This window comes from Brienomyrus brachyistius, chromosome 9, assembly GCF_023856365.1.
Source record: "Brienomyrus brachyistius isolate T26 chromosome 9, BBRACH_0.4, whole genome shotgun sequence".
NCBI classification, from domain to species: domain Eukaryota; kingdom Metazoa; phylum Chordata; class Actinopteri; order Osteoglossiformes; family Mormyridae; genus Brienomyrus; species Brienomyrus brachyistius.
In genome coordinates, this window is record NC_064541.1 from 28,192,532 (window position 1) to 28,336,710 (window position 144,179).

The 144,179-nt window shown below is 42.9% G+C and overlaps 6 protein-coding genes and 2 long non-coding RNA genes across 10 annotated transcripts; 6 read left to right on the forward strand and 2 right to left on the reverse strand.

Moving 5' to 3' along the window:
* Positions 1-1,892: 1,892 nt before the first annotated feature.
* LOC125749179 (uncharacterized) lies at positions 1,893-5,597 on the forward strand. Its single transcript, XR_007399796.1, has 3 exons — positions 1,893-3,672; positions 4,270-4,320; positions 4,408-5,597. It is a non-coding gene; the product is annotated as an uncharacterized LOC125749179 (long non-coding RNA).
* A 57,230-nt stretch (positions 5,598-62,827) lies between these two features.
* Positions 62,828-64,487, forward strand: LOC125749171 (putative nuclease HARBI1). Of its 2 annotated transcripts, XM_049026154.1 has the most exons (4): positions 62,828-63,488; positions 63,662-63,774; positions 63,871-63,982; positions 64,083-64,487. In XM_049026154.1, the coding sequence occupies exons 1-4, from the start codon at positions 63,020-63,022 to the stop codon at positions 64,454-64,456; spliced, it is 1,068 nt and encodes a 355-aa protein (XP_048882111.1). In that variant the 5' UTR covers positions 62,828-63,019; the 3' UTR covers positions 64,457-64,487. The 2 variants fall into 2 exon arrangements, with proteins under 2 accessions (XP_048882111.1, XP_048882112.1); XM_049026155.1 differs by having other exon boundaries at positions 63,354-63,774.
* Positions 64,488-75,651: 11,164 nt separating this feature from the next.
* Positions 75,652-89,162, forward strand: rspo3 (R-spondin 3). Its single transcript, XM_049026157.1, has 6 exons — positions 75,652-76,463; positions 82,055-82,240; positions 82,628-82,774; positions 83,160-83,306; positions 83,398-83,583; positions 88,270-89,162. Exons 1-6 carry the CDS (start codon positions 76,370-76,372, stop codon positions 88,461-88,463), a joined length of 954 nt encoding a protein of 317 aa, XP_048882114.1. The 5' UTR covers positions 75,652-76,369; the 3' UTR covers positions 88,464-89,162.
* Positions 89,163-93,922: 4,760 nt separating this feature from the next.
* On the reverse strand, positions 93,923-96,247 carry LOC125749174 (nuclear receptor subfamily 0 group B member 2-like). Its single transcript, XM_049026158.1, has 2 exons — positions 95,557-96,247; positions 93,923-94,902 (listed from the first exon to the last, which is right to left on the reverse strand). Exons 1-2 carry the CDS (start codon positions 96,101-96,103, stop codon positions 94,667-94,669), a joined length of 783 nt encoding a protein of 260 aa, XP_048882115.1. The 5' UTR covers positions 96,104-96,247; the 3' UTR covers positions 93,923-94,666.
* A 156-nt stretch (positions 96,248-96,403) lies between these two features.
* LOC125749177 (uncharacterized) lies at positions 96,404-98,739 on the forward strand. Its single transcript, XR_007399794.1, has 2 exons — positions 96,404-97,166; positions 97,284-98,739. It is a non-coding gene; the product is annotated as an uncharacterized LOC125749177 (long non-coding RNA).
* Positions 98,740-102,337: 3,598 nt separating this feature from the next.
* On the forward strand, positions 102,338-110,168 carry gpatch3 (G patch domain containing 3). 2 transcript variants are annotated; one of them, XM_049026147.1, is made up of 8 exons: positions 102,338-102,611; positions 102,851-105,922; positions 106,517-106,962; positions 107,651-107,828; positions 108,599-108,658; positions 108,760-108,881; positions 109,037-109,164; positions 109,414-110,168. In XM_049026147.1, the coding sequence occupies exons 2-8, from the start codon at positions 105,526-105,528 to the stop codon at positions 109,598-109,600; spliced, it is 1,518 nt and encodes a 505-aa protein (XP_048882104.1). In that variant the 5' UTR covers positions 102,338-102,611; positions 102,851-105,525; the 3' UTR covers positions 109,601-110,168. The 2 variants fall into 2 exon arrangements, with proteins under 2 accessions (XP_048882104.1, XP_048882105.1); XM_049026148.1 differs by having other exon boundaries at positions 102,870-105,922.
* Positions 110,169-110,883: 715 nt separating this feature from the next.
* gpn2 (GPN-loop GTPase 2) lies at positions 110,884-117,736 on the forward strand. Its single transcript, XM_049026156.1, has 6 exons — positions 110,884-110,995; positions 111,343-111,805; positions 112,847-113,003; positions 113,319-113,479; positions 115,700-115,830; positions 116,920-117,736. Exons 2-6 carry the CDS (start codon positions 111,380-111,382, stop codon positions 117,020-117,022), a joined length of 978 nt encoding a protein of 325 aa, XP_048882113.1. The 5' UTR covers positions 110,884-110,995; positions 111,343-111,379; the 3' UTR covers positions 117,023-117,736.
* Positions 117,737-124,463: 6,727 nt separating this feature from the next.
* Positions 124,464-129,230, reverse strand: tbxta (T-box transcription factor Ta). Its single transcript, XM_049026149.1, is given in 9 exon segments — positions 124,464-125,484; positions 125,486-125,627; positions 125,774-125,897; positions 126,657-126,827; positions 127,161-127,222; positions 127,396-127,457; positions 127,561-127,695; positions 128,019-128,283; positions 128,876-129,230. Coding segments are annotated over 9 exon segments (1,263 nt in total). The 5' UTR covers positions 129,061-129,230; the 3' UTR covers positions 124,464-125,367.
* Between the last annotated feature and the right edge of the window lie 14,949 nt (positions 129,231-144,179).

Here is a 144,179-nt window from a genome sequence, read left to right on the forward strand (position 1 = left end):
TGAATATCAGCATTTCTGAAACAAGAATCTGTCATTTCCATAATAGACAAAGACTTGATAAAGTGGTTTCATCTGTTTTCTGTATATTATTTCATAGTTTATGACCGCATTTTGGCTACCATGGTGGCTTGTTGGGTAACACTATAGCTTCATAGCTCCTGAAGCAGTGTTTCAGATCCTAACCCCGTTTGTTTGTAGTTTGCAGTTTTGTCATGCTGTCAAAAACCGTGCAGGTAGGCGAGTCTGTGTCCCTCAGTTCGGCGTGTTCTCCTGCCTTGTGCTCTATACTTCCTGGGTCTCCATGAGAAAGTAGTATAGACGAGGGATGGCTTTCTCTAAATTTTGAAGGTGGTGCTTTAATTTGTGGAATATGGAGCAGTTGTATGCTACCGTCTAGGGAAACTACCAGTTCTGTCCTTTGCGGTCTTATTCACCTTGAGTTCTAGTGACACGATGATAGCTGTGCTTTGTGCACGAATGTCACCGTCGAGTCCCTTTGGTGAGCGCTATGTAGCGCTCCATGGCGGTGTTCCCGCTTCACTCGGCACACAAGACGCACGGCAGCTCTGTTTCCAATCTCGCTTTCTGGGTTCTACATTTGTCGTGCTTGTTCAGACTCACATCGCTATGTACTGACTCTGGGAAATTTAATTAAGTAACTAAATAAAAATGCTGGAGAATTGAAATAAGCCGTGGTCCTGATGGGTGTGTTTGCCGTGGGTGTCTTAAACAGCATTGCGCTGGACAGAAAAATACTACTTATATACAAATGGGAGATGGGGGGTTGTTTTGTTTCATTCATTGAGGAATGACCATGTTTTTTAGGATATAATAAAAAAAAAAGTATGGATACACAAGTGACACAAATATAAAAAGTATCACTGGGATAGACAATGTAGTTTTTTTTCTTCTGAAGCCCAGAAGAAAATGACAAAAGTTTTGAATATCTGTAATGAGTGAAGTGAAGTGAATTCAGGAACAGTCTCAGCTAAAGTCCTGTATTGTTCTGGCCGACAGCCATCCCTTTGGATTAGCCAGCGCCGGGTTGGACGAGACATAGCGAGGCACAGAGACAGATAAAATGCTAGGTGAAGCCAGAGTGATTTTCGCTTCCATGTGAGGCTGGAATTCATGGGTACTGGGGAAGATGGCCACCTCTGATTTTGGGAAGAGGTCCATCGTACCACAAAGATAAAAAAAGCTGCATTTCAAATGGGTTTAGGACATGCACTACAAGAGAGGTGCCCTTTCTGGGGACCTGCACTGCGTCTGGGTAAGTGAACAGGATGTTCATAGCATATCTGCATAGGAAAACCAAACGTGCTTAGCACTCTGACCTTGTGGGGACCCAGAGTACTGTAACCGGAGCTCGTAAATTCCTTGGACACCGTCCCCTAATAACAGGGTTTGTATGATTAACACAACGCACGATTCAGGTGTATTTGATTAGGACTATTACCAGACATTCATTACCATTATTGCCAATTAATGGTACCGTCTGTTGTGTGGTTATACCCTCCCAGATATACTGCCTGCAGTGCCTGGCATTCTCAGGAGGCATAAGGGAAGAAGAGTTAAACCATTTAAAGCTAAACCCCCGACTGCACCAGTCATTGAGCAGACATGTTGAAAAATCCTCCTCTTCCTCCTTTGTACCATTTATTCTCAGACCTAATTCCACTTGGGTTAAACCTAATCATTCCTGATCTTTTTCTTTGAATGCTTTAAATCCCTCTGACATGAGATGTCTGTTATTGCACAGTTTGGAGTTTTTCCTGCAGTTTGAGGTAACTAGCATGTCATCATTGGCAGCCTTGTTTGACTCCTTTAAACATTCCAGTTTACCATCAAGTGGTGAATCTTGGCAAATGCTTTTGACTAAACGTTTTTTTTTTTTTGTATGCTTCAGAATATCCAACCATTTTATTTCATATATTTTATATATAGTCGGGAATTCTGAATGCAAAACAAACATTTAAATGTTTAAATTCAAAACAGGCTAGATTTCAGTAAAGACAAGCTGTACTTTACCCTGGAATCTTCAGTGCAGAGCATCACTTCAGACAGCCCTGGATTTGTGGTACTTTCCTCATTATTGCATTAACGACACAAATATAGTAGAGGGTGAGAAGGAGAGTAGGATGAAATGAGTGCCAAAGGAAAACAGGATGGACAGATTGGCAGGAAAAGAGTAAGAATGGATGTGTGCAAGGAGAAAACTCATGAACAAGAAAAATGGAACTAAAAAGGTTAGCATTAAGAACTGTAGAAGAGCAAAAGTGACCATTTTTATCCTTTAATCCATAATAGACAGTGCCAGTCAAAAATTTGGACACATGGGTTTATTTGTACTATTCTCTACATTTTTGAATGATTATGAAGACATCAAAACTATAAAACATATAGATATTAAACTACTGTAGTGGTCATTTTCCCCACTACTACTATAAAACTACAGACAAAAATTAAGGCCACAGCACAATTTTTGGTTTTCACTCATTTATGAATTTATTGATGTGCATCTGTGAAAAATATTTTTTCTGCAAACTCCACCCTGGTTCTTCTCGGTTTCTCATTAATGAAGGGCTTCTTCCTTGCTTTATTGGACTTCAGTCCTGCTTCTCAGAGCCTGATACAAACTATCCTAGCAGTGCACTTCATACCTGCACATAGCATTTCTCATTCCTTTTGAAGGTCACTTGATGTCATCCTACATCTCTGGCATTAGAATGTCACTTCCGCCCTTTACCTGGCTTTTCTGCTCGTTCCCAGTGTCTCCTGCTTCACCTTCTTCTTGTGTACTTCGTACTTAAAAATTTTGAACCTGGATGGATCCTGCTGCTCAGCATAGCCTTCTGCCAGCAGAACCACAATTAAACCAGGATTTAAATGAAGATTTGTTTAAAACATAGAGGAGTCTCTTATTTTCCTGCTGCTGTATATGGAGTTATGCACTGACCAAGAAGGTATTAAGAACTAAAGATTGAGGGGAGATGGAGCAGCTCTGAGTTGGGACTCAGAAGGTTCCCAGTCAAATCCCTGCATAGGCAGAGTGATGCCCAATCCGTTAACCCCAATTCCTGGGTGACCCTACTTTCTCCACGCCAGTTTCATGAGGTCTTCTCCTGGGATGCTTTTCTAGCTGTTCTGAAGGAGTTCCACAAATATGCTGAATACTCTGTCCCGGAACAGGGTGGATTTGAGGTGACGGCGAGGCATCATGCAGGAGAGGTGACAGCTCAGAGGAGAAATGGAGATTTATTAAGAAACAGAAAAACACAAGAAACACTACAAAATAAAAGGACCACGAGGGGTGAAGAGTAAGCAGGGATAAACAAAGACTAATTACAAAATGGGTCAGGACAACAAGGGGCGGGCAGGTAACAAAGAACACAGCATAAGACCTCAAAGAACATCAAACAAACATCAACGACTCCAGCAGGAACAGAACAAGATCAGGAACTTAAATACAAAAACTGAACCGGGTAACGACACAGCAGGAGTGTGACATAGACAATTAACCAATCCGGGAGAGTGCAGGGCAACGAGCAATCAGATAAACACACAAGGGCAGGCACTAAAACAGGCAACGGCTGAAACTAATAATTAAACTCAGGGAACTCTAACAAAGAAACTAAGAAACAAAATGTACACTAGGGGAATCACAGACAGGTAAAAACATAAGCATGGGCACAAAGCATGAAACCAAAACCATCTATACCAAATACAAATCACAAGAGGAACAAGAAAACTCATACAAATGAAACACTAGGGAACAAAATACAAAATAGAGGAGGTGTGATTCAAGCACAAGACTGAGGGGTTCACAGGCAACCACATGCTTAATGAGTTGAACCATGTGGGCAGCAGTGAGCAGGGGAAAACACAAAGACTGACAGGAGGGACAGGATGGCCAGCGACACCTGCTGGTCAAATGGGGAAGGGACACAAAAGACTGAGACAAAAGGAGCTGACTCTGACAGTCATTGGCAACATTTCCTTCACTCTCTGGTCAAGCTCCTCCACAACCATTTCTACTGTGTTTAGGTCAGGTGGCCAGGTCATGTGATATGTATTACTCTCCTTTGTAGGCAGCGTGGCATGTCCTAACTTTTGACTGGTACTGTATTTATGCCATTTATTTACTGATTTGTTTTATTGATACCATATGTATACCATAGACTGAGGTCTCCTTAATCGCAGTTCTCAGTAACGAGCTTTCTAAACTGCACACTTTTTAACTGGCATTCAGCTGTCTTTTGTCCTTAGGACCTGTCTGCATATTTGTCTTCAACCTGAGCCCTTGGATGAATCCTTCATGTAAGTGCATAAGAAAAGACGGCTCTTCTGTTGTGTTTTCTGCATTTTCATTTTGTTTTCTTTTTGTTATACCTTAAAAAAATCCAGATGCTGTCTCACAAAGGCCAAACATCTGGCAGCTGGCAGGGGAAAAGAGATCCACACCAGATTGGAGTTGTGCACGAGAGATGCTCAGCCGGTGCTCCCCAGGCTGACCCGAAATGTCTCATCACTGGGGAGCCAGGCGCAGCCTACCACATGCCACTTTATGAAACACTGATTATTTGTGAGTTAATGCGATCACCGTGGGTCCCACGAAGACTTGCACATGTAACAGGAATGGAGACTTAAATAATTTTAAATGGGTGTTTATTTGTAAAGTGAGCAGACGTGTGTTAATGTTTACATGTATATGTGTGAGAGTGCTTACCTGCCTGTGTGTGCATGTTTATTTTTTGTCCCTCTGTGCCGGAGGTTTAAAGATTTGTAAGCAGAACAGATTAATTCGAACATTTATTTTATTATCCATCCATCTTTTATAATTGCTTATTCAGCCCAGGGTCCCAGGACACCCTGTAAGGGATTGCCCATCCACCACAAGGCACACATCTAAACCCTTTAGAGACACCAATTACCTGCCCACATGTGAAATCCAGATCATGATTTTGTTTCAACGATACAGGGATACTGTAGGGAGTGTGAGTCACATGCTTACTCAGAAAGCCACATATACACCTTCAGCACCACACAGACAGAGACAGCCTACGCTTCTCAAAGGCAGTTGCACACACATGCAGTACCCCTTCATTTCTATATTACAGAACATCAGAAGCATGCTCCAGTACAGAAATGCAGCTTCTATCTTTTCAGCATTTTGACAAACCTATTCTCACAAATAAACACACATAAAACATAAAAGGTTTGTGCAAACCTACCAACATGTAGCAGAAAAATATCACATACTGTTTCATTTTACTTTGTTTGGGTTGTATTACACATGCACTGAGACTTGAATGCACACTTGCTTGTTGGTTAGGGGATATCTAAGTAATCGTGAACATGCATGCTTTCGGGGGGAGTGGGGGGGGGGGGTTAGGTTCACCACTGAAAACTCAATCTCTGCAGACATGGAGGTACAATTATACTTCTGCTCCTTGATCTTGCATGTATTTATTACAATTTTCCATCAAAAAATGTCCCTGTTTTAACAACTGTAGAACTGCAGGATGTCCAGGAAAAGAAAACTGCAACTTGAAACCAGAATTTTTTAGACAAACATAAGTTTTGTTTATAAAAGACCAGAGAACTAAATCCAGCACTGAGTTACTGTTTTCATTCCTTCACCAGTCAGTAAATGAAATATAAGTGATTACTGTCATAATGGGAACAACTAAAAATTCAAGGTTTTGAGTTTTTCCAGTGCATCCATATGTTGCCAGTATGCTGGCAGCATTCCAGTGGTCGAATGTTTCATGTTTCACCTCATGACAAACCCTGAACGTATTTAGTCTATTTACTTTTAAGCCCCTTTTCCATGTGATGACAAGTTACACCTGTGGTTCTTATTGTTTATTAATCTTCTCCAACTCAAAGATGATTCCTTTGCTTGGTATGAGGTCCAGGGTATTGTGAAAGTGAGGTGGTAATGGCTTTTTATGATCCACAACATAACGGGGGCTAAAATACTGAAGTACATGAACATGAAATCCTTTCATGGTGTGAGGGAGCATGGGAGAGAGCTAGCCCAGGTTCTCCAGGATGAGGTGAAGCTCCACCCATGTTAATCTTCATCCATTGTTGAATGTTGATGTTGGTACCTAAAGCACATGTGTGTTTTAAAAGTTATTTTTAAGGGACATACCATGAGGCTGACTCTGGGTCTAGTTAAGCGTTTGCCTGAACACAGCTTGTCCTTCACGGTCACTTAGATAACCAGCTGTGGTGTATTTCTGCAAAAGGCTATGGTGAGTAACCCATGCAGTGTGCAAGCTGACTCAAAACATATGAAGTGTAGGTAGGAAGCAAATGCTGCCATACAGTTTAAATTAATCTAAAAGGAGTCTTAGGCATTTGTAAATGTAGTGCCTGTGTGTTTGTGTGTGAGCAGGTATGCCTATCCTTATGGGGACACAATGTCCCCATAACGCGATAAATATCTGTTTTTCTTTCCCTTATGGGGACCGGTTTCCTGGTTTTTCCATAAATGAAAACTATTTTATAAAAATTGGTGACTGCTATGAAAAAACTGAAAATGCGAAAACTTGTATTTTGTTTGGTTGCATATGGTTATGGTTAGGGCAGGGTGGGGGTTAAGGTTGTCATAGTTAGCGTTAGCATTTTTCCCATAGAAGTGAGTGGACCCTATAAGAATAGGTATACCCGACGTGTGTGTGTGTGTGGATTCGGTTTATATTACTTTGTGGGGCCAAATATCCCCCACAAAGTAATAAAAACCTGTTTTTTGGACATTGTAGGGACCATTTTTCTGTTGGGACATTGAGATCAAATGAACTGTGTTCAAGGCCTAAATCATTGCAGTGGCTGCAAAGACTACAAGGCGATAAGTGTCGTGGAGGTAACCTTAGGACCTGCTTGTGGGCACTTGAACTGAGGGAAACTGTCATGGTAAAGAAGGAAGTCTTTGGGGCAATGCTTGCATGATGGCATTCTAAAACAGCTGATAGGTACCAACAGGTCAGAAAGACTGAAGCAAAGGCACTCACTGAGGAAAAAGTTTGTATATGGGAGGTTTGGAGAAACCATGGAGAGAGACTTTCAAGTGGCCCCAAGATGTTCTGGAAGGCCTTAGGACACCTCAGGAGGGGGAGTTGGGAATTGAACATGTTGAGGAAGTGCTTACATGCATGAGGGATACTATTAAGTAATGGAGAAAATACTTTGAGAAGCTCCTTAACCTGGATATGTCCACTCACCAGGAAGAATTTTTGGAAACTTGGATCAGCACCTCTGGACTGGCAATCTGTGTGTGGTGATCCCTATTTTTCCAACTATAAGCTTCCAAAGCAAAGCCTGTGCGAGGGTACTAGATCCCATCTGATGGTTGGACCTTGGATTTAGAAAGAATAAAGCAAGTTTTGGCCTGGCTTTGGAACAATATAGTTATGTGGCGGTTTGTGAGGACATACTAGCATAGACTACAAGACTCTTTGGTCTTCTTATGAATGCAGTAAGCTGTGCCCTTGTCCTTGGTAAAATATCTTAGCCGTTTAGAGTGGATGTTAGGCTCCATCAAGGGTGCATCTTGTCTCCACTGTTTTCGATTTTCATAGGCAGCATATCAAGGCGTAGCTGCGGCTGCAGGATACAGGATGCTACCTGGACAACTCCCCAAAGCAGTGGTTCTACAGGGGTCACAGTCACATTGGAGGGATTATATCTCCAGTTGGCTTGGTAACTTCTATGGAACCTCAGAATGAGCTACAGTTTGTGGCTATAGAAAAAGACACCTGATCTGACCAGCTCAGTACTGCCGCAGAGACCTTGACCAGGAAGAGTGGTGTGAAGGCCATGATGCTAATGAGTAAATTCATGGCCTGCAAACACATGGCCTGGACAAAACACTCAGCTCAGTCGCACTGGAATACAGAGCGATTAATCTGGCAGATTACACTCTTGCTGGTGTGAGGGCAAATTCATGTGGTTATGTCACCAAATATTAAACAGCCATGCTTCTGGGTGATTCTTATCCAGGTTTCGAAATGGGCATCATGGCTCCTCCTGATTCACAAACCTCATTCAGAAACCCAGAACAGCCACTGCTTTTAATAACTGCCATTTGGCCACAGTCCAGGCAGTTACCACCAAACAGTTCAGTTGCTCCACAAGAACATACTTAGTCAGTCCTGCTCAGTACTCACAATGAACAGTATTATACAGTCAACATAATGCAATGTGATGCCCTGCAATGCTCTGCAAAATACTGCAATAGCTGAATGACATTGAATGTTGTCTTAAGCAAAACAAACCGGCCAGAGTACAGATATTGATAGCCGTTGTCAGCTTGGCAGAGAGGTATACCTCTTAAAACCTGGCAGTCCTTTCTGTTTTATTGCGGCCAAAGCACTTTCAGTGGTAAACAATAATAAAACAAAGAAGAATATGAATTTCATTTCGAGTCTCATTTTAAAGATTTTTCTAATCCCCAGTACACAGAAGCCTTCCAATATGTTTCTGATTCTCAATCTAGATTTTAGGGCCTTTGGGCTTAAAACTGGTTTACTTTTCCACATTTTGGAGAGAAGCTTTTGACTGAATACACATATTTATCAGCTCTAAATTGCTTGATTTGATCTGTTGCCTCTAAGGTATGAAGCTGTTTCTCTGGAATAGTGTGCTTAGGATCCCGAAACAGAGATGTGGTTTTCTTTAAGAACCACCAGGGGGAGTGTTGCCTTCATTAAAAGTCTGTTAATCTTAAGGAAAGCCTGTTAGACCTTGCATGTGCTATTAAAAAACATTGAGGGTGTCATATAATAGATGTGTACACTATAATAGGCTAGGTGTATTGAAATCTCAAGGCAGTCTGTTTTAATAATAAGCATTCTTTTTGGGGCTAGCCTGGTTTTTCTTGAGATCAACCACGGGTAAGAGGCCCATGTTAGGTTAGGTTAAGTGCACTAACTTCCTCTGTGCCAATGTTCTAAATAACGAGGAAGTATGATCCAATGGTGGCAAAATGTCTAGAGATAATACTTCTGAATTATCCATACTTGTGTACAAAATATTCAATATCCAATACCCTGTTTCTATGAGGCTTATATGAATTCAGTTATTGACTACAAAGATAGAAAATTCCATCCATTTTCCATCCTTGCTTGTCGCATGCAAGGTCGCAGGTATCCAGAAGCGATCCCAGAAGCTACAGGTGCAAGGCAGGGAATAACCCAGGAGGGGATGCCAACCCAAGCAGGACTAGAAATTCCTTTAATAGAAAAATTGCACACTTCTTATGAACGTTTGTGACAAGATGGTTTCTCTGCAACCATTCAAGCATTCTGGAATAGCAATCGTACAATGCCTGTTTACTGGCCCTTAAGTTCCTTAAGAATTCAAACATATATATATATATATATATATTTTTTTTTTTTTCACCATGACCCTCTGTTAGATGTGGTCAGCAGACAGGTGGATGGATGGATGGATGGATGGATGGATGAATGAATGGACAGACAGAGAGTGTTTTCATGTCATTTAAGAAGAAACTCATCTAGCACCAATACTGTCTCAATATTGTCAGGCATCCAAATATAACTGATCTCCAGATGAAGAACAAGGTGGACACTCCCTTGTTTGGCATCTTCCCGATTGCCTCTGGAATCTTCAAAGGTACCTTTAAGAGGCGTCTTTTGATGGGTGAGTTATTGATACTGCTTATGCAGAATGGCTTTTTCATCATACCACCCCCATTACACTTAAACTTAATAAAAAGCAACATCTTCTGAAACGATTCCTAGCATTTCTTCCCGCCCATCATGTAGCTTAGCTCAGCTGGGTTATTCATTTATTTTGCTGTCATTATGAGTTTCTAACATGACATGGTAGGTATGAGGTCCTTGGGGTGGTCACTCAAAGGCTGCCCCTGGTGGATGCTAAAATAAATGTGATGATGAACAGGCGTTATCTTCAGATGCCATCTCCCTGCCTTGTCAGCGACGTCTCGCACGGTGGCAGAGTAACTGAATGCTTCACAGCCCCCTTTCAAAGCACATGCCAAAGTCCTCCATAAATTCCTTTCTTCTCCATTTCCCTGTGTAACATTTATTACTCACACGTAGATGATATCCGACATAATCGTCTCTTTTCATAACTTGATGAGGTCACATTGCAGTGACTCCGAAACCACTATATATTGGAACAAGGGATGTGTTGAAAAATGCACTTCACCCTTTGTGAAAACAGTTTTTTTTTTATGTTCCACCATGGTCATATGTACAAGAAGCCTTTTTTGGGAGAAAAGGCTGCATGCAATATTTCCCTTGCAGTGTTTGTGAGCGTAACAAGATCCACAAACAGAAGGCTAACATGAAAAACATAAAGATGTTAAATACATATATCCATCCATCCATCCATTTTCCAAACCGCTTATCCTACTGGGTCGCGGGGGGGTCCGGAGCCTATCCCAGAAGCAATGGGCATGAGGCAGGGAACAACCCAGGATGGGGGGCTAGCCCATCACAGTTAAATACATACTGTATATATGTAAGAGATCTTTAGATATATACATAACTTTGTCAATGTTGTTGGTAGATGTCTGTCCACAGAAACGTTACAAAGACTTGAATGTACTCTGAGCTGTGACCAGGATTGAAAGACAATTACGAAAGCTGTATATGAATTTGAGTTCCTTGTACGGTCATATTAAACTATCATTTTGCCTATTTTTCTGGAGATAACAGTGGCCAGTTTCACAATCCTCTTCTGTAAAACACATGAACCAGGTGAAGGCTGGAGTCCTGCAGAGAGATTCTGCAATGGCTGCGGTACTCAGTCATCATCCACTAGAAAACTGACCCCTGAACACCAAGTGAGGGAAGAACGTGGCCAGGAACATCCTGTAGCATGTCTAAGCTCCGGATTTATGAGCTAAAGCGTGGTTGTTGTATTACTACAGTCTCATTTCACAAATGGAGCAAGCCTGTTCTAAATGATGGACTGATTAGATTCTTTTTCATTTTGTATACTGCATGCATCTGCTCACATGAGTATGTGTGTGTATATAAATGCCTGTGGATATGTGTCTTTTGACATAGAGGATAGCATACAGATTCTGTGTCATTCAATGCTGAATGTCGTATTTTGGTTTGATTTCTCATCATATAACTAGGTAACATATTGTTTGCATTATTGTTCTGTGTTTTATAAATACCTTGCTTTCTGTCATGAAAATCTGTAACACATAGAACTATTGCTGTAAAACATGCCGGTTTCTGAAAGGTTCTTGTCATGGATATTGCATAAAGCCATACTGTATGTGAAACTAAATCCAGTTGTTATATGTGTTGTTTAAAAACAAATGAACAAAAACATGTTTAACTGCCTTATGAGATAACTACCGGTAGCTGTTTATGTCTGTATTATGCTTGTTGTGGTTTTACAGTTTTTCAATAGGGCTTTGGTGCCTGGTTTATACCTGACATCCAAAGAGACGTTACATGTCCCTGCTTATGGAGTGGAGCTGTTATGTCATAGAAAGCATCCAATTTTCTTGAAATATATTCAAGGAAATGGCCTGAAGGAACCTCCGTTTGTGAGGAGTACCCTTATTACACCAATGACATTCAGTTCTACTTGACCTTCTCTCCTGATGACATCACTCTCTCTGCTCTGATCTCTGCATGCCTGGTGGACATCACAGCCTGGATGAGGGGACCATCACCTCCAGCTTAATCTCCCCGAGACTGATCTTCTTCTTCCCTGCCAGCCCTACCATCCGCCATGACATCATTGTCCAGTTTGGGTCCAAGCTGTCTCCATCAAGGTCTGCCAGCAGTCTAGTGGTAATGTTAGGCGCCCAGCTGTCCTTTGTTGAACAAATAGCAGTGCTCTTCCAGCCTCACACAACTACCCTGTATAACATCAGGAAGATCAGGCCTTTTCTACCTCAGTATGCTGTTCAGCTTCTATACCCAGGCACTCATTACCTCACAACTAGACAACTACAATTCTCTACTAGCGGGTCAATCAGTTTGTGCTATCAGACGACTCCAGATAATTCAAAATGCAGCGGCACGTCTGATATCCATTCAGCCTAGATGTTCTCGTGTCACACCCCTCTCTGACGCTCTTCACTGATTCCAAGTTGGCGCTCGCGTCAGGTTCAAGTCCATGGTTTGGCTTTGGGTTTTGTGACTGCTTGGCCATATCCTGCTGCCAAGCCAGGTCTAGTCACCCTGACCTCAGGCAGGATGATCTGTGGCTGTGGCTTTAGTCAGGAGCATCGGTCACCCTTAGAGAAGATGCCGTCCAAGCCACACATTTCTGTCAAAGACTGGATTCTTCAGAAGAAACATCCTAATTTCTCCTTAAATATAATCAGATGCTGTCATCTAATGCCTACGTTTCATTCTGAAAGAGGCCTACTTATCCTCTCTTCATCCATCCTGTGAAAAATAATGAACAATTTCCTGCCAATTCCCTCGCAGTACATTTTTGCTCTAAACAGGTTCACTGTGTTTTTATTGAGTCTTGGAAACAATCACAATGGCATTACCCTTTACATAGTATAATAACCCATAATTAAACTGATACCATGGAATTTTAACAGATACATATGCACAGATGTTGAACGGTTGTGTTTAACTTGTTATATATTATATACCAACTAAATGCTCAATAGAACTGTAATTTACACCAGGTGCTTCAAAAGAGACGCACTCTTGCCCAAGCCTTTGGGCAAAGGCTTTTCATTGGATATTTTTTTAAGTGGCCATATGACCACGGAGGCCACACACATGCTCCCCGAGGAGGTACAATGCCACATCCAGCAGGGAAGCTGAGCACCCCAAGCCAACACATTTCCTTTGTTGCTCTAAGATAAATTATCCAAAAGGGACATTTTTATCAAACAAAAAACTCCTTTCCTGGAAAACTTTTGTCTAGGTGGTAATGGACAAAATAATCACATTACATACCATGTCTAGAGATTTTATATGGTAAATAGCTTATCGTGTCACTTGGGCAGAAAATGAAGTAAGGATAAACTATCACGAAAAATGAAGTGTCCACAAGTCTACAATGGCCAACTTTCATGTGACTTATCTGCTGCCCAGGTGTTCCAGCTCCAACGGCTGTCCTTGAAGGACTATTTCCAGTTCTAATGGCTGCCGAAGGAGTCATGGTAGAGAAGACAAATTGCCCTGTGTCACTGTATCAATACACCAGCGTGGACTTACAGATGGCATCGACACATCAGCCCAAATAGAATTAGTGCGACCAAGTAAATGTTTAGAAACCTGATATTAAGATGTTTTTTCATGTACATTTTGCAGCTTAGCAATGGAATGCTCCAGGCTTGCCCAATTCCAGTAATATCCGGCTATTAGGATATGTCTTGCACGCGCATGCAGTGGGGGGGGGGGGGGGGGGGGGTTTAGCTACGATCCCTCAGAAACATGAGCTTCTTTTTGCTGTGAGTGGCATCTCTCTAGGGTGGAGACGTAGACGGGGGTCTGTTGGATTGCCTGGGGTTTTGGGATGAATCTCCAGAGTGTTTCATTCGATTCCCTTCTCTTGGGGGTACGGAAGAGGACAAGCTTTCTAGGAGGGCCTCTACCAGGAAGTTCCAATATGCACAACAAATTCCATGTCTCAAGCTATGAAATATTCAGTCACCCCCCCGGAAAAGTCCAGTGCTACACTAAGACAGACACGCACAGTATTATGATTGCACTGGTACTTATTTAATTGTATATCTAAATAGCTAAGACATGTACAGGCACCAAGGTCAGGGATCCAATTTCAATGAGGAACGTAAGGACCCTTATTAAGCCCCATTTTGTGAAAAACACATGGAGTAGCACAGATGTTGCTCTCAAACGTTCCTCAAAAACGAAACATTATTTATTAGTCATGGATCTCTATCTCTCTGGTAAAAACAGATGGTGTAGGATCAAATATTGAGCAAGTCCAAATTATGGAAAACCCACACATTGTATTGTTTCAGTAAATTTATTTTAAGGACAGGAAGATCCATCACAGGATGGGAACATTGTCTTTACAGTTTAAACGTTGAGGCTCTTTTCAATTCCACAAACAGATGTTACTCACTTCTCCCCACTGAGTAATTTCCTAAAAAAACTACCCCGATTCTTTGGTTTACCTGAAAAAAGGCATGAGAACATTAAAGACAAAATGGTGTATATCAGTGGACTAATAAACGAGTGAGACTTTGCCCAGTATAGTCTAGTTATCTGACAGGCTATTTTATCCAAAGTATATATTTTAGAGTTTATGTGTTACTAATTTTATAGTCCAAAAATCTTGATACTGATACCATTTGGCTATATATTCTATTCTACACAATTTCACCTGTTGGCCAGTCTAGAGACTTAAAAACTGGTATTCTGTATGGATCCTTTGCTTCACATCTCCGCGGTGGTTGGGGCCAGCTCGGGAAGCACTGCCTGGGAGAACGAGATTAACTTTTGCACAGCGCCTGATGAGGCATTGCTTCACCTTCCATGACCCTTCCCAAGTGGTGTGTTTGCGGAACATTAGTGGTAATGAGGTTTTATTGGGTTGGTTGTCTGAGGCAGCTCTTGCAGGAAAAAAAAAAGCCTACCTCCTGGACCTGGGTGGGAAGGAATGCTAATTAAACATTGAAGAGAATGTCGGACGGATTACTGGTGACAACGCTGGCCTACATGGTGTGAGCAGGGTGACCCAGCTTGGATGTTCTCAGTGTTTAATGTACTGTTTCACCAATATGGGTTGGTGGGCCTCTGACCTCTCAGGTTCTATGCCCAGTACTGCTGCAAAAGATTTACGAAGATTCTGATAGAAAATTAAAGAATGCCACAAGTGGATATGTCACATGTGTGCTATGTATGAAAGGGATGAAGATTAAAAAAGAGGAAGCGAAGAGGAAGAGAGCGGTTGAGGGGTAGGGTGGCAGATCGCCCGATTGTGTAGCAGGGGGATTAGAACTCGGTCTCCAGAGGAGAGGTGAGGAATCCGGCGTCCCCGCAAGTCCTGGCCTTACAGCCAACGCCCGCGGAGAGGGCAAAAAGGGCTTCTCCTCAAAGGCTGCCTGGAATCCCTCCCCTGTCGCCGTGCCTTCATTACTTCTGATGTTCCCTGCTGTGGTGGGGCAAAGGGGGGGATTGCAATCAGGAGGGTTGCATGGTCCTGGAATTTACCCCACAGTCCTTAGTCAGCGGACCCCCACACCTCCATGGCAGTTCAGCCATCACATATTCACCCAGGTCAAGGTTTCTGGGGAAGGGAAGACAAAGACCCAAAATTAAACTTGTTCCTGTGTGTGGTTCCCCCCCACCCCCACCCCCAGCCAGCCTTGGAGTCTCGTCTCGGGGGTCCGGTAACTGGAGTAACAGAGCACAGCACGGTGATAGGAATCTCATTCTGCTCTCACTCCTACTTGCGCTCACAGATTAAAAGATTGTTGGGAAGATAATTACAGCCCCCGCTCCTCTCCCCCAGACCATGCCACCCCAACTCCACTTCAGATTTCCCAGCCAGAATATGCCAAAGCAATTTTGCTGTCCGGAACCGGAGGTGGGAAAAGAATATGGGAAAGTTAATCACAGCTATTTAAAATCATGGCTGTTATCAGTTAGAATCTCGTAAACTTGGTTTTGCAGTTTCCGAAACATGCTTACATGTGTACATTGCTTGGAGAAGTAATCCTCTTCAAAATAAATGTGTGTTTTTCTCTTTGTGAATGTATCCTGTGATGGACAGAAGCTCCAAGAAGAGAAACATTCTTTATCAGTGATAACACTCGATCACTCGCAGCTTTTATGTTTCAAATGATATAGAATCCTTTGGACGCTTGTTTCCTGGGATATAAACACAATATTGTGTATAGCCACAGATGGAAAGACGTCTGTCTGTGTCTGATACTGAATGTGGTTGCTGTGCAGAAGGGGACCTACAGCAGAAAGAAACTAATGTGACTAATCCAAGGATGGCTTCGTTTTTACTAAACTGAAAGTGACCTATAAACATGGGGAGCATCACATTTTCCAAAGAGAATACTTATACTTTGTCTTGGATAGCCTACAATGGTATGGTCTGCATTTTGTGATAACCATGACAGAAAATCACTTCCAAAGAATTTTACCCCCTGGGGAGTAACTTTAATGTAAGAGCTCATAACGTCACCATATGATTCCGTAATGTTGGAAATGAGCTCAAGAAAAATAAATAGGGCTTAGAACACAAGGCGTGTTGGTATCGAAAGGCAGCTGTGTGAGAAGAGACAGGTGCTAGTGGGAGGCTGTAGTAGGTATAGATCAATGACATGCACCTTTTAGCTTCTCTCCCTGTAGCTGTCCAATGGGACTACCCCGTTTCCAGTCACTAAGGTTGAAACAATGTTCCTTATTGGCTGAATGCGTAGTGTGGGAGAACTATGGACAGCTGAGGGTGATAAACCCTACCATCTTCTCGCTGAAGTTGTTTTTTGTTAAGGACAGGGCCAGCTGGGGCACATCCAAGAAGAATCATTAGCACTACTTGTTTGTTGTGTGATGAGACAGAGTAAGAAGGATGAGTATAATATAACAGCAAAGGGTACGTCCCCCACTTGTCTCCCTGGCCACCACCGATAATCCTTCTTCATCGTCTTGGAACTTCTCTTTGACTCTTGGCTTTTGGTTGTGTTGCATTAGTTCCCACAGTGAGACTCTGCATCCTCTTTAGCTTAAATTAAACAGAATCCCATAGCTACCTAACTGATCCCTCTTTGGCTAGAAAACTAAAAGCTAAAACAGTAAACTTAAAACAGAGATATAGTAAGGTTACTTATAAGAGAAAGTAGAAGGGCAATGTGGAGAGGGGCATAAATAAGGCTTGAGCACTGTAGGTTTAATGAAGACCCACAGCACAGCAACACGTAGCACTTCATCTCGCATATTTTTAGCTAACGGGTTGGATCGCTGATGAGAAGTTGGCAGTAAAACGCACTCTTCGCTATTAAATGCACATCTTCTTAATGTTTTTTCCCTCTTAATCTTTTTCCTAAAAACATTTCTCTGCTTGGTTTTTCTCGAAATGATGGCTGACACCAAGGTTTAATATTGTTTACCTCAAACAAATTATAGAAGTCCATTTGATGCTTCATAAATGTTAAGAATTGCACAATGTTTACATCAGTGTTAAGATCCAGATCTGGTGAAACGGCCGCTGGCCTGGTAGAGTGGACCATTAGCCTAATGGGAGGATAGGGTTTCACTCGGGACATACCGCTGCCACGGCTCAGAGCGAAGCATTACACTTTTATAGTTCCTTTCAGCTACACAGATCGGGTTTTTAAACCTCGCGTAAGATTCATAACACCTAGGAACTGAACAATAAAACAGGTTGTGGTAACCAGATACCGTTCCTGTTTTAACATTGGGAGGGATATATCTCCTCGAGGTCCTTTATGCAGACAGAAGAACCACTTTTTATAGGGCTTTTAGAATGGCTGTCAGTGACAAGATTGGTCATGATCTGCTATACTGCCTATTTCCTTTACTATGCGTTGCATGTTTGACCTTTGACCTCAGACATTGGATCATGGCAGATAAATGACTAGCACAATTGAAAAGTCCGGTGTTGAAATGCCCCATGCTGAACATTGCTAATGGACACAAGCCCCTGTCACTGAATACTATCTGACGTATTCAAGTTGTATTGAAACATGGGACACAACTACCCTTTGGGAATGCAAAAATCATGGAATCATGTTCGACACTCAAATTTTCGTACAAGGAAGACTAATCAATAATGACAGTGTTGCATTTCCCCCAGAACAGCTTGAAACACATTTCATACAAGCAAAATCATACGCGAACATTCTTGAGTCAGGCTGATGTGTGCTATGAAGACAAACCAAATACATCATAGCACAACTGCATGAAATGCCACCAATTGAGTTAGGGTTAATGCATGGCACACGTGGCGGTGGAGGTTGCTCTGCGGGTGCATTTAAAAATGCATTATGCGCAGCTTGGAGTGCAGTAAACCCCTTACACTGTGGTTTCCATACATTCGGTTTACATATTTGAACATGAAAACATTATTTTCACGTTTACAAACTCAAAACGTGTTTATTAGTAGAACTATTACTTGGGCACGGCCAGTATAATGGTAGTAGAGCATGTCATAGAATTTCCTTTTGGCTAAACAGTATCTTGTATCAGAATAGATTTGCTTTTTAAAATAGTAGAAATGCCTCATACCGCTATGTAATGCCTGGGCGGTATGAAAAAGAGGTATCACCCAAGCCTACTACTATTAACTATTCCGGTAACATATGACTCAAGCCATCATCCTTATTTCATCCTTACTTCATCCTTATTTCAATAATAGTTAGTTTCTATGACCATAAGCCAGTCTTTAGGTAGAATTGTTTTTATGTACAAATGTGTAAGAGAAGAATGCAGTAACTGTACTCTAACAAGTATATACACTTCACTGCACCGTTGTAGAAGGAAAGAAATGGAATTAGATTTGCGCGTGTTTGTGTGTAATCAGTTAGGCCCATATATGTTTGGACACTGACACAAGTTTTACTATTTTACCTGTTTACTGAAATATATTCCAATTGAAGTTATATGATGGGCATAGACATAAAGTGCAGACTCTTAGATTTCATTAGAAAAACTGCCACAATATTAGGAGTGGCAAAATTCACAGTTTGGTACATCCCGAGAAAGAAAGAAAGCATTGGTGAACTCAGCAACGCAAAAAGGCCTGGACATCCACGGACGACAACAGTGGTGGATGATCGCAGAATCATTTCCATGGTGAAGAGAAACCCCTTCATAACAGCCAACCAAGTGACCAACTCTCTCCAGGAGGTTGGCGTTTCAATATCCAAGTCTACCATAAAGAGAAGACTGCATGAAAGCAAATACAGAGGGTTCACTGCAAGATGCAAGCCACTCATGAGCCTTAAGAATAGGAAGGCTAGATTGGACTTTGCCAAAAAACATCCAAAAAAGTCAGCACAGTTCTGGAACAGCATTCTTTGTACAGAAGAAACTAAGATCAACTTGTATCAGAATGATGGAAGGAAAAAAGTATGGAGAAGGGCTGGAACAGCTTATGATCCAAAGAACACTGCATCATCTGTAAAACATGGTGGAGGCAGTGTGATGGCCTGGGCGTGCATGGCTGCCAGTGGCACTGGGTCTTTAGTGTTTCTTGATGATGTGACACAGGATGGAAGCAGCTGAATGAAAGCTGAGGTGTTCAGAGGCATCATGTCTGCTCAAATCCAGGCAAATTGATTGGCCGGCGTTTCATAATGCAGATGGACAATGACCCGAAACACACAGCAAAAGCAACTCAGGACTTTATTAAAGCAAAAAGTGGAATATTGTCCAATTGCCAAGTCAATCACCTGATCTCAACCCCATTGAACATGCATTTCACTTGCTAAAGACTAAACTACAGACAGAAAGACCCTCAAACAAACAGCTACTGAAAGCTGCTGCAGTAAAGGCCTGGCAGAGCATTAAAAAGGAGGAAACCCAGCGTCTGGTCATGTCCATGAGTTCAATACTGTCATTGCCTGCAAAGGGTTTTCAACTAAGTATTAGAAGTGAACATCTTATTTGCAGTTATATTAATTTGTCCAGTTTTTATACAATGTTTTTGTTCTACTCACTGAATTAAAGCTGAAAGTCTGCACTTCAACTGCATCTGACTTGTTTCTTTTGAAATTTATTGTGGTACAGAACTTAAAAAGCGAAAAATTTTGTCTGTCCAAATATTTATATTTACTATATTGTCCTACCTGTGTTTTTGTGTGTGTGTGTCTGTGTGTCTGTGTATATTAGGCAGGTAATGATGAATCGCGAATCAGTTAAAAATCGATGTAAATGTATGACGATTAGCTGATGTGGAAAACTAATAACTACTTTAGGAGAACTTCACGGTACTTTAACAGAAAACCTGGGGTAATATTGCATTTGATTTCACAATGCCAGTTCAACATCCGATGTCACCCCATACTTGGACGTCCGTTTTAGGTTTTTATCGAATGCGAGATGGTGAGTGAATTTGAAATTGGAAATTGGGGATGCACTGCTGGGGAGCATGGTGGTGCAGCGGTTAGCACTGCTGCCTCACAGTAAGAGTTTCCTGGGTTTGGTCCCGGGTCCTGTCTGTGTGGAGTTCACCTGTTCTCACCAGGGGTTCCAGTTTCCTCCGACAGTCCCAGAACATGCAGGATCGGTTGATTGGTGAGTCTAAATTGGCCCTGTGGGTGTGTGCGCCCTGCAGTGTGTAGGCAACTACCTGGGGTTGGTTCCATCTGCACCCATTGCTCCTGTGATGGTCTCCCGTAACCCCAGTTGGGATTAAGCGGTTTCAGAAAATGGATGGATGGGTCTTGCAGTATATCGTCAGTGTGGCAGCATTTTAGCTTTCCAGTTATCATAAATGAAAACAGGGAGAAAAGCACAGACAAGACAAAAACTGCAAACACTGTAAAATACTGATAACATACACAAATAGTACAACGAACATGCTTCAGCATGTCCACCGGCACCACGGTGAGCTGAGCGAAGATTATTAAAATGGTAAATCACGCTAAAAAGCTGCACATGCAAGCCTTAGTTTATTTATTTGAAGATTTTTTTTTATTTACTTATTTTGATATGGGATATTTTTTAAAAACAGTATATTATTCAATTTCAGTTGCACTGTTAAGAAGATGACACGTTTTGCACAGTTTAGAAAGATAAAGGAATATTTTTAAATAAATTTGTCTGCAGCTCATTCTGCTAAAAATCATGAGAAAATCATATTGAATCATGAGTTGAGTGTATCTTTACATCCCTAGTGTATATATATATATATATACACACACACACACACGGGTTGCCTCCAGGTTCAAAATTTCTAAGACAGCAGTACACGAGAATAAAGTGAAGCAGGAGACACTGGGAACGACCAGAAATCAGCCAGGTATCGGTATCGACTTTTTAATGTCAGAGATGACAATTACCTCATGAATTGGAAGATGACATCAAGTGACCTTCAAAATGAATGGGAAACATTAAGTGCAGGTGTGAAGTGCACTGCTAGGACAGTTCGTATCAGGCTCCTAGAAGCAGGACTGAAGTCCCATAAAGCAAGGAAGAAGCTCTTCATTAATGAGAAACAAAGAATGACCAGGCTGCAGTTTGTAATAAAAACATTATTCACATGCACAGACCCATAAATTGAGAAATAAGTGAAACAAAAAATTGTGCTGTGGTCTTAGTTTTTCCCAGAATTGTGCATACATACATGTATACATACAGTTTGTGTGTGTGTGTGTATTTTTTTCAGCCTTTGTTCTGTTATTTTCTTCATTTAATGTTACATACCTCATTGCATTCAAATTTGCTATGGCTAAAACTGACTTAGTGTTTACTGATTATTTACACCTGATCTGTGCACTTTCTCTTTTAAGTAGCTCATGCAGGACTGTAAAGGGTGACTGGACTATAAGTGCATTACATAAGTAAATCGTTTTGGTATTTAATCACTAACCAGTAGTCCTGATCCTCAGCCTGGATCACTGTTGTGGTATAAATGATCTGTAGGAATTTCTTTGCTCTTATAGTTTCCATTAAGTTAAGTACTGATAGTTAGAATTAATTATAATTGTGCATTGATTTACTGCTGTGATTCACAATTCACATTCAAGCACAGAGGGTGCTGTGGTATGTTAACCATTCCGTAACTACAGATCACCTATATGACTACCTCAGGATGCACCCCCCCCCCCTTAATGCACATCAGGAACAAGGTGAACTATACCATGTACACTTTATCTATCTTTACATAAACACCATTTTGCAAAGACCATCGTCAATCTTTATTGCATTTGGAATCATTGACAGGAACGTGCTTCCATTTACACAGAATTAGGAATGATATGTGCTTCTCTCAGCCAGGGATTCCTCGTTACCTTTCAGTCAATAAATAAATTTGGACATCAGTAAATGCCGAGTCAGGATTTTCCTGAGAAAACAATGAGAATTCCGTACTGTTATGCATCACATCGTGGAGGCTGGCAAGGGCTGATTGAAAAAATATACTTCTGTGTCTACTTTTGTCAGGCTCAAAATGCTGAGGAGTTGCAGGAGCTCAATGCAGTGTCATCCTCATATGGAATGTGGGGCTCATCGGAGGCCAGCAAAAAGAAAATTAGAAACAACTGTTTAATGCTAACAGATTTCTTTTTTACTGACTACAGGACATCCTGTTCATAATCAACTTTAACTTCCTTGCTCTGAATGAAAAGAAATATGGAACATAGGCCACTAAACTGCCCGCAGATACTAAACTCTAACCCCCCAGTGTCCAAAATGATTGGTGTACAACGCCTGTCGCAAATTCACTTTGTTGGAAGTTGGAAAACACCTATCCGTCCATTTTCTATACAAGTTTGTCCGATGTTGGCACTCTGTCCTGGGTTATTCCATACCTTGTGTCTGTAGCTTCCGAGATAGGCTCCAGACTCCCACAAAGTTGCAAAAACAATGACCACTTCATAAGTGGCAAGCTATTCAATGTTATTGTATTTTAATTGGAGCAGATGGGGAGATTCCCTACAGCATCATCAACTGGGCAAAGCTGGACCAAAACAAACAGATTACACAACAGTTTGTTTATTATTTACAATCTCTTGCTTAGCCATTCATTGGCAAAAAGTGTGCAGAAGTAAGCAAGTGAATCAAACCAGCCAGGATGCCCATTTTCTCCTGATCCACTGGCTTCCCAGGTCCATCACTGGGGTATTGGAGATCTTAGTCGGTCAAAACTCCTCACAATCCCGTTTTAGGCTTACATTCCAGGATTTAAGCCAGCAAAATGGTAGTTTGGCACGCAAGCAACTTTGGGCTGGACACGAAGCCATAGAGAGCCTCAGTATGCCAACTGTGGTCCCTAGGCAGAGGCAGAAGGCCAGCTGACTGGCTTAGGCTTGTTCTTCTAGAAGCAGTTTGTCTGACTCATAAGGGGCTTCACTAGTCAGTTCATCATTGCGTTACACCCCAGACGGATGCTATGGAAGCCGAACTTCAAACCAGACAATGCACATATAACATTGGGTTATAAAATTGTTCTTAATTGAGGTTTGTGTCATGCTGTTGAGTTAGATTCCTGTGAAGCACAGCGGTCCAGAAGGTTCACTGAAGTGTGCTGGACCTGTAAGCAGACAGGCAGATGAAGATGAGTGAAAAGAGATGTATGGAAGCACATTTGAACCCTCCAAGCAGGACCATTAACGGTATCCAAGAAGTATTGCATACAAGATTGCAAATCTTCTATCTCACTTCATTTTTTAAGACAGCAGAGTTTGGCTGTCACAGGCTTTGTACGACTATAAGACAAATATGAAGAAATAAAGCCTAACAAATTGTGAGAGGGATGAGACCTTCATTATGATGGAAACTCAGATTTCCATGAGCTCTATTTCCAAAGCAATCATTCAACAACGTTTATACCACGGTAAAATTAAGCTACATTTAAAATGTAAATATTGTGTGCTATCTTATTACTGTTTGTGGAAAAGAAGCTCTCACACTACCAAAAAAAACCAAATACACAAGAATCTGCATTTTCAAGGTTCAAGATTTTCATTTATAGTTTCCGAGGATTTATACCATTTACACTAAACAGCAAAATACAACTAATAGGGAGGAAAAATTGGAACAAGATTCATAGTTTTTCAGCAATAGTTGTAAAAGAAACATTTGCAATAAAAATAATTTTATTTTTCTTTGTTATATAAATAATGTTGATCCTATGTCACGCATCACACTTTGTTTTCTGAAAACCAAACAGCATAACAGATGTTTAATTAAATTTGTATAAATGGAGACCATTATGTCAGTAAGATGTTCGGGCTGTAACAGCACTCAGTTCCTCCTCTGGTTTCTGATATAAGACGAAAACGTCATAAACTGCAGCGATGATGAGCTGAGCAAAGCCTTTTCTCTCTGTATTTCTGGAAGGCAGAGCTTAAAGTGGATAAAGCCATTGTCCAAAGTCTCAATACTGTCTTCTATAATGATGCTTCTTAGCTGTATCTAGGCTGGCACTTATAGACTTATTCGGCATAATGTCTAGCAGGACGTATGAACGATGTAGGACATAGTGTCCACCCCCGTAAACCCATATCAGATGTCTGCTAAATGTGCTGCTTTAGAAACACCAGACCTAAAAATCCGAATGTACTAGAGTTATGGTTGGTTTTGAGACCTAAAGTGAAAGGAGAATAGGAGAGAGGATCTGCTAGCCTGAATGACAAAGTGGATTCCCAGGAAAGAGACCTCTGATCCATATGTCAATAGAGGTTCTTCAGCCAGCAAAAAGCCATTTTCCCATATCTGTAGAACATTCTGTGATTATTTATTATTTGTTTGTTGGTTCTTCTTGGGGGGAGGCATGGTGGTGCAGTGGTTAGCACTGTTGCCTCACACCTCTGGGACCCGGGTTCGAGTCTCCGCCTGGGTTACGTGTGTGGAGTTTGTATGTTCTCCCCATGTCATCGTGGTGTTTCCTCCAGGTTCTCCGGTTTCCCCCCACAGTCCAAAAACATGCTGAGGCTAATTGGACTTGCTAAATTGCCCGTAGGTGTGCATGTGTGAGTGAAAGGTGTGTGAGTGTGCCCTGCACTGGGCTGGCCCCCCATCCTGGGTTGTTCCCTGCCTCATGCCCATTGCTTCCAGGATAGGACAGGATCACCCCCTGTGACCCAGTAGGATAAGTGGTTTGGAAAATGGAAGGATGGATGGATGGATGGTTCTTGTTGTGGCTGATTGTAAGGTGCACTGAGCAGTATATGTCTGTTCTCTAACAAGGTATATTGGTGTGACTTCAAAATCTCAAATCAGTCCCAGTCTTGAGTCCTTCTTGTAATCAGCAGTGTTATATGCATTTATCGAGTATATTTTATAGAAACCATACATATATGTTTCCACATACACACAAACACACACACACTCCTGTGATTGGTAAATACTATTTTCTTGTTTTCTTATTGGTCCGGAGATGTCACATGGGCGTTGATTATTTTCATGTGACCGCAGAAGTAGTTTTAGCAGCTTAATAACAGTTAATATTAATTTGTTATGCTTTATTAAATATATTGCAATAAAACCAGTCTGACGTTTTGCTCATAAATAATTCCTATCTGTTGTTTTTAAAATAATTTTTCTTGGTTCTAAAAAATGCAAGCACCTATCTGTTGATGCTTTCCATGGTAACTTAATGAACTTGCCACTTCCAGTAACCAACCTGACCAGACATTCTATCCTTAAAGGGACTATATTTGTTAAGAGCACATTATTATATGCTAATTGACATAATTTTCTTCAAAAAGATTAACTGCGAATAGTTTATTCTGTAATTTGTTTTTGTTCAATGGCTCTGGTATAAGCAGAATGAACTTTTACAAGATGTGCGGTTGTACAAAAATGATCAGCTCCAACTTGATTGATAAAAACCTGTTATTATGACCTGGTGGAGATATTTGTTCAGTACCCACAATGTTGAAACTCAGTTTTATAAAAATCTGTGATTGCAATCAAAAAACTAAAAATAGCAAACGTCTTATATTTTGTTTGGTTACTTATGGTTAATGTTAGGGTTAGGTAGGGGTCTTATATATGGAATTCGGTTTGTGTCTATATAAATGAATGGAGCGTCCCCACAAAGATACAGACACCTAATCTGTTTATGTGTATGTTTTTAGTAGATCAAATTCCAGATCAATGCCAAAAAATCTGTAGACCCTGGCAACCTTACTCTGAACTGCAGCTGTCATGCAAACTGAGGCGTCTCTTTTCTTAGTCCCTGTAACATTCCTCTGAGTGCATGTCCTTGTTTCTGAAAGTGATTCATATCCCAAGTTGTGGCGATATTCTCCATCTGTGAGGATTATGTGTCAGTTCCAGCTAAATTACCATTTAAAGTGCTATAGGACAGGTTGGCTTATTATAAGAACCACAGACCGATGGTACTCAGAGTGGCAAGTCTTTCAGTACTGCGGCTATAGTATTGCTCAGATTATCAATGTCTTCAGGTTTCTTACTAATAGTCCCAGAGCCTAATGTATGTAATTCTGTTATATCCAGCTCATCTTTTTCACACTGTCTTGTATTTGTACTTCATATCCTGTGAAAACCCTCTGCTTATCACTTGCTGCTGGTATGTTACTCTGTGGGCCCGTGGGAACATGATTTCACGTAGCTGTGTACCTGTATAAGGCTGGCACGACCAGAAAGCCCACTTGACATTTGACTTGACTTAAGTGGGCAGTCAGTAAGCTATTAATTTAATTCAGCTGATCGAGACAAAATATCACTACTTTTTCGTTACACCTTCGGATAAAGACATTGCTAACTAGACCCCTATGCATGTTTTTAAACTATCCATTTACATTCCCTAGGAGGATAAAAAAAGAGTTGTATTTTGTGTAGCAGCCTGGGAAGGACAATGCCACAGTTGAATGGTTGAACTCAAGTGATATCAACAGCCTGTTCAGACATGAAAATCCAGCTATGTAAATACTGAACTCAGAGACATATCCTCTATCACTCTCTCCTGCATATGGACCTACACACAAACATCCACAATGCTCTTTACTTACGTCTCTCGCAGTCACCTTTTGCAAGCCTCCTCAATGGACCAGTGGGGCGTGATGGAGTGCCCTTAAGCGAGCCTGGCGTGCGCTGAAACGGCCGGCGCTTCCCTTTGCGTGCTGTTGGTGTAAACACACTGATACTGCATCTGACAGCGGCCGCTGCTGCTGACAAGCTACCGCTGTGCCCAGACTGTTCCTCAGGTCAACATCAGTGCACAGCAAAAAAAAAAAAAAAAAAAAAAACATTTGGCACTCAAAGCATATCGCATCCCTTCTGGCGGGCAGACTGCCCACGGATTGATTTGTCAGATTTATAGACGAAGACAAACTCAAGCCACGCTGATCCTTCCTGTCCCCACTCTGTTAGGTGTTGCCAGATTCATGTGGACAGAGTCACACAAACAGGTTAACTTAGTAAATAAATTATGTATCAAAGGGTCTGGTGTTGATGAGCTGCTTACAGTAGGCAAAGGGGATTCATGCCTCCTCTGGGACTGGATCCCATCTACAAAATGGACTTCAAGCCTTGATGCACCTTGATGTTAGTCTTATGGTCCGCATTTTACTTCTGCTGTTTTCCCGTCTTCTTGCAGTGTCCTCAAACTTCCTAAATAATGAATATAATGCATTTTACAAAATAAGAGTCTCCGAGACCCTTATAATATTATAAATCTATTCCAATATTATAAATCTATTAGAAACGCAAAAGAAGAAATGAACACTCTTGGTTTAAGGGAGTCTGCAGGCCAGAGTTTCAGCGCCATCATTTAATCATGTATTAATTTGTTAATTTGTTTATTTATTTTTGCGCACGCACCACCCCCCCCCCCCCAGAAGCTTTGTAGTTGCTCTATGCTCACCATGACATCTTTATAATAAGGAATGGGAGCGCCTCATGAATTCAGGCACTCTGACGTACTTACTAGTGAAGTCAGTAGTGGGAGGAGCCTCATACCCTCCACTTGATATAACCACAGAGACAGTAAGCTGCCTTGCAAGAATGTCATTATTTTAAGCCGCAAATATGATAGCGAAAGATAACACGAGCTGTCCTTAGGTGATAAAAGGAAACTGCATAACAAAGGGAAATGACCTGGGATCTTAAATATTTGATCAGCAGCCAGAATACCACAAGAATATAGTTTCTATCTTTTAATCTCTGGATGTGCCACAATCACACAAATGGCATTGGTGCCGTTTTATTTTTGTCCCAATTGTAGAATTATTTAAACTATATCAAATATTTTTTACATAAAGCCGATGTCTGTCTATGCTTTTTAGTATATGCATCTCTGAAAAAAACTGAGACCACAGCAAAATTTTCAGTTCCACCCATTTCTCAGAACATAGGTAAGCTTCTCTCTAAAATGTACATTTTTTTTACTGCACCCTGGCTCTGCTTTGCTTTACAGGATTTTAGTCCTTCTTCTAGGAGCCTGTTATGAACTTGTCCTAGCAGTGCACTTCACACCTGCATTTAATGCTTCCCATTCCTTTTGAGGGTAACTTGATGTCATCCTCCGATTTATAAGGCACTGCCGGATAAGTTGGCAGTCATCTCTGGCATTAGAAAGTTGCTTCTGCCCTCTACCTGGCTGGTTTTCGGATATTGCCAGTGTCTCCTGCTTCACCTTGTTCTTGTGTACTGTTGTCTTAGAAACTGGCATTTTTTTTCCAGAGCTGTAGCATCAATAATAATAATGCAAGGGTGTACAGTCTTTCCACTGCCAGATATCCAACTTATTATAATAGTATATAGCTTTTTGTTGGTTAGCGCATTAAAAACTTGTAAATACGGAACTTATGTTGAAAGATATCATGTTATAAGCAGCAGCCTTCTACTTGTTTATTTAAATTTTGGTTTTTGGTTATGCCGGTAGCTGCGGATATGTTGAAAACATTGTGGCATGTGTAACTCCATTTAAGTATAAAATTAAAAAGCAATTTCATTAATTGAATTGGAAGCTGTGTGCATTGTTTCATTCTTTATTAATACCTTAACATCAATTAATACTTTAAGAATCAACGTTGAAATTGCCATTGCTGTTGGTTCACTAGCAAATGATATTCAGCTGCCATATCATGATTATGACGGTGAAGTCAGAATGAATGATCTCACCTGCCTGTTCTTCAATTTGCACGGCTAACCTTCTCTGATTCACTTATAATTCATTTACTTTTATTCTATTTTGCTGCCTTTCATGATTACTTGTGACAAAAAATTATTGCATTTTCCAAACAGGATTACATTAATTTTATAGTTCTTGCAGATATGATGATATTGGCCTGCGTACGTGTTTGTGTGCATGTAAAAATGAATGTGCATGAGAGAAAATGTGGGCTCTTTCACTCTTGGCTTGTCTGTGTGTGTGTGTGTGTGTGTGGGGAGGGGTGTCAGGCCCCTTGGTTGTTCCGAGTGATCTCTCTGGGTCACTTTGGCATAAGGTACGCTCACCTGCAGGACAGATTTGCGCTTTGAGAGCCAACAGCTTCGGAGGACAGGCCAAGATAACCATCGCCATGGCAATGGTGCCATTGATAAGGCATGCAAGACTCCATGCGGGTGAAGTTGCCGTCATCAGCACAAACCTTTCCGTCAAGAGGAACGCAGGAGCTGCTTGTGCCGTGAAGTTATTTTGGATGTGCTTTTTTCCTCTTCGGGTGGCAGCTTGTTTGGCTTTCCCAATGTTGCACAAGAAGTGCGCAAGATGCAATGAAAACAATTATGGTGTTTTTAATGTACATTCAGCAGCTGTGTGTCTGCAACATCGTTGTATTTTCAATGCACATAATGCTGTACATTTTACTGAGGGTCTGATCATTTCTTCGTCCAGCGACTAAGTGAAATAACAGCCTTGCCATCAAGGTCATATCTGAACTGATTATATTAGTTAAATGTATTAAATGTGTGAAGATCACATGCTTATATTTTTCTTTATATGATTTTTAAAATTTGTAGTATGCTAATGTTTGTCTCCAGCTTAGAATAGAAATAGTCTGTCTCTTATTCCATTACTCTGAATACAAAAAAAAACTATGTATTAAAAACGTAAAACCAAAATACAACTGACGTACTGATTATTATTCTACCTGCTCTATAATTTCACAAGACATGAATTGATGAGATATAATAAGTTCATATTTACCTTCCTTGCTATGAGGTTGTAACCCAATACTACATAGGATTGAAATATAAGGCTCCAATGTGTAGCACAGTATCCTGCCCGTGGCTCAGCCGAAGGAGTTACACAGCATTGGAAAACTGCATGGTGCACTGGAGTGCAAATTTGCAGTGAATCGACCAATCTTTCTAGCATGACAGCTCGCAAAAATAAATATTTGCAGTTCAAGGCTACGACTGCAGTGAAGAGCTTCAGGCAACTCAGAAATTTTTTTTATAAAATATAGCAAAAAGTAAAAACAATAAAATAACTAGTTATATTGATTTAGTAGACGATATGATACAAAGTAACATTGCAGCTGAGAAAGCAGAGCCAACTAAGTTAAGTGTCTTGCTCAAGGGCCCAACCTTGGGATCTTGAAATGTACCATTGGCAGGCACAGTAGCCTAACCCACAGATCCGCACACCACACTGCCATTATAAAGAAATAAATCAAAATGTATGCTAAGTGATGAACAGCAGGGAAGACAATCGCAAGAAAGAGTCTGGAAACAGTTACTCTTCTGAAAAAAAATCTAAAAAAGGTCACGTGACCACGTCCTTGCTTGTTTATGATTGGAGGTTAGCAGAAAGACTTGGGGAGCGTAAGAGTGTAAAGTAAGTGGTTCTTGGTGAACCTTTGCCTCCATGGTCAGTGCGTAACAACTTCCATCAGCGGTGGGTCTGGGGTTTTGAAGAGGGGAATTCTTCAATGACCCGCGACTTGCAGTGGATTTAGTTACTGTCACCAGGACACTTCCATGAGTGGCCGCCAGCTCTTACAGGCGTGGCAAAGGATGTGAGCGACTTCAGTCACACCAAAGAGGGAGTCCTAATTTAGTCCAGAACAGATCCTATCTGCAAGCAATTAACAGGCCGCTCATCACTGGAGAAACTCATTCAAGAAAAAGTTGGTCTGTTGGTTTGATTTCTGTTTTCTTTCCCATAACCTTTTTTTGCGTAGTAACAAAGTTCCCAAGTTTACAGCTGTGACTTTATTACACAATTCAGAACACTCTGAACCTACAAACAATCAAGATTCAGCTTTGACTGAGCCCGTTCACAATAAGTGACATACAAATGCCGGCTTTGCTGTGAAAAGCGTAACACATGTGACCAGTTGTTACACCGTGTTACTTTGTCGAGGCTGTTTATGAGAAATGTTCAGGGCTTATTTTCCTTCGTTTGTTGTTTCTTACTCAGCGCGAAGTGTTCCCCGGTGCTTTGTGGGAGATAATGATCTAGGCCCGTGCGTTCCAGAGGCCTCTCTGTTCCTCTCCCGCCGCAGTAACACGATCCCATTGAATCACCAGGTGATAAATGATGATTTCTTCCAAAGAGCCTGGATGGTATATGCGACCCCATCTGTGACCTCACTCGGTACGAGCAACAAGTCAGCTCTGTTCACCCAGAACCAAATTATGGACCTCAGTCTATGAGCACACAACTTGCTGGCTTCATGGGGGTGTACTTAGATCAGACTCAAGAATTGTGGAGAGAAGTTTGGAGACCCCTGGTGCCTTTTGGAAAAATGCGTCGGCAGTAGCCGTTAGGTACCTGTGGGCACGTTGGACTTTTTCTTTTGCAGTCTGTCATATTATGTGCATTGGGCGATGTGAAGGGACGTTGTGTTGGTTATGCTAAGGCTCATCAAAAATTGCTCTGCAAAGTCACCTCTAATGATTTGTATTCTTAATGAGGCCTCAGTCTTTTTTGGTTATTTCACTCTGTCACATCAACCACCATCTTCCCAGAAAAGCCACAATTATTGCATGAAGTAATAAAATGCATCTGCATAGTGTCCAACTCTTCATCTGAAACTCATATAATAATAGTTCGCAGTTGATTATTGATATAAACAGAACCATGTTTTCGGATGCATAAAATGTATTTTGAAAGTAAAGCATTTAATCTGTTTTGAAGTTAAATGCAGAATCATGCGAGTTTGTAGACAACGTGGCTTCCAGGATGGTCTGTTTTGCATTCTAAGATTGAGATGGACTTCATTGACTCTAGGGGAGGCAATTCTGTTAAAATCTAACATTTTTATAAGTTTTTTTAAGTAGATTTGTAAATAAACCACTTCGTGTAATGACTATCTATTATTAATCGCTAATGACAACATGGATGCTAACTATTTGACGGAATCGTAGAAATAGTTTTTAATTTGCTACTTGTGATCAGAACTGGATTGTGGAAGTAATAATGGATGATATAGTGTATATAAAGTGTGGAATGTAGCCCTTATTCCCTATACCAATATTTCAGCGCCAACATTCAGATTAATGGCGGAATGGATAAAAAAAAAATAAGGTTTAAATTTTTTTCTAATTTTGTGTGTCGTTGTATGATGTTATTAGTGCCTCTGAGTCTGGTAGGGGGGGTGTTTAAAGTAGCACAGAAGGCAGGCCAGCTGTGTATTTTACTTGTGCCCGAGAACAAGATGATCTCCAAGGCATCCTGAATCCACCCAACTTTTTGTCGGTCAGAAAAGAATGACGAATTGCAATAGTGACACACCTGCCGTCGACGGTAATCTTTCTATATCTAGTCTTTAAGATAAATTATAAATCTCAAGTAATACCAGATATCAACGGAAACTCCACAAGGCAGGTATACGAGATCCATACTGAATCTTTCATACCTCTGAGGCGTAGCAGCGTTGGCGACAACCCTGACCTGAAATACTGTGACACTGTCAGGCATCTAAGTCATGCCACGTCTCCAAACATGCATGAGCAGGTTAAGGCTTAGAAAAGTTTAGATGCATTCAAGTATTTTCTGGCTGGTCATGTTCATAGAACTGGCGTTCAGGAAATTCCCTGAAAATATTGCATCCTAATCCTATCGAAGGAGAGATTTTTATCCTTCTTATATCTTATATCTTATAGCATATCTTATATATGCTGCAATGTCTAATGACAGACAGCACGTAAAATATTTGCGTGTAAAGCAGCCTAGGGTTGGGCGATATGGTAAAACTTTTATTCATTTTTTTTTATATATATCAAATGATATTGATGATTATCACTATATAATTCAAGTTATTTCTTTACTTCACTGCTACATTTTTACTTAAAATTATCTTAAAATTGCCCTTAAACAGGTTCAGAACATGAAAAAGACAACAAACAGCACTGACTGCAAACTGAAATCTAATTAAAGTAAATCATAGAAAAAAAATACATAAATAAATCCATAGTAATAATACAGAAATGCGTGTTTTCAGTGGGCTTCTACTTCTCCCGTCTGACTGCTGCAATCTATTTACTGCATCTTTCTGGGTCTGCTGAAAATCTATGAAATGTTAAACCAGGTGTATCACCTCTCCGATGTCTCAGAACACTAAATACGTTACTGCTGTTCTTTCAGCGTTGTAAGGCATTGCTTTTGCAAAGACCCTGAGTTTGACCCACACTAAAAGAGCAGACTAATTTCTTCATTATAGGGAGGGAAAGTGCAATTGTTTTGGACCATTGTGTCAAAGAAAATTAGATAAAAACAACGAGGTTCTGGTTCACAAATACCATATTTAGTTTTCATAACTGTGTATTTTTGACAGATTATTCCAGAAGATTTTTTTTTTTTATGGTTCCTTGCCCTCGTCGGCAGCCCTGAAAGAGGATATGCAGGCTGAGCTGCTATTGATTGAATGTATTTTATTGTGATTTACATTAAAAAAGTAGGATTTGTGTCCCTGTGTGAGACTGTGACTGATCTAAGGTAAACTGACTATGGTGATTTCTTAGTGTTTGATGATTAATACATGCAAAAACATATGACGTTTTGTCAGAGTGAAGTTCTCTGAGCTTTAAATAAGAATGTCTCAGGTGGAATTTGTTTCAATTTAGTCCATGATTCAGCCAACCACAGATGCAGTGATGACAGAGGGGCCATGTGCTTGGACAGAAAGAGAATTTTCTCATAAGGTTTGGAGTAGATTTGAACACTAACCTCATTGTCCGCATCCATACATAATTTAGCAATTTCCTGTCCCTCCAATCTCCCACCGAGAACCCACAAGTTGTCCCACTCCAGTTGTGTTCTCCCAGATCTCATCTGGTTTTTTCAGAGGCTTCAGGGTGGTGACATTGCCTGTGATATGCTGGAGTTGTACATGAACAAAGTGGGACAGACCACATGTAAATTGATCTTCCCGATAATAGCTTGTTCAGGATAATGCTTCTGTCTTTCCTGATTCGACTCACAGATCGTCAGATGTGACTGTTTTCAGTGCAGATAAATGATCAGTCAATTCACTTTAGGGTTTTTAAGGTCTGTCTACTTCTTCTGTTTTTGTCATCACTTGGTTTTTCCTACATATCACCAAATGTTGATGTATGCAGATGTCCATCAAATAGCATGTTACTGACTACCCCCACCCTTACAAACTGCCCCCACCCTCAAAGTATCCATGCGTCCCATGTATTTTAGTCATTTTCAGTGTTTTTTTAATATGATATCTGTCACTTTGCAAGGAGGTGATCCCAACATATACTCTATATAATCACTCCATCATTGCACTAGGTGGTAGAGACTATAGGGGCATAACAGTGGTATAGTAGGTAGCACTGTTCCCTCACACCTCTGAAACCGTGTGTGCGGTTTGCATCTTCTCCCCATGTCGTCATGGGGTTTCCTGTGAGCACTCTTATTCCCTACCCTATTCCAAAAACGTGTTGAGGTTAGCTGGCATTACCAAATTGCCCATAAGTGTGAGTGTGCTCTGCTATTGGTCAGCACCCCATCATGAGCTGTTCTCTGCCTTGCACTCATAGACTCCAGGAGAGATTCCATGACCCTGAATAGGACAGGCAGTCATAGAGGATGGATGGATGGAATGGAATGGATGGGGTGCAGCAGGGTTTATTGAGTAAGGCAGGAATTTCTATATTCTAAATGGTCTGACAAGTACATTCAGAGAAGTCTTTCTGCACAGCCCTCCTACTCCTTCACCTCTGACCTCTCTCATTAACAAGGTGTTTTGGCCAATAGAACTGCCTCTGACTGATGCATTTTGCTTATTGCACAATTCACTTTGAAGTCTTTACATCATAGTATGTGAAAATCCCAGCGTTTCTGAATGACACTACGTTCATCCTGATATAATTGTATTCCCTTCTGGTATAATGTTCAGGAAATGGACAGCAAGGCTTTAATTTGAATAAGTTTGATAGAGTACAGACTGATTTCATATTGTAGGTGTGATGTGGATGGCTGATGCTCTTACAGTCAGTAAGATCCCATGCCCCCAGATCCCATGACCAGTTAGTTTTTACACTCAGTGATGCTGTCCAAGCAGCAGCAGCTAATTGCTGCACTCCAGCCGAGCTAATAGCTACATCAGTGGGGCACATGCTAAGGCGTGTGATATTTTAGCTATCCCTTGGAGTTTGTTCAGCTGCTTTGCATGTCTAAAGCAAACAAAACATCTGCTTTTACTTCTAGAAAATAAATCTGATTCATCCTGCAAGGAGAAAGTAGTAGTGACTTTCCTAAAAATAATGACACTGTCTTTTCCAGGGTTGCATGAGTGAAGAGGGTAGGGTTTCTCCTTGATTGGAAACATCCTCTTTGCGTAAACCCCCCACCACCAACACCAATTTCACCCAGAGTGAGTGGAATGCACGGTGGACACATTCTTCAGTGGAAAACTCAGGTCCAGGCCTTTATCCCACACGGGCATGGTGCCAATATCCAGTAATGCCGTCACACTTTGCCTGAAGCACTGACCTCAGCAGGCAACTTGGAGGATTCTACGTGAGGTACCTAAGGTAACAGGGGCAGCAGAAATGATCTGTATCAATGCTAGCACTACCCTGCCCTGCCCAAGATTCTACAGCAGTCATATTGGCCAACAAAAGTGAGTCAACCATTGCGCAGATACAATTTCCAGTGATCCATAATGTTGATTTTGTTCTGATTGTTGATTGGTCGACTGAGTAAATTTCTGAGAAGATGGAAATGGAAATTTTGATATAGATCTGCGCAAGTAATTACCACTCTGCCATGGTAAAAGGAAGCTGCTGACTACAACCACAAGAATAGCTAAGGAACAGCATAAAAGAGGAGGTGTTCATTTACTTATTTATTTACTTAGCTGATTAATGGACAATTTCTTAATAAAGGGGCATTTCAAGTCTATATATGACGATGTTTTATTGATTGCTGTGGGGAAATTCTCTTTCATCTACCTCATCTTGCTCTCCATGATGCACAAGTAGGTGAGATCAAGCTTAGCAGTGAAGCCCACTGAGCTGGGGGTGAAGGGCCTTGCTTAAGGGCCCACAAGCGTGATTACCTGGCCGAGGCCAGGCTCAGACCAGAGACATTCCCATCACCAACACAGAGGCTTACCCCACTGAGCCACATGCTGTCTTCCAAAGCTATCGTGTTCTTTTCGTGTTATCATAGGCTGTCATGTAGGTATGCCTACTGTCTGACGTCTCTCAACTATAGGCAGTGGTCGGGCGCAGGTGTGAAGATTTCCTGAGGAAGACCGGAGCACCCTCATTCCCCTCCCCTCTCCTCCTGCTTGGCCTGTCTCCCAGGAATGCCAGCAATCCTTGCAGCTTCTACACATATGATTGCAATCCCAGAATCTGAGTAGCGAAACGACCCAACATGTTCCTCACGTGGGGGTGGGTTGAAAGTTTGGGGGGACACACAAGTAGACCATTGTTCCACCAATCTGGACACGCCCGAGAACGCGATGCCAAAGAGATCACACTGGCGATACAGGCAAGGGCCCTGATGGAGAAGCACTCTGGCATCTTTCCTCTGTAGGAGTTCAGGAGTGGGCAGAGCTGAGCTGGGCAGGAGAGCACAGATCCACATCCTGACCTCCTTGTAGTGGTAGCTGGGTGCTCTGACTGGCTCCAGTTCTCCAGCTGTCACTATGCCGCTTGGCTATGCTGTGTGTTAATATTTGAATATTTTACCATATGAATGATTGGACAGTCTGATGGTTAAAACCCCAAGTAAGGTGTGAAATACTATTTCACTGATGACAGGAAGGACATGAAAGCAGCAGAACCTCCAAATAGTGGGGCCACCAAAAAAACTTCTGGATTACACTACAGGATTCCCCCTGAAAAATGTTTACATATGTTAGGTGATTGGAAAGTAAGCTGGGAAGCCTAGTGAGTATATTTCAATGTGCTCAGGGCAACTGAACTGCCTAGAAACTGAGCTGCTTCCCCCCAGGTGGACCATTGCTATTCCGATTTCATTCCATTCTTCTGCCCTCCATATGAGCGCTTTACGCTATTCCGTAGCCTCCCTACAGCCACCTACAGTTCACTTGCTTCACCCAGCAGGGATCAGTTGTGAAAACGCAAAATGCCAGGGTTGAAACATGTAAATTACTGGATCCATGCTTAAAAAAAAACAAAGTGGAGATAATTGCAAAAAAGGTCCCAAAGTCTTGTTTAGCATCCGTAAAGAAGAGTGCTCTTCAAATTCTTCTTAAATCAAACTAAAGGAAACCGACTGATAAACTGAGTGTTTGTGGTTAATGTGTGCAGAGTTACTGCTTTGACCACAACCGGTCAGTCAAGAATATTAACACCTGTACTTCTAAGATGTCTATCTTGAAATGTTTGATTTCGCTATAATCAGTAATGGTTGTAAGTGTAGGTCACGTGACAGCAGTGGCTATACATGAGAATCCCTGGGGGAAAATTAAGGAGTAATTTTGTGTGGCAAACACATACAATTAGGGGAAGTGACATCTCAAAATGTTCCAGAGTGTGTGAGTGTGTCTGTATGTGGACTGTGATGGACTGGCATCCCATCCAGGGTGTCCCTTGTTCGTTTCCTGTGATGGATTGGCATCCTGTCCAGAGTGTCCCCTGCATTATGCCCTGTGATGGACTAGCATCCTGTCCAGGGTCTTCCTTGCCTTGTGCCCTGTGATGGACTGGCAGATGCATGGTGAAATGTAAGAAAATAATTTTAAATTTATTCTTGTAAATTACAGGTAAATTTAAACAAGCAGATCCGACCTGGTATGCAAGCCGTAGATCCAACCTAATAATACTGGCACAGGTAAATCTTTAGAGGTTTGAGCTGGAATATGTATTTGTGTACATGACTAAATTAGCCTGATTTAGTAAGGCAGCCTAAATTTCTGATGCCAAAGTCCTGCATCTTGAAAATTTTATTGAAATCTATAAAATATGTTCTTTTGAACATTAAAGGCTGAATGCTAAGCAGGCCGTATGTTATAAATGAAAAGCACCCCGGAATTTGAAATGTTCGAGCAGCCTGCCAAGCTGAGAGGAGTATGGAATGCTTGTTTATCGCAATGTCTCTGCTGAATTACCGCTCCTTCAGTGCTTGGCCTTTCTCACAAAGCATTACTAAGCAAAAACAAACATATTTAAAATGAGAAGAGAGTAATAAAAATGTTCCCATCCATGTCTTCCCTGCTCATGCTTGCCACCCAGCTGGTACTTCAGTATGAAAGCCAGTTGAATGCCAATGGTGCTAATGTCTTGTTTTATGGCTAGAAGAAAACTCTGTTTGTTCCCAAACCTCTCCTCAACCCCAGCTATTCCATGCATCTCTTAACATTCACCAAAAGCTCACTTAATTCATTAACTAAATTGATTCAATAATTTGATTAGGAACTAATTAGTCAGACAGGGTATGATAGCAGCGTTAAGTCAAGCAAGTCAGATTGATTACAAGACACTGCTATTAACGAAGCCTTGCACTAGAACAGGGGTCTCCAACTCCGGTCCTGGAGGGCTACCGTCCAGTAGGTTTTCTATCCTACCTGGCTTCTCATGAGCCACACCTGTTCTCAGGTAAATACCAGGAACAGGTGTGGCTCATCAGAAGCCAGGTAGGATAGAAAACCTACTGGACGGTAGCTCTCCGGGACCGGAGTTGGAGACCCCTGCACTAGAATATTTTAGAGATATACTGGTCTTTTACAACCCTCCTCGCCTGCTTTGATCTCAAGGAGCAGGATATCTACCAATACTTAGAGTAGATAGAACCACGGCAGATTGCTGGGCATTCTTCTACAGGGCTCCATTGCTATGAATAGTCTCCTAGTAATGTGTGAGATTCGGGCTCACTCTCAATGTTCAGGTCTAGACTAAAAACACACTTATTTAATCTAGGTTATAGGGACTGTAGTTCTAGCTCTAGCGAACTACTCACTCCCAGTTAGATCTATAGTGTGAGGGGTAGAGCTGGGTGGGGATCGGTGCCTTTGGATAAACTGAACTGTCAGTGCTGTCACTGCAGCTTCATACTCCCTTGTGGAATTGGAGTGCTGACAATCAGGGACTCCCCATGCCTGTGTTTACCTCCTACGCTGCCACAGCCAGACCTGCTGGAGCGTAAACATTGCACCTGTTTGCACTGCCTCTAGTCTCCTCTACTAGTCCCCCTCTACTTTGGTTAATGTACTTTTTTTAGCCCCCCAAGGATCCTCAGGAAGTAAAGACTATGACTTCTTTACCAGCTCTGTGGTGTTATCACTCCTGCTTGTTCCCCCCAATGTCCAAAGTTAACTGTGCCCCCCGTTTTGATCCCCTGTGAACCTTTGTTTTCTGGTTTTGTTCCCTGATAAAGCCCTGTTTGTTTTCCCCCAATTCCTGCTCCCACATCCTACATCCCATGATATGTGACGGACTAAGACGGACTGAAGAGGACCAGCCCTGGCTGTTCTGATGCCCTAGGCAAGATTCTGTTGGCCTCCCCCCCCCCCCGCCCCCCCAAGCAGCAGAAAATAAATGTTGTCAATTAATTTATAGAAAAATATTTTAGTTGTACAAGGTATCTGGCTGCTAACTAGATAGCTCACATCTGTTTTACAAGAAAAGCAGTGAAATAGAACTACTCTAAATAAGTGTAATGTCACAGAATGCAGCAGGAGGAGTGTGGAACCAGAGGAGTGAGCTGAGGAGGTTCGAGACGCTCATACGAATGCCACCCAGCTGGCTGCCTAGGGCATGTGCCACAGAAGAAAGGCCAGGGAGGGATTAAGTCTCCCAGCTGGCTTCGCAGTTCCTGGGCGTCCGCCAGCATGAGCCAGAATCTGTGGCCTTAGGCAGAGATGTTTGGTTGGCTGCTTAGCCTGCTGACCATCTCTACCTATGAGATGCTATGAGGATGACGACGGTATTGATACTGACACTAATCAGACATTTCTCAGTATTCAAATAACTGTAGCATCTGTAGTTATATTTAGGTAATTTATTTGAAAGGTCATTTCTTATGAATGCAAGAATAATCAAATGACAAAAACCAAAAAGCACAGGAATTAATCGTATTTATTCAAATATTCATATTTAAAAGAGATATTTATATTAATATTCATAGTCCAACAATCTATCTTTAATGCCAATAATTTATATATTTATATGTAAATATCCATGATATTCTTAACAAACAATAAAAAAAAATAACTTTGTTAGCAATTTGACTCTGGTGCGAAACCATAGAAGCCAATCATAAATACTGCTAGACAGGTTCTGCAGAAAGAGAATTTCCCGATGGGGATTAACGAAATATGACCATTCTATTCCACATTACTGTCTTTTTTCCCCAAAATGAAAAAGACTGGTAAATGTAACCCATAACCAATGTGTGAAGTAAAACAGAGGAAACGTTCTTAAATTTGCCTGATTTGGCTAAAAACGTTTTTATGGTATATCTAATTATGTATATCAGGGAACATGGCAAGGTGCATGGAAAGTCCCTTATTTCCTTCCTTGGGTCATTGGACGCCATCTCTTGCTCTGTCTGACTTTACTTTGTACTTTTATCTTATTATGCGCCGGCTGTCCAGTGATCTTTCTGATGGGGAGAATCCCCCTGGGTCTTACCATCTCGCTGATTTCACATCTCATTTGTCCAATCCTGAACTTATCTCTCACTTTCCATAACATACTCTCAACGTCTATCCAAGTTCACTCTTTTCTTAAATCATTTTAGGTCTCTGGCTCTTTCCTCGGGTCCGTCTGCCTGTAGTAGCTGCACATTCTCCTAACCTAAAAACTTCAAATCAACCACACACTCCTTGCTGTACTTCCAACTGTGTTTATTGAGGTAAGTGGTCTGCCGGTGGTTGGTGGTCTGTTGATTTAAAATATTGATGTCTACCGATTTTCAATGTCAACGTCATCAACTACGTTGACTAATCGCAGCAGCCCTAGATCAAAGCTGATTTAGCTAACACTTGAAAAGGCCCAGTCTGACTAGTGTTACATTGGTATAACAGGTATTGCAAATCTTTTTTTCTATACTCATTTGTTTCAACCACATTTTTGTTCCTTTTCTCTTGGCTGGTTTATCTCAATTTCTCAGTGTCTCTTTTCCCTCTTGCCCCAGCCTATTCTTGATAATCTCTGTTCTGTTTTCTCACAAGCCATGTGTCAGTTTGACTCCCCCCCCCCCCCCCCCCCCGCCCTTATTCTCGGGACCTAGGCAGATATGCCAGCTGTTCCTTAGAAGGATCTACCCGAGTGGAGGGTAGGTCTCTCTCCAGAGGGGTGTCAGAATCACCTGCATTAACTTGCACTTCTATACAGCTGCTCTCTAAGTACCTGCATGGGGCACAGAGGCAGTGATTCACCTGAGGGCAGATTATCTTGCCCCTATGTTGCCACTGCACGTGGGTTGGGGGTTATAAGCATTTTGAACCATTCTGCAGTCGCTTCGCTAGGCTCCACAAAGTCCATGCTTCATTTTCAATCAGCTAGTATCCCAATTCATCAGATGCACTGCAGAAATTCAAAATGAATAAAACTCTTCTACGTCGGGCACACAGGATCTTCAATTATATGGAAATGGCAGGAGTGAGATTGACGAACACCTGTAAGCAATTCTGAAACCAAAAATTCTACTAGGCTTTCCTGGCCAATGAACCCCTCCTCCCTCACCCCCAGATAAATCTCTCCAGATAAATCCAAAATAAGCCAATAGGAGTGGGTCATGGCTTTGAAATGCAGCCAATGGGCAGAAAACTACCTGCACCCAACTTTGATCAATTATTTTTGCATCACTGCCTGTGAATGGTATCCTTCAGTCGAAGGCATTTGGGCAAAAATAACACTGAATGTGGAGGACCGATGCATCACTATCTATATGAAATCTCAGAAGCAGAGATGCCTGCTTTGTTTTTCTTGTACAATTATTTTATTAGTTCATTCGTTAATTCACTTTCTATTCCTTAATTTCTAATTTTGCCATGAAATCCGGAGAGATCACACAAATGCATTCCAAACTCCAGTTTATTGAAACTAACATTAAGGTCGATTTATGTAAACCAATTTTAAGCACGAATAACATAAACTAATTTTAAACTCGAATTAAAGTCTCTGGTGCAAACACTGATGCACTTCATATTGGTGAAGTCTGGAAAAAGTGCAGTTTGAGTAACTGCCCAGACGAGCTAAAGCCCAAGAACAATAACACTGCTTAGCAATGCATGCTGGGAACGTTTTTTTGTGTCCCACCACGTCAAAATAAATGCTGCTTAATTTTTGGAAGGAAGAATTCATATTTTGCTTTCTGGATCAAGGGCAATGGCATGTATTATTTTACGCCTTGGGGCCATTATTTAGTTTTCTCTTTCTGAACTGGAATGTTTTACATCTAAGAGCTCAGTCTTAATTTCCTGTCAGCTTCCTTGGCACCACATAGACACACACATGCGCTCCAGCTAACTTTTGCCCAATTGATTGTTCTGCTCTGTACCCCGGTTCACAGATCAACTTACATACATAGCAGAATTCATGCCAACTTTTCCGGTCCAGAGTGAGAATCACATATCTTTGCATTGGGTTATGCATTAAATTGCATTATGGGACTGATGTGCACTGTACATGTGTATGAATATCATAAATGGGTAATGGCCGTGATGATGATGGATGCTGATGTTAGGTCATTTTTGCAGTAAGGTATGGAGTAAGCTCTTCTATTGCTTGTACTGTACAACAAACTTTAAACACGATTTTGAACACTAACTCTTACTGTGCAATAGTTTGACTCCCATTCAGTACAGCAATTATCACTATAGATCGCCATTCGTGGAAAAAAATACTTTAAGCTTCAAGTATTAATTCAGAATAGGAAGCTAAGTAGGTATGTCAGCAAAGGCTTCCTCACTGAGTTTGTTATCCCTCATTGGTATGAATGTGTCTAATGCTGTGTCTCAAATCACATAAGAATACTATACTCTGAGATGTATGTTGTAACAGTTGAGTATGCTGTTCTGGGCACAACATGGAAAAACAAGTTTCTTGAGGATACAAAGGCAGACATTAAGTTAAAATGCTGAAGACATTTCCCACTGTCACCTTTATTTTTTGCATATAAATTAATAAATTTGTACGAGGTATGTACGCATTTTGCATGCTAAAATTACAGATGTCATCCCTAGTCACCCCAAAAGAAATGTTTTTATTTACATTGAATGAGCATGACTTATTAATAAGTTTAGATTAGTTCGCACAGAAACTAAAAATGCATACTACATAGTACCTGTCTCAAACATTGTTTGCTTAATGATTAGTTTGTAGCTAATCAATGCTAATTATGAGCTCAGCTGGAACAAAAACCTCACTCTGTACCATAAGACCCGGAGTAACACCCTCTTCCCTTTAAACAACAATCATTGCACCCAAAGGTTCCCTATAATGAGAATTCTATGCTTCTGCACAGCAGACTCTCAGCTAGAGGCCCATGAAGCCATGATTACAAGCAACAGTCTGCCCTGGCAGAGCAGCCCTAACCCCTAGAAGCACAGACCAGATGGGTGGCTCTGGAAATCTCACCACCCCCGCTGGATGTAAGACATGTAATTACCTCTGAGCTCGAACACCCCCCACGCTAAGGCTTAGTATGTCCGCCCTGATCCCAAAATTGAGAAACCTTCATTGCCACAACCCACTAGCTTCCCGCTAGCAGAACGTTGCCCAGACATTGGACAGCAGCGGTTATGCGTTGGTTGAAAGTTAATTGCTGAATAAACATATTAAATGTGTTCCTGTGTGTCATAATTTGTCATAAAGGCGTTTCATCGCGTGTTAAATGAAGCTATGGAACCATCCTGCAAGATCTTGGAGTTTGTGTTGCGACAGCAGTGAAAAACTTAATTTCCAGTCCAACTCTTTTATTCAAGCAAATTTATTTAATTTACCAATAACTTTTTTGTCAAGATACAATATGTGTGACAACGTGCATGCAAGGCTCCCAGCACATTTCTGTTCGATGACTTGCAAGTGCACACACTCTTGTGTTGGTCAACCCATTAAGCGATTTATTCAGTCGCATAGGGTCAGCTGAGGGGGCACCAGCTTAGCAAACCAACTTCACTTTACGTTTCATGGGCTTCGATCGGCACTGTGTTTCGAGATTGTAGCCAGGTCCACCAGACGCAAGCTATTTGCAGAAGTGACCCAAGACCAAGGGAACAGGAGACAAAGATGGCTGTAGTGTTTCCTGCCTCCATAGGCAGACCAAGAACATCAGAAAAAAACAGGGTTGTTCAGTTCATCACACCAGCAAGAATTCTGGATGGGTTGAGGTTTCCCTGCAATGTTTACAGGAGTATAGCAGTGCAGCGTGTCCAAGTGCAGATAGGGAGCACATTTATGAGGGTGCCATAGCAGCTTGATTTTATAAGGGTGCAGGTCCGGCGCACTACCCACCTGCCATCCCCCCAGCAGGCTCTGCGGCACACCTGCACCGCTGTCAGCCCACCCTCTTCCCTAACTCACCCACCTGGGCACGTCTTAGTGGGAATCATCAAACCACGCATTACATTGTCCCGGTGAGCTGGCAGGTCAGAGTCCTCTGTTCCCAGCAGTTGATGCCGACAGCATGGCCTCGAACTAATTTCCTGAACTCTTCCCCGGGAGAGGGGACATGAGGATCGGTGGGAGGTAACTGGAGATGGGCCTGGGGAGGGGGGTGCTGGTTCCAGTCTGGAGTGACAAGCTACACTAATCACATTGGACATGTCATACATGCTTGGAACTTGGCTGATAAAACAATAACACATTTGCCAAGTCCAACAAAGGCTGAATGAAAGGATATGCAAAATTGTTCAGAGCCCCTAACAACTTCCATTGCACTAGGAATGGGGCCAGCTATCGTAGCTGCCTGCGGTGAAGAGGTAACTTCATCAGCTCTCATAATACTCACTGGCATGGCAGCAGATAACAAAGTGGTGGATGTAAGCTTATTCCCTGACAGATATGCTGTGCCCTTGCACTTAGCCAAGTGAGAAGGAGACACAGCTAGAATGAAGAAACAACAATGACAAAAACTGGGCGAAAATGGGCGACGGCCAAATTGTAGACCCCAAAGCACAATAAAAGCCAAATATAAATGCTGAGGCTTGTGGAAATAAAGCCCTCGGGTGTCTTCTTCACGATAAACTTTTGTGTTCCTTGGATAGAACGTCCATTCCCTGGGTTATCAGCATACCCTCCCCTACTTCCTTCTCCTCTACAGAAAAGCTGATATAGAAATGCTGATATATCCACCTTCATCAACATCTTCTTGATATTATCTTCTGCTTTCATGATTGACACTTTTCTATCACCTTGGAGCCATTATCAGATGTTCCATACGTTTCCAAAAGGATGTGCAGTCAAGGTAAATCATGGAATTAATTCCGGAAATGGCTTATCTCACTGCTGCTCATGGCGTTTCGGCTTTGGCACAGCCTACTGTCTCTCGGCAGCCAACCCCACCTCTCCTTCCTATTACAGACATATTAACGGCTTGAGGACTTGAATTCCCCCCCTCCCTCTTTCCACTATAAACCTAAACCCTCCCCCCCCCCACTGCCACTGGTCCATGAAGGGGACGAGGGAAGTAAAAGGTTTGGCCGGAGCTCATCACCTCTGACGTTGTAGAGCGCGTTCCAACAAGGCCGGTCATTCCTGGCGTTCCGTGGGAAACGCCCTCCCCTCCACGGGCCTGCCGGCTGCTACCCCTGTGCCTTGCTTTGCTTCTGCTCGCTCTGAAATGCGGCCTGATGGTTGACGTTGATGAATGCGTGTAAGGGATCCGCTGCAGGTAGGATACGGTTACGGGACAAAGGGGCCACATAAAACAGCGGGCCGGTGAGGCAGGATGTTTGGGCGGCAATGAGGCGCAGCCTGTGAGACAGGCTGGAATGCCCTCAGCCAGGGGTCTCTCGCAGCAGGTGAGCAGGACAAATCCCCTTATCCCCTAGCCTGCCAGTTCAAACGCAGGCTATTCTTTTTTATCGTGATGAGCTTGGAATGGTCAACTGAGTAGCCTGTCCAGTGTGTTCTCATGCCTTATTCCCTTTGCAAGTATAATAAAACCTTGAGAAGATGCAAGTATGAATGGTATGAGTTATGGTTATGGATATAATGTTGGACAGACCCCTCAGTGAAGGGAAGTCCGATGCTGAGTTCATTCATTCACTTCGCTTGTGCCATATTATCTACCATATGAAAGTGGTCCTCAGACCAGACTCTGATGTCTGTATCCACACCCGGCTTCTGGGGGGGGGGGGGGGACAACCAGGAAAGGGGGGGCTAGGAGAGACAGTAATCTTCGTTGCATTAATTTTGTCCCAGAACCAGGAATTATACATGCCAACCCGGTCCATGTCCACTCCCTCTTGTCACCCTTTACACGACTTGACGCCTGTGAGTTTCCCTTGTGCTGTAGCTGATCTGACCGTCTCTTGTTTTCATTCCTCCCAACCATTTAGTGAAACGCACCCCCACTCTGGTACCCAAATAAAATCCCCTTCCCTCATACGGATCCATTTGCCATCCTGTCCAGGATATTCCCGTTTTAACAAAACAGTTGTAGAGGAAGACAAACAATGGTAAGAAACATGCACTTAGGTCAAAATAATGTCATGCGACAAAAAGGTTACAACTGAGAGCGAAGCTAGACATCAGGGTCTGGGTGTGTTTACAAGTTGAGCGGAAAGACTAATTACTCCCAAATAAGAACTGAGAACAAGAAGCAGGTGACCTGACGGGCTTAAGCTCTGACCCTATCTTGCTCTCTCAGCTCTCGTCCTTGTTATTAGTTGGGTTATTTGGTTAGTCAGCTTTAATAACTGTTGAAAGAGTGATTAACCCTGGTTCAGCATTTAAATACATCCATATATGTATCATTTTCAAACCTGCCTAATTCTGAGCTACATTCACTCATTTCCTGGTCTTCATCATGCCTTTGCAAAATACCTGCAAAATTCTCCTGCTTTTAAAAAACTTTTTTTCTCTGTATAGTGGACTGTTGCAAAGTTACCCAAATCTCACTTCAGTGTAGTGAAAGGGCAACATAACTCCATCAATGAATTTCTACTACTTTCTATCCATATGCTCTACAAATCAACCTTGTCTCTTATCTATGGGATGTTCCTTGGGACCAAATGACTTAGTTCTACCTTTTCAAAACATTTTCAAAGATTGTAAGAGACGGGAATCAATTGCAAATATTGTAAAAAAAATGTTGGATTTTTTTTTTTTGTAACAATATGCACTCATAATCATATTTAGCAGTTGATTGGATGTGGTGTCTTTTTATTGTCGTCCAATCATGTTCCAAAGAGACACCCAATTACTATTGTATGTTTAGAATATTCATTCAGTATATACTGAAGTTCAGAGTTCTAGAGTTGCCAAATTGCCTATAAGTGCGAATGTGCCCTGCAATGCGTTGACACCCTATGCTGGGTTGTTCCTTGCACCCATAGGCTCTGGACCCCATGTGATCCTGAACTGGACCAGCAGTTGCATAAAATGGACGGACTATGTGGTTCTGCCATTTGTTTTATTGCAATGTTTGTTTTTCTTTTCCTTCTGCCTTATAATATAATGACTTGGAAGGGGAAGTAAACCAGTATCTGCTTAACAACAAGTCTTCTGCTTCTTGTGACTAATATAAAACATACCGCAGCATAACCTGATACATTCCTTGCTTAGTGAGGTCACTTTTTATTTTTTTCTGAACTTTAACAAATCTCACAGACACTCTGGGCAAAAGCCTGTCTGAGCACAAGGACTTATTTTCACTTTTTAACATTAATAAGAATAGAGTCATCTTCTAACTATTTAATCTCGGGACATTTTAATGTTTGTTGTTAAGTAAAACAGATTTATGGCTCTTGTAAAGTGTTGTATAAGAACAGATAAGTATGACCTCACTTACCTTCCTGAAACTGGCGTGCAGTTTTCTGTTGGCCTTTTTGTAACAGAAATGGTGAATGTGCAGGAAGAAGCATCACAGCAACTTAATCCTCGTGTGTGATACAAACGTCCCTACAGGCAGGGTTCTGCAATGGCTGAACACACGTCATTGTTGAAAATCCTCAATCATAAATATTTAGGAGGAAATGAAATCCTGAGGCAGCTTCGCTATTCACACCACTAAGTGTGCAAACAAACCAGCTAACTGATCCATACAGCCCTCAACACCAGTGAGGAGTGATTGCAATCTTGTAGTGACTTCAAAGACACCCTGTCACGTGTTCAAATAGACACAATCAGAAATGATCAAAGAATTAATGGGTATGCAGTGTTTTATTTAAATGGAAATACTGTAATCATGTACAGTACTATCTAATAGGTAACATTCCCTCACATGTCCTGGTACCTAAGTGGTGTGTTCTGGATGTTGCTGCTTACTCAGTAGTACCCTGCTGACTGGTATTCAAACAGGATGTAACAGAAATATGCACAGTAGTTCTGTGGTTCTTCTGAAATTCCCAGTTATGTTAGCCCTCGGTTATTACCTCCCATTAGGGCCACCATGCATTGGTTTTTCCAGGGGTATGAGTCTGTGGCCTGGACTCATATGCTCTGCCCCAGAAACGTTTTGGTATAAGCCCTGCTTGATATGAGGTGCTCTGAGGTATAGAATCATTCTAGCTTAGAAGTCTGTGTTTTTGCTCCCTCCCAGCTCCATGCCAGACAGTCTGTGTTTTTGCTCCCTCCCAGCTCCATGCCAGACAGTCCGTGTTTTTGCTCCCTCCCAGCTCCATGCCAGGCAGTCCGTGTTTTTGCTCCCTCCCAGCTCCATGCCAGACATTCCGTGTTTTTGCTCCCTCCCAGCTTCATGCCAGGCAGTCCGTGTTTTTGCTCCCTCCCAGCTCCATGCCAGACATTCCGTGTTTTTGCTCCCTCCCAGCTCCATGTCAGACAGTCCATGTTTTTGCTCCCTCCCAGCTCCATGCCAGGCAGTCCGTGTTTTTGCTCCCTCCCAGCTCCATGCCAGGCAGTCCGTGTTTTTGCTCCCTCCCAGCTCCATGCCAGACAGTACACATTGTTGCTCCCTATTTCTTTACAGTAAAAAGCTCTGAAAAGTTATTGATAGAATCAGTCAGTCAGCAAACATCAGGATTCATGCACTGTTTTCCCTTTGTGACCCTTGTGTTAGAATGGGTGCAGATCCCGGATCCAGGCTGAAGCTGGGCTTCTTTCGGTCTCCACTGAGGAGTGCTTAGCACTAGATGCCGTACATATGATGTCTGACACAAAAACTTGTCCTTCAAACCAAACAATGTCTGGAGAGGAATCAAATCCCAAAATCCCCAAAACTACAAGCTCACTACAAGCAACTATCTGTTACCATTTGTTTAACACAACAGAGGGCAAGAATTCCGACACAGATCAGGGCCCACAATTTCATTAGTTTGGTATTTTCCATGAATAGCCATTGTCTTGATTCAGTCTTGCCCAACGCTATGTGAACAAGGCCGGCGGTCACATCAATATAAGTGTGCAAGATTAAATAAGGTTTGCTTTATAACTTCAGTGAGCTCTATTTTATCCAAGCTCCCTACTAAAGTCTGGGGAAGGGGTAGTGTGGGAACTCCTGTCATGCTCATCAAACTCTCCTTTCAACACACGAATCATAACTTTTTTATCAAAGTCCTTAGTGGATGAGAAGCTACTGGCTACCAGTAGCACAAGCTCTGACGTGACTTTTATGACGTTTCAGGTACAATGCTATGGATACACTGACTCCTGCAAGTTTTTAAGAAATTTTGGCAGTAGGAGTATCAAGATCAAGATGGGTTATAGACACTAGATAAGGTCTACCTGGGCAGACAGTCAAAGACAGGACTGAAGAATACTCTCATTGATATGCACTGTCAATGTAATGGGCAGCTCAAAAACCCTGTACAGCAGGGGTGTCGAACTCCAGTCCTAGAGGGCCAGAGCCCTGCACATTTTGGGGTTTCCCCTCATTTAACACACCTGATTCAACTCTGCACTAACTACCACACAGCTCTTGAGCTGAATCATTTGGGGTCTCGGGGAAAGAACTAAGCTACACAGGGCTCTTGCCCTCCGGGACTGGAGTTTGACACCTCTTGTACAGGTATGCGAGCTCCCATAGTGCTTCAGGGGACCTGAAAGCCTTCCCCGTGTGCAGTCACAGCCCATGAATGGGACAAGAAAGCCAAGCCAGCTTCAACTTGTAAAATGATTATGGTGTAATAACTTGACTTAGCTCTAATAACAAACACATGAATCAGCTAATAAGCTTTCTGCAGTCAGCATGCTGCAGCAATTTGTTTTTTTAATGTGATAAATAGTTACTCCAAAATAACACTCTTTCACACTTGGGAAGATCTGGGGGCCAGGACTTTGTAACAGATTTCAAGAGGGAGGGGACTGTGAATCACTCGTTGACGGAACGCGCTCTCTGAACTTCAGCCTAGTCCGGCGGGGGACTGGGGTGGGCCGGAAGTTGCTTTTGGCTGCGACGCAGCTACCGCTGCTCGGCTATAAAAACCCATCATTTAAAACCGGCACCTCAAGTGTGAAGTGTAAATTGGTTCATTCTTCGCCGCGGCCTCTGTGGAGCCCAGATTTACAAGCAGGCCTCTGCTGCTGAGCTGAGTAATGAACAGCACAGCCTCCCAACACGTGAGCCGTGTAAAGGTCAGGGGTCACGGTGAGGTAAGGACCTTCCAGCGGCATTCTCTGCAGCTCTTGTTCCCGCCACCATCAGAAATGTAAGACCATTATATTCATGATTTATGTATCTCCAGAGCTTTGACCTCCAGCTCTCAGATTCGCAGGAACACTTGTGTTTGCCACCTGTTGGTGATTACAAAATTCAAGTCAGTTCCAAATAAGCAATAAAATGATACGTCTGTGATACGTCTACAGATTTATTGGCTGTTCTTTCCCGGGTATTCTTTATAAAAGTGTGTGATCAACCTGCTGCGTGACACATCCACCATCTTCACTTCTCCTTGATCCCTCCACGAATGTCTGGTTTAGCCCTAAGGAGCCCTAGCTTCCATTGGTGTGCTGGATAATCTGTAACCAGCCTCCGGTGAGGTGATGTTGACGGGTAACATGGCAGTGTTTCAGGGCCAGGGTCACCAGCATCAGTGGCTCAGCTTATTAACCCAAAGAAGGAAACAAATGCAGAAACCCGAGTCCTCTTGACAGCTGGACTCCAAGTGCTTGGTGCTGAAAGGCTCCAGTACTAGGAGATCTGGCACAAACACAGACCCACATGCACAGGAGGCAGTCCAGTGCAGAGATGGCTGTTAACCTGCAGAGATGCACGTTTTCAAGTTTCTGCATATCCACATGGACGTCTGTCATGCTAAACTGCACCATCACAGCCACATTCATACCCACCTATATGCACGTTTGTCACACTTATCCTAAATCACAGACACATCTGTCTCACTCAGCCCCGCATCTGTCAGAAACTCACCCAGAATACATTATTACCAGCCTGTTATACACCTACAAGATGCAGAAGGGGCACGTTCTTATTTCTGCAAAATGTCTGCTTGTTCCCCTCCTGGAGCCGACACCTTATCGTGGTGGAGGGGTTTGCGTGTTACAATGATCCCAGGAGCTATGTTGTCTGGGGCTTTATGCCCCTGGTAGGGTCACCCAAGGCAAACAGGTCCTGGGTGAGGAACCAGACGAAACACGGCTCAAAAACCCCTTATGATGAGAAAAATCCTGGATTCACGGTTTCCCTTGCCCGGACGCGGGTCACCGGGGCCCCCCCCTGGAGCCAGGCCTGGGGGTGGGGCTCGATGGCGAGCGCCTGGCGGCCAGGCCTACACCCATGGGGCCTGGTCGGGCGCAGCCCGAACAAGGCACGTGGGTCCCCCCTCCAATGGGCTCACCACCCATGGGAGGGGCCAAAGGGGTCGGGTGCGAAGTGATCTGGGCGGCGGCCAAAGGCGGGGACCTTGGCGGTCCAATCCTCGGCTGCAGAAGCTAGCTCTAGGGACATGGAATGTCACCTCTCTGATGGGGAAAGAGCCTGAGCTGGTGCGCGAGGTTGTGAAGTTCCGGCTAGATATAGTCGGACTCACCTCGACGCACGGCTTGGGCTCTGGAACCAGTCTCCTTGAGGGGGGTTGGACCCTTTTCCACTCTGGAGTTGCCCGCGGGGAGAGGCGCCGAGCGGGCGTGGGCATACTTATTGCCCCCAGGCTGGGCGCCTGTACATTGGGGTTTACCGCAGTGGACGAGAGGGTAGCCTCCCTCCGCCTTCGGGTGGGGGGACGGGTCCTGACTGTTGTTTGCGCTTATGCGCCAAACAGCAGTTCGGAATACCCACCCTTTTTGGAGTCCTTGGAAGGGGTGTTTGAGAGCACTCCTCCTGGGGACTCCCTTGTTCTGCTGGGGGACTTCAATGCTCACGTGGGCAGCGACAGTGAGACCTGGAGGGGCGTGATTGGGAGGAACGGCCCCCCCGATCTGAACCCGAGCGGTGTTTTGTTATTGGACTTCTGTGCTCGTCACGGACTGTCCATAATGAACACCATGTTCAAGCATAAGGGTGTCCATATGTGCACTTGGCACCAGGACACCCTAGGCCGCAGTTCGATGATCGACTTTGTAGTCGTGTCGTCGGACTTGCGGCCGCATGTTTTGGACACTCGGGTGAAGAGAGGGGCGGAGCTGTCAACCGATCACTACCTGGTGGTGGGTTGGCTCCGCTGGTGGGGGAGGAAGCCGGCCAGGCCTGGCAGGCCCAAGCGTATAGTGAGGGTCTGCTGGGAACGTCTGGCGGAATCCCCTGTCAGGGAGAGTTTCAACTCCTACCTCCAGCAGAACTTCTCCCATATCCCGGGGGAGGCGGGGGACATTGAGTCCGAATGGGCCATGTTCCGTGCCTCCATTGTGGAGGCGGCTGACCGGAGCTGCGGCCGCAAGGTGGTCGGTGCCTGTCGCGGCGGTAATCCCCGAACCCGCTGGTGGACACCGGTGGTAAGGGATGCCGTCAAGCTGAAGAAGGAGTCTTATCGGGCCTTTCTGGCCTGTGGGACTCCAGACGCAGCTGACGGCTACCGGCAGGCCAAGCGGAATGCGGCTTTGGCGGTCGCTGAGGCAAAAACTCGGGTGTGGGAGGAGTTTGGTGAGGCCATGGAGAACGACTTCCGGACGGCTTCGAGGAGATTCTGGTCCACCATCCGGCGGCTCCGGGCGGGAAAGCGGTGCAGCATCAACACTATTTATGGTGGGGATGGTGCGCTGCTGACCTCAGCTCGGGACGTTTTGGGTCGGTGGAGGGAGTACTTCGAAGACCTCCTCAATCCCACCGACACGCCTTCCAATATGGAAGCAGAGTGTGGGGACTTGGGGGTGGACTCGCCTATCTCGGGGGTGGAGGTCGCTGAGGTGGTCAAAAAACTCCTCGGTGGCCGGGCCCCGGGGGTGGACGAGATTCGCCCAGAGTTCCTCAAGGCTCTGGATGCTGCGGGGCTGTCCTGGTTGACACGCATCTGCAGCATCGCGTGGACATCGGGGGCAGTACCTCTGGACTGGCAGACCGGGGTGGTGGTCCCCCTCTTTAAGAAGGGGGACCGGAGGGTGTGCTCCAACTACAGGGGGATCACACTCCTCAGCCTCCCTGGTAAGGTCTATTCGGGGGTCCTGGAAAGGAGGGTCCGCCGGATTGTCGAACCTCGGATTCAGGAGGAGCAGTGTGGTTTTCGCCCTGGCCGTGGAACAGTGGACCAGCTCTATACTCTCAGCAGGGTTCTGGAGGGTTCATGGGAGTTTGCCCGACCAGTCTACATGTGTTTTGTGGACTTGGAAAAGGCATTCGACCGTGTCCCTCGTGGGGTCCTGTGGGGAGTGCTCCGGGAGTATGGGGTACCGGGCTCCCTTTTAAGGGCGGTTCGGTCCCTGTATGACCGGTGCCAGAGTTTGGTCCGCATGGGCGGCAATAAGTCGGACTCGTTCCCGGTGAGGGTTGGACTCCGTCAGGGCTGCCCTTTGTCACCGATTCTGTTCATAGTTTTTATGGACAGAATTTCTAGGCGCAGCCAGGGCGTTGATGGCGTCCGGTTCGGTGACCTCAGGATTAGGTCTCTGCTTTTTGCAGATGATGTGGTTCTGTTGGCCTCATCGAGCCATGACCTTCAGCTCTCGCTGGAGCAGTTCGCAGCCGAGTGCGAAGCGGCTAGGATGAGAATCAGCACCTCCAAATCCGAGACCATGGTTCTCAGCCGGAAAAGGGTAGAGTGCTCTCTCCGGGTTGGGGATGGGGTCCTCCCCCAAGTGGAGGAGTTTAAGTATCTCGGGATCTTGTTCACGAGTGGGGGAACGATGGAGCGGGAGATCGACAGGCGGATCGGTGCGGCGTCGGCAGTCATGCGGGCGCTGCATCGGTCTGTCATGGTGAAGAGAGAGCTGAGCCAAAAGGCGAAGCTCTCGATTTACCAGTCGATCTACGTTCCTACCCTCACCTATGGTCATGAGCTTTGGGTAGTGACCGAAAGAACGAGATCGCGGGTACAAGCGGCCGAAATGAGTTTCCTCCGCAGGGTGGCTGGGCTCTCCCTTAGAGATAGGGTGAGGAGCTCAGTCATTCGGGAGGGACTCAGAGTAGAGCCGCTGCTCCTCCGCATCGAGAGGAGCCAGATGAGGTGGCTCGGGCATCTGATCAGGATGCCTCCGGGACGCCTCCCTGGGGAGGTATTCCGGGCATGTCCCACTGGGAGGAGGCCCCGGGGAAGACCCAGGACACGCTGGAGAGACTATGTCTCTCGGCTGGCCTGGGAACGCCTCGGGGTCCCCCCAGAGGAGCTAGACGAAGTGGCCGGGGAGAGGGAAGTCTGGGTCTCCCTGCTGAGGCTGCTGCCCCCGCGACCCGACCCCGGATCAAGCGGGAGATGATGGATGGATGGATGGATGTCTGCTTGTTATTGCACCCAGACTGAGTGGCAGCTTGGTGGCTCAATAGGTGGCACTATGTTCTCATATCTCCAGGGGTTCCTGCTCATGTGTGTGTGTGTGTGTGTGTGTGTGTGTGTGTCTGCGTGTGCTTCAGGTATACCTTACCTTTTGGGGACCAAATGTCTCTACAACGTCATGAATGCCTGTTTTTCCCATATGGGAAAATTCTATTTTATAAAAAAATCTGTGACTGCAATGAAAAAACTAAAAATGCAAAAACTCTTGTATTTGTGGTTATGGTTAGGACAGGGTGGGGGTTAAGGCTGTCATAGTTAGCGTTAGCATTTTTCCCATAGAAGTGAATGAGCGGTCCCCATAAAGATATGATTACACGACTGTGTAATGTGTGTGTGTGTGTGTGTGTGTGTGTGTGTGTTTGTGTGTGTTCGTGTTTGCGTTTGTGTATCTGGTTTATATTGACATTGTGGGGGGCATTTTTCAGGTCCCCACAAAGATCTGTGAATGCATTACAAATGTAAAATTAAATAAAAATGCCAAAAGCCTCACATTTTGTTTGGTTACTTGTGGTTATGGTTAGGGCTGGGTAGGGGTTAAGGTCATCATGTTGGTATTACAGTTTTCCCCATAGAAATGAATGGAGTCCCCACAAAGATATAATTACAAACCTGTGTATGTTTATCTGTCTGTAATTTGCTTCTATTGCTCCAGCTTCCTTCAGTGCAATGAGAGGCAGTTAGCTCACTTGATGTCTCTGAATTGGCCTTCGTGCGTGTGGCTGCACTCTCCAATGGACTGGCATCACCTGCAGGGTGCCCTGGGCGTCGTGGGACAGGCACCAGGCTCTCCGAAATAACTTACGGAAAGTGTATGGATGGTTATATAGAGTATTTGTCCTGAAGCTGGGCTCCTCCTAGAAGGCACCAATTTCCGTTCTTTATCCAATGCGTCGTCTGTTTCTGAGAGCTCCATGCATGCACATGCTGTCACGCTGACTCTCATTGGCTGCTGATATGTCTGGCTGGCTGAGTCTTATGGGTGATTCATTCCCACCTCCAGAGCCACTGTAGATAACGATAGCTACAGGTGACTCAGTATCACATAACCACAGATTTTAGTTTACAGCAGGCACCCTAGCTAATCCAGCCACACGTCAAGCAGCTTAGCATCACCTCCCCGCCCTCCAGGGCGGCTCTGCTGAGTCCATGGGCCCATGTGCCAGACACATGGCCAACACCTGTTCCTCTCATGATGGTTTCCCCTGGCACCCAGCTCCTTAGTGTCCCGCTCTCCATCCTGGATCCAGGACTGGTTCCAGCATCATTAGACTCCTGGAGTTGACTTTGATTATTTGCTGGGTCTAATCACTAGTGGAGTCGTACTGTTTTATGGGTCTCGCTATGTTTTATATAATAGGTTTTTAAATCCTGCAGTGGACCGTTGTAGAACCTAATTAACACCAGCTAATTTTAACATTCAGCAACTAGGATTCTCTTTTCTTTTGTAGAGGGAGGCGGTGTTTGCCACTTGCCTGGTATGTGCACTGGTGTGCTTTTCCACTGCTGACTCAGCAGCTAACCTGACAGTGGTCTGGGGAACATCCAACATTAACAGCTTTATGGAATCCACAACCAATTTATACAGCTGTACTTCTCCTGCAGTCACCAAAGTAACGCACTTTATAATTACCCCCTGTTCACCGCACAAACACAGTTATCCACTATGGCAGACATTGTATCACTTTACAGTTTTTACACTGATTTGTACAGCTGTATATTTTTTGGAGAATTTTAGGAGAACTTTATCTCCAAGAATATTAGCAGTGCCTTTCTTAGCATTTGAACCCAATTCTCCATGCAGAAACTGAACAACTGTCCTGCATTAAAATCCCGCTTCCTGTGCCAGTACTAACTCTCAGAGTTGTGGTTCACATCATTCACAGTTTGATCTCACAACGACATGTGATTTAGTTACATTCTGTGTTTTTGTAAACTCACCCTCACTCTGGAACCACATTTAAAAAAGGACAAATCGGCGCACGGGGCCTGGTTTTTTGTGTTCGATGCCCGATGAAAGGATGAAATGAAGAAATGGCGCATTATGAGATATTTCAGATGTCGCGAGAAATGCTTATCCCAAAGAATTACTGAACAGACTGTCTGAGAGAGGCAGAGGACGCCCGAATATCAAAGCATAACGGATGGGCATCAAGTCAGTGAAGAAATGAGTTTGTTATGCGGTCACTTTAATTATTCAGTGGATAATGCTTCTATGCCAAAGTGGAAATTACATAAAAGCTTTGTTTTTATATCATTTTTCCTGGTGAGGGTTGACCTGCCTTTCCTAGGCCATGGACTTGTACTAGGGCACCTCAGATCATACCAACAATCTGACTGATATACTGTAGTCCCTCCAGCTTTTGGAACCTGGGGCTTCTAATTAGTGGCATGAACCATTTAAGTAGACTCCTCTCGATCAAAAGGACCAGCTACCCTATTTCGACATCCCTCCAGACCTTCAAGCTGCACACCATGACATACATAGTGAGTCCAGTGACAATGTGAGGAAACCACATTTCAGCTACTTGTACTTGCAACTGTATTCTGTCAGTCATTACCCTGACCTATGCTGAAAACCATAAGTATAGGTAGGTTTTAGATGGACCAGCAAAGTGCAACCCCTATTTCACCATCGCTTGCTCAATGCCCTCAGCACTGCAGCCACCAAACTGATTCATCTGTGAATTAATTAATCGTAAATTCTTTCCCTAAGGGCAGAATCTCCCACTTCAAATGAAATCCACACTTTGCTGAGAGACATAGGTGGATAGTTCAGGTCCGGAAAGTAAAAGTCCAGACCAAGATTTTGTTTCAGCCAGCTAGTTGAGTTACTCTGCCACTGTGATTCTTTATACTCAACTGGTTGGTTGAAACAAAATCTTGGTCTGCAGTTTTAGTTTCCGGACCTGAACTATCCACCGTTGCTGAAAGAGAACCATAATCTCGGATTTGGAGATTCTCCCATTCTCACTGCTTCACAAGCAGCATCAAGTGTTTTCTAGCTGTCAGATGCAGTGAAACACAGGACCCTTTCAGCAAAGAGCAGGGATGTGACTTCTAACCCCAAAGCAGTCACCCTTCCTGCCACAGCTGTTCCTGTGCCAGAACAATCACAACCAGAAGTGGAGAAAATATGTACCTTTGCTGGAGCCCAACACCCACTCTAAATTATTTTGATTTTATGTCAAATATGCAGACACAGCATTCAACAGCAGCCCAATACCCCATATTCCTGCAGCACAGCCAATAGTATGTGTTGGAGCACACAACCATACAGCATTTCTACACTCACAAAGCATCACAGTCTCACAACTGTGCAAGGAAGGAGTTAGTCCACAGTTCCATAGTAAGGCTGGAATCAACGTTTTTCCTCCTGAATCTGAGTTTAGACCATCAGGCAAAGTCTCCTTTTTGGTACCCTGGCAACGGGTTTCCAAGGGAGGGCTATAGCTGACACTCACTCTTTGGTCCCCCTTTTTGAAAATAGGGGCCACCACCCTTGCTTGCCAAGCTAGACTCCTTCAGGATCCATTTGGCTGCTTGAGCTAGATAGTGTGTGCTGACTAGCTCTGTGCCTTCAGTTCTGTAGTGGTGTTTGTAGGCATGCAACTCTAAAGGAATCCTGAAGGATCCGCTTCAGTTTCAGATGTGGTGTGTGGCTCAGTAGATGGGGTCAGCGGGTGGAGTCACAGCAGAATAGTCATATCTTTGTCGGGCCCTTGAGCAAGACCCTTAACTTCCATGGTTTTCAACGTATCAGCAGGAATTTCACTTCCCCTGCAGCCTTTCTGTTATGGAAGCCTCTGATCACGAGTTTGCAGTCACGAGTTATTTCAACTGCAGTGATAGACTGTAATCCACCAGAAATGTCCAACATTGTCTTCTGGTGAGACAGCAAATCTGCTGGGTTGAGGGGTTCATCAAAGTGTTCCTTTCACGGATCGACAACATCCCAATTATTAGCCAGCCACCTTGGCTGAACAAAGTCTACTTTGGGTTCACTCCTCCACTCCATTCTCTCTCCATAGCCTTTCCAAATTCCTCCCATGCACAAGTTTTCTCCTGTATGCCTGCTTTTGCTGGAGCCTTTTTAGCCTGTCATTACCTTTCAGCTATCTCTGGAGATCCTTGGGTAAGCTGTGTCTGGAAGGCCTCCTTCTTCAGCTTGACAGCTTCCCTCACCACAGGTGTCCTCAGGTTACCACCATGACACTCATCGACTGCCTTCTGGTCACAGCTGTTTGCAGCAATGGCAATGATTGAGGCCTTGAACACAGTCAGACTCACTCAGCACAGAGAGAAGTTTTCCTGGAGATGTAAGATGAATTCTTCTCACACAGAAGCATTATAAAGTAGACCTTTACTGCTTGTTTGGTTCATCCAGATCCACCTGGCCTTCGTGCCATGCACTGAATCCAACTCATCACCAAGTGATGATTGGTTGCAATTTCTTCCCCTCTGTTTGCCAAAGTGTCCAAAAACACAGCATCAAGTCAAATGATTTAACTATAAATCTGATCTTTGACCCAGGGTGTTCTGGTATTGTATACGCCTGTGCATCCTTGTCTTCAAACATGGGGTCCAAAATCCATTGTTCCCCACACATGTATCAAATTCTTATGGCAGGGCCATGCAATCCCTTAGAGGTGACCGTTAGAGCACCTCACCCACTCTCGCAAAGCAGGCTAGGTATGATGAACTGCTATTTAATGTATACACACAAGACATAGTCATATAGCCCAGTGCTTCCAAGCTCAGTTTTGGGGACCCATAGATAGTCCGTGTTTTTATATTAGACTACCCTTCTGCTGACTTAGTAAAACTCCAGCTGCACAGCCCTCAGCCTAGAACTTCTGAGTATCTCCATACCCATCTGAGGTCTTTAAAAATGGGAAACACCTCAAAGCTCACACTATGCATGGCCAACTCTACGTAGCTGATACTTTTCCATTTCCTACACAAGGCCAGATTAAGGTCTAATCCCACACGGGCTTGCCTCCTAAATGGTGTTGCACCTGCATCCCACCTTTCTCCATGCTGATGGTGGGCTCTCAAGATGGTTCCACCTAGTCATTTCTGAGTCAGGCCGTAAGGCATTTGCAAGCAAACATCAGCCCCAGGCCTTGCTCTAGGGGAGATTTCCAATAACTCTCTTCCAGGCACACTGGAGTACAATTCATTTTTTACCTTTAATGGGGATCTTTATTGCATCATAGTTTTTCTGGCTTCTCTCCTCAGGCATGCAAATCTTCAATCGCACTAAAGTCACTGTTCTCAGAGGGGATCCAAGCATTTGGGAACTTCATATAAAAGTGAACATGAAGAATGTTTTTTTTTTTTTTAAGAAAAAAAAAAAATAGAGCTGTTATTGTTTTGTTGAGGGAACGGCGCGGTAGGAAGGGTACCTAATACTGATACCTAATTTATTAGGGGGCAGCACAAATCCAAGAGTCCAAGTCAGAGCCAATCCAATCTAAAAACAAAATCCAAATCAGGAGGCAAAGATGGGAGTCAGGTCATTGATGACATCAATCGGGGCACACAGGCAAGACTCAGGGTCGAAGGGCAGATTGAGGGTGGGGCGAAGGTGCGTAGACAGCAGGTGGGCTAGGTAGGTTTCAGAGTCTAGAGGCAGTAAAGGAATCAGAAAGAATCAGACGGACAGGCAGGAGAAACACACAGAAATCGCTCAAACTCTTAGTAAACAAAGAACCCAGATACAGAGAAGTAAAGGGACCAGTTAATGAAACTCATTCACAGCTGAGTAGGGTCATGGTCCCAAATGTGATCCACTGGTAATTCAGCATGCAGGTTGGACAGGGGTTTCCTGGCGGTACAGGTCTTATAGGAGGCATGGCCATAGTGCTGCAAAGCGGCTTACGGGGCTCCTCCAGGCTCTTCTTGGTTCTTGAATAGTTTTTTAGGTTCTTGCTTTGTTAGAAGTTGTGTAGTTGTTGTTGTACACGTCCTACTTCACACTGCTTACACTTGTACCTGGGAATTCATTGGAAACACAGCCTAGCTGCACTCATGCTGAGCTGACTCCTTGATAGGTGCATGTTTACAATCTCTTGGCTTCAGTTGTGCATCATTTTGGACAAAAGCATCTCCTAGATGTGTAAAATGTAAAATGCACATGTGAACAGCATTCATAAAAGTGACACACTCTTGTTAAAGCCTGACAGTTTTGCTGGGATGTGGGCTATTTATGCTGTGACAATTAGCAGGAGTTTGTTAAGGCTCATCCAAAAGGAAAGACGAATATTCCTTAATGAATTGTTTGCTATGTTTCTTGTCCACCTATACATCCATCTATCTGTCTATCCATATGAACTCCCAGGGTTCGCTCCTGGTGCCTATACCAGGAAGCATACGATTCAAGACAGAGAACATCCTGGAGAAGATGTCAGTTTGTTCAGATATATACATACATACATACATACACACACAGGTTTGCAATTATAGCATTGTGGGGACCCTCCATTCATTTATATGGGGAAAACTCACAACATGACAACCTTAACCCCTACCCAGCCCTAATCTTAACCACAGCTAACCAAACAAAATATGAGACTTTTGGCATTTTTATTTGTTTGACTTCGGACTTTCAGCCTCGGGCGCCACCAAAGCCAGCGGCTTCATGCTGCTATTCTTTTTAATTCTGTCTCTTTCTCTGTCAGCTCCAAACAGCTCAAACGACCCGCATGGGGACCCCCTAGCCATGTCAGCCCATGGCGCCCAGAAGTTAATTGGAAACCCGCCCCCAGAGGTTAATTGGACCCTAGGAGTTCATATGGTTTGCTGGGCTGTGTGGGTGATCCACTGGGCATCATTGGCAAACCGATTCATGCTGCTTCGGTATTTCCCAGATACATGGACCATTCACCTAGAGATGTAAATCAGAATGACCCCAAACTAACTATAGCCGGCAACTGGGCATTTATCCTGTGTGACTCCTCTGTGAAACTGAAATACAATTTGGGACACAATTTAACCTTCATCGTAAGAGTTAATTATAAATAATAATAATAATGCTTTATTAAATTAGATACACGTCATTGATCCCAGGGGGATACAGTTGATACAGTTTTTATTTAGTGTAAATTATGAAAGAAAGGACCCCTTGTGTTTCTCCTAGCCTTGTAATAACACAGATGTGTCAGAGTAATAAGAGAAAAGTAAGTAATCAAAATTCATATAGTGCATTTCTCAGACGAGCGTCACGAGGCGCTCTACAGGAAGGACAAAGAATATGGTAAAATACTTCAGCAGTAATGACTTTTCTGCTGCACACCACTGTTGCACTGAGCACTCTATTTTTGTATTTGCTCGCTTTCACAAGTCTTGCCATAATACCTTGTCTTTAATAGAATTACCAAGTTAATAGAGCTAAATGGTAAATATGGAGAGTAATTTGTTACTTAAAAAAAAATCTGTTTTTCGCTAGGTACTCTTCCAATCATCTCTGGCCATCAGGGGAATTTTCAGTTAAAAACTTAAAATAATTTGCGTGCAGAGTAAGGTAAGCTATACTTTACTGTCCCCAAGGGGAAATTCGTCTTGGGCTCCAAGCCATTGCATTCCATGACATACAATACATTCAACACAATCACAACCCTCAATATACATACACAACATGTCTTACACATTCATACTTATATTGTCCTCAAACTGTAAAAACCTAAAAATAGATCCACTAATAATAAACAATAAATAAATAGAGTAAGTGTAGACACATACATTGCTTGCATTTACATACCTGCTTATCCTTCCATTTTCAGTAATCGGTCTCCAGTTATGGTCCCTGGGGGCTGTTTCACGAAGCGGGTTCAGTGAAAACTCGGAGTTAGTTGTGTGTGAGGTAAGGGAAACTCAAAGTTATCGGTTTCAAAAAGCCAGTTGAGCCCAACTCTGAGTCATTTACCGCGGTAACATACCCCGTGAAGCTAACCTGCTTGCTAGCAGGTTTAATCCCTGTAACTCTGAGTTCCTCCTCTTTAAATGAACAGTCAGATTGAAGCAAGTACTTTCTCAGACATGGCGTGTCCTTTTCTTGAAAGACCGGTCGACATCGAAGCACAAATCATCCGCAGGAATCTACGTCAGGAGAGGGTGATCAGACCCCGTTTAGATATTTTATCGTTTACAAATGATTTTCTGTTAGAGCGTTACCATTTTTCATCACAGACAATCATTTATCTCAACAATATTCTTAGCCCTCATTTTGCTCGTCAAACACACCGTGGACATCCTCTCAGTTCCGAGCAAATTCTTTGTACAGCACTTCGCTTCTTTGGTAATGGCAGCTTTCTGTACAATATTGGTGACGCTCAACATGTTTCTAAGGCAACCGTCTGCCGGTGTATCAGACAGGTTACTCTTGCGCTTAAACATTTTCTCTACACGTTTGTGGCATTTCCTGGTCACAGATGTAGTAGAATAATCAAGGAAGAATTCCACAGAATTGCAGGTATGAAGTAATAGCCTCATATACTTAGTAATATGCTTTAAGATTTGAAGCAATACACAATTGTAGGTTGACTAGATAAAATACAGTTACTCTTCGCATTGTAACACCATACAAAACTAGAAACTGACTGCAGTACCTGTTAAAATTACGTAGACTTATGCCCTCTTTGTTAGGATTTCCAGGTGTGATTGGCTGCATAGATGGCACACATATTCCCATTAAGGCTCCTTCAGTAAATGAAGGAGACTATGTGAACAGAAAGTCATTCCACAGTATCAATGTGCAGGTAGGTGTGTCTAGCTTTTAGTAGTTTACTGCATTGAATTATTGGCCTACTTTACAGTACATCTACAGTAACTAATCACTGTTCTGCATTGTGAAGATTATATGTGATGCAGCCTATGTCATCAGCAACGTGGAGGCAAAGTGGCCTGGGTCTGTGCATGATGCCAGAATGTTCCGTGCATGCACACTGAGTGCTAGACTTGCTCGTGGTGAGTATACAATGTAGCTGCGGTATATTATAATCCTTAAGCAATATCTTGTTCCCTGATATTGCACCTTAACATGTAAACTGTCTACTCATTATTGTAGGGGAGTTCAGTGGTTACCTACTCGGTGACAGGGGGTACCCATGCCAGCCCTATCTGCTGACCCCATACCCTGATCCTGAGCCTGGCCCACAGCAAAGATATAACTTGGCTCACAGCAGGACCCGGGCCAGAATAGAGATGACCCTGGGCATACTGAAGGCCCGTTTCCAGTGCCTCCGTGGCCTCCGTGCCACCCCAGAAAGGGCCTGTGATATCATTGTTGCATGCGTAGTCCTGCACAATATTGCAATGATGAGACGAGAAACCTGGGTTGCTGCCCCAGAGGTTGACCCTGATAACAACCCTGACATTCCTGTTGATGCAACAGATGGACAAGCTGTTCGAAACGCAATATGTTCTAATCATTTCCAGTGAATAAGTTGCAAATAAAAACATATGACAATCATTTTATGCACTCTTCTTTATTTCCTGTAATTGAATATGCAAAACAGTATTTTAATATTTGGTTTTGAAAGACAGTTAACGATCCATCAACTTGTGCCACTACCCACCTTTAAGTGATGTTCCAATATTTGTATGTCTATTAGGGTTTTCTGCATTTTTTGTTTAATGTGTTCCATTTCCAGATCCGATTTGTCAATTTGTTACTCAAGGTATATTTTGTACAACTGCTTTACAGGGAGCTATTAGAATACAGAACAATGTTACATCTTGGCAGTATTGCACTGTGAAAATTGTACAACTATGAATATAACTTAGAAAATAGACACTTGTAGCTAACGACATTTTCATTTCATGAGAAGAATGATTCTTAATCCAATATTGCAATAACTGGCAGGCAAATACTGCAGCATCTTACAGAGGTAGGCTGAGCTGTGGCTGTGGATGCAGTCGGTTCACCCTGGAGATTCTCTGCATTGCTCTGTGAAGAAAGGATGAATGTTTTAAAATGGTGCATCACTTACATGACGTATTTGTTAGACAGTGCATACCATAGGCTGCTCTACATCTTCCCTCCCTGTGCCAGCTGACAAGGTATCTCTTACTTGCATACACCAATAATGAAAGACATAGTATGAAAAGTCCCGAGAAGAGTATGTACCATTTCATGGGTGTCTGGCAGTTCCACAACAGAGATTACTCCATCAGTAACTGCAAGACAATGTGGATTACAGGCAATTCATCAACAGAGACCTGCACATTTTGAATATAACTTGTACAACAGTGGCCAGTCTTTCAAATATCACAGTCTTTCAACAGTATGTACAGGAAGTAATGGCATCTATCAAATTATACTCATCTATAACTGTTAAATACATTACAATCGGTTCGATTATGATGGGTTTGATGATGAGTTTCATGGATTGCCATCACTGAGCCAACACTGGACAAATGCACATACATCATTCATATGAATTACTTACTTCTTCTGTATGAACTTCTGTCCTGGGGCATGGCTGTATCGGAGGAACTTCCTCCAAGGATGCCATCAGCCATGGGCCGGCCAGTGTTTTGGCTGAGAGCCATCTCTTCAGCCTCTGTGAGAGGTGTTGGTGGTGGACCCCCACCAGTTTTTCGGGCCTCTGCCTTTTTCCTATTGGCTAATATGTAGGTAAAATGTGACCATATGCACCCAAGCCCACATTTAGAACTTTGTAAAAAGATTTAAACAATATTACATGCTGCCAGATGAGACTGTAGCTTTTGTGTCTTATAGACGAGCAAAACCTCCCAATCGTCCAGTGCCTACCTGTTTGTACTATATTTTTATACTTCATCTTTATTTGCTGCCAAGTGCGCTTTATGCCGGTTGGGTTACACCTGTGATAACGAAATTAAATTAGAGAGAATATAGAAAAACTAGTAATATTTCTTAAATATACATCAATCAACATCGTTCTTATCAATACTTACGCATTCACTCGGTCAGCTATTTTCTGCCACGCTTGTTCCCGTTCTTTCGCAGCAACAATCGTGTTTCCTTTTTTTGATATGGCATGCTCGTATTCAGCATACGCCATCATTAATAATTCAAGCTCCACTGGGGTGAAATTGGAAGCGCGAGATTTGTTTCCCTGTGTTGTCATGGTGAATCATTTTCTCTGGATGCCATTGATAGAGCCTTTTTATGTGCTCGTGCACGCGTGACAATCAGGGTTAATTGAACTCAGAGTTTTATAAACTAATAGTTATCACCTGTTCTGAAACCAAAAACTCAGAGGTTGACATCTCAGAGTTAATCAACTCAGAGTTCAAGTTTTAACCCAGAGTTTGCAAAACCTGCTTCGTGAAACAGCCCCCTGGACTATTGATCCTATCCCAGAAAGAATTAGTAATCAATAGAAATTATCACCCTATTTCAGAAGTCAGTATACTGATCACACATTCATTCAGTGATTGAATTTAAAGAAAATGATGTGCTTGAAAAGCATGCCTTTAAAATTGGGGAAGAAACACAATGTTCATAAGAGATCCATAAGAGATAAATGGGAGTTGGGGTTAGGGTTAGGTTTAGGGTTAGGGTTAGGGTTGGGGTTAGGGTTGGGGTTAGGGTTAGGGTTAGGTTTAGGGTTAGGGTTGGGGTTAGGCTTGGGGTTAGGGTTGGGGTTAGGGTTAGGGTTAGGTTTAGAGTTAGGGTTAGGGTTGGGGTTAGGGTTGGGGTTAGGGTTAGGGTTAGGGTTAGGGTTGGGGCCACAGGCCAGTCTGCTATCATGCCGCCTGTGGTCCTCACAATGTAAAGTATTCCCAAGGTTTAGAACAGAAACGTTGTAACACTCATGAGGAGTGCATCAGCATTTTGGTGATGAACTGGTAATTGTCCCTAGAACCACTTCAGGGGGTGATGAGATTTTTGCTGCCCACTACTGTTGCACCAAGCGGGTTTTCTTTTGATGACCTTTCTCATTAACGAGATATTTTTTGCCACTGAAAATCTTTTTGATTAACACAAACTTTTTGTTCTTTCTCTGTTACCCTTAGACACAGCTATACGTGTCATCTTTATCTACTAAACTTCTCCATTAATGTGTCTATGCATGTTCTTGCCACACATATTGTCTGGCTCCCTTCCCACATGTCCGGATGATGGGCACTAATTAAGCTGGAGTTCAGGTTCTGTCCCACTGAAGATCTTCCGGTTTTCCCGGTTTTTGTATTATTCTGTCTTAATGATATTGTAATATATCACAACACACCCATGTAAAGCGCGTTGGGGTGACTGTGTTGTGAAAGGCGATATATAAAAATGAATTGAATTTAACTGAATGCGAAATTACCATCAACAAACAAAACCAATTTAAATTCACTCAGATCATGCACAATACATTTTGTTGGTATATTTCAACCTCAGGAACCCCCAGTCCCCCCACCACCACCTGTGCCTGTTCTTGACCCTGCCTTCACGCTGTATTTATTCAGTTGCAGTCACATGACAGGCTGTTTTGGGGGTGGGGGCAGTTCGCATTAGCAGGCTGGTGTTTCTAATAAAGTGAGCACTGAGTGTAAGATGTATTACTGTCGCTTATCAGAATTTCTTGCCCAAATGAAGACATATAGCTCAGAACTTCAGGGTCTTTCCATGGATCTGAAACCTGCAGCCTTCAAAGGCTGGTTTACTAACAGCTTGCTGCCAGATGCCATGTGTGACATCATTTTCAATTACATTTTGATTATTTAATGCTAATTTACACATTTATCTGACCGTAAATGCGGGTCAAAAGTGAAATGTTGTCTAACCTCTAAAAGGTGACACATGCACTACGGCAGCCTCAAATGGCCAAAAAGCACCAATTATCTGCATCACAAACCTGTTTAATGTGTATTAAAATAAGACTCAAAGCTGCGTATTTACAGTGGATGGCTTTTAAAGCTTAGGGTTAGTAAAAAATTTCCAGATGGAAGTCCTCAGTCGTAGGGCATCGGGTTAAGAGCACGTGAGCACAGAAGGCGCCGAGCAAGCTCTCGGTAATGGGCGCAGAAGTGTAAATAAACAAGTGAGGAGAAGTCATGGGCAACGGCAACTTGATACCCATAATGCCCCCTCACTTTTCATGGAGAGGCAGTCAAGCCAATACACAGAGCAGCCTGTGCCACGTGGGACAAAAGGCAACCTGAGACAGACAGGCCACCTGTCAAGTGATGGGAGAATCCTTAATCAAAGTATCTCTGGGTCCATTTGGCTCAGAGCCAGCACAGATTAATGGTGGCTGGTCTTTACGGACCCATGTCGGGTCTCTGACCCCATGCGGTCGATCTGCTGGTTGCTCGGCAACAGCAGGAGAATGAGGTGTGGGGCTCCTGTGATTAAATCTCCTAGGCTGCCAGTCTGACCCCTCTGTGCCAAAAACGTTTCCCTTCCTTGCCCCCCTCTGCCCCCACCCCCTAAGCCTACCCTCTCTGTCCAACGATCAGCTGGAGAGTCAGAGATCAGCAAGGTCTTTTCTGTCTTTCCGCTCCTGATGTGAGTTTTATTGAAAATCACAAAGCAAGAGAGCTGACAGGCAGCAAGAAATTAGAGGAAATATAGTCTCATATCCTTACAGAGCGAAACTTCATCTTTTCCTCATGTGCTCTGTTTATGAAAGTCTGGTCTGTAGGAATGCACTGTTAATTCTGTGCTCGTGCCAAAACCCCCTTCACAGTCACTGATGAGAATACTAGGTCACTTCATGAGAAGCAAGCATGCCCACACACGCACGGTCAGAAATTAGGGTACAGCCTTGGTACAGTTTTCATACCCAAGGTACAAACTGCAATAAGGTACTAATGGTACAAAACTGCTCCTGGCAGACCCTTGAGGGTACAACCCCAGTGACAAATAATTGTACCCTCAAAGGTACAAATTGCAGTGTAGGTGATATCCCATTAGAGTAAAGCACTAAGACAAGCTTGGAGAATAGAGGTGTGAAGATGCATCAATGCATCGTAATGAATTGATTAATAAGGTTGTGATTCAACTGCATTGATCTGCAATGTCAAAATTGGCTATAATCAATTTTGGGGGGGGCAAAGATACTCCAGGGTTGCATGTTCTCGTGCTCAGGTGCTGCACGTAGACACATAAAGTAGTAATGCGGACATCCGAAAAGCCGAAGGCAGGAAAACGCGCCAGTCTTCCTGGGAGCCGTCTTGGTCTCCGCTGTCTCCCCTGCAGCTAGTTGGGAGGAAACCCCTCCGGACTCTTAAAAACGTAAAATAACTTGCGTGTGGAGTAAGGTAAGCTATACTCTCTTTTCTTTGTGCCTGACGTCACTGCCGCCACTTCGCCCGAGCGGACACCCGAAGCCTGCATCGCCGGCGCTTCACAGCAGCCGCCCGATGCTCATCTGCCCGTAGCCGCCGCTGCTGTTTTGGCCCAGAGCGTGCGCCCGAAGCCCATACCTTTTGGGGTACGCGCTTGGCCCTGAAAGGTGCTAAGGATCTTAGGGATGCCAAACCGTGGGTCCCCAAGTTCCCTAAATGGGCGGCATCCGCTACCGAGGCACAAACCCCAACTCGTAGTTCCTGTGGCAGAGTTTCCTGTTCTGCCCCCCGTGGTTCCTGAGCCGGCGGTTCCTGCTCCGCCCCCCCGTGGTTCCTGAGCCAGCAGTTCCTGCTCCGCTGGTTCTTGACCCTCTGGCTCCAGTCCCCCTGGTTCCTGCTCCCGTGCCCCTGGCTCCCATCCCCGAGGAGGTCCCTGATCCCACGGACCCTGCTCCCATGCCCCCAGCTCCCAAGGCCCCAGTCCCTGTCCCTGAGGAGGTCCTGGACTATCAGACTACCGGTCCTCCCTCCTTAGTGGAGTTGGAGGAGGAGCTCGAGTGGGACCCCTCAGGGATTTCCCTGATTGCCCCTCTGAACTCCTCTGGTGGGTCACCCCAGCCACCACCCCAGCGCGGTAAATCCCAGCCAGGACCTCATCTCTCAGTGTCCCAAAGAGGGAGCGGACACCTGCGCAGGGGTCAGGTCCCACCCACCCTGCCCCCTGGCTCGCCTTCGGTCCCCCTGGCTCCAGCCCGGCGATTGCCTGTGGTGCCGCCTGCGGTACCTCATTCGTCGGCTGCAGTCCCACCTCCAAAACTTCGTCGGTCACCTGTGGGTCCCCCTGCTCTGACTTGTCAGTCACCTGCGCCTTTGCCGGCTGTGACTGCGCCTTCGCCAGGTTCTGTTGTGTCCCCGGTTTTGTCTCTTCACCTTCCTTAGGCACGCCCGGAGTGCACGCCTGTCATGCCCCCACTTGTCGGATCCTCCCGTGTGTCACACCCCCTCGATACCTTGTGTGGAATCCCCATAGGATCAGCTGTTTTGAGGTTCTGTCATTAGTCCTGTGTATTTAAATCTGCTTTTAAGTATGTTTCCCCAGTCTGGTCATTGACGTCCATGCTTTTTATGGTGTGTCCTGTTCCTTGTTGTTTTCTAATTAAAATCCCTCATTCATCCGATTTCCCCGGCTTCATGCCGAGCGTGCAGGACAGTAGTCTTATTTTTGAATTTTTATTTACTTTTATTAATATTTAATACTTTTACTTTTATTTACATATTTATTTTTAGTCTGCATTTGATTGTTTCTTAGGTTTTGTTATTCGGACAGGATGACAGACACACTGCTTTCTGTTTGATTTACAACTGTTTTTTATTGTATTTGCAGTTTTAATAATAAGCATTTTCAAAACAAATTTTGTTTTCACTGCTGTACAGAAATTGCGCTGAACTGTGACCCCAAAACCAAGATGTGAAAGGAACCATCGTTCAAGATCCACACAAATGTTGGTGTTGTGATGTTATTAGATCTTACAGATAGCCATACTCATGTCAAGATGTCCATTTAATTTACAGAATCCAAAGTCTGCCCAAACTTTAGATTTAATTTGAGATGTTGGTAAGGTCCCCGCCTGCACCTGGTTATTTAGGTTAGCACTAGGCCAGAATCGCATGTCAGTCCCTTAACAAAATCTGGCCATGTGCCATATTAGCAGCAACGAATGTGACCAGCATAATTACAACCTACCTACAGACAAATCTTAAAAAATCAATTTCAACTCTCATGAAGATCTAAAAATCGCTACCTGGAAAGACCGGATTTCTAACTGAATTAATCCTCCCGCCCCAAACACATATATTGGAGATGAAATTTATGTTAGGCTTCCTAACAAATAAAAATACTAATAATAAAAAAAATTTAAATCTGTGGCTTTTCTGCCAAAAAGCCAATGTGAAAATGATCAGGCAACTGCCTTGGTGTTCTGTCAATTTTTGCTGCCTTATGTTGCTCTTATAAATAGGAAATACTACTGTTACATTAAACAGTCTATTCACAATGGTGGTTAGTGAAATACTGACGAAACCAACTCTGTCAATATTAGTATTTCACATAAGTACAGATGACTCTTTGTCATTAATGCGCCTCAAACTAGCCATGGAAGACAATGATACAACCATCCATCCATTTTCCAAACCGCTTATCATACTGGGTCACGGGGGGTCCGGAGCCTATCCCGGAAGCAATGGGCACGAGGCAGGGAACAACCCAGGATGGGGGACCAGCCCATCGTAGGGCACACTCACACACCATTCACTCACTCGTGCACACCTATGGGCAATTTAGCAAGTGCAATTAGCCTCTGCATGTTTTTGGACTGTGGGGGGAAATCGGAGTATCCGGAGGAAACCCCACGACGACATGGGGAGAACATGCAAACTCCGCACACATGTGACCCAGGCGGAGACTCGAACCCGGGTCCCAGAGGTGTAAGGCGACAATGATACATCTCTATCCTAAATGTATCAAAATCACCGAATGCAAACACACTGGCATTATTTTAGCTTGTGATAACATCAGGCATGACCATACTTTGCATTTGTGAAAACATTAATAATTCCATTTTTATTTGCATCACTATATGAACAATAAGAGAAATCCGTGCAGTTCAACAATTTAGGCTGATATAAGGTAGCATAAAATTATGGGCAGGTGTTTCAGATTTGAATCTATTATGTATAGTAGTCTGTATGCTTACATGTCTGCAATCTCTCCAGGTAGCCCACCCCTCCAGCAAGTGGCTCAGTCTCAGCATAATTAAGCAAAAATATCTCAGTAAATTTCCACGTTAGTCTCCACTAATTTGCTTAGGTGACAGTGGAAAATCAGGTTCCTTTTTGTGATTATGGTGCACCTATTCATTCCCTAAATATCTGTGATCAAATCAAAGCATCGTAGGGTCAACAATTTGCACCCCTATAGTAGAACTGTCAACTTTCTTTGCTAATCGTTCGTGCTGTGATGTTATAGTAAAAGGTGACAAACATGTATTTCAATGTTACCATGACACATAATGTGCTCTCATCCCCTGGTCCTTGTTGAATATGACTAATGTCAAAAACCCAAAACGCAGCTAGCAATCGTGTCACATCCTGCTCGCCATGTCCACCTGACCCTCCAGGTTCCTCCCTAGCACGGCACTCCAAGCCACGCCTGTTACTCATTTGTCTCGCCTCTCGTGTTAATTGCTCCCTGCTCCCTCTTGTTCATCTCGTATATACATGCTTCCCAGTCCTGTTTTCCCCAGTTCAGACATTGACATGGTGCCCTTTTGTTGCTTGTGCCTTTCCTCACTGCACTTTCATCCGTCACAATCTTATGTCCCGTAACATAAATAAGCCCCTTTTGTTCTTGTCCCCAGTACCTGCCCTCGAGTCTTTCATCCTTTGTCATGACAAATCGTATCCCTATTGCGACCTTGATCTGTTCACATGATTGTGTTACTTTCAGTTTCTGATGTGTTTCTCGGCACAAGTCTGTGGCAATTTTATCTTAGTTTGTGAAAAGGGCAGCTTGCTCAATTGTCCAACCATGCTAAGCTTTCCTGTACCGTCATTTTTCCATGTAGGAACCCAGCCTGACTTGGTGGCTTGATTCGTTGGCCTGCTCGATATTCGATTCACCTCCCTAAGTGGTGTTGGGTTCCCGCTCTGTGTTTGATTCGCACACCTGCCCAGTTTCATTTCACTGTGATGACAGGTCATCTCAGCAGTGGTAGCAGAGAGTGACCGAGTGGCACTCCCTTGCGCCGTCCTCTGTGGGACACAGAGCAGGACATGAGGTGGGGGGGCGTGGGGTACAATGAGAGCTCTATGCTCAGGCCACCTTCCCCCATCTAGGGACAGACTCATATGAACCACTAGTCAAGCTCTCGTCCTTAATGATATATACAATTTTAGTTAAAAAATACACTGAAATATCAAGGGCTTGATTAAAAGTGATCAAAAGTAATAAACTGTTAAGTAAAAGTAAAGTCGAGTTAAAATATAAAAATTGAAATCATGGAAATAAACAGTTTAAGCACAGCTGGCATTATTGCATTGCTCTTGAAACAGTTTACTCTATGCCAATTGGACATGATACTCGCTCATTTTGGTCACTAATGGGTTTAGCCCTTGCTAGGGATGGTCTGCTCCCATTGCACTCATGTAAACATTGAAATTTCTGGTTACAAAAAGCAGGTCTCCGTTCACACTGCAAGCCAAACCAGACTCTAGAGCTGAAGCATGAGGGCACACTGGGCATGCCCTGTGTCAGCAGCACCCCCACGGTCACCCCACAAATGTTCGGGCAGTTGCCTGCTCGCAGTTACCTCAGGATGTCAGATGAGTCCACATCACTGAAGATTTTCTGCACAGGGTCACAGTATGCGGTTTCATGATCACATGGTAAATAGTGACAGCTCTCGTCGCACTGACTCCCTCTAGAGTCCATGTCTAAGAAGTGTTTCGATACCGGCACCCCAACCAGATGCATCCTGGACCAGCATCTGCAGGTTAACACCACACTTCCCTTTGCCATTGATAGTTCCCCTGATTCTCGTTTTCCTGGTTAGCTGCTCTCTGCACTTTCGCTGTCTCTTTTCAGGCCACAGACTGTGTATCTGGGTGGTCGGACTTGTGATTACTGAGGACAATGTGCCAAATCCAAATGTGCACAGGCTGAAGGTGAACAAGGTGGCAGGACGACCTGTTACAGTGCAGGGCCAGTGCTAAATAACCAAAGACCCCAGACAGATCTGGACCAGAATTAGAGTATCACAATACCCCCATGTCACTAAGAAAACAATTTGAGCAAATTTAAGCCTGATTTTCAATGAGGTGATGAGGATAGGTTTATTTTCAATCTTTATCCTAGGAATTAAACTGAAATGTGCCCCCAGGCCACTTACAGACCCCTTTGGTCAATAAAGTAGATCTTACCGTATAGTTACAATGTATCAAGCAGATGTTCATTTCAGTAATACATTTAGTTACACAATCACGGTTGTTGCCTGTGAAGCTGAAGTGTCAGCCTATTGCATAATATCTACAGCATCCACAGTATTCAGTTGGTCCTTGTTCTTTGGTGATGGTTTATACAATATCCATCATTAATGAATTGAATCATTGCATCTCTAATCATTTTCACCAGTATTACAAATGATTTTCCTATTTTAGGTGATTTGTCACAGGACTGATAACCTTCAAAATAAATTTAATGTAAAAAAAAAATGTTTTTAAAGAAACTTCCTTATTTTATGGAATAATAAGGTTACATTAGTAGTTTTTGTAAAGTTTGATGTGTACCAGGCCTGTATATCCTGTTCATAATTTTAATGTGCAAGCTTTGCTATGTGAACCATATGTGAATTCTCATAATTTTATACAACTCTATTTTTCCCTCGTTCTTTTGCCGATTTAAGTGCAGTGAGCGAATATTAAATGCTGCCAGAATAGTACATCGTCATTGCTGTAAACAAGACCATTTACTCAGTGTTGCCTCATATAACATGGGAATGATGAAAGCAACATGCATTGCCTCGTGAGGGAATCCCTCTACTTTGTTAAATCCATTGTTGGCTCGAGCTGGCTGACAGTCTGCTCCTATTTTATCTCTAAATTGCAGCAATTTGTAAACAAACTCGAAAGCTGTAATTGCCCGCCAGAGTGAAGCCAGCAAATGAGTAGAATAACCGCAGTTTTCAATAGCCGTGTGCCAAGTGCCTGATGTCGGATTTACCGTTCTTTTATTTTATCTGTTTTTATTTTTCCTTTCGCTGTCTCTGTTATTTAAAGTCCGCGAAGTTTGGAAACACATATTATCTGACGAGCTTCGTCACATACCGGGAATTAGTTTGGCTCCGTTTTTATACGTACAGATAATGGGAGACTGTAACTATCGGATTTCTCATGCGGGAACAAGCAATCACACATCAAAAGCACATACAATAAACATAGGCTAGTTTGCCTTGCTTCTCCCGGGTTCCTTCTGCATTGTGATTGTACTCTTTTTTTGTCCTTCTTGATTGTATTTACTGCCCCTTACAAATCACTTATATGCAGTAATTCTGTAGTAACTAAGACGTTCTCTTAGTAAAATAGGTTTAAATTGACGGGAAATAACGTGTGTAAGTCAAATACGGTGAGAAAACATGTGTTTGTACCCACGAATGACGGAATTATAGGAAATATAACGGAAATGTAACGGGACGCGGTTTTTGAATGAATTTAATGACTTTGCTTTTACATCGTACTGCTGCCCGGAAGATTGGTGAATATGAGGTTTTTTTTAAGCGATCACGGTCTCTGACGTGGGTCGCCCTCTAAATAAACTTTGGAGATCGAAGGGAGAGAGTATGAGAGAGAGTCAGAGAAAGGGAGAGAGAGTGCGTTACAGGGCGCAGAAAGGAGACGGGCGCGGGGAAAGTAAACCATTTAGGTTTTGATTGTGCATCGGAGAAGTCACTACGTCTGGCGTGTGTAATAAAATCCATATCAACATCTTTCGGCAAAGCAATATTATCTTCAAGCACAGAAACTCAGTGGGATGCTGCGGAATCCTCCAACACTGAGCGGTCGGCATACCTGGGCAGCGTGCGCATCTCCAACGTGTCAGTCGGGAAATATAAGGGACGGATCATACCAAATTCCATAATGCTATTCCTAATTTGAAATTTTTATATATATATTTCTATACTTCAGCACCGAATCTCTTTTGCCAACCACTTCTCGTTCCTCTGCCGTGGATGATAAACATCAATTTAATATTTTTGGTGGAATAATTTCCCCCCCAAGGATTGTCATCAGATTTGCTCTCCACTAGCAGCACGCACGTGGATTTTTTCCAGGATGGTACTCTCTAAACGGCCCTGGTACAATTGGGCCATTTTTAATCACATTTCTCTCATGTCTGTACAACCCTGGGTCTTCCGCTCCTCATAGGAATAACATTGTTTAATTACTTAAGCAGCGATAGTAGACGCCAAACCCGAGGCACATCTCGCTCGAGGACCTTGATATTGGTTAGAAACGCATCATCCCCGGGTTACTATGCAATTAAAACTGATCTCCATTGTTTTGATCTTGCACTGTATGGAATACACTGACTGCCAACAAAACCCCCCCAGACACCGGCAACACAAACGTAAGTAGAGAACTCGTCATGAGAGATGCCACCTGTTCCGTTCGCAGTGCCACGTCTGTTCTTTGCTTTTTAAAATTACCTTGTCGTTGTAATTTCAGGTTAGCCAGTAAAATAACCCCGAAACCCTGTATGCTTGGGAAGGATAGTGACACTGAAATATTTTGTGAATCTTCATTGCCTTAATTGGCAACTTTCTAATTATGAACCATACGTTAAATTATAACAGGAAAAGAGCGCCTTTGGATGAATAAACATGTTTAAGTTTCAGTTTTGTTTTGATGAAACTGTAAAAGACTCTGGTGTTATCCGGGAATTTTTAACATTCCAAATAGTGGATCGTCTCCAGGAATATATTGCTGTTTTCTCTCTATGTTCGAATTCTCTACTTAAAAATCCACCAAGCGTCACATTATGTTCTGCAACGATTACACGCATATAACTTCATTGGACAATAAAATAAACCTTACGTATCATTCATCTATCTATCCAACTAATGAATAAAATTCACCGGACAGAACCCAGATATTCGTGTATCAGGGGTTATAAGTACGTTATAATTTCTGCTAGTCCGTGCAGTCACCCCATTCGAAAGCGTGCTCGCGTCGCTTCCTATCCTTCACCCACAGATGGATGTGTTGCTTCGCATTGCACCTGACCGTAAATCGCAGTGCATTATTACGCGAGTCCTTACGCCTGGATATCCCCGCGCTCGCTGTTACTGCGCCCTCTACTATCGCAAATGTCCCGCAACTGCGCGTAAGAGCGGAGATAACGTTGCGATTCATTGTATTTAGTAAAACAGATGAAGGTTTTTAAAAAAATATCCATACTGTCAATTTAATTTTTTATTTAAACTAAAATGTTTAAATGTTTTATTTAAACCTTTATTATTATTATTAATGGGCTGAGTCTTTAACTAAAACATTCTGCTATATTCTGCTAAAACAATTAGTTTTGCTTTGTGGAAGTTACTCAAATAGTGCCGATAAAGCAAAGGATAAACATTTTTTGTGTTTCAGTATATTTTAACTGCAAAAAAAGTAACCAACAGGATGAAAAGAGATGCGCGTCGGTTGCTTGCTGTCTTAAACGCAGTCGTTGTTAATTATGCATCAATTAACAAAGCTCTGGTAGGACCTTTGCTGCGAGAATACACCTCTCGCATTTCCGCCTGAGGCTCTTTTGGTGTTTAAAATAAGTGTTTAATAAGCTTCCAGGCGATCTGAAAAACTTTGCGGGAACTTCACAGCATGTTTTAGTTGCGTTCGCTCCGCCTGCATTTCATTGGTTTTCTTAGCATATTTAGAAAATAATATCCACGTCAGTCTAGAATAAAGCTGAATGTTAAATCCTTTTTTGTTTGTTTATATACAAAAAACCACCACTGTGATTATGTGGTGTTGGCCAGATTGGATGGAGCCAATCGCTGGACTAGAGAACATGGCGCTCTAAGATCATGTTGTGTTCAATCACAGACACTGAACTAAAACAGATTTCCGTATAATGTATGAACGTGAAATATACGTTTAACTCTTCGTCTAAAATGAACTGTTCATGCTGATTTTTTCATGGGGGGGAAGAGTCAGTGCTGACCTATAACATGCTCCAGCAACTGTACGTGTCCATTCGCACTGAAGCAGTTAGGAAATGAGTCGTACAGTAAGTAGCGTGTCGCTTAACTGTCGCTGAGAATTTTGGCTTTCAGGGTGGATCTTGGTAAACTGGGACAACTTTTTAAATTTTACGTTCCCACTTTAAAAATATGATCCTGAAAGTATTATCGAAAGTCCAAAAACTGAGCTTAAGTTAATAGATAACAAAAGCGTAAAGATAGGCATATAGAGTATGAAACATATGGGTCCCAATTTACCCTTTTCCCCACTAAACCAATTTTCACCCCTCAGTAACTGTGCATATTATACTGCGTCCGAAAAGAAATTATATGATTAATGCAGTTTCAGTGAAAATGTGTTTTGCTCTAATTGTACTGAAGACATACAGTGGTACATGTAGTTAGGAATACCTTCACTGTCACTGGCGTGTTGCTGTATCATAAGGATGGGGGAGGGGTGTCTTACGAAAGCTCGCCCTGCGTACTGCCGCATATCTCTGTGATTAACGTGCTGCTGCTTTTGAGATATTGCTGGCCAATTGTTGTTATTGTGTTATTTTAATCAGTGTCTTCACCCTGGTATTGTTAAAATACAGGCAGTGGTGGGGGGGCTGTCTGTTTATGTATGTTATTTCTCTGTAGTATAGTTTGAGGGTGAGATCATCTCTCAGAATGGGCAAGAGGACATGGATCTCAAACACTGGAATTCCACATTAGTAGAAGTTAATCTGCCTGCCGTGCCAAGTACCCCAAGACATTTATTTGCCGAGTTAGCTTTTGTCTCGACTAAAATAGTTAATATCCACAAATGTCTATCTTTTCCTCCCTAAAGTAACATGAACTTTACAAAGCCTTCTAAGCTGTGGTCATTTGAACGCGGAGAACACATTCCCTGTTTAAAGTTTAAACCACATATCCTATTGGAAAGTTTGGGATATGCACCCACTACAGGGATTATGTTGTGGATACAATGCAGGGAAGCCCAGAGCATTATGGGGGATGTCTGGTGAAAAGCAAAAAAAAAAAAAACATGATGAATTTTACTCTGTTGCCGCATTGTTCTTGTCAGTAAATAAATGGAGAATCCCACTGCATTATGCCAATTGTGAACTGGTTAGAGGAGAAACACGTGTGAGTAAATTAACTGCAGTTACCCTAAATGTGAAACAGCCTGTGTAGGTTACATTGCTAACTGAGAACTAATGAAAAAATGCTTAAATGGGTAATAATACTATGTAAGTATAGGAATAATAGAATTCCTTTCATGTAATAAAATGCACAATGGCAGACAAACACCTGTTATTCTAGTTCTTTATAAAATAATTGCAACTGAATAGCAAAACGTGAAGAAAATGCTGAGGCGGAGGAGAGTAAGGAGAGGGCTGAGATGTGGCCGGGGGACGCAAAGAGAGTCACACAGGTACGGATTATGGGTTGTGTGGGCCCCTGGGCAAAACGTTCGTGAGGGCCCCCCACCCACCACCACCAGCAGCACCACCACCACAACCACGACAATTCAAGGGCCCTTGGCAGCCAAACGCCCTCCCTATAGGGTCAGGGGCCCTTGTAGGCAGAGGATCAAAGAATGTAGGCCCTCTAAAATAGACAAACGAAAATACATTGTTGATAAGCGTTGCAAATTGTTTTGGGCTAGGGGCCCCACGGGCCCCCTGCACCCCAAGGGCCCCTGGGCAGCGGCCCCGCTGGCCCGGTCCGTAATCCGTCCCTGGAGTCACAAACTGCCCTGTTTGAAGCTGATGCCACTCACCCTGCATGACATGAATCCTTCTTTCCAGTCATGCTAGCACCACTGTAAAGCCGCACTGTTGCTAGGCTTGGCCGATATCAAAGTTTCATTCCGTCCAGACATTATTCCACAGTAGTGGGCATTTTGGTGGTATCTTCAAAAGCAGCACTATTCCTGTATTTTGAAATTTTGGTGATGTCGAGAAGTTCTCTGAGCAAGGGGGCCCCCATAAAAATTTTGCTGAATGCCTATTCTTGTCGGCATTGCGAAAATTCCACAATATACCATGTTACCATACCACCGGCCACACCGATTCATAACTAGAAAATCCAACAGGCGGCAGCATTGACAGAAATCTACAAGGGTGTAACTAGAGGGAAAGGAATAGCGAAATGGTTAATCAAGTAGAGAAGATTGGAACACCAAGTAAAATCAATATTTGATTGAATAAGAATTGAATATTTAAATGCATGTCGCTGATCTACACACAGAAATATGAACATACTGCCCTTAAGACTTAAACTTGTAACATTTTTTCTTGCAAAATAAAAGTAGCTTCCAAACTGATATGGATTATCTCAGACAGTAATATTGTTACCCCCTGCAGAGTTGCTGGGTAGTTACCCAACCCCCCCCTGCCCCAAGACAGCCAGGCTGTGCAGTGGTCTGCTCCCAAATGGAGGTCCGATTTCGCCTGTAACTCTGCCGTCTTAAACCCACCTGCTTCCAGTTAGCAAGGCTCTAAATCACAGATGGGGGCGATCGGCACGTCGGAACTCACCCAACTATTTGTTCCTTTTTAATTGAATTTCTTTATTTTGAAGGAACCAGAAGTCATTGAATCATTTTCAAAAAACGATGCACTATGGCCTCACAACAGTGTTGCGTGTTACGCTCAGGAAACACAGTGCAACACAGACAGCTATGAGCTCCTGTGGAAATTAGCCTTTATCTAGTATAAGGCATGATAGGAACAGAGAGGCCTCTATGTCTCTGCCCTGGTTTACAGGCCTGTGGTATATTACATCAAGAAGTTAGCAATTTTGCTGACCAGAAAGCAGATATGAGATGATTGCGTAGTCTCAGCTTGGTCCAAACGTAGCGTAATGATAAAAAACATTGTGAGCACAAAATAGTCATAAAAAATGACAATTTTCAGCCGTTTGTTGGGGGTGGATGGAAGAAAGCTTACGTACAAGTTTTTATTTGTTAAAGAGACAGATGAAATGCCACTGGAATTGTTCCTGACCACCTAGTGATCTTCTCTGGCTTCTCAATGTGACAATCGGCTGTTTAACACCCTCTCACGCCGACATAAAATGTGAAATAATAACTGTGTGATCACCCCTACCTAATAAATTTTACAGTTAAAGCTATTTATAAAAGTGAGGCAGGCCTGTTTGAAGTAAGAAAGTGAATTTTCCTGAGCTCCAGACATTCAGGTCAGAAGTCTGAACTATTACCGCCTTGCAGTCTGTACATGTGTGCTGACGGAGCTGATAATTCATATGCACACCTGCGAGTTGGACTATTGATGCAGTTTTTGGTCTGTCTCAGCTGCTCTGTGAGTTCCCAAGCTGAATGAAGGGGTCATTGTTACTGCAGCAATTAAGCAAGCGGGATGAGGGGGCCAGCAGGCCAGTGAATCACTGAAGCCATCGCTGTGTAAGTGGAGGGAAGGGGAAGGTGTGGCTGATGTCTTTGGAATGTTGCGTGTACTGAGTCATGGCCTCCATGGCTGCCACTTTGAGGGGGTCCCACACACTGATGACTGCATCTGATTGGCCTCTGCAAAGCGCAAATAACCGTCTGGTGAGAACGCGTAGCGTGCCAAACGCTCTTGGAGAGCTCTGCCACTGTAATGTCCTCTGATTTTATTGAAAAAATCTTCACGTCGTCTTCAATTAGTTACTTCATAGTTACTGCCCTGCCTTGACTACACTCGCTGTTTTCTGCGGTCGTAGCGTTGGACACAAGGCCTGTGGAAATGCCGAACTTCTGGTGTGTGTTAGCATCCCTGCGACGGTTTGAGAATGTTATCTCTTGCTCCCTGGATTCTTCTTCTGCTTGGTGAAAGGGACAGTGGGGTCTGCGTGGAGCAGAGAAAAACCAGCGAAATGCCAAATAAACCCTTAAAAATTGAAGCAATGCATGGAAAACATGGTGTTACTCACGCCAATGTTATATAATAAGTTATTGTGCATGCACTGAGTCGCGCTCCTCGCTTTGCAGAGAGCTGGGACTGTCATGGAGGCTGTCTAACCTGCTCAGCCTCCAACGGCTGCCTGTCCTGCAAGCCTCGCTTCTTCTTCTTCCTGGAGCGCAGCGGCATGCGGCAGGTGGGCGTGTGCGTCTCCTCCTGTCCCAGCGGCTACTACGGCACACGCTCCCGCTCACCCGACATGAACAAGTGCACCAGTAAGTTATGGCTAAGTTACACTTATGACTGCTGGAAGAACCACCTCGGATCCACCATCACACGCAGCGATGCAGCTGCCTTTAATGCATATGCATTTAATGCGATAAACCTCACTGTCATCAACCACCATTGAACCAAATCACAAAACACCAATTCACACTATCAACAGCTACTAATGAGTTTTCCCTCCAAAATTCCTACCTCCCATCCTGCCTACCAGCCGCACACATAAGCGTACAGTTTCCACAGTTTCCTATTCACCATCCTTCCCCGCTACCTGTCATTTGATATGCCTATATTTGGCATTCAGACTCATGCGTGACCTCTGTGTGCCCTGAGTGTGCCCCCCCCCCACCACCATGTGACTCCCCTTCCGCTCTTTGCAGAGTGCGGATTGTCAAACTGTGACTCCTGCTTCAACAAGAACTTCTGCATGCGCTGCAAAGAAGGATACTACCTGTATCATGGCAAGTGTCACGTGACCTGTCCCGAGGGACTCGTCCCCAGCAGCATGCAGAGGGAGTGTGTCCACGGTGAGTGTCCATCCACATGTGGACGCGTCTCCACACTCGGTCTGCGGCCCAGGTCTGCTTCGCTCGGCTAGATGCACTTTTGAAGGGCCTTTCATGCTGCATCTGCGGCTGGGCTTTGGAACAAAAACAACAGGGATTGAAATAGCATGTTTTCGTTAAACCAGTAATCTGCCAGCCCACTGTTCTATTCTCACACCTCATTCTGTGCCTGAACTGCCCTATAGATGATTTCATGCCAGGAGTTTCGCATATATGCCATATATAATATGTAAGAGTCCCGCCATATGGAGTCGTGTCGGTGCATTGATTTGATTTCAGCTGCTGACTGACCTGTGATGCTTGACTCTCCAAACCCCCCCCCGCCCCCCCCCCCCCGGCCCCGCAGATTGCACAGAGGGCTGTGAAGACTGTCTGAATGAGGACAGCTGCACCAGGTGCAAGCCGGGTCTCTACCTTCTCCAGGGGCAGTGCACCCAAACATGCCCCGGCAATTTCGAGCCCAATGAGCAGCTCAGGGAGTGCACCCCTCAAGGTGATCGGCCCCTCCAGGGAGCCTTGGCTCTCCAGTAAATTGCCCTCCTCCCCCCTGTTCTTCATCCTCTCCTGTACCCCTGCTCCTGCAGTTCCTTGTGAGGTGGGCGAGTGGAGTGACTGGAGCCCCTGCTCTCGGAGGGGCAAGACATGTGGCTTCAAGCGTGGAGAGGAGACCCGGAGGCGGGACATCCTACGGCCGGCCTCCCCGCATGCGGACGCCTGTCCCCCGACAACTGAGACCAGGAAGTGTGTCGTCAAGAGGAAGAAATGTCCAGGTGTGTACCACAGAAACGAATCAATGAAAACATAACTGCTGGGAAATATGTTCTGCTACTTCCAGGTAGAAGTAGCCGCATTCTCTGGGTGCCTTCAGACTGTAAACACAGGAGAAATAAACAAAATCTGGAAGGCAGGCTGCGGTTTAAGAAAGATTTGTTATTGCTTTTGCGGTATGGCAGCTAGTGAGGGTATTGATTCTATTGATGCATCTTCAGGCAGGGGGGAGGGCTGTATGTGCCTGTGTTTCCCCGCAGCGCACGCGGGGGGGCATTTCCCACCCCCCAGCCCCAGTAACCTGATGCCTGTATCATTCCTCTGCTTTTTTTAATTTATGCTCAGTTCATAGCCTCCCCTTGTGCTGGTTCTGCTGGGATGCCGGTTCCAACTTCCGTTCTTTGCACCATAACATGCTGTTCCGGTCTTAGGGCTGTGTGCGTATCTATGGTCCACAGCGGAGCCACTGGGTTCAGTATAGGTTTAACGGCCATTTGCACCCCAGAAAATGAACAGACTTAAAGGGGATTCGTTCTTTTCTGTCAGTGAGTCTCTGGCTGCCAGTGTTCTTTCCCGGAGGTGTTTGTCTTTTCTGAGTTGCAATGTCGCCAAAAGAAGCTAGCTAATTTTATTTCTCTTATGTTTCCAAAACTACTCCAACTCCTGAACGACCTTCATGTCTGAAAGCACTACACGCTTTAGAGGATTAAGAGATAATTAGTGGAATACACATTGTTTTAACCCTAATGGAAAAAATAAACATTTAGAAAATTTTATGGCAGAAAAGCATATTCCCCCCTCCCTCCCACTGTTTATTCTCATCCATTGATGTGATTCATCGGATAACAACAGTGGACCTGCATTGGGCAAGAGTTAGAGTTTAGTCGGGACAGATAACACACTGAGGGGAGAGTGTGAAGTGCTGATGGGGGTAGGGGCTCTGGGTTTTGGTCCAGCTGTAGCCGTAGGTTGTAGGCCTTACACACGACAAAAGTGTAAGGATCCAGTGAGACACGCAGGGGACGGGAAAACAGCTGCTGGGGGGGCTGGACTTCATATTGGCCTTTGTTGGGGGGTGCGCAGTGACCGTTCTTGACAAGACTTGTCTGTGGTAAAAAATAAAAACTATCTAGGCTAGGTGTTTAGATAGCATGTGTGTAGTAAAGCATGCATTTTGATGACAGTGTCTGTTAGAATTGGCCGTGCTGCTGACTCCGGAGCTTGGGGACATGGAGGCAAAATCAGTCCCAAAATTCAGCAGTTGGCCTGCCCTCTCCCCAACCCCACCCCCCAACGGTCTGTAAAGACACCCATGGGATGATGCCTGTAATCTGGGCTTTAAGTTTCTTTTATCATTGGGAGACCCCCCCAACCCCAGCTTTCCGGGCCCCCCAGCTCAGATCACAGCTAAGGCTACATGCTGCAGAGGGCAGCGTGGTTATCGACCCCTGGCTTCCGTAGCCTCTGTTTAGCACTAATTATCTGTCTTAACGGGGGCAACTCGGCTTGTGTTTAGGCTCTGCTCACGCTGAGGCCTCCCCCCAGAATGATTTTGGTGACCCCCCAACCCCCTATACCACACACATCAGTCTCCATTTATTGCCTCCCAAAATTCACATTTAATGAAGCCAACCCGCTATCCCTGCCATCCTTCTGTCTTCAAGCACCCCCCCCCCCCCCATGGACCATCGCTTGGGGGGGGGGGGGGCAGCACAGAGCACACACACGTTCCCCCGTGACACGATGCACACTTCCTGTGTGAGCGCACCCAATCTCCGCCGCGTAAATATTTACGCCCGTCCTCTGGCTCCCTTCGCTGTGTTTACACTGACTCCCCTAATTTGCTTTCCCCGCTGCTCTGCTATCTTCCCTCACGCCTTCCCCGATTGGGAGCAGGCATCTCGGCCCTTCAGAGCCCCTCAGCAGTCCTGCAGCAGCCCCAGTCAGCACCCCTAATTCAGTCAGACCCCACAACAGCGCCCTGTACGTTCAGCATATCTGCCAGCAAGGAGTCTCCCCGTGTCCAGTGCATAGTGCCCCCACCCACAAACACCTCCCCTACCGTTGTTCCACGAGAAGGTGCTGTGGAGGTGATTCCTACGCCAAATTCTGCCCAGAGGACCTTCAGCTGCTCCCTGCCCTCGTTCACTCCCCTTGTAATTAGTGGCAATCAATACCAGGTGAACGATGACAGCTGTTTATCACTTTGGGGGGGAAAGGAGTGTTGTGGGGTAGGGTGTTGAATTCAAGAGAAAAGCAGTTCTTATCCACAGTTCAAACAGCAATTACGGAGACGGGGGTACGTTAGGGCCTGCTTTGTGGGAGGAAGAGTAAACATATGGGATGGGCATGTTTACATCGGATCCATTTCCCTGTAGCCTTCACCATATTCCAGTAGAACCTTATGTCATATGCTCATACGTGCTTATGCCACCTGTAGCTCCTTATAGTCATCCCAGCATGAGGTGGTCCCTTACTTACCAGTTCACCATATCCTGGGTTTTAACACTATGTGGAATTGTTGGTTTTAAGGCCCAGGAAGTGACCAAGGACTCAGAACGGACCCTGGGTGCCAGCTCTCTGCACACCCTTCATGTCCTGTTTAACACTTGACCCAGTCTACATAATTCTCCCTATTGGCTCCTCTTTCATGTAATGATAAATGCTCAGGCTCAATCCCTCAATTCCCCATGAGTATAGAATGGGGGGGTGTGCAAATTAAGAAAATAGCCCCCGGTTTCCCACCCAGGACTGTGGCAGGAGCCAGTTGCGTCTTCTCAGCATCGGCGTTTCTTCTAGTTATTTCTGGGGCCGGGAGGGGGGTCAGGCTAAAGACATTGGCTGACAGGTCTCAGTATCGCAGGGGCTGAAGCAAAGAATGCGTGTGTCAGCCTGGGCCACGGAGGCCCGTCTCGGGCCTGACCTGGGAGCCGTCCTGGTGATGGAACTGATTTGGGCCGGAGGTCCCTGCGGGGGTGGGGGGGTGTTTAAAAAAAGGCAGAGGGGGTTAAAAAATATCTGTGTTGGCTGCTGAACACACTCACCTCACACGTGAGTATTTTTCTGTTTTTCCCGCATCTTTCTAAGCTTTTTCTCAATTTGTAGTACATGAGCTTAATTCCATATTTGATAATAAACTAAAGGTAATAAATGATATAGTATAAGAGCACATAGATTGGCATGTTATGTTTAATGTTGTGTGCTATTATGCTATATATTACAGATTGTATAGCCCTTGTATGTCTGGTTCAGATTAGCACAGCAGAGGAATTAAGCACTTCTGCGTATGGATAAGAAAAACAGCTCAAGGGTGACACCTGGTGGAAGAACTTTTTATTCCATCCATCTGTCTGCAGCACTTATAGAATAGTGACACTTTATTAATCCCCTGTGGGGAAATGCTTTTGCTCTCCATCAGACACGAGTGAGTGCAAGCATTGGGTGGGCAGTGCAGGGTCAGACAGCATGGGGGGCTTAGGGCCTTACTCAACAGCCTGTGGACATGTGACTATTCTGCCAAGGCTGGGGCTGGAGCTGACAGCCATCTGATCACACACACAACCTGCAGAATAGCACAGCACCCCAGAACCTGTCCCAGGATACTTATTTGTTTGTTTCTTTATTTACATATTGTGCTGTGTGGCACTATGAATAATTAATGCAAAGGGAAAGTCTTCTTAGACACATTTCTTTTTTCTCATATCTTTAAGGATTTTTGTGGAAAAATTGAGCTAATGCATTTTGTAAGAGAACCAGACCTGCCTGGCCTGAATTCATCTCGATCCGCACGTAATATGTCAGAGTTTGTGCCCCACCAGCCTTAAAAATACAGTCAAACCTCGGATTGCGAGTAACTTGGTTTGCGAGTGTTTTGCCAGACTAGCAAAAATGTAAAATAAATTTTGACTTGATAAACGAGCGAGGTTCTGCAATATGAAAATTATGAGCTTTGTCTGGCAAGCGTCACGTGATTACAACTCAGCCGATGGTTCTTCTCTCTCTCTCGCTGTGGGATTGTCGGTAATCATCTCCCATGCTCGGTCGCAGTCGGCATGCCTGACTCATATAGTCAAAATATAGTAGAAAAGCACCACCCGAATAAGGGCATAGCAGTGCGACCGATGAATCTGTTTAACGACGATGCAATGTCACATTTCCGCAAAATTGAAAAGGAAAGAGAAGCGGCTGTCATTGGATAGGTTCCTTGGTAAAGTGCAAAAAGAAAAAGATTCCAGTGAGCCAACCGATAGCGGTGATTCCATTAGTTATAGTGAAAGTAGTCCTACAAAATAACCCTCCTCTTCTCCTCTTTCTCATCTCCCTCACACCATCCATGATTCTTTTCAAAGGTAAAGTGCAGTTTAATTTGTTTTATCTTTTTTTACTTTATATTTTGTATTAATCATTTTTATATGAATACCTTTGGGTTGTGGAACGAATCATCTGAGTTTCCATTATTTCTAATGGGAAAATTCGCTTTGATATACGAGTGCTTTGAGAACGAGCGTGTTTCCAGAACGAATTATGCTCGCAGTCCGAGGTTTTACTGTACTCCGTCAGCACACTGGGAAGGAAAACTGTCCCACAAATGCTTACTGGTCCTTAAAGGTCTCACTCAGTTCAGCATGTAGTGGTTCATCCTCTGGCAGACTTGGCTAAAGCAGCACGTGCGCCTGTCTCCTCTGCAGGACGAAGGAAGGGTGAGCGGAGACACCGGAAAAACAGGAAGGAGAAGGAGGGTCAGGACAGCCAACAGGAACACACAGAAGCTGGGGAGGTGGAGGACCATGAGGAGCTGGAAACCCGTAACAAGACAGAGCACCGGCGGCGGAGGGGGCAGAGCAGGGAGGCGGTCCTACCAACAGAGGGTGCTGTGCACTAGTGGCTGCTCAAACCCCCCTCCTCCCTTCACTCCCTTGTCGGGCGAGATGGTGCTGTTGCTACCTGTAAGGTTTCAGCATATACTGTATATGCACAGGAGAGGGGCACTCGCCATCCAAGGCACAGTAGACGCTGAGAACTCTCCCCATCCCACCCTCAACCCATCCACACTGGCCCCTTCCTTCCCCCCTCTCCAGAATGGACAGCGAATCAGAATCAAGAGAGACATACCTGCCAATGTAATTGGTCAGGAACATGTGGTGCAGAAGAATGGGGACTGTTGTACTTTTATTTCTGGATCAGGATGTACCTGTTTAATCCAGGTGCAACATTGCATCGAGGTTTGAATGTAGATTTCATGACATTATTTAGCTTTGTCGTTTAGACATATAGAAAAAAACAGTTCAGTAACTGAAAAACAGCATGTGCCTCTGCGTCAACACATGTCCAATGTTAAGGCTGCATGTGGATTATCGTGCGTCTGTATGAGGCACTGAGGAGTTTTGTGGGGTTTCATTCACGAGCAGCATGAGAACAGACAGTGCTTCTTCATACGTCTCTTTCAATCTATCTTCGTTCATCCTTTTCAGGTTGGAGAAGTGGTTCGCCTTGTTTGTATCAGTAGGTTATGTGCTTTAAGTGGAGCAACATTACGTCATTCCAAGCTTCTGTACGTCAAATAAAGGATATTGGATTTGTACGTCTGATGTTCTGGATTTGTATATTTGTTCTGTAACGAATGTGTAGTACAGAAGTACTAGATTAACAGTGCCAGTTTGATTCAGGTATCATCAATGGGGATAATAACCCAAAGGAAGATAGTAATTCATTCTGTTTCCCATGTTTCATCCACACAACATGCTTTGCATGAAATGATCTCTCTGTATTTCTCTCTCTGATATAAGAGAAATGGCACTGAACTGGGCATTGATAAGACCTACCCTGTAATCAACAGGACCATCGATCCATTTAGAGAACTGATAACACATATCATCTGATGAATAAAGTGGAAAATATATATTAGTATGACAATTTCACATTGATGAAGATTATGGTTTGAGTTCAACTGCAAATAATGCAAGCCCCAGCTTTTCATATTATTCAATTAAATTTATTTTTATATAGTGCCTTTCACCACAGAGTTGCCCCAAGGTGCTTGACATGGCTGTGCAGTAATACATCAGTACATCATTTATCCAGAATAATATACGTAACAGCAAAAACGGAAGACAGTAACAAAGAATGAAAGTCAGAATTCAATGGAGGAAAGGAACCAAAAACTCTCAAGTAGGGAGAAAAAAAAGATCAACTGGCTGCCCAACCCCCCCAAGAAATGCCAACGTTGTAGAATAAAAGAGAGAAATGGGCCTGTTTGCGAAAAGCCAGGTGTAAACTTGGTCATGGTCAAAGCCAAAGTCCCTCAATGAGTCTGACTGCCTTGCCGACCTGTGTGAGTCAGCAGATTGAAGGCTACAACCACGATGGATGTTACAGCTACAGTAAAATCCATTATGTCACGCTTTCATGGGACTGAACCAGCACCACAACTCAGATGGTGCCCACCACAAATACCATCCGGACATGAGGGAAGGAAAGGCAGAGAACATGGCTAAACACATTAATGGACATGCGCAGTAGACCAAATGGGAATGTACAGCAGCACCAGCAGCCATAGTTAGAGTGTGATATTGTAAGTTTCAGGAGAGTTAAACAGAAGTAACAGGTGAAGATTTATACATTGAAACTGATTCGGCATCGCGAATATAGCAAAATGTTTGATTCGCACGCGAGTCAAAATTACCAAGGTTGCCAGGAATATTATGACCATTTTGCAGTTCGTAAAGCTAAAGGTTAAGGGTAAATTATTAATTTTGCTAAAAACATGAATATCAATAGTGTTCCAAGCTAATCACATGACATGCTAATATTTGTTAACACGCGTGAGTTATGGGAGGGAGTGTCATGAAGAAATCGACTGCTGAGCCTCCACAACATCCTTTGAAAAAGGAGATTTTGTGCATAAACAAGGTAAAAACACGATAGCAGTGTAATTTGGCTGCGTAAAATCATGCGACATGCAACAGACTGGTGCTGTGTACTGTAAACTCTGCTAAACAAGGCAAACTAGAGACAGATGTAACTCGTAAGCAAACTTACCAATCAAAAGGAACACAGGTTAACAAACAGGTGGAGTGGATTACACTTAAATAACACAGAATAAGGGAACTCCAACAAACACTGAATACTATGCGATGCTAAAAGTTAACAACACTAGGAATAACTAAGAACCAAAGAACATGGAAGCCTAATAAAACAAGACACAAGCAGGATAATCTAAATCAGGGATACAAAGAAACAAAACCAGATGCTAGGAAAACTGAAACCCAAATATTAAACAGAGAAGGCAGTCCATTGGCCAGCCTCAAACCAATGAGCAGAGGGTACGACCACCAAGCCTCGCGCCCAACTCCCTTAAGCTACAGGGCGATCCAGGAAACTGAGAGACACACTGAGGCTAAGGGGCTACGAGACAGAGGAGGGAACAGGACGGCCAGCAACACCTGCTGGCCAAACGCTGACCAAACACATAGGACAGGAATGGATGCGCGCCGACCCTGAGAGCATACTACATCATTAATATTAATCTTGGTTTGGGTTCGCCACGCATCTCTGTCTCGCCGACCAGCCTCACTGATGTGTTAGCGGTCTTTGTGACTGAGGAATCGTTCATTTCCAGCAGTAACTTTTAAACTTCTCAGCACTGTTCCTTTTGTATTTTTACATATATATTTTTTTTAATTTTCAGAAATTGGTAATAAATAGACTTTTTATGTTGTCATGCAGGGGGTGCAGTGGTTAGCACTTTTGCCTCACACCTCTGGGACCCGGGTTCGAGTCTCCGCCTGGGTTACATGTGTGTGGAGTTTGCATGTTCTTCCCATGTTGTTCTCTGCCTCGTGCCCATGGCTCCGGACCCCCGTGACCCAGTAGGATGAGCGGTTTGGAAAATGGATGGATATTGTCAAATATTGTGAAAAACAAATAGACAATGCAATACTAAGGTTGCAAAGAATATAATTTATTTAAAATATCTTTCATATATAAACTTTGTTTAAAAAAATAGAATTTTTATTATATCAGAAACACTGCAGTATAAGAATATAATATAAGACTTATATTCTGTCTAAACCTTGGTTAATTACTACTTAAGATCTGTGCTCCATTGCATCTTTTATATTGAGACTCATATGTAATCTTTGCCTAGAAATTGTTAGTTGGGGTATACAGTGATATTTTTATGATTGATTTCTTTATTATATTAAATCTGGCAACCGATTGCACAATTTGCACTTTAAGATATACTACTGTTCCTTTTCCTGAAGGTTGTAACTGAATAAAAAGAGCTATAGCTTTTGTTTGACCAATATCACCATTATGTTTTCCTTTTCTTTGCATGTTCAATGCTGCCACAACACTAAATGCAGATAGTTTGCTATGTTAGCTGAAATGTATCGATACAAATAGCTTATTTGATGCTCAGTAGTTGGGAAAATGGGAAAAAAATACCAGATTGGTATTGGTATTGGCAGATTGTAATTGTTTGATTACGAACATCTTCATTTTAAAGGTTTACAAACTTATTTCTTATTCAAACTTATTTGCCCTTCAGTGGAACATACAAAATGCAAGCACTTACAGTCATAGAAACCAGGGTTTCCTTTTTCAATCCAAAGAAATACTGGAGAAAGAAAAAAAACGTATGACAAAACTAATATTTTAGCATGATTTATTTATTAAAATTAGATCTTAGTTTGCAGTCCATTCAGCTTGTCGTCTTTTTACATGTTCAGAATCTAAGAGAAATACTGTGGAAGTTTTAAGTAAAAATGAACCATTGCAGTACAGAAATAATAATCTAAATTATATTGTCATAATTATCAATATCAACCGATATGAAAAAAATTGCGATTAAATACTTGGCCGTGTCCCTCAGCACTAGCATGTGCGTGTCTGCATCTATCGGCAGGGCCGTCTCAGGTGGGATAATGGAGTGGGGAGGGACTTACTGTACTGATGTCTAGGGGCCTGTGGAGATCTTAATCCGGCCAGCCCCCCAGGAGTAAGCGGCGACCGTGACCTACAGCCGGTCCCTGGCACTGCAAGCCGGCCTCAGTGACTGATTATGAAAATCCCTGTTTATCACAGTGCTAATGGAGGAGGGTCAATGACACCCAGGTAACTTGCTTACCTTCATTAATAGATACACTTTCTTCTTCACCTTTGCTCTCTTTCCTTTGCAGAATGTGATCTTTCTGCCTGTAGCACCATCATGCCACTCGAACGTGAGCATAAATATTTAATATATGTTGGGGTATGGCCACATGAATCTTCAGTAATTTCAGATAATTATTAAGAATAAATAATCATGAAAAAATTGTTAAAAACTCAAAACGGACTATATTTAGAAATAGTTACGTATTTCAGAATTCCAAATTAAAAATATTTTAGCAAATCATGAAATTAACATACAAGAATAACAATTTCCTGCAGTGACGTGAAAGATCTTGGAAATGTTACCCTATTGCAGTAACCCTCTGTGTTTGTGCCGTATTTCTTTCCGAAATTACCCCCATACACAGAAAGATGGTTGAAATATTTAGTCATCATCAGATTTTTATTTAACATGCAGGTGCAGGAGCATGAGCCACACCAGTGGGCCCCCTTCCAGGTAGCTGGCTAGCTGCACGCATGGCAGATCTCACCCCAGATCTCCAGTTGCCTCTGTCATTAGGGTCTACAGCTGACAGCTTCCACTCTCTGCGGTCTCTCTCTCTCAACGGTTTCCATGACGTTTTTGGCCGGCCAATCCCATGCTTTCCTGCAGCTTGTAAGTTAAGTGCATCTTTCATTGCGCCGCTGGAACGTTCCACATGACCGTACCAGCGAAGTCTTCTTTCCCTTAGTGCAAGGTTTAGGTCCTCGAGACCAAGCTGCGATAGCAGCTCCATTGATCGCACAGTGTTCCACATCTTCTGGTTTAATAGCCCTGTCATTGCGCTGTAAGCAATGAAGGTTTGGCGCGGTCAGGGCCCAGGTCTCACTGGCATTGAGCATAGCGCTCTGCACACAGGTGCTATACACTCGGCCGCGTGTCTTGTATGACAGGTGACGTGATGAGAGAACTGGCAGCAGTTCCTTGAACTTTTTCCATGCAGTTTTTACACGTGTGGTGGTTGCAAGATCACACCCACCAACTGCTGAAAGCATGTCGCCTAGATAGCAAAAGGAACCTACCTATTTAGTGCCAACAGCAACTGAACTGAATAAATAGTTTATTTCTTCATGGTATAATTCCTAAAAAAAAAAAATAAAACTGCCATGGAAAAATAAAGTCCATGCTGACTGCAAAAATATTAAATGTATTTTCAAATATTGTGAAAAAAGACATACAATGCAATGTAAGGTTTACAAAAAATATATAATTTATTTAAAATATAAACTTTCATATATAAACTTTGCTTAAAAAATAGAATTCTATATTGTATTTACAATGTAATCAAGATTGCTATACAGATATACATACATGGTTTGGCTAATTCAGTTCAGATTAGGATCTGCCCCTGTCCAATACCGAGACAAAATATACCTGCTTTGCTCTGAAGTTAGCCCAAGGTTGTCAAGCTTAAATGCAACATAGGCTTTGAAAGACCCAGTGCCACTAAAGATAGCAAAGAATGGCAGTATACTTTGTGTGCGATATCAGGACAGTTTGACTTATGCAAACCTACCCTTTCTGTAATGGATGTAAACAATAATTCTATGGCAAGTCCTCTACTGTGCTGTAGTAAATGGATGCATTTTACCAGTAGGACTAGTGATGAAAGTTATATCAGAAATACTGCAGTTTGGAAATGCACTTCCTTGTTAAACTTAAGTCAACATACTCTTGTTCATTTGGTAATGCTTTGCAAAAGCTCTACTGAGTAAAGAGTAAAGGAAATGCTCTGCAAAAGCTCTACTGAGTAAAGAGTAAAGGAAATGCTCTGCAAAAGCTCTAGTGAGTAAAGAGTAAAGGAAATGCTCTGAAAATTCTCTAATGAGCAAAGTGTAGGGGAAATGCTCTGCCAATGTTCTAACAAGTACAGAGTAAAGGAAATGCTCTGCAAATGCTCTAGAGAGTAAGGAGTAACGGAAATGCTCTGTCTAACGAGTAAAGAGCATGTCAGTTAGCAGGTCCAGAAGGTCTGTCTGGCCTATGACAGGCCGGAAGAAGAGCTCTGTAACCAGGTCTGCCGTTATGGTCTTGAGGGCAGAGGCCGTAAGAAGGACGCGGGCGAATCGGCCGCGATCCCCCAGGGGTAACAGCACTTCCCTCAAAGCTCGCTGAGCTTCATTCTGCAGGCTCTCGATGAAAGACGCAGCCTTTAGCTCTGGAACGTCTAGACACAACAAAAAGGAAAAAAAAGTCACATATGGTATGATCATCAGTATATTTCATGATTCTTAGCAGAATCACTTAAGGAGTTGTGGGAAACTCCGAAGGAAATTTAAGCTAATTACAGTCTCCTTGCGGTGCTACATAAAACCTGGCCTTTGAAGGCTCATTTTTTTCTATTATGCACAATATCCAGTTTTAACATATAAGGCATGTTAACTGCCATGAGCTTTGAAATGAAAAACCAGCCCTTCGCTAGTGATTTAGCTCAGCATCTGCTAACAGAGGACCCTTTGTGCACCCTGTTAGCTGTTACTAAGGGACTGTCCTTGAAATTTGCTGCCAGAAGTGAGAACACAGGGCTTAAATATTGCTACACAACCCTTCCCCATAGTTTTACTATTAGCAGCAGCTGAGCATAATTTTTGAGTCTCGATATTAAACACATAAGGTCCATCTGCGGTTGTATGATGTCACATTCACACAGCGTCCTACACTATAGTCTTACATAAACTTGAACATATGAAAATGATTGTTAACGTTAATGAAAATGAAAATAAACAGCAAGTTTGAGGTTATGAAACAAACATGCGACATCCAAAGCACCTGAACAATGAAGGCGCTTAATCAGAAGGATTATGCAACGAAGTCTTCTTACCTGGGTTAAACAGCAGGGTGCCTTTGAGATACGCATACTCTTTGGGGCTGAGATCGAGGCTCCAGAACTTGCTGAGGCACGTCTTCAGTTTGTGAACCCCGGCCATGGTGGGCTGCGCCCTCTCCTCGTCCTCGGGGCCACGCGGCCACTGGCCATTCAGCAGGATGTGCTTCAGCATGCTCACAGTCGGCGTGTCAGTGACCTCGAAGTTCACCCCTTCCTGCGCCAGCCCCAGGACGAAAAGCGGAACCCAGCAGCTTCTGAGGAGCGACAGCTGGTCCTTGGCTGGAAGCTGCTGGAAGGAGGGCAGGCTCTTCATGAAGTGAATGGTCTTGACCAGCACGCCCGAAGCCAGCTGACAGGTCTCCGCGGGACTCTCCAGGCACACCGTCCGCCGCGGCTCACAGTGACAGCCATGTGGTGCCGAACCGTAGTTCAGGCTGTTACGGCTCATTGAGTGATTGGTATTCTGACGGCTGAGGATATTGAAGAGAATGGCATTTGGCTGCCTGACCTTTTCACTGGAACAGTGGTCCCCACTATTCATCTTGTTAGAATAAATATATATCGCGGATCAGTCCTGTTTTTTTTTTCCAGTTTTAGCTGTGTTTTGACTATCCTCGCCAGAGCTATGGCGGACTCCAGATTCTACTGTTGGTAATGCCTTGGCTAACACTGGTCTATTTATAGAGGCAACACTGAGTCAGCCTTGACCTGCATTGCTAAACATCATTCCCTCGCTGAAAAACAACTCAGCCCTGGATTGCTTGACTAGGCTGGTCCACTTGAGGAGATAAGGTTTTCTCAATGGGACTCTCAGAAGTAACGGGCTGTCGGAGGGAAAGGCAGCGGGGGCGGAGGCGGGGAGGGGGGGGTTCTGGATAAATTTATCTCAGTTTATCTCTGTCATTAACGCCGCCTGTACCAAGCTACCAAGGACTGTGCAGGTAATCAGGCAGGCAGTATATAGCCCTAATTACTGCCAGCTCACAATAAATTGGAAACTGGCCAAAGCAAACAAGCAATGTCTGAAGTGACTATAGAATGAGCCTTCAGATATATCGATGGCCAACTTTTTATTTTGGATACAAGTCCTTTTCACTCATGTGACTCTTACTTGTTTATAAGCTAGCTTCAGTGTTATAAAAATTTCCATTTAAGTTCTCAGTAAAAGTACTAAGTAAACAGAATTATGGATGAAGATTTTCAGAGGTTTAGCTGGTCGGTATGTTTGTAACTTTTAACTGATGCTGGTAACTGATTCAATTCCTATTTTTCTGAGAACGTTTGTCCAGATTTTACACAGACTTGAATCAAGGAATTTAAAGATGTCCGTCGGACAATGTTTAGTAACAAAACATAAGTTTTTCAGAACAGGGAAACAGAACATCCTGAATGAGAGGTTCATTCAGATCTGCACTTGTCAGACCTTTCTGTATGGACAGACCTGCTTTCTGTAGGCAGTGTTTATGAAGAAGGAAATAAATACTTTCACTTTATTCTACCTGAATTGCAAGGAATCTTAAATAAAAAATGGATGCGGCGAGAACCTGAAAACACTCCAACGCACAAGAACAATGCGTCACCTGAATAAAAGAAGCTGAGCACCGGTGAGTTTTTCTTATATTTCCATAAAATGTTTGTAGGCCAGCATTTTCATTACATAACTACAACAAAGGGTTGCCAAAAGGACCTTTAGCGACTTTATTTCTATGTCTATTTTTAAGCTGTTTCAGAAGCCAAGAACTCCACTGAAGTAAAGAGAAACCTGGCAACCTCCTGCAGGGGCACAAACTTCATGTCCTGCTTTTTTTAACCATGGCACACAGCCAGAAGTGACTGATGAGATCTTTATGCAATATAATTGCCTGTATTTGTATGACTTTTTGATACTGGACCATTAGGGGCATTTATACTTTTCATTTTGTTTCATCTTAAGAGTTTTTCTGGACATAGTAATAGTGAAAATAGTGTGGAATGTGAAAACTTTATGAAAATGAAACCAAATGATGGATAGACTGTCATTCGTCACATAAATAAGCTAGTCGAGGGATGACAACCACAATTCTACAAAATCACAGCATGCTGTGAATAAGTTAACCCAGACTAGTTTAACATGATGAGCATTTATAATATATTTACTCACCAGCTTAATCAAAAGTAACTGATTACAAGCTCAGCTGGAATAAACAAATAAAATAATATACTAAGTGTTGCTATCGTGACCTCTGACCTACAGCAGGCTTATATGAGCTGAACATTTTTTTGTAATTTAATTTTACATGAATATGATGAATAACTACGGATTGTGCATTCAGAGATCAAGACATAATTAAAATCAAGTTTTAAAACTTGAGGCTTGACCACAAATTCAAGCTATTCTGTCTTCAAGGTACTCAAAGTGATTAAGTCAACATGAGTCCCCTTTGACTACATGGAACTGTTTATCATTTGACCTTGAGCCAATTCACACAAACTAAAGTTTCTTTTTAAATATGTATCTTTCGTTATAGTGACTAATTTATACCAGACACATTTGTCAATGATTGAACGTCAGTGGGATGTTATTATAAATTTTGCTGGGTACACTTAATTAATCCCGCCTTTACTTACTGGGTTTATTTAACCCATAAAATAAACAATGCTTATTGAAATATGTTATGGTTGGTCACACTTCAAGCCGTATTTACTTTCCTTTCGCTTGCTGTTTTGTCTAATCTTCTGATAATTTTTCTATATAAAGTGCTATTATACAATTTCTTTTTATATGCTTAAGTTAAAAATTATATATACATATATTGCTTTGTGTATATAGCCAGGCTAATTGGAGTTGCTAAATTGCCCGTAGGTGTGCATGTGTGAGTGAATGGTGTGTGAGTGTGCCCTGTGATGGGCTGGCCCCCCATCCTGGGTTGTTGCCTGCCTCGTGCCCATTGCTTCCGGGATAGGCTCCGGACCCCCCGCGACCCAGTAGGATAAGCGGTTTGGAAGATAGATGGACGGACGGATGGATGGATGGATGGATATTGCTTTGTTGTGTCTATTCGATTATCCAATATTTTGCTGTCTATTATTTAACAGACACCTCAGTTGGTGGCTTTCGAAAAAATGGTCTTTCGAAGTGAAACAATTTAAAACACTTAGTAAACTGTTTAATGCAGTAAATAAATACGTATGGCCATATTTGTACTGCACAGGTATTTTTCACTAAATGAATGAATTTACTTACTCATTTAAGGTAATATACGAGGGTAGTTTTGCTAAAAGAAAAAAAACAACTGTGTTTGAACTATAATGTTGAAAATGTTGAAAAAAAAATACCATTATACCACTTTGTTTTCAGTTTAACTGTATGATTTAGCCGTGATTAAATTTGAAAGTTAAAAAATTACATGTCATAACACAGAATTAGTTTCTGTAAACTGTATTCTACACAAAAATCATATGGAAAACTGAATACTACAAAAAACAAACAGTATTATAAATGTCTGACCTCTGACCCAATTCCCCAAAATTTAGCCTTAAAATAAAATAATGCAAAGTGTAGCTAACAGAGTTTATGCATACTGTTCCAAAAATATTAATTTTTTTAAATCTGACAAATAATCTGTGAGAGATAAAGATGTCAACAAAGTGAGGTTCTGTCACCATTGCATGTGTCACACTGGTGGTGAGGTGGCTTGCTGCTCACTTGTCCAAAGTCTGCTCCTTTCACCTAGAATATTTGCTGCCACATTTCCGAGTGAACATCGCAGTGGTCCCGGCAGAGTGCTGAAAGGGGTGAAGGTTATCAGTGCAAGCTAAAGGCCATCGATTCCTACATTTTAATATAACTGCTGCCTGCCATACGACATGTGCTGCTTCTAAAGTTCTTTACTGAATATCATTTGTTTAGTTGTATGTGGATTGAAATATGAACAGTGGAACAACCTAATATAGGTTGCTTAGTGATATTTATACACAGAAGGAATATTTATCATTAAAGACGTCAATCTCTGAAAACAGTATTATTTGCGATTCAACAAGTCTTAATTAACAACCTTCCATACACAAATTTCATGATGCTTGCATATGTGCTGGAATCATATTAACTTGTCTGGAATTAACTGGACCCAAAAAGGTGAGAGAAGTCGATATGTTACAAAAAGACAAGATTAAATGGAGACTTTGACCTTCCAACCAGGAAATCACAAATGACTAACCAAGTGCAAATAAGACTCTAAGTGGAACCAGCCCCGTATCTGACTGACACTGCAGCCCGCTCACTTGAAGACTCTGCCAGAGGATTCTGGGAGCTTTACATCCCAAGGGCTAAGTGATGTCTCTGGTCATTTCCATTACATTTAAAGATTCATCATAATTTTATTGCAAGTCAGTTCCATAATTGCTAAACTCTAATAAATGTTTGCAAAAGCTATACTGCTAGCTAGATTTTCTGAGTATTTGTGTTTAAATTATGAAGTAACAAGCTAAAGAATTATATCTAATTTCCATTTCCCTAAAAACATTAGGCCAACGTTTGAGCTCATTATATTAAATAAAAATAATAATAAAAACGAATATGGAGGTTACTTCATTGCACTGCACTTCTGTAAGTTACAGAAGAAATGCAAATAAAGGGTATCTTTGCAGTACAACGATATGGACATTGATGATCTCAGGTAATCGTAAGCTGCGTTGGTTCACACTTTTCATGATCTCTCAGTTGATTTGCTCACTTGATCATAAACATGCATTTGTACCCGTTCAAATTAATCACTGTACATTGTAAAACAATTTACTAATATGGACTGCATACTCCTACGAGTACTCAAAGTGCTTTACATTTCATGCCTCACATTCACCCATCCACACACTCATTCACACACCGGTGGCAGAGGCTGCCATGCAAGGTGCCAACCTGCTCACCGGGAGCAATTTGGGGTTCAGTGTCTTGCTCAAGGACACTTTGATGGGGTCAGGAGGGACCGAGGCTCGAACCTGCAACCCTCCTGCGCCACCATGATTTTAATAGCAATTTACTAATAATAATTAATCTTTTTATTATACTTTTTTTATTATACTTTTTTTTCAAATGTAAGTTTTTAATTCATTTTCAGTCTAACTTTAAATCAAATTTAGGTCTAACTCTCCAAAGGGTGACAATACTGTGAAGTTGTACCAAATTTTTTATCTTGTATACTTTTAAACATATAATTCTATGGTTAGGTATAATAATTTTAACATACACTTACAGTATAAACACCAGCTGTAGAGATAGCATGTCAACATTTTAAAAGGATCCCACCTGGAAAAGTAATACCTGCATGAACAAACACAAGTAACAAGAATTCTATTAGGTAAATGCACACGCGGATTAAATTGGACCAGTTACACTTAAGATAGAGCTTGACACATACTCTGGTATCTCAGACAAAGCATGCTGCGGTTTGAGGGAATCTAGCCAGGGAAGAGCTAGATTTGGGAGGTATAACGAAACTGAAGCAAACGACTGGAGATACAACAGAACTAAAAGTGTAACATAGGGGAGCTGTCTGATCCTACAGCATCTAGCAGGTACATAATGGTCTCACTAAATTCCAGCCATTCAATGCTGTAAATACACGTGCAATGATTAGATTTTACAGGGTTTGGTACTTGTTTGTTGTACTGATAGCTCATAAGTCCCTTTCTGGGAAATATTATTGCATGATGCAAGATCAGTACCAAAGGCAGCTAATCTATAGCAAGTGCGTAGCAAAATGAGGCAACGTTGCTTATATTGATTTGATTTATGGCTTTGGGTTAAGTTCAATTCAATTCATACTGTGCTTATGGATTTAATGTGTGTGTGTGTGTGTGTGTGTGTGTGTGTGTGTGTGCGTGTGTGTGTGCGTGCGTGTGTGTGTGTGCGTGCGTGTGTGTGTGTGGGCCTTTTATTATTCCGATGGCTGTGTCTGGGACACATTGTTTCTGAGCCGGATGAGCAGACATGCCCAGATGACTGCAGTTTAACAAGCATGAGAAATCCCTGAGTTTTCACCTGGCAGCTGTCAAGGTCAGTTCACGCAAGTAAACAGGTGTAATAAAGCTGGAAGCTAACTGCGGTTACGCAAATAAGCCCCCTCCTCCGAAATGGCCTTGAATTACCTCATCCATCATCACACACAGAGAAACACCAAATATACCACTTTCTGAGAGCAGCAATTCGTTTGAATCTGAATTTCTGGCATGACATAAATGAAAATAAATCCATTAGATTCTCATCATCAGCAGCAATCTTTGGAGGATTTGAAACCTGATTTAAAAATATATTTGTTTATACACAAAGCCATTCTAAAAACAGATATAAAAACTGTACAAAAACTGACAATATCAAAATTCAAAAACTGTTTCTAGCTAACTACACCATGTAATTCTGTTCACTGCATATTGTACACCATACTGATCTTTCCTGTTACGTGAAACTGATAAAGCCGAATGTGCCCAGGGTGCTGCGCTGGCTCTGTGAGTGGCACTGCCATCTCACACCTTCAGGACCTTTACCATGCATTGATGTTTTGCTATGTTTGGATTAGTGTCCTCTGGGACCCAGGGCCTCCAGTTGGAATGCAGATCAGGGGTACCGATGGCTCTGATTTGCCCATACAGTGTGAGCATAATGCACTGGCATCCTGTCCAGTGTATCGTAAGACACAGGAAGAGAGGCCAGTTAACCTAAATCCATGTTTTTGGTCGGTGCGTTCCAAGAAGAGGCTCCATAATCACAAAAATCCTGTACTGGGAAAGGAGTTATGATAAGTTCCTGGTGATATATTTCTAATTGATTTTCAGGCTTAATCTCTTTTCACTTTTGTTAAATAAGTCACTACTCGTTTAGCGGTAAAGCCAAAATGGAACCATAACTGGTCCAGGAACCAGATAAACTTAAGCGATGCACGCAAGTAACCTTCGCCGGCTTAGTCAATATCCTGGGAGAGCCTGATCTGTGATATATTACTGTGAGATGGCATGCTGACAGGGTGGTAAAGATTATGTTTTATTGAAGGAAGGAGCAACCTGTGACAGACACTGAGGTCAGTGGCTTATCTCTCTTACAAGCTTTATACTAAAAAAATACATGCCCTTGTTGGCATCTAACCGTAGTGTTAACTTTGGGTATACACTACAGTACAAGTCGTGACATAACAATCAGCTTTAGCCAGTTATTTACATGCTACAATTTCTCAATGCATTTCACAACTCCGGATACTTTTAGCTCCGGAGTCTTATAAAGATATTTGTAAATATCTTTATTTGAGTTATTGTGTTACAGACGTGCCTGTTTGCCTCAGGGTTTCCCTGTGCTGCCTAGGGAAGGCTGTGGGACCCCCTGAAGTGATATGCATGGTAAGAAAGCTTTATTCCTGATGACAGAGCTGGTAAGTGTTCAACGGTAAGCGCACATTTGCAGACTTAGTGGCCCCGTGATACAGCTAATATGACCCTGGATTTTTTGTCCATATCATGCATTATCATCATTGTATGTTGGGGTAAGACACAACTTCATCTTCTGATCGGTGATTCATAATTAATGCCTTTAATTCCCCCAAAAATGGGGGCTGAGTGTCATTCCTGCTCTGTGTATGTTATCCCCATTTTGAGAGGGCTTCCTACTGTAGTAATCACATGGATAAATGTGATTTATAACGGAATACATGTTTCAGAAATATGCATATATTTTTGTTTCTAAGAACAATATTTTTTTTAGTTGTAAACCACTTCAGCAAGGCAGGTGAATCACAATTTTAGGCAATTTAGTTGTCAAGAAATTCTAGGTGACCCTAAAATGAACTTCGTAATTTACAACAAAACAAGTTTTTATTACTGCAGGGAAGAAAACTCACTTTTGATTCATATGGTCCTAAAAAGAATATGCTTGATAAAATACTCGATGATTTTTGTGTTAGTTTCCAGTAGCTGTTCTCTTTTTACTATATATGAATTACAGCACAATCATAAAGTTGAAGGTCATGGCAAGAGGTTACAATCTTACATTTCCAAGGTTGTTGAACTCTCAATATGACACATCAGGAATGTTTTACCAAGATATTCTACCAAATTTTATTATCTTTTATGTTTTTCATTATGTTTACAGTTTTGCGGCATTTAATGTTTAGGCGTAATCTTGATAAATAGGTGTTACATAGAGGTGCATGATTTTTAAAAGGAACTTTATAAATATAACTGCATATTTTATTGAAATGTTGCTGTGTTTTACCAGTGTCTTTCATGTACCAAAGTTATTTGCTATGTGCTATAAGCCATAACCTATATTCAGCTGTCTTGTTAAATTAAATCTGCGTACTTTAAGCCCCATAGCACTTCAAATGTTTTGATAATTTTCTAGTATTTACTGCAGCTATTTGGAAGATGAATCAGCAGCACAATATCCTGTCATCTTCCAGCTGCATGTCCAGTGGTGCTGCTATCTGTGCTGCCTGGGATGAGCTACAAGCCCCTGACATCCTGACCAGAAGAAACAGTTAGAAAATGGATTGATGGATGGATGGATATTATATATGATATAATACATGCATTTACAGCAGTTTTTAATATAAAACTTGAATACAAAAGTTATTTATCAATTCAAACCAAACTTACTACAGTGAGATCTCTACTAATCAACCAAAAAATACTGGAACTTGGCTATTTTGGAATGCAAATAACTACAATGTCTCAATTGTGGGTTTAACTGGTTTAACTGGTGGCCATTCTAATGTGTCAAAGGGCAAAATAGATTGCGGCTCTTTGACTTTGCCTTTAGAAGCTCTGAGGAGGAAAAAAAACAGCTTCCTTGGGCAACAGTAGCAGAAAATGGATCTTCTAGAGATTCTCCTCGGATGAGGAACCTGCCTTTTGTAAGGGAGCAACACTGCATGGAGGTTATCCAGAGCATGATGTAGTAGCGGGCTGTGCAGTTAAAATGCCAGCCACTGGAGTCACTGGAGGGCAGAATGTACTGTATTCCTAGGCACATTCACACATTTTTATTTTTATATTGCTGCAATAAACATGGACTCAAAACATACATTTGCTGTAAACAGCTATCGCCATTACATCCCATAACAGCTTTACGGATCAAAGCAGACCTCGTATTTACTATTGCTTTGGGGGAGGTTGGATTTTAATGCAGTATGAGTTTGGATGTAGAATATGCTGTGTGGTTAAAATTGCTGGTTCACCAGAAGTCCTACCTATGCACATGAAATGAATACATGTAAAGTTAGCACTTTATCACCGTTCTGCATTTTTAATCAATTAATGTAAGAAGGTTTAAGAGTGATGTGTGCTTTTGGGGATGGCTGGTATTTGTATAGGAGACCAGCTAGGAAAGCTGGGTTGCTGCTGGAAGAGGCACTGGTGTGGCCAACATTTTAGCCCAACCTGTGTTCAGTGTGGATCGCAGTGCAGTGATGTGGGCACTGTGCTGTAAAAATGATGCCGTCCTTTGGATGAAGCATAAGACTGAGGTTCCGACCCTCTTTTATCTGGGTGTCTTCTGAAAGAGTACTGGTGGTATTCTGATGTCCTGGACAAAACTGCCCACTGTGGTCCTGTCAAATAATCACCCCCTGTATATAATTGGCGAATTATATCTTGTCCCTTCCTCACCTTAGCTACTATGTGGTGAGCATACTGGTGTAGAATCGCAGGGGGAGGGGACTGATGTACACCCCCAAAAACCAACCTTAGAAGTGTGAGGCGACGATGCTACTCATCCAGCCCATCAATCGTAAAGGTTGCGGTGCTGTTTGTTAAATACCCTCCTGAACAGCAGGTGGCAGTATATAATAATCCACTTAACAGAACATTATTTTAAAAGTAAGTATAAAATAATTTGGTTAGTTACATTTAAATTGAGGTAGTCGCCAGTGTTGAGTATGGTAGATGATTTACCTGATGTTTTACCAGAGATTCCCCTCATATTAATTGCCTTTATTTTCAGTGATGAAGGAAGTGAGTGACGTATGTGTCATGGCGGACTCCTGTGATATTGTTTATTTCGCAGTTAGTAACATTCCAGCAACATTTCGCTCAGCTGACTTAAGGAACTATTTCAGCCAGTTTATCGAAGATAAGGGTTTTGTGTGCTTTCACTACCGACATCGACCGGAGATCCTCCGGGATACGGCAGAAAGCGGAGCAGCCAAGGACCCGCAGGACGCCGAACGGAGGTTCGCCGCGGCGAGAGGCGAGAAGACGTGCTGCTGCATCGTGTCCGTTCGCGGCGGAGAGGACGATCGCTTTATCCGAATGTACGCCGGGAATCACTGGGTCGCCTCACTGGGCGACTGGCTGGGTAGACGGTGTGTGCTTCGGAGAATACGGGTATCGGACGAGCCGGGTAGGGGCTGCCTCCATCTGCTCTCTCACGGAAATAGATTGTAACTAATGTCCTTTTCTCTTAGTTTTTCGTGAGTATGCAAATCTATTGTAAAAATCTCAAACATTTCTCAACATAAGCTAGTAATGGCAATACGCACGAAAGAGGTTAGATCTTTTTGCTCACAGCGATCACCAATAATGTATAAAAAGTTACAGTGATGCAAGAAAATTTCAAGGTAACACCGTTGAATCCAGAGAAAGTTCTTCCACGTGTTCTGTTAGGAGGGTACCATATCCCAGTGGTTCTCTGTCCTGTTCCTGAAGGACCCCATGCCAGAATGCTTTCATTAAAGTCCACACTGCTTTCAACCTGCCACATTCATCATTAGCCCATTAAATAACATCTGAGCCTGATTAAGGTAAGGTTGGAATGAAAACATTCTGGCAGGGGGTCCCCTAGGAACAGGACTGAGAGCCACTGCTTCTGTCCAAAGCTATAGCTTTACATTGTTATTGAGATGTTCTATAAAAAGAATTCTAAGATCGACAGAATGCATACCGCCAAGATGGAATATGTTGTTTGATGGTATGTGTTGTTTTTCGGCTATTTCAGGAGAAAGCAGCTTCCCCTACAAGACCAGGGCTGAGCTAAACCGACATACAGCCTCGACGGAGCAGTTCACAGACGCTGACCTGAGGAGGCTGCCCGAGATGAACCCGCCGGCCCTGATGCCCGCCGGTAACGTGGGAACGCCGGTGACGGTCTTCCTGCAGCTGATCCAGGCCTGCCGTCTACCTCCACGGCTCATCCGCAAGCTGGGCCTCACCTTCCCCAAAACAAGTTCCCGCCACCGCTACGGCAACGTGCCCTTCAAGTACCAGGACACATACACCATCACGCCCACCCAGGAGAGTGTGTACACGGCTGGAGGAGTGGAGATCTCTGGGCCAGGCCGGGTGAGCACTCCCCCAGCGGGGACGCCAGGGCCTGATGCTGTCTTGGAGGATGAAGAAACGACCGCATCTGGCCCAGAGGAGGTCGAGTCAGGTCCTGATGATGTGAGTTTCTCCACTGGAACTGTAAATGCTTATTCAGACTAAACGTTATATGATTAGCGTGCTGTGAATGAGTGTTCACTGTGCTGTCATGGAGCTGCTGTACTCAGGGTTTATAAAATCCAGAGTCACTGTAGTTTTATTTTTATTACTGTACCTGGGTGGCACAGGGACATACTGAGTAGCAGTGATATCAGACACACAAACATGCACAGAGGAGAAGGGGAATCAAATCACCAACCCTGAAATTGTGGGGAGTTTGCATGTTCTTCACAAGTTGTATGGAGTCATAATCCAGAGGTTATTTGGCTTCGGTTAATGGCCCAAAGTGTTTGTGAGCAACTTGTGATGGACTGGCATCTCGACCAGGGCGTCCCCTGCCTTGTGCCCTGTGACGGACTGGCATCCTTTCAGAGGTGTCCCTTGCCCAGTGCTTTCTGTAAAACACTCCAATGTCATTATCCAATGACCCTTGATGGATGGATGGATGGATTGATTGCTTGACTGATTGATTGTTATACCTGCATAGCACTGGAGACTGATGTCTGCTTCTGGCCAGAATACATTGGATAGTTACTTTGTAAGCCCATCTAGGAGCTGTGATCCAGGAAAGTAATATGGGTGTGAGGCTTCCACTTGTGTGTTTTTTTTGTCCACCTGCTGAGCCTTGGCTGACTTCTCCCTGGTCCAGGATGACGACCGGTGCGAGGAGTGGGAGCGTCATGAGGCCCTGCACGAGGACGTCACCAGCCAGGAACGCAGCAAGGAGCGGCTGTACGAAGAAGAGATCGAGCTTAAGTGGGAGAAGGGAGGCTCAGGCCTGGTCTTCTACACCGATGCCCAGTACTGGCAGGAGGAGGAGGAGGGGGGTACGTCAGCAGTCACTTGGGGGCTGTAAACACTCTGATGTTTAGTTATAAGCTGACTATTGCAGCTCGTGATTTCAACTAGTGCTTTTAATGAATAGTCACTTTTCCGTTGATCTTAATCTGTATCAGCTGGTATTGAGCAAGTAAATGAGCAGAAGATAGTCACTGTCTACTGTATGAGGTTGTGACATAGACTTCTGTAGCTCAATAACTATGGTATTGCACTAACAATGCAAACTGGGCTCAAATCCCTGGGTGTACACAGAAGCTGTAACCCTGTAAAATTACACAATATTGCATAGGCCTTAAAGGAGGTATAAATGTTCTTTACAGTCATCTTATTTTTTCCCTGCATGCATATCAGTGAAATTACTAGATAGTTAATTTGGGTGGGTCTGAGGCTAGGGAAGGTTGCTGGTTCAAATCCTGCGAAACCCCAATGTGACTGTACTCCATTGGGCCCTTGAACAAGATCCTTAACCTGCAGTTGCTTCATCCTGGGTATGACGTTAATCTACATCCAACCCTGCAAGGAGGTCCTCCAACTTACAGGGAATTACATGGGGGTTGGCGGCAGGATTGGCTCTCCAGCCACTGGAAAAAACCTCGCGCTGGTCCATTCAGACTAATGCGGTGCCGAGATGGTTTGTTGTGTGGTGGGTGTGGTAACGCACTGTAATCAGTGCACGCTCCTTAGCTGTCTAATTTGGGTCAAGTTCCAAGTACTTTTATATTCTCCTCATATTCCATGTTACTGTTTTTTTAAGCAGATTTTGATGAGCAAACAGCAGATGACTGGGATGTGGACATGAGCGTGTACTACGACAAAGGTAGCATATTTCATTCTTCCTTATCCTGGTTTCTGGGCGGTGTAGGTTTATTTTATTAGAATGTTTGACCTAACTCCAAGCTGTATGATGTCATCACTCAGACGGCGGCGACATGGACGCGCGTGACTATGTGCGCATGCGTCATGAGCGGAGGCTGAGGGAGGGACTGGAAACGCCCTCTGACAGGCAGCAGCCAATCGGGAGTTTTGAAAAGTTCACAAAGGTTGGGCAGCCAATCAGTTACTTTCTTTGGTCATAGCAGTTTTTTTTTCAATGATTGATCTTGAAAAATAAAAAAATCCACAAACCAGAGAAATAAAGGCAGAGATGACAGTTGTATTATTGTAAAGGCCTCAGACATGTTGTGATGTCATACAGGGTGTTGGCAGGAGGGTGATGGAGAAGCAGGGCTGGAGGGACGGTGAGGGCCTGGGCCACAGCCAGGCAGGAATGGCTGACGCTCTGGTGAATGAGGGACAGCATCCCCGGTGTAAAAGAGGCCTGGGGTAAGAGCCCACTATGTCCACACAAGCAAGAGCTGCAGCCTCTGCTGCACTTACACTGTGTAATAAGCTGAAAAGCACTTTGCAGTAAGTTGTTGATCACTAATATTCCACATTGACCCTAAATGGAGCCTCCCACTGAAAGGTCAAGCCTGTTTAATGGTTTGCATTGTGGGAAATGCAGTGTGCTGCATTCAGTGTCTTTATGAAAGATGAAGGAAATGTTCTGAGTGTTCGCTCTCTTTAATCAAGGTATCATGGCGAGAAGCTCAGCTCGTTCCTCCCGGTAAAGAAGCCGCGCCAAGACTTCCTTATCTCCACTGTGTACGACCAGCCCAAAGACATAGACAGAGGAGACACTCTGCTACGCCGGCAGCCTACCACAAGTATGAAGTACAAAGAGTGGCAGCCAGGGGGCAGCATGGACCACAACAGATGACACCCCTGAAAAAATCCCATGTCTTATGAGTTAAGGCACCGAACAAAGAAAATCAGAGCCCTCTGCAGTCACTCTGTGAAGCGCTGCCTGGGAAGTACAGCCGGCATCTGGCGAGCCATTTTTTACATCGTGTAAGATTTTCCTCACAGCAGGTCACAAATCAGTAAATAAACATATATTCATTGGTCAAAACATGAATGATGATCTACAACCTCAGGCCTCAGTTCCTCTTGTCACCCACTTTCCATCGTTGTCCTGTTCTGTCTTGTGCAAAGTGTTTGCTATTCTGTGTGATGTGACCTTCTTCTGAAGGTGTCGTTGTTTCCTGGCAAATCCACCTGATAAATCGGGGAACAGAGTCTGTATCCTGAAAGGCCAAGTGCCTTCTCACTGTCTCACTGTGTAATAGGAGATTTGTGTATTGAGCAGTTAATACTCATGTTGAAACGTGACTTTGTGCAACTGGATCCTTTGCAGCCTGGTGTTTCAGGTCATTTCACTCTGTGTACGGTGGAGTTTTTATCAGAATACGTCAAAATAAAACCTCCGTCAGTAATGTTTTACATTAGGACATTGTATGTGTGTTCTTCATTTGACATATTTATGCTGTCACTCTCTTTGGGAAAAATATTATAAAAATTGTAATATTTTTATGAGCTGTGTGCTTATTGATGAAATGCACAATGGGAACATCTTTGAGTTATATTAATGAGAGATTAATTTACATTGCATAATTATGTCCATACATTTGTATAATCCCTTAAGAAGACCCTAGCAATATGATTTCTAAGAAATGGTAAAATATATTTAGTTAATTTTATGTATTTTAAGATGATACACAACTGAATCTCATAAGCAGCAGAGTGATTTTAATGAGCAAAGCTTTCAAACCCCAGCTGTTCTGGGATGCTGGCTGACCCAGCTTTCTCAACAATCTAACTTTTTTTTTTTTTGGGGGGGGTGGGTCGTAATATATTATAATATTATATATAATATTAATAAAATAAATTTATTTTATAACTTCCCATTAATAACACTACATAACCTTAAATAGTTTTTAAATACATATAAATGTATTTTGGTCTTTGCGATGGTTTGGCGCCCCGTCCTGTTTTGTTCCCTGCATTGCATCCATAGGCTTCGGAACCCCTGAGATCTGAATAGGACGAGCGGTTACAAAAGATGGATAGATGGATGTTTTGGTCCTCCAAATATGCTCCATTCCAGTGGTTCGAGTAATTTAATAATTTAAGAGGGGGAGTTAAAATACTCTTTCCACCCATGAAAACAATACAAATCCGCCACCAGGAACAAACTTTTTTTGTCTTGTTTCAGTCAGGATGGTAAATAGGACCGTACTACTTCCGCTGGAAGTTGATCGGTGATTGAAAGCAGGTTTGGACATATTTCAGTTTCAATAAACTGTATTTCTGTAATTAAAAATAATTTTTAATTGTACAGGATCCAGAAAATACATTTCAAACGTTTCTGTCCATAATCTCAGAATGTTAGTGATTTTGTTGGCAGCTAGCATGGACAAGAATTGTATAATATTTTATTATAGTTACTTTGAGTTGAATGGAGAGGCAGATAGTATCGTTTGTTTAATAGGTGTAAAATTTAAATTTTAATTTAGTTGAAGTTATACTTGAATTGCAGCAATGGATGTTTAGTAGCGAGCGTTATCATTTTGGGTTGATTTTCTAGCAATTTCTACGACGTCATGGTTTTGTTTTATCCAGATACTTACATGCTGTGCCTCAAGACTGAGCCATCGCCATGTCCACTCTGCCCCCCGACCACCATCCACTCTCGTCATATTTCGGCCAGGTGGTTATAGGCCCCCCAGGATCAGGAAAGACAACATATTGCTTGGGTATGCGGGACTTTCTGGGGAAGCTGGGGCGAAAGGTGGCCGTGGTGAACCTGGACCCTGCCAACGAGGCGCTGCCCTACACCTGTGCCGTGGATATCTCGGAGCTGGTGACCCTCGAAGACGTCATGGAGGGCCTGAAGCTTGGACCCAATGGCGGTCTCCTCTACTGCATGGAGTACTTGGAGGCCAACCTAGACTGGCTGGAAGACAAGCTCAGGCTCCACCGTGACTGCTATTTCCTGTTCGATTGTCCAGGCCAGGTGGAACTCTACACCCACCAGAGTTCGGTCAAAAACATCTTTGCCCAGCTGGAAAAATGGAACTTCAGGGTGAGCTGTCTAGATTTAGCAGAGATGTGACAACGCTGGAGCTTATTTTTAACAAAGTATCTCCTTTCCACAGTGAATGATGAATAAGCCTAATGACCTCCCATATCTATACATTTTTAGTTTATATGATATAACGGAAGTAAAATACTTTTCTTCTTATAAGTAGCAATATAGGTATTTTTCTGTATACAGTTTTTAGTCCTTTTAAAGTGAGATTTATTATTAAAACTGCAAACACAGTTGTAACCCAATCGCAGTGCGTCTGTTGTTGTGTCTGATTAATCCTAGTTATTTGTGCTTTGAGAGAAATATATATATATATATATATATATATATATATATATATATATATATATATATATAAATTCAAAGATATTAAATCAGAATCATAATGAATTATGGTCACATGGTCACCTTAGATGCATTGGGAAAAATCGGATGATCGTCTCAAATGAGGCAACATGTTGGGTGTGTTTCCAGCAACTTATCTGAGTTTGGTATAACGGAGTCGACAGACTGTCTTGGTTTTAACTACTCTCTCTCCAGTGCTGGAGTAATTAATTTAATTAATTTGAATTAACATCAAATTAATTAATTTAATTTATCCAAAATGTTTCCAAACTACTGATTATGATACACTTTAACCGGCATTAGCCATAATCAACTCACAGCCACACTTAGTATAATGCTTTACTTGTTAAACATCTACTTGTGAATTATGGTTGCGCCCGTATCAATAAAGGTATTAGTTCATTTCATTGTGTGTACTAAACCGAAAATGATGTACATGATGAATCCATGTACCATTGCAGCCCTATAGTATACAGACACTTAGCTGCTATTGGAGGGCAGGGCAAAGATTCATTGCCATAACTCTTTCTGGAGGTCTGAATATTTATGATACAATAAACAGATTCATCTACATAGTCTTTTACTAACCTGGTTACATTATCTCCATGTTAGAGTGCTGATAGAGCTGAAAGTCGATGTATGTTCCTTTGACTATAATCTTCCCTTAATGCTAAAAGTTATCTGTTACAGCTGACAGCTGTTCACCTGGTGGACTCACATTACTGCGCAGACCCGGCCAAGTTTATCTCGGTGCTCTGCACGTCCCTGTCTACCATGCTGCACGTGGAGCTTCCCCACGTCAACGTGCTCTCCAAGATGGACCTCATTGAGCAGTACGGCAAGCTGGGTGAGACCTTGTGCAGCACCGCTTATCACCAGTAGAGGGCCTTGCTGACCTTTCACGCTCTTTCAGCATCCAGAAAGTCAATGCCTTATTGTGCAAGACCACTTAAATGGTGTTTTTTCCCCACCAGACATTCTCTCATCAGGACAGTGTGACTGATGCCCATTTATCATCCAATAAAATTAATGTATTAATTCAGCTAAGAGTTCTCATAGGACACATCCATGGCACCAAGTCTCACTGTCGTAGTTTCTTTCTACACAGTTTGTTTGCAGTTAAACAGTCTCCCCTCTCTTTCTCTTTGCTTTTCTATGCCAGCATTCAACCTGGACTTCTACACTGAGGTTCTGGATCTCTCCTACCTCCTGGAGCATTTGGCGTCTGACCCATTCTTTAAAAAGTTCCTTCGCCTGAACGAGAAGCTTGCCGAGGTCATCCAGGATTATGGATTGGTGTCATTCGTGCCGCTCAATGTGCAGGTGGGATTCCTCCTCTGGCTCTCATCTGGGGTCACTACTCTGTCCGTGTAACAGTGTGTCTGACCGAAAGTCAAAGAGTAATTGGGGAGCTATGACTTTTTTCTGTATTTACCTTAATGTAAGCTACACAGAAGTGGACCTCATATTGTTGTAAAGCTATTGTCCAGCTCTATTGACTGAACAAATAATATGTCATCATCATATGAATAATTACTATGTAATAACCAATTAAAATATTTAAAATTCAATAACAAAAAAACTTTTATTTCAAAATTGATAATTTTTTTTTACTAAAGCTAGACAAAACCATAGTTCCTTACAATGCTGTTAGCAGTAGCGGAATAGCAGTTAGTGATCAATGCGTGGTAAATTACTATTAAAAAGGAACTAAAAGACAATATTGCCAAAGTAACTGAAAAAAAGAGAATTAGGCCTGCAGTAAAATCCTGTTATAATGGACTTCAAGGGACCTGGCAAAACAGTCCGTTATGTCCAAAGTCCGTTATATCCAGAGTTGCTTTATGCCCAGAACACAACTACAGGACACCATTTACTCATGCCACACCCCAGCAGACACACTTGTGGTATAGATTATTATATTGTACATGTAGTAATCCAATTTTACCTGACCAGATGCATGACTAATAATAATCCCGACTATGTATGAAATCACCGGCACGCCACACGCCTTGTAGGCGGAGCCTGCATGTCCGTTATAGCGAACAAAACTACAGCTAAAAGCGGAGCCTGGGGACCAAATTGTTTGTCCGTTATAAGCGAAATTCTGTTATATGCGAGTCCGTTATATCCAATGCTTTTTCTGCATGTTCTTAAAGGCACACGGCTGGGACCAGCGGACCTTGTCCATTATGGACGATATTTCATTATAAGCAATTGCACTTAAACAGGGTTTCACTGTAATGGTACAATCAGAATAGTTTATTTTCCTCTTCAGTTTACACTTTTGACTAGACACTGACCTACTAAAAAGGGCCTTCATTTGTCAAAAACCTGAAAAACTAACAAAAATAAACAAACTAGACAGGCTTTTAGGCTACTAGGGCAAGGAAAGAACTTTCAATTTATAGTCCATCAGAGCCTTTGATGCAGCTATTGTGTCTGATTGAAATTGTGTATGTCAGCCCTGTTGCTGTCACAGGTTCAGCTACTAAAAGCACATCCTGATGATCCGTAACAAGTCTATCAGGACGGCCTGGGAGTGAATAGGATGGAGATGGTCCATGAGGATGTGAAAAGCTCATCTCTCCAGTGCTGGGCATAGTTCCTTCAACACATCCCAGCCACCAATCATCATCATATGCAGCCACAACAACCTTTGATGCTTGCAAAGTAGAGTGATTCCCTAAGTGTGCACTTACAATAGACCGATTTGCACACGTCACTCACCTCTGATGAATGCAGGGCATTTATTAGCCATATTTACTAGCCATGTGGGCCTTTTCAATAGTATGGCAGGTACAGGTGTCTGTGATGACATTAATGAAGCTTCCATTAAATTTCATTGTAGCATATTTGTAACCTTAATTAATGTTAGTACTTACACCTGCGCTTGTCATAGAATTTTATGTCAGTTTGGCTGCCATTAAAAAGGCCCATTAGTGATATGAAACCATGTGACGCTACATTTACGTCAAGATATCTTAGCAACGCCTTAAAAACCAAAGACCAAATATATTGGAGATGTTCATGACATTATGTTCTAGCTTTAGTAAAAAATTTATTAATTTTGCAATATAGTTTTTTTGTTATTGAATTTTTTATAATTTAATCGGTTGTTTCATAGTAATTATTCATATGGGGGTATCTCATATGGGGGGTGGCATATTGTTTGTTCAATCTATAGAGCTGGACAATAGCTTTAATACAATATAAGAATCACTTCTGTGCAGCTTACATTAAGGTAAATATAACCGGTGAAAGATATAGCCCCCCCCCCCCAAAAAAAAAAAAAAAAGTTAATACTTTGTTTGCTTACGACTAAAATCCGTGACGTTGAGGTCCGAAAGTGTGGTGATTTGACATGGAATGACCCGTATGAGGACTGATCATTCCTGATCATTCCTGATAAGGGAGTTGCAGCGGAAACCTGCACACACAGCAGCCCTTTCTGTGTACGATTGGGCACCCCTGCTATAGACCTTTTGTTGTGTTTAACAATGATCTTCTTGCTGTAACCCTCCAACTCGGCCACCATCTCAGGATAAAAGCAGCATGACCCAGGTGCTGAGGACTGTTGATAAGGCCAACGGCTACTGTTTCGGGGACATTGAGGAAAGGAACCTGACAGCCATGATGTCCTCTGCCGTCGGAGCTGACTTCCACTTTGACCAGTATCCTTTGATCGCTGCTCCTAGCCTCTCTCTCACTTCTCTGCTGTCTCTCCTGCCTACTATTTCACCCTCCCTCCTGCCCACTCTCTCTCCCTCCTACTTTCCCTCCCTTCTATCTTCCTGCTCTCCCTCCCAGCCTTCCTTACTCCTGCTCTCCTGCCCTCTCCCCCCTTCTCTGCTGTCTCTCCTGCCCACTCTCTCACCCTCCCTCCTGCCCTCCTCTCGCTCTCTCTCTCCCCTTTCCTCCTGCTCTCCTGCTCTCTCTCTCTCCCTCCCTCCTGCTCTCCTGCTCTCTCTCTCTCCCTCCCTCCTGCTCTCCTGCCCTCTCTCTCCCTCCCTCCTGCTCTCCTGCCTTCTCCCTCCCTCCCTCCTGCTGTCCTGCCCTCTCTCTTGCCTGTCCAGTGAGGTTTCATTCTGCTGTGTGAGTGGGCATTTTGGATACTGGGGATCTACACTCCCCACACTGAGACTCCTAGGTTGTAGTCAGAGGTCATTTAGGATCATGATGGACAAATCCTGAAATCTGCATGATTCTTGTAATATGATCGTTTCACATCCCAAAGTTATACCTGAGCTACCAGGCAAGATTAAATACTAACCGGAATTTTGGTAGCCAGTTGTACATTCAGTCAGAGACACAAGCATGTTTTAATCTGAAGGCTGCTGGTTCAGCTACCAGGAGAGAATGAACAGACAGGTTGTCATTTTCCAGCTGTCTTCAACCAGCGTCGACTCTCACACACATTGCGATCTCAGTATTCCACTTGGCTGGGGACCAGTGACGACTCTCAAGCCTGTGGCAGCCAGCAGAACACAGAACGTGCTTTAGGTAAAATCAGTGAAAATAACAGGCCCATAAATTGGAGCAGCTTCTTGGTGAAATAAGAACCTGGCAGCATTCTGCCCCTGGAAGCACAGTGTTGGGTTCATGTTGAGCTGCATAATTTTTACGTTTATGCCCCTGACTAATGGACCTTGTCTCACCACAGTGCGCTAACCTGACTTAAGCCCCCTATTGTATTTTGTGAAACATTTCTGCTGAATACTTCCTGTTTGGTGTTTTTTTTTTCCTTTGACTCTTGCTCTTAGCACTCTGGGAGTCCAGGAAAAGTACATAGAACCAGGCAATAGGACAGTGGAGGATGAGGTCAAGGGCCTGAAGGGTCCAAGTGGAGCAAGAGAGGAGCCCTGATTCAGCTCCCGCCTGCAGGCCGGCCAGCAAACCATGGCGAGAGTGTGGCCAAAAGCACGGGGTCTGCAGAGATCAGGCCTGAAACGGAGAGTAATGCTCAGTTCCTCCACCTGCAGGACTTTATAAGTAGCTGCAGGAATTTCAGCAGATGGCTAAATCCCTGTGCAAAAGAAGAGAAGGTCGATGCATTTTAATAGGGGTCAGCGTCCTGAAACGGCCTGACGTCAAGCTCTTATCACCCTTCTGATGCATAAGAACTTTTGTAGTTTCGTTACTGCTGATGGGAAGCTTGAGGAAGCAGCAGCTAAGGAGATGTTAAAGCAGCGGTAGGTGTAACGGATGTGATGTGTAACAGATGTGATGTGTAACGGATGTGACTTGCAAGGGAAGGCAGCTATGACATCTGTTCCCAGATCACCTCCTTCATGCAGAGTTCAGGCCACTGAGGTTTGTGTCGTTTTCTTACTGAATTATCGCTTGTACGCAACATCCTAGGATTCTACTACTGTAAAAAAAAATAAAAAATTGTGCTTAATAAATTTCACTTTTCAAGGCATTTCGGATGTTTGTTTCTTCTAAGTTGTCGTTTTACAACAAAGAATAATTACTTCTTTTTTCTGTTTATTGCGACTGAACCATCTTAATGTTCAAATGAAGAGTGTATTAGAAGCCAATTACATGTGCAGCGTAATAAAAACGTATTTCTTATAATGACACGCAGATTAATTATTATTTTCTTTCTTTTCAAAAGTGTATCTATCTAAAAGTATAATCAGTTGGGCTGACATCAAAACCGCATCTGCTAATTCTTCTGCTCTTGATGCGTCTGCCTTTGAAATAAGAGGAAAATTCAAGTTATTTGGAAAAGGTCATTAAGATTTGCTCCAGGCAGGACGCCAAAAAAACCCTAACAAAACATAATGAGCATGAGAGGAAGGACAAGGGCCTTCGTTTGGAGGCTTGAGCAGAGGTGCTGCTTCAGCATTGGCACAAGGGGAAGAAATGGAGTCATTTAGCGGGGAATGAATGTGCTTACCAGGTGACACTGCCCCATCTCACACCCTGCGATCTGTGCTTTTTATTTTTAAAAGTACATTTTTAAGCGGTTTTATGTATAAGCCACATTTTTTGAATGCCCTGTTTTTTTGCACTAGACTGTAGTTACCCCAGTAAACCAAGAGGTGGTGCTTTGAACTTCAGAGTCCTTATATGAAGCTGCTTAATGTGCAAACAGTGGGGTAACTGTGAGTTTACTCGCTTTGGTTTGTGGAAGGCAGCCTTTGTCGCTCACTCGTTCTTTAGTTAGGTGGGTTTTATTGACAGACCATCCATTGCCAGGTATACAGCGGCACAAGACAACGTTCCCCCACGACTGTGGTTGTAATATTGAATTAGAAAATTCTGGAATTGACAGAACGTGTTAATCCCAGCTTGGGTTTTAGAACCTCAGGGGTTTCAAAAGCCGGTCAGGTGACCTTAGCAGTGTTGTGCTTTGCGACACAAACATATTTTATGTGGACACGATTTCTGGCCTTAAGTATAAAATTATTGGTTGGTATTTTTATTATTGGTAATTATTGGTAATTTTATAAAATTATTAAGGTTAACCAAACTCTCCCACAACTGCATTTACTGGTGTGTTGTGAATGAAATTGAATGCTATAAAAAGGGAAATTGGATAATGGGCCGTGGTCTTCACAGGTTTTCTATAGAGTGTCCAAATGAAGACATTTTCTGGATTCCTGTGCGAGATGAGCTACTTCATCAGCTACCATAGTATTTATTAAACTAGACCGGTGAGTAAAACACTCAGTTCCAAAGAGGTACCTTTAAGCACTGAATTGCTCCAGTAAAATATCCCGCAGTATAAGTCAGGCAGCACTTCTGTCTGTCAATTTACTGGCTTCTAGCTTTCACACTTCAAAACCAGAAGCTTGGTGAGAGCTGCAATAAAGCCATATAACCCCAAGCAGCTGAAGCACTGCGGCCTGCCTCTGACAACAAAGGGATCATGTTCAGCAATCCTGTACAGTTTTGGCGTCATGAAAGGATCCATATCTACAATTTCCATTGTAGAAATCCATTTCAACATTTCTTCTGCAATTGGATGCTAACTATCGGTACAGAGGGTCATTTTACAGCCTGGTTAGCAGGAAAATGGTCATGATGTTACTGGTGAGTGGCTGGAGAGCAAACTATATATGGCAGCTCTCTGGAAAACGGCACTCTGGATTCCGGAAGGTGGTAGGATAACTTCTGCTTGGGTATTTTCCCCTTTTTATGACCCGTGCCCCTTCCAATATGACCTGCATTTATACAAGTGGCTTTTTTTGTTGGGGAGAGTCAGAACCTTGTCTGGTAGCTCTGCAGCAAGAACTTTCTTGGAACTTAAACTGACAGCTTTCCGATTAGAGGCTTCCCTTTGCATGATCTGCTCCTTCAATGAGCACAGATACTGTGTGCTCACGCTGTCACTCTTAAAATGCTCCATTGCTTCAGTCAAGACGTTTGCGGTGGTTTTAAGAACAGCTGTAATGGAAACCTCCAATACAAATCACCTGGGATATTTTTAAGCTGAGAAGTGTATTGTCATATGCACGGTCAACAGTTAGAAACCCCATGGGAGTCTCACTCTGCATGTTCCGTCTGGGCACAGTTGATACATACCAAACATAAGACACAATATGAAAGACAGAGAGCCATGTAAACATATAAGCTTATACTACAGGAGAAAAGTATACAAAATATATAAATAAATATATGTATATTTTTTGTCACCATTAGTGAAGTATCAGCAAAGGATTTAGTGATTCAGGTTGGTCTGATGTCTTTTCCACATAATATGGCCAACAGAAATACCTCAGTGACCAATTAGAGGCACAGGAGCCAGGACTGTCAGGATAAACAGACAGAGAGGAACGGGGCGGGGGTCTGGGCGCTCCAACTGGGTGTGGTCACGGGCACGAAGATGCCCTCAGCGCTGAGCAATGTCTCACCAGGGTCCGAGAATTCCTTCTTTAATGAAGAGCCATGAAGATCAGAGACTGGGGCAGCAGGGGCCGTTGCTGGGCAAACACTCACCCCAACCTCCCCCCCCCGCCCCCCACCCACACCAGTGGAGTCACATCAGAGCACTCTGACCCATTCCCACTACGAAGCAGCCGGAGAGCTTCACGATTCACAAGGTGAATCACAGCCATAGTTGCGTCTGGGTTTGCAAAAATGAGGGATTCGGTCTCCAGCTTTTTTTTGTTTTACTGCCGCATTTGTGGAACATTTATCAAAATGTAGTTTTTCAGTTATTCCATGAACCGCCGAGGAGATGAGTTGACCTTCTTGGTGACTTTATTTGAACAGGAATTGGCTGAATCTAAAGACGCAGCTGGACGTGTAGCCTTCTGTGTTGTCAATAAGCATGTGTTTCTTTTTCCAAAATGGGAAAAATATACCCAGTGGTGAGGGTGTACTGTGACATTCTATTTGGCTTCCTGAGGACCTCATCCAGTGTGGTTCAGCTGCACACACAACGAAAGGCGCTGTAGAAATTGAATTGAATTCAATTGAATTGAAAGTGATTAATCTCAAACAGTAACTATTGGTTGCAGAATTCATCATATCATGAAGTATGTCTCCAGAGTAAACTGCACTAATCCACCTGGGCACAGCTGTAGGCCTGACTTTTGTTTGTCTTGGATAGGATCGATCTCCCTGACCTTTCCGCACAAGAGTGCAACTCAACTCCTGGCCTTTCAAGTAGTGATTGCGCATCGGCCACATGGCAGCATCGCTCTCCTAAAACGTATTTGAGGCACTTTTAAAGTCCGACTCCTCCGGGCTCAATTAATGGGGGCAAATAGTGGCCACAAGCCAGGAGGGGCAGAGCGCCTGAATTGTGTGTTTAACTCTCCCCACAGATATATGCGCCAAAGTCCTGAGCATCTGCTTCTAACCCTGAAGCAACAAAGTACGCTTTGACTGCAAACAAACCCTGCAGCTTTTATTTCCTGGTTTTAGCCCTGGGCAAAGATGAGCGTGTGCCTTTCACTTTAATTGACATCCTTGTTGGGTGACTGACTGACAAACTTACACAGGCATCCAAGGCAAATACTACAAACAAAACATCAACTACTGATGCCTTCTGGCCCATAGGGGGCGCTCGGACACCCCCCTCCCAGATGAGGGGGGGGGGGGGGCTATAAAATCTATAAAAATATACATAATGTCAGTTTTACTTAATAGTGTGCCTACATGCAATCTCAATTATTTAAACAACATTAATTTCTACTAACTGACTCTCATTCATCAGTGAATTTCCACTGACAGATTTCCACCAATCATTTCTCTTCTTGGGCGCTCATCAAAGCGGCCCAGCAGTGCAGCGAAATAGCCAATCATGTATGGTTGCTCGGCGAATATAATAAAGATTTCGCCTATCAGCATCGCCGAATTAAATAGTTTTCGGGCGCTGCTACAGAAAATCCGTGAAAGTTTTGGATCGCTCTCAGGTCAGTCAGTCAGAGAGAGATGATGGCGACGACGACAGCAAGTTCGGTGGGATTGTTATTGAATTACCCTTTTGCGAGAAGGACGATGGTGGAAAAAAATCCCCGTTAAGGAACTGGGATCCGGCAAGCCCGAAATAAATATCACCCAGCCAACTAAGGAAATTAAATTATGATTGTGAAATTGTTGTCATTTTCTGACTGTTCATTTGAAGGCTGGACTAGGAAGGGAAATCTATTGGTACGTCAGCCCCACCAAGAATTTTTTTCACCAGTCATCACTGTTGCTGGCCAAAATCAAATTTTTAACTACCTGATTTGCGTATTCCAATGGAAATAATGAGATTAACCCTGTCTGATCATGTAATTTAACTTACCCTAACTTACCTAGAGTTGGGTAAATCTGGTCCAGAGAATAAAAGTCCAAACCACGATTTTGTCTCAACCTACCAGTTGGGTACAGAGCCACAGAGCACTCAGCTGGTTGGTTGAAACATAATGTTGGTCTGGATTTTTACTCTCTAGACTTGCGCTACCCATCTCTTATTTGAGTCATTTGCTGATTTTTGAAACACTGATTTAGACATATGGACATGGATATTTTATAGATGATTCCAGAGGTGAAGCAAGGGTGTGTGGGGGTATCAAGCAAAAAAGAAAATGCTTCACCCACCCCCGCCCCCAACATCATTCATTACCATTACCTTACTCCAAAGTTACTATTCTGTTGTCAGAGATTTAAATGATTTTTGTTTAGTTCGTTTTCCAGTCATTCAGTCTTTAATGAATAATGCTTGACATATATAACAAGACAATAACAGTGTATTTTAGTAACTAAGTTAACTAAGTTTGTTATTAACAGACACTAAATTGGAAAAGAAAGTAAGAAAAGCATCAGTTTTCAATCACTGTGAATCTGAAAGTATAATCTGTAGAAAAAATGCATCTAAATCAGGCCTGTGGAACTGCTGGAATGCTGCCAGGTTTGGGGACAGTACTGTGTACTGTGTGTGGAACTTTAAAGGCTTCACAGAGGCTGAGATACGTGAAGATGTCCATGAGTCTGTCAGCTCTCACACTGAGCCTGCTGCAATACTTTAATGGATCATTTGAAATATAGTTTAAGGATGATGGAGGAAAAAGAGTCTTGATCTGAGACAATATGTCTTTGATCCATCTCTTCCCAGGTGTGCTTTTGCTAAGCATTATCCACAGACCAAAAAAATTAAACCAGAATTATTTTAGGGTACTCGAAAATATCTTTATGCACCTTACTGGCTTCCCTTCCTGTGGCTGCTGCTAATCCTGAGCGAGGTCGGGGGGGGGGGGGGGGGGGGGGGGGGGGGGGGGCTGAGAGCCACTGACGTGCAAGTGTATCAGCATGTTCACCCCACCCAAAAACACACAGCCAGGCCGATGGGAGTCTCGCAATTTCCCACATGTGTGAGTAAGTGCATCTGTGTGTCCCGTCCAGGCTGCAGTGTGCTCTGTGCTGCTGGAATAGGCTCCAGCCCCCCCGTCTTGGATAAGCTGTTGGAAGATGGATGGATTGATGACGCAAAATTGTAAATTTGAAAGTGGCGTGTGACACCCTCCTGCTAGTTTTGACAAGGGGGTGCCACTGACATGGACCCTCATGCTTTTCTGCGCTGGCAATCTCTACACATCATCTCGTCACATTAATTGTGCAGCCGTTCCTTGCTGAGATTCACTAGACAGTGTGATGCTCTTTTTACGGTCTTTCCGCAAGCCTGGAAGATTCTTTCATCTCTCTGAGTAAAACAAACAGAAATATGAATATTGCTAAATCAAGCTGTCCAAGGTAGAATTCTAGGCATCTAAGTATATTTATAGAATTTTCTGTATTCGGGTCATTGGCATTAGCTTTTGTATTTCCAAACACTGGCCTTCTGCCACAGAATGAAATAAAAACTATATTGTCTGGTTGTGTTATTGTGTATTGTCACAGAACCACTCACCACCATGACAGGTGAATTTCAGTTAATAATAGCGCAATTATTATCCCAATCACCAGTGCAGTTCTGAAATGTAAGTCTTATACCCAATTCATCTCTACTGTCACTGCTATACTAATAACATACATTATTTTCCCCATATCTGCGTCTCATAATCCAGATTAATTAATCTATGTAAACGTTTGAAAAACCATGTCAGGAGTCAAAAATAAAAATGTGCATTTTATTCTTAGTTTGGGGGACACAGCTCAGTGGTTGAGCAGGCACTTTGCATGTGTGAAGTTCTGGGTACATAGTGCAGCACATCTACTGGGGTCTGCTGCTGAGCACATGCTGCCTGGGCCTTGGGAGGGGGGAGGGGGGGTGATTGGAAATGCTGAGGGGACTGGAAACCTGGACGGTTGCCTGTTTAAATCTCAGGGTTTGCAGAGTGATCTCGCCAACGGGGCCCTGAGAAAGGCCTTTAACCCCCCCACCACCCCCGCCAAAATCACTCCAGGTACTGCCTCTGTCCATATTTTGTAATAGTCATAAACGAATGATCTGATCACTTGGGCTCTGTGCATTAATACGAACATTAAAAAAAATTTACATTGACTAAAGTCTTTGTAGTGGTTGATCAAAAAGGAAGGTTAGTGGCAGTTTAAAATGATTATTTGGGAATTAGGTTACACACCATCAACATATTATATGCATTTAAAGACACAGACATTTCACGTCCACTGTTCCCATTCTCTGTGAACATGACGGGATATTTATGGCTCTGCTTGCGCAGTAGCATTTACAGAGCAGGGCTTTGGCGGGACCCAGCAGCTTCCCAGCAGCTTCCAAGCAGCCACTGGGTCTGATTTCTTTAGTAGCATTTGCATTCTTGGAATAAAAAGTAAAACTACATTTATTATTAGGTAGAGACAAGTACCAGAAGTGGAACAGAAAACTGATAGATGGACAGGAACTGGAAAAAACATTTGACAAGTTTATTCATGAATTGTTTCAATGGTACACATCCCAGCATCCCTTGTGTCAGACAGTCCAGAAGGGAATGCTTTCAATTATTTTTTTAAAGAAACCTTGAAAGAAGCAGTAAATGGTGTGTGAAGCGATGGAGGCAGGGACACACACACAGAGCAGGAAAGATCACCTCGACCATGCTTTGAAAGGAAAAAATAATTTACTTTTAAAATTACATAAATAAGGTTTACAGAGGGTCAATGCAGGTACAAGCAGACAAATATATACATACACACACACATCTGTGTTTTGTTCTTTTGGAATAAAAAGCAATGATTTTCTGCACAAATGTGACACGTCTGCTCTGCTCAGACTGGCACCCACCGGGCATGTTACATCTTTCATGAAACAACAAGTTAGGTTTATCTTAAGCCTATCAATTAATCTGTGTTAATCTTACATACACGGCTAGAGCTTCAACTACAGTAGTTTCATCTTTTATTAAACACAAATTAAGGAGGGTTTCCAGTGATCCTATCTTGGAATCCTTGAGGGATAACAAGAATGACTGCCCCTCTGACCAATCACACAGCATTTAAAGCAGTACCTCTTCGTTTAAGGTAATCCGGAACGACACGATGCAAATAAGGCCTCAGTGAGTCTTCAGCTGCGGAGACAGAGTGTGTGGAGCCTGAGAGCCCAGACGGCAGTTTCTTTGGCAGCCTGCTTACTCTGCCTCCTGCTGAAGCTGACCGTCCCGCTTACTCTGGATCGGACTGGGTGTGCGGTGGAGGTCCGCTCTGTCCACGCTAAACACGCGGCATCCTCTGAGAGACAAAACACTCCGTGTCACACCCATGCGGGCTCAATGAGAGGAAGTGCCATTACTCCCAGGGAAGGCCCGTAGTTTGCCGGCTTAGTAGCTCTGTGCCACGGGCGTGGTCCAAGAGGCGGTGAGTCGGGCGATGGAGCTCTCAAACTGGGCGTCGGCAGCACCGACCTCGGCCAGTCCCGCGTCGTACATGGACGAGGGCTGAGGAGGCCGGAAGGGACGAGCCCGTCAGGCCAGAATACGACACCGACGAGCCACGCAGGAACTGAGACGTCAGGCCACCCGCAGTGGAGCTCGAGGGGCTCAGGGACGCCCCAGTCACGGACCACAGGCTGGGGTACTGGCTGGAAACAGGCCACACAGCAGACTTTACATACAGGCTTCCAGGTGTCTATAAATGTGCAAAATCACCAAGTGGCATTTTTGCCGTGCTTCGACCGATCGGCCTGCATCCTAAGGCCACCTGGCAGGCAAGGGGGGCGACTCTCACCTGGCGTTGGTGGTGGGATTGGCAGTGTGGGGCAGGGGGCCCATTGGGGCCGAGTTGGGGATCTGCAGGGGGGGCCAGGCGTCATGGGGAGACAGGCTTGTAGAGCCGTTGTCCATGTAGTTGTCTGGAAAGACAAGACGTTTGGCTGAGTTTGTTGTACAGTCCATTTCAGTCAATGCTTTATCTGTATTAATAATTATAATATGCTAAAGCAAAAGTTTATATTATAGTTTGATATCTATTCTATCCTTTATATTTTTGTTTATTGTATTTAAATTTGTTTGTGATATTTTTTCCATCCAGTTATATAGTGTTCATCGTGTACAATGGTGTCTAATTGTAGCAGGATTAATAATAATAATAATTATTATTATTGTTGTTGTTGATAATAATAATAATAATAATAATAATAATAATAATAATAATAATAATAATAATAATAATATTATTATGAACAATTGTCCTCCTGGGATCAATAAAGCTTTTTCTGATTAACAGAGAACACCTACTACATACTTATTTTCAGTTAGGCCTAGAGTGGCATTAAATCCAAAATCATCTAAATCCTTGTTTCCCAACCCAGTCCACTGGGGACCCCCCAGACAGTCCACATTTTTGCTCTCTCCCAGCTGCCTGCCAATCAAGAACACCAAACTCCTGGTAGGGGTTAGCCCACATTTCTCATCACCATTTTAGCATTCAGCTGAATAGAAGGAACCGTATTATAACGAATAATAGATAACTAATAACCGAAAGAAAAAAAAAAAAAAAAAAGGAGCTGGCGATATGGACCAGGCTAAGTGCACAATTTGCCGTTTATCCCGGCTGACAATCAGCGAGCAAAATGCGAGCACCAACAGAGGAAAGGCGAAAGGGCCCTTACTGGTGCTGGTGTTGCGGTGAGAGTAATGACTGGGGTAGGGGGAGGCCCGCTGGGCCCGCAGGCCAGAGTAGCGCTCACAGTAGGAGCCAGAAGGGAGGGGGCCACCGCTGAACTGAGGAGGGCTGCTACTGGGGCAGATGGAGCCGTTTCCAGACAGAAACCAGCCACTGACTGCAAGGCAAAAACAAAGCTGTTAATAATGGGGAGTGGGGGGCAGGTTTGAATTTCACTAAGGCACAGGGGTCTGCAGCACACGCCAAACACACGACAGCAGCAGGGTACCTGGGTCATCTACAACTGCCCCAAGCTGCCCGACATGCTAAAGCATTACATGCAAGTCCACCAAAAAAGACATTTAATATACTTATGCAGAATAATTTCTGAAAGTTGATCAACCATGGACTACTTCGCCTGAACATGAGAGAAGTGCGAGTGGTTTTATAGCTCTGAGGAGTGTCTCCAGGGTGGGGGGGGGAGGGGCACGCAGGTCATGTGGCAGCTTACGCTGTGAGTATCCAGACTGCTGACTATCGCCGCTGTGCTCAGACACATCCTTGTGGTCACTTCTGTCAATCAAGGCACATAAAACGCATAAGTTAGTCCACTCGCTTCCACCATGGCAGCAAAACAGATAAGTGTGCTATGACCGTCCTCCTAAGCAGAAGTTTAAGCTGAATTGTGAGAGGAAGGTGGTGCTCATTTAGCATGAGGTCCTCTGGGCAATTAAAGTATGTCTCACCTCTCCTTAGCATCCAGGAAAGCTTTAGCAAATGGGTTGTGCTTGATCTTCAGTGCTGTGATCTTGGAGAAAGTTGCAGAGAAAGTCAAAAACTTTGTTTGAACCCTTAGGAAGATAATGTCTTAGTTCTGCCAAGTGAAGTGAAAAATCTAAGGCAACACTCACCTCCTCGTTCTGATAAGCAGTGACTGCGATGAACTGCGTCTCGGGAAATGATTGACTACTGATCATCTTCTGAATCCCCCCGACTTTCACGATGTGGATGCGGGGCTCGTACTTGTGCAAGGAGTTCAGCATTATCTGACAAACGAGGCACAGGCACGCGTTACGGTGTGATAATTATTACTGACCGTGGTGGGCAAAACGTCACGTTATCTTTTAAAATAATTTGTTTCAAATATCATAATTAAAAAGTTATATTTAGGAAACCGATATCTATCCAATCCCGTCTGATTACAATCCGATCAATGAGGAGCTTCGACTTGCGGCTTCAGTAAAGCCCGTCGAAAGAGTATGAATGAGACTCACCGCCTACTAGCTGTAATGTCAATTAGCATATAAATGCGCACGTCGCATATAACACAAAGGTCACGGCAGGATGTAAACAAATACAACCGCCTTACCTGTCCTCCCCCGTTGAGTTTATTAGACAATTTGACTTTGCTGAAGGAGACAGGAGCTTTCATCCAGTGCGCTCCGAAATTGGGTGAGTCTGGGTGGATGTAGACGCAGCTCGGACTCTGGGGTTCGGGTTTTCCTCCTGGAACCCACTCTCCGTTAACATATTTCCACCGATTGCTGTCGGCCGCCACGAAATCCAGCAGGACGGAATACATCGCATTGGGATCAAGGCCAGACACATTTACTCTAAGCACGGGGAACATGCGCCTGAAAATAAGATAACATGTGAATGAATTACAGAAGTTACAATACTAAGTGATTATCAAAAATTTTACGTGCTATATGACTTTCAATTACAGAACAGTTTATGCAAAGGATGTAACGCTATAATATTTAACTCAATTATTATATCTGATTCTTAAACATTTACAGATTACACAGATAACATCACGTTATTGTTTCAACGCTGAATTATAGTTAAATACGTTGAATTATGGTCAGTGATAATTTATCAGCGTTGAAACTGAACTGATTTTTGGTCAGATTTTCAATATTGAAAAATTGATGGTGGCAAAACCTTGATTCAATGTTGATATAAAGTAAAACATTGAAGATCAACGTTGTTTCAGCCTTTTTGTCTGCTATAGAATCAATGTCATTTCAACATATGACTTCTATCTGGGAAGTTATGTGAATTATGCTAGGCTTAAATTCGTTACAACTTCTTATTCCAGTGGAATCAATCTATTTGTTCTCTAACTTTAAATACTACATGTTAAAGTGATTTACAGAACGCTTAATAAGTTAATATCAGCACATTGTAACTGTACAGCTGTCCCTGGAGAAATCAGAAACCTACCTGCCAGTCTTAGTCACGATCATTTCGTTGGTCAATTCTTTAAATTTTGTCCACAGCTCCCCATCTTCTAGGCCCAGTTTAATATCCCTCTCCGAAGCGTCGCCCTTCTCGCTGCCCTTCTGAAATTCGCTCTCCACCGCACTTAGGAGATGGTCGATGCATTGATCGGTACTGGAGGAACTCATCTCGTATGCGGACTGAAACAGGTTCGTTGGAACAGTTGAACAATCCTCGACTGGCAGTAATCACTCCACTTCAGCGGTTAGTGCGTGTTTAAAGGCCCACTCGAGATCCACGTGTGTAAAATGGGCGGGGCCTACAGCTATAGGCCCCGCCCCATCACATGGGTGGTCGACCTGTAAAGAGTGGACCCCCCCTACGTTTTGTTGACTCATGTCGACCAAACCGTTACTTTTGGTAATGACCAGATACTTAAAGAGATTTAAATAGATGCCATTCTCAGAAACACCGATTATATGATAACTATTATCAACCGACAGTCCTTGATAGATAGCCAAAAAAAGTAATTTCTTATTTCACGATTGTTGAATGCTGATTGACTTGTTTAGCCATGTAAATTGAAAAAGAAAAATATAATTATAACATATATCAAGCAACCTACATTGTAAAAGGTCACAACAATTAATTTATTTTAAACGAGTGTACTTCTGTCCGGGTCATGTGCTGTTTCTTTTGGAAAACCGACACACGTTACTGGAAAAAAAACCCTGAGCGTCGTTCAATAGACGAACAGGGATTCGCTCCTGTCTGCGAACTATTGGAAACAGTGCTGTGTATCCAATACTGAAATATTGAAGAATCTTTGTCATGACGTTTCCCCATAATTAGATTTTTTTTTACATCTTATGATGTAAAATTCGTTAATTTCAATACACGTACAGCTCAACCTAAGAATTTTATGGCCTTTGTTTTTTTATTTAAGAATCGAAAATGTGATTTGACAATAAACGTTATGTTCTGTTGAGCAGTTACACACAATTTTAATATGAATTAAAATGATAGATCTCATGTTTCCCTAAATAGACATAATTACTTATAATTACTTTTTTTGTGTAAAATTATTGTTAAACACCTATAATCTTAAAAAAAACAACAGAAATGAATCTGTATTTCACATAAATCAGTGCCACCAAATTTGAGATTCATGTTTGTCAGTGTCCCATACCATTTTATTTCTAGGTCTAGTCACATTAACAACCTTCAAACAAAGAGTCTCACGGCTTCTGAATGGGTCAGAAGAATTAAGTAGAAGACAGAACCACAGATTTCAGAAAAGGCACACGGGGCTGTGGTCTGTCTAGTAAAGGGCAACACCAACTGCTCGCCCCTGTGCTGGCGTACACATCTTTTGACAGGAGAACCTTTGTTTAAATATGGACTGAAATTAGTTCTGTGCATGCAAGCACCTTAATGACTTCTTGATTTGGGAACAAAATGCAATGTTTTTCCCCCTTTTCTGTCTTCTTAAACTTTTTTTGATGAACCATGAGGCATGACTGGCTTTAACGACGCATTTCCTGCGCCTCCACTGCAAGGGGCTGTAAAAAGAAGCTTCTCACACCTTTACATCCCGGAAAGGTAGCAGTGATCTGCTTTTATACGGCACGTACAGCCTCTTTTTGTTTTGAAGCCCGAAACGAGCTGACGTCGGCTGCTTACAGGGGACATTCCCCACCCATGTCCTCGTCTCCCACAGAGTCAAACGTCATTTAAGTTAATATCGTAGACCAGAGATGGGCACCACATATTGGATGACAGATGGGAAAAATCTGCCATTTTGTAGCAATATTTTTCTATGTGACAATGATATTCATTTAGCCTTAGCTGATGTCATTTCTAGGCTTCAGACTGTCGCATAACTCAAGCAAAATATCAAGAAATTAAACTCTTAATAAAGACTGTCTTAAGGCGATATTACATTCTAGATTATGTGATATTTAAAATGAAGAATTTTCAGAATATATTGAGCTGTACTGTGGTAAAAATAAGTATTTAACGGTCCCAGTAATTATTAATATATTTGTGTTTTGTTGCTGATGAATTACAGATGTCTATAAAAGTCATTACTAGTAAACCAAAGTTATAATGGCATTCAATCATACTTGACATTGTTGTACTTCAAGTAGGCACCAAAACAAATTAATCGATTTTGAGAAAATAACATTCAGAGTTTGGGTTAAACTTCAGAACTGATTTCCTGACTGCAGATTAGCACACAGCACAAGATGCCTCCCTGCTCACTCTGTGTAGTATGCAGATTAGAGCACAGTACAGGATACCTCCTCACTCACTCTGTGTAGTATGCAAATTAGCGCACAGTACAGGATACCTCCTCGCTCACTCTGTTATAGTATGCAGATTAGCATACAGCACAGGATGCCTCCTCACTCACTCTGTGTAGTATGCAGATTAGCGCACAGTACAGGATACCTCCTCACTCACTCTGTGTAGTATGTAGATTTGCACACAGCACAGGATGCCTCCTTGCTCACTCTGTGTAGTATGCAGATTAGCGCACAGTACAGGATACCTCCTCACTCACTCTGTGTAGTATATAGATTCGCGCACAGCATAGGATGCCACCTCCCTCACTCTCCACAGTATTTCTGGTTTTGGGAGAGTTCAGCTTGGCTGCTTCTCTCAGGCTGCAGCATATAGACACTTAGGTGCAAAATATTACAGAGGTCTGGTATTTCACAAAGGGGGCTGTTATTAGATGTAGCATATTTTCCAGTGGACTACTCTGGCCTAAATGAGTAAACAAAAAGAAGGGAACGAATCAGCTCCGGGAAGTGGGGGAGAGTCCACAGCGGGGGAGGCTCGTGGCAAACAGCCGCTGTCTCGGTATGGCAGCCAGACAGAGCCCTCAGCTGCTCGGAAACCCTGCGTCCTAATAAGGGGCATGGGGATGGTTTTGGTATCACCGTATCACACGTCTCATTCTTTGTGATTTTGGTTGTGTTTGTTAACCTTAAACTATCTCCTCACTGCCTTCAGAGTGAGGAATCTGCAGTTTGCTCACTATTAAAGTGTAATATTTGCAAATTTTCCTGTTTAGATCAGAAACACCAGCTCAGTTTTAAACACATCAGTGCAAACAATGTGTAGACAAATATGAACATGAAATAAGTATCTTTGGCAGTGAATCTACTGCCTGAGATTGTTATTTGCCTTTCTTGTACTTTTCATATTAGCTTTGCATTCACTTACATTTGCTTTGTTAATGAATCCCAAACTCAGGGCTCATGTTTACCTAACAACCAACCTGACTTTCTGCTGGTTACCGCAGTAGCGCGCTAAGGCTAACACTCTCAACGTTTGGGCCGTAAATCCCAGCAGCCTGTAATTCTCTCCTGGCTGCTGCTGTCTCACGTTACTCAGTTTTTTAAATCAATTTTTAAAGCTTCCTTCAAATTGTTTTCAGGAATGATCAATCCCTGCCATGAGTCAAATGGGAGGAAAAAGTTTAAATTTAAGATGAACCTAATTACAGATGTTGTGCCACGATTTGAAAGGCACCCTTTTCTGTGTTTATTCCTTGGCGTGACTATGTGGTTGTTTCGGTGGAGCCTGGTTTCTATTGAAGTTGCTGCTGTTGTATTTTAATGTCATTTTATTAGCTTATGGTCAGAGTGTGAAGGAGCAAAAGGGCACGTTTGAGCTGAGGAACCCAGAAGATCCTCAGTGAAACTGCGAATAAACCCCTCCTCAAAGACACACAGACACAGAGCTATCCCCCCCCCCCCAAAAAGCTTTCCAGTGGTTCTACCCCTCCCCTTCCTTAAATGTGGATTGGGCACTCAGACACGTCTCTCGCGGCTATGCCTCTGTTTCAGGTTCAGGAAATCCAAACTCACCTCTCTAATTGCCTGCCCCCAGCCTCCTTTGAAGGTAACACAAAGAAGAATAACCGGAGAACTGTAATTGGCCATTAGGGTAAACATAATTGCCAACCCCATCACACACACATACGGTCACATAAACAGTTTGAACTTCCCATGACAATAAGTTAGAAATGTTTCTTTAACACATTCGGGACTGAGTTACTGGACACAACAATATATTGTTGAAAAAGTTTAAAGTACACGAAGACAGGGCAGTGTGGTGGCACAGCTGCCCCCTTACCAGTGCTTGGGACAGTGTGGTAGCCTGCTGCTGTACGCATTTCCTGGGGAGGATGTTACTTGTTGGTAGAAACACTAATGCAGGTGAAAGTTCCTGTTATTTTCTTATTTGTCATGTTCGAAAGAGGCAGACTCTACAGTCTATGCATGCGATAGCTGGGCCAACATCAGAGAGATTACTGGATTATACTGGATTTCTAAAGTGTGTTTTTTTTTTTGGGCCAGACCTTAGATTTCAGTTGTATCTCCCAATGTCCTGGTTTCCCCATGTTAATTACTTACACCAAGCATTCCTCCCTGATGAGTTAGGCTTAGATCTCCGAGGAACACTTCACACCCCCGGTCATATGAAATGCTAATACTCTACCATCCTGAGTGCTTATTATTTAGCTGATGCTGAGTGCTCACCCCGGCACTGCATGCAGTGCTAAAGCCTCGTCCCCTGACAGATATCTGGTAGGCTTTCTCTCACCCCAAAAGTGTGAGGAGCAGCAGGAGAACATTCAAGGGTTTTTATTTATCACATGCAAGGTATACAGTCAGGGTATAACCTGCAGTGAAATGAAAGGTGGTCAAATCCATCCATCCGTCCATTTTCTGTACTCGCTTGTTCCATGCATTTTTGTGGGGCTTCACAGCCTTCGGGAAGCTATGGGCTCAAGGCAGAGAGTAACTTAGTACGGGGCGCCATCCCAGTCGCAGGGCGCACACACACACACCATGGCCAACTTTGCCATAATGAAAAATAGTAATATCAATAAAACAGAAAAAAATATCAGAATTATACGATAAATAAGGAGCAGAAAGCTCTATTGAGAAAGAAAGAAAGAAAGAAAGAAAGAAAGAAAGAAAGAAAGAAAGAAAGAAAGAAAGAAAGAAAAATCAGAGGTGTGCAACATGGGTGAAGTGCATGGTGCATATTTAAGGAGCGAGCATTAGGTTATAACTCTCTTATAGGTACATAGTAATCTGATGGCTAGAGGGTAGAAGCTCCATAAGTGGCCACACCATGCTGCTTTGGGACTAATTCCCAATTCCCTCACACTGTAGCCAGTCAGCCTCCAGCCATGGACACTTCAGTGAAAAAAAAAACAGTGAAGGTGTCCACATATGGCCTCATGATCTCCTAATAATGTTGCATTCCAATTTAACTCGTAACTCAGAAATTCCTAGTTAGAAATTTCAACTGGAAGTCCACCTGAAGTTGGAATTCCTACTTTGAAAGTCGAAGGAATCTATACAAGTTCAGAATTCAAGATGGCTGCACCCTATATCAACAGAAGTTAGAGCTTTAAGTTTGTACTGTTTATTAGCATTTATGTTTTACTTGTGGCTCACAATTGGTCATCAATTGGTCATCAATTGGTCTTACACAGAAATTTGACCAACTGCTATCTGCAGACATGTTGCTGTGGTATTTTTTATGTGTTGTTATCAACTGGTATTGCTAACGATGGCTAACAATGAACCTGGATTAGTATGAAGCCCATTTAAACTGGGGTGCCTTAATTCCGACAAGTTGTCTGGCTAAGCTAGAAATCCTGCTTTATGAAACAGGTCACTGGTATTGCTAAATGGCTTTACAACCTGTTGTATTGGACCACAGTTAACTCAGATGTGACATCATTCCCAACTCCAACCTCCGACCTCTGAGGTAAATGCAGCACAGCATAAGTCTTCTACACATTTAGATAAAGAGGATCTCATATCTAAGATAGGCAGCCAGCTCATGCAATGTAGAAATCATGCTGTCGATTTGTAATGTTTGATCAATGCAAAACCAGAAGCTTATAAAAATATGACAGCAAAATATTTATTCACGAAAGATCAGTTAGTCACATAATAATAATAATAATAAGAAAAAGAAGATCTTGTTATTGATAGGAGTAAGTGTCTCAACATCATTGCCCAAGAGTACTTTAGTGCAGTGTTTCCAAACCCAGTCCTCGGGGAACCCCGAACTGTCCACGTTTTTGCCTCCTTCCTACTCCCAGCCAATCAGGAACACCGAATACCTGGTAGAAGTGCACTGAGAGCTGAGAGGAAGCAAAAAAGTGGACTGTCCGGTGTTCCACAAGGACTGGGTTGGGAAACAATGCTTTAGTGCACCAGTTAAACATTTTATGCAAATATAAACATTACTGTACCCATCTAACATTATGCAGTAGCATTGCAAACATTGGAGATCATCACACAACCACCGATTAAATATGGCCTGTTTGAAAGATCCTGACACGACATCGCATTTTAGCGTCACACTTGTAGACATGTGGATCAGACTGCTGGTGACAAGCTGGCATGTGATGGCAGATACAAAGACGCATGTTCACAGGCATGCAGGGAGCACAAAACCATGTTTGAAATTATTCAAAAATGCAGAAAGGATATAGAACAAATGTAAGCCAGCCCTTTGTAAAGAGGCAGGAGATTCAATTGTGGACAAATTGTCAAAAATCAAGGAAAAGGACACAGTGATACAAAAAGAAATCAACAAGCTGAAGCAGGACAGGAAGAAGGAACCCATTATTTCTCAAAACAAAACAAACAAGGACAAGCTTGGTCTGGAAATCCGAAAAATTCACCGTATGGTGTGAAGCTGCAGTTTGTATTCCGAAATATTAACAGCAGTGAACCTGAGAGTAGCAGCTTTCAGATCCATGCTACGGTATCGTATCAAGTGGTCTCCTGTCAAACCCCATCAAATATTAATTCTAACTAATCCGTGTTGCGCACTTTGGTATATTAGGTAAAATAATTTCAAAATTGTAAACCTTAAAGGACATGCATAAGACTGTAGTGCTTAATCTTTGATTTAAAAAAAAATATTTATCTTCAGTCTCAGTTTCATATAACAGATGCAATACCAATCATACTTCCAAAAACAGTGTATTTACAAAAAAAGGATCCTGGATTTGCAAAATATGCCAAAATTTATGCAATAGTTGGATTCTGCCTCAACAATGCAGCAGTCATGTTTTGATGTAGGCTAATAAAGTATCATTGTCACTGAGCAAAAATTCTTATCCAGAACTCCATGAGTACAATACAGAAAGTCTAAAGACAGCGATAACAATAATTACTCAGATGTGGACTGTCAAGGAAGCGTCATCATATGGCCATCATCATACCAAATAAGAACCGTGGTTAGTTTTAAAACAAGAATGAAATATACCTTTCATATTGGCTATCATCTAACATCTCATAAGCAGGAAGTAAATCCAGAGGAGCTACATTACAGATGGAAGCAATCAGAGACACCTAAAGTGGGAGCCTGAATGAACGTGAAGAGCACTGGAAGAGCATACAGTGGCAGCCTGAGTAGCAATAAACAAACGATCTGTCCGAGGGGTGTATCCACGATCCGAAGAGACCATTTCACAGTAGCAGTGGCTGCTGGAACTTGAATACGACACGTTTCCACCTTACTGACAAACAATGTAAAATGTACATAGGCGCCAAACTGGAACACTGTACTTAACACGTGCCACTTTATTACCACACAATAGACAGACGAGGCCTGAAGTGACTGACTGTCATGCTCCTACCCAAAAATTAGAAATGTCTTGTACGGCTTTAAAGTTTAAAATTCACAGGACTACCAGCCTTAAATGTAGGAGCGAGTGAATTCCTATTTGGAAGTTTTGTAGTGGGAGGTACGTGACAGTGCTTCTTCTGAAGGATTCCTGCTTTGACTTTCCCACTCTCAGTGTAAGATTAACGTCGCTGGGTGTGGATTTCTGCAGCTGTGCCCAGTAGACACCAGTGTGTGAGAAAGCAACCATTACATCTCCTGACCACCCCCCCCCCCCCAACTCCCTACTCAGTCCCCAGCTGCTCCAGCACCTCATTGGATGGTAGACCTCCAGAAGGTAAAGCTTTCCTGAATAAGCATTTCAGTTTGTGGTTCCTATGTTAAGGGCTGGGTCAATAGAGAAAGTCTTTGATTTTTAGCTTTTTCTTCATGTGGATAGAAAGCATTTTTACCAATATAATATATAATGCATTGCGATGATAGTGTGTGTGTGTGAGGGAGAGTGTGTGTGTGTTAATGCATTTGTAGAAAACAACACTATGTCATGTCAGCTGTTAAATTGACTATATTTTTAAAATACTATTGTACGACTAAAAGTCATTACCTCAAATGACTAAAAGTCATTACCTTAAATGACTAAAAGTCATTACCTTAAATGAGATTATCATCAAGAAATATCAAGCAATGTATGGCTCAGTGGGTAAAGCCCTAGTGCCTGTGATTTGAGTCCAGTTGTGGCACGTCTGTGGGCTCTTGGGTCAGACCCTCTACTCCCCAGCTGCTTGGGCACTGCTAAGGGGGGGCTGCCCTTTGCAGCCAGCTTGTGCTCATCTACAGAGAGCAAAGTGGGGGAGATGTAAAGAGAACTTCCCCCCAGGAATCAATGTCAATTATTATTAAATATATAGTCCATGGTTAAAATTGAGTGGAAGCTGAATGAATTAACTGAGTGTATGAGTCATGTTTTCGGAGCTGCGTGAAAAATCTATAAATAAACGATAAACGGTACTGATTTGATAAATTTTACTGCTTGTCTTCATAAGATTGCTGTAGTTACAGTCATTGTGTGACTGGGTCTGTATTACTGCTTTTAGATATATAGCGTAATAAGTGAGGCTGAAGAGAAGAGAACAGTTGAGAAGAGTTGCAGAGGTTGTTATGGAGACTACAAACTTAGCACCTGGCAGTCTTCCTGGAGGATATGCATGCATATGTATGTAATATATAAATCACAGGATACAGCTCAAAAGTGGTTAAAAAAAATAAAAACTAATAGTGGCAGCTATTGTGTACATTATGGTGAACTGTAAGGTACACAAAATAAATAAAACACCATAATGTACACAAAGTACCAAAAAGTACATAAAGTTCCAATGCAGTGACAAAATCTCTGAGATTCTGAGGTCCGGCACTTGTTGTCACTGCACAATTGCACATCAGTTTATTTATGTGTATCCTGTTACTTGTTCTTTGAGTGTGACTGAATGCGTAAACTTTCCAGTGTACTTGTCACACAAGGCCAGTAAAATATCTTGAATTTGTTTTTACCAGAACGAGGCATTTTATGTATCCAGGGCTTACAGCACACTGCAATTCTGGAAGTGGGTCACATGTGACCTGTCTGGCAATGCAGAAATCCAGTAGGATCTAACTGTGAAACACAGGCACCAAGACACATGACACTAGCCCACCTAATTATATAAGAGAAAAAATATTAGTTATTTAATTATAGCTAGTTATTTGAATATATAACTAGTTATTTAATTGAAAGCTAGCAATGAGAAACATATGTGAGATGATATCTGTTTGGTTTGTGCAAAAATGTACTTACAGCAGCTTGGAAGCAAGTGGAAATGTACCATTTGTCCTGCTGAATCATAAGGTCTCGCTATATTTCAGTTGTACGGACATTTTTAGGTGTCTAACAGAGCAGTCTGGGAAAAGGGTGGAAAGTTTCTTTTGTGATTGTCAGTGTAATTTATTTTTCAATTGATATTTGAAAGTTATTTTATAATGACCCAAATTGAATCATAATCCAGGTAACTGGTACCAGTAAGGGTAATTTAAACCACTTAGTGATTTTTATTATTTATAATTAGTGTAACATGCATAGGTTACCTGGCAACAGGAGCTTAGGAACCAAAGAACACAGACTGGCCACCTTCTGGGCATTTCCACAGGTCTTGGCAAGATTCATCCTGGGGGAGCCCAGCACCCAGGGCTGAGTTTCACTCCCAGCCAAGGCCTCGAAGGACAGAACTCCAATGGCCTATGTTTTTCGCTCCCAGTATGGTTTGAGTAAATGTCCGTGCTTGAGTTGTCTGCTTGATGGCTGGGATATGAACCATTACACTACATAAGCTGCAAAGCCAAGAGATCCGCTCACTCAAGGTCATATACAGTGCTGTTTAAAGCAACATTACTGCACTGCTGGGCACTTTGTTATTAAACTGCAACTAGTGGAGTTAAATACAGTGTTTGAGGCTCTTCCTCCTATTTGAACCTACATTCTTTTGGTCACTAAGAACAACTGAACAAAAATAAAAATAATCCAAATAAGATAAAGAGGAGAACTGCCAAGACTTCCTGTCTATGGGTGGACAGCAGTATTCTGTCAGTTTACCAACAATTAACCATGTATTTTAGATTCATGGTGTTTATCAGTATAAAAAATATAACCACATATTTATTTATTTTTTTCCCTTAGATATTCTTTCTCCTAGCAACATTATTGAAGTGGCGAAGTGCAAATCCATTGTAATTGGATTACTAATTAAACTCTGGATTGACTATTTCTTATCTTCATAATTTCCCATATTACAGTTAGACATCTGCCTGGGAATGTCTGACATGTTTCAGAAAGTGATGGATCGTCAAGCACAGAACAGGGTGAGAGGGGGGCATGGGGGGGGGGGGGGTGAGATGGGAAATGGAGAAACAATGACCAAGAAGGATGGAAAGAAAGTGAAGAAATGAAAAGATCAGGAAATACAGTATTTGTTAGTTACAAAATTTCATTATTTGTCTTAGTTGTCGTAAATAAGAAGTAGAACATTTCATAGGAGACATTCTCTGGGCCATTTAGGTGACAGATCACAGGAAGACCACATCAACTCAGGATGGAGAGGAGTGTGTGTGTGTGTGTGTGGGGGGGGTGTCACCAGATCCTTGTCTGCCCAGAGATACCCATGTAAATCACATGCTTCATAGGGGACCACCTTGCATATGGAACAGGATAAAGTCCTGCTTTTATGTAATGGTGCCTCTTATCAAACCTTCAGACATTTGCATGGATAACGACTGATTAATCACAGAGCTCTCACCGCAGATAGCGGGTAAGGTGACAAAAGGCTTCCTCATTACTGAGTTCCTTCAGTCATGGATTACTTATGCTTTGGTGGCTGTGGAAAGAAACCAAACACCAAGACTAGTACAACCTTAGCTAAAGAGCTTAACCTGAAATTCCTCAGAATGTCATTTCGAGCATAGACATTATATTTTGTATTTCTGGCTATAAGCATTACTGAACACTGCCCTAGTAGTGGGGGTCACAGATACGAATGAACTCCAGAATAAATCCAATGTACATCTATACACCTTGAATCGGTCTGAGTCATTCAAATGAACAAGCTCTGTAAAAACTTTATAAAAATACCCCAATACCCAAAAGAGAACATAAATTGCAGTATTAGTAAAAAAAATAGCGACATTAGTAGAAGTAGCAACATTAAGATATTAACTTCTCAAGTTTTTTTCATTAATTATTTCCATAAATTAATTAAATTTGTTTCTGCACCTCAGGGAGCGTGGCACGGCTGCAAGATGCTCTGGTACACGGCAAACCAAAGTGGCTTTATTGAGATGTGCTAGGTGACCCACTGAAGTAGGGTGACCCACTGAAGTAGGGTGACCCACTGAAGTAGGGTGACCCACTGAAGTAGGGTGACACACTGAAGTAGGGTGCCTCTGGCAGTCTAGTGGCTGGCCTAGGAGTCAAAACGGTGCTTCTTTCCCTGCAATCCCATGATTGCACAGATTATAGTTAAAACTTGACCTGGCAGCCCTCCCCAACCCTCCCATGCCCACAAAACCCCAGACAGCCACTGCAGTGGCCCTGCACTGCTGGCCCAGGTGCACAAACACTCAATCACTGCAGCAGATCAAAGCCTTCCAAAGTGCCCCCCCCCCCCCCCCGCTTCAAGCCACACAAACATACCACATCTACTCACTATCCCATGTTGTAGCTCCCCCTACTGTCATGCCCATGTAAGAAAGCTTGAATGAAATGAGAGAATAGCATATATAGTATATATAATACATATATTACATATAGTATATACAGTACATATAGCATATATAGTATATATAGTACATATATTACATATAGTATACATAGTACATATAGTATATATAGTGTATATATAGTACATATAGCAGATATAGTATATAGTACATATAGTATATATAGTGTATATATAGTACATATAGCATATATAGCATATATAGTATATATATATTTTCCTTGCTGAAACCAGCAATCAGATGTGTAATTTAAAGGTGATATCATGGTTTAAATTTTCAAAAACCCATTAAAGACAACTGTCAAAATATATTTATTTGCTAATATTTTTGGCTAGATGTATCTACTCTTTTTTTATAACTCTGAATGTAACTCACAGCTGCAGAAATTCTTTTATCTTCTGGTTGAATAGGCTTATAAATTTGATATATAGTACTGTGAAGAAGTCTAAGGAAATCAAAGACATTGTTTAACCTATTTATCTGGGTAGGAAGTGCACCTTTGCTCTGGCAAGAAACATAGTTTAACATTAGACTATCTGCAAGAGTAACATAATAAAAGCAGAAGAATTTCTTCTGTTCTCCAGAAGTTACTGATACCTTGTTGGACGGCTAGATGGGCACCGCTTCAGTTCCCAAACCTCTCCTCAGGGACACCCCAGCGGTTAAATGTACTTGTTTCATGTCACATCCAGCTCACTTACTTAATTAGTTAATTAATTTGATGAGGTATTGATTAGTCAAACATGGTAAGATATTGGTTGAGCCAGCAAATGCATGGATATCTTGGATAGTTACTACAGCTACTTCAGTGACTATATTTCAAAAGGTTTTGAAATATACACTATAACAGGCATAATATCATAGTTTTACATCAACTTGAAGATGATTTCAGCATAATTTTCGCTAACAGCCTAAGATTCTTTTGCAATACTATATCTACTCAATGGTCACTTCATTATGTAAACCTACTCATTAAAGCAAACAGACTGTTCTTTGACACAGAAAGTCGTGTGGCAGCAAGCACTCTCGGTCAAGTGATTCAGTTACTGCGTGGCTTGGAGTGATTTTGGCCGTGCTGTAGTTGTTGGTGCCAGACTTGGTGGTTCCACCTTCTCAGGAACAGCCTGGAACTGTCAGTGGACTACGGATTTTACAGAGAATGGAATAAAAATGAACAACATAAAATACCTTGTTGATGACAGAGGTTGTGGTAGAATAGCCAAACGTACTAAATCTATCCCTAATTTAGCATGTTCTATTTGGTGCTTTTTATCAGTGAGCCTTTTCTGACCTTTAGCCTACTTACACAAGTGCTGTAGCCAAGACCCAAGGTTGAGGGACCTGTGTGTTCCTCTGGCCCAGAGCCGCCTGCAGGCTTTGCGAGGCCTGTTTGGGTCCGAACGCTCTCTGTAGCCTTTGATGGAACGGCGCCTTTATAGTTGGCACTGAGGTGATTTGTTAGCCAGTAAAATGGAGGGTTAAATGGCCTTCTTACAGGAAGCCATTTATCCCGTGTTGGTCCCCCCGCCAGAGCTCCCATTGTTCCTGCACCTCTCTCCCGCTTCATTACCATTTCCATAATAAAGGCACGCTAACTACCCCTTTTCCAACCTTCCCTTCATCTCCCACTCTTTCTTTCCCTCCTCTCGCTCTCTTCCCTCCTTCTTTCCCTCCTTCGTCTGTCTCTCACTCTCACCAATCCGTTTATTTTAGTTCCAGCACTTGAGTGCAGCTATGTAAAGAGCAGACGTTTTGATCACTCACTTTTTTATCAGTCGAGTTATTTATCAATCAAACCTTTATTACAGACTCAGGGTCCAGATAAAAGGCAAAACATTACACAGAATAAATCACATATAAAAATACATGCATAAGCCCAACATGATTTAATTTTCAGATTCATTAAGTCAGCAAATAAATGAATACGTGATATTCTTAACACAATATTAAAAGTATACAATCCTGTAGCCATAAACATCTCACTTGTAGTATACCAAGGCTGTAGCCATGAAGTCAGGATTGGAGCGGACTAAGGCCATAATTATAATATATATATTTGGGGGGGGGGGCATTATGAGCACATCTGAATACTGGGGGGCACGTCTCAACAAAGTAATAATAATAAAAATAATTTTAAAAAATGCATATGTATATGTATATGGGTTTTCTTTTATTCTATTTATTTATTCTATTGTTTTTATATCTTATGCCCTGAATATATGTTCAATTCCCTGCTTAATTGTTCATGTCATGCCACCACCCACATCAAAAGAAATTCATTTTTTTTTTACTTGACAAATAAAGGTTCTGATTCTGTATTGTTTCTTTTAATTTTATGGTAATTTTAAGTCAATTGAAAATAAAAATCTTCCTTTTAACTGGTGTGATATTTCTTGGGTAGGTGCTTAAGACATTCAGCATATTTCACTCTGTGTTTTTATAATTACGTTGTTTGTTTAGTCAGCAGATATAAAATTATCTCCTATATCATTAACTATACCTATCTCCTATACCAATGGGACATCACTGAGCTGTCCCATTCGGGGCAGTTTGACTCAGTGGACAGTCATCTTTCATGATCTTCACACTGGAACTGGGTCAGTGCACCCAAAACTGTTCCTCAAAGAAGTGCAGTGTTTTGAAAGTAGGGGTGTAACGTTACTCCAAAATTGGTGCATTAAGCTGTCAAAATACTGAAAAAAACAAGGTCCTAAGATATAATAAACAATTAAAGCTTGAAACGTTTTAATTCTGAGACTGCATGGTGGCACTGCTGCCTCACACCTCTGGGACTAGGGTTCATAGCTCTGTGTGTGTGGAGTTTGCATGTTCACCCTGTGCTGTTGTGAATGGTGTGTGAGTGTGCCCTGTGATTGGTTGGTGCGCCACCCTGCTTTATGCCCATAGGCTCTGGAGGACACATTTTTCCGGTTCCTACAAAGATCTATGAATGCAATCAAAAAGCTAAAAATGCCAAAAGTCTCGTGTTTTGTTTGGTTGCTGGTTATGGCTAGGGCTGGTTAGGGGTTAAGGTTGTCATGTTGGGATCAGAGTTCTCCCCATAGAAATGAATCAATTACAACTCAAATGTATACACACCCGCTTTTGCAAACTGCTGCGGAGTCAGTCGCTGCCACATTTTAAATTTAACATGGATGATTCTATTAAAATTACCCCAACAGAGGAAAGTCAGCTCTGAAGATCTTGTGATGAATGCAGCTCTTATGGAACCTGAGAAAAAAGAACAAAGAATGAATTTGTGGGATTTTCAGGCTGCAGGTAAGCTGGCAGCTATGACCTTGCTAGTTCAGCGGCAGGAGGGTCT

Excerpts from the sequence above, each read along its gene's own strand:
- LOC125749171 (XM_049026154.1), top strand. The coding sequence starts at position 63,020 with ATGAACAGTCAGATTGAAGCAAGTACTTTCTCAGACATGGCGTGTCCT. Across the intron at positions 63,489-63,661 it reads AGAATTCCACAGAATTGCAG|GATTTCCAGGTGTGATTGGC; the intron begins GTATGAAGTAAT and ends CCTCTTTGTTAG. Across the intron at positions 63,775-63,870 it reads TCCACAGTATCAATGTGCAG|ATTATATGTGATGCAGCCTA; the intron begins GTAGGTGTGTCT and ends TGCATTGTGAAG.
- rspo3 (XM_049026157.1), top strand. The coding sequence starts at position 76,370 with ATGCAATTAAAACTGATCTCCATTGTTTTGATCTTGCACTGTATGGAA. Across the intron at positions 82,241-82,627 it reads CGACATGAACAAGTGCACCA|AGTGCGGATTGTCAAACTGT; the intron begins GTAAGTTATGGC and ends CGCTCTTTGCAG. Across the intron at positions 83,584-88,269 it reads CAAGAGGAAGAAATGTCCAG|GACGAAGGAAGGGTGAGCGG; the intron begins GTGTGTACCACA and ends TCTCCTCTGCAG.
- LOC125749174 (XM_049026158.1), bottom strand. The coding sequence starts at position 96,103 with ATGAATAGTGGGGACCACTGTTCCAGTGAAAAGGTCAGGCAGCCAAAT. Across the intron at positions 94,903-95,556 it reads CACCCTGCTGTTTAACCCAG|ACGTTCCAGAGCTAAAGGCT; the intron begins GTAAGAAGACTT and ends TGTTGTGTCTAG.
- gpatch3 (XM_049026147.1), top strand. The coding sequence starts at position 105,526 with ATGAAGGAAGTGAGTGACGTATGTGTCATGGCGGACTCCTGTGATATT. Across the intron at positions 105,923-106,516 it reads ACGGGTATCGGACGAGCCGG|GAGAAAGCAGCTTCCCCTAC; the intron begins GTAGGGGCTGCC and ends CGGCTATTTCAG. Across the intron at positions 109,165-109,413 it reads CGGTGTAAAAGAGGCCTGGG|GTATCATGGCGAGAAGCTCA; the intron begins GTAAGAGCCCAC and ends TCTTTAATCAAG.
- gpn2 (XM_049026156.1), top strand. The coding sequence starts at position 111,380 with ATGTCCACTCTGCCCCCCGACCACCATCCACTCTCGTCATATTTCGGC. Across the intron at positions 113,480-115,699 it reads TCGTGCCGCTCAATGTGCAG|GATAAAAGCAGCATGACCCA; the intron begins GTGGGATTCCTC and ends CCACCATCTCAG. Across the intron at positions 115,831-116,919 it reads GCTGACTTCCACTTTGACCA|CACTCTGGGAGTCCAGGAAA; the intron begins GTATCCTTTGAT and ends TCTTGCTCTTAG.